This window comes from Lucilia sericata, unplaced genomic scaffold, assembly GCF_015586225.1.
Source record: "Lucilia sericata isolate MDLA Ls3-8-SP2 unplaced genomic scaffold, ASM1558622v1 Contig000500F_arrow, whole genome shotgun sequence".
NCBI lineage: Eukaryota > Metazoa > Arthropoda > Insecta > Diptera > Calliphoridae > Lucilia > Lucilia sericata.
In genome coordinates this window covers 136105-262500 of record NW_023994514.1, presented here as the reverse complement: position 1 = coordinate 262500, position 126396 = coordinate 136105, and the positions used below count along the sequence as shown (strand labels likewise).

General features: G+C 30.4%; 6 protein-coding genes across 8 annotated transcripts; 2 read left to right on the top strand and 4 right to left on the bottom strand.

The window, feature by feature from the left end:
- Nucleotides 1-23540: 23540 nt before the first annotated feature.
- On the bottom strand, nt 23541-35923 carry LOC119605600 (myb-like protein O). Of its 2 annotated transcripts, none has more exons than XM_037958807.1 (7): nt 35252-35923; nt 28166-28304; nt 27977-28094; nt 26939-27868; nt 24888-26869; nt 24671-24816; nt 23541-24605 (listed from the first exon to the last, which is right to left on the bottom strand). In XM_037958807.1, the coding sequence occupies exons 2-7, from the start codon at nt 28264-28266 to the stop codon at nt 24388-24390; spliced, it is 3495 nt and encodes a 1164-aa protein (XP_037814735.1). In that variant the 5' UTR covers nt 28267-28304; nt 35252-35923; the 3' UTR covers nt 23541-24387. The 2 variants fall into 2 exon arrangements, with proteins under 2 accessions (XP_037814735.1, XP_037814736.1); XM_037958808.1 differs by having other exon boundaries at nt 28166-28301.
- A 1969-nt stretch (nt 35924-37892) lies between these two features.
- On the bottom strand, nt 37893-42411 carry LOC119605601 (eukaryotic translation initiation factor 3 subunit A). The gene is made up of 4 exons (XM_037958809.1): nt 42181-42411; nt 40783-41867; nt 38550-40716; nt 37893-38488 (listed from the first exon to the last, which is right to left on the bottom strand). Exons 1-4 carry the CDS (start codon nt 42227-42229, stop codon nt 38439-38441), a joined length of 3351 nt encoding a protein of 1116 aa, XP_037814737.1. The 5' UTR covers nt 42230-42411; the 3' UTR covers nt 37893-38438.
- A 194-nt stretch (nt 42412-42605) lies between these two features.
- On the top strand, nt 42606-44583 carry LOC119605602 (tRNA (guanine(10)-N2)-methyltransferase homolog). The gene is made up of 6 exons (XM_037958810.1): nt 42606-42854; nt 42916-42978; nt 43045-43437; nt 43495-43897; nt 43959-44157; nt 44214-44583. Exons 1-6 carry the CDS (start codon nt 42777-42779, stop codon nt 44566-44568), a joined length of 1491 nt encoding a protein of 496 aa, XP_037814738.1. The 5' UTR covers nt 42606-42776; the 3' UTR covers nt 44569-44583.
- On the bottom strand, nt 44570-45435 carry LOC119605603 (putative lipoyltransferase 2, mitochondrial). The gene has a single exon (XM_037958812.1). It carries the CDS (start codon nt 45351-45353, stop codon nt 44643-44645), a length of 711 nt encoding a protein of 236 aa, XP_037814740.1. The 5' UTR covers nt 45354-45435; the 3' UTR covers nt 44570-44642.
- A 100-nt stretch (nt 45436-45535) lies between these two features.
- On the top strand, nt 45536-49739 carry LOC119605596 (ras guanine nucleotide exchange factor P). Its single transcript, XM_037958803.1, has 7 exons — nt 45536-47674; nt 47738-48437; nt 48505-48658; nt 48714-48838; nt 48966-49068; nt 49149-49465; nt 49530-49739. Exons 1-7 carry the CDS (start codon nt 45853-45855, stop codon nt 49645-49647), a joined length of 3339 nt encoding a protein of 1112 aa, XP_037814731.1. The 5' UTR covers nt 45536-45852; the 3' UTR covers nt 49648-49739.
- Nucleotides 49740-53477: 3738 nt separating this feature from the next.
- LOC119605611 (transcription factor cwo) lies at nt 53478-82113 on the bottom strand. 2 transcript variants are annotated; one of them, XM_037958820.1, is made up of 4 exons: nt 79918-82110; nt 58437-58560; nt 57209-57530; nt 53480-57146 (listed from the first exon to the last, which is right to left on the bottom strand). In XM_037958820.1, exons 1-4 carry the CDS (start codon nt 79974-79976, stop codon nt 55687-55689), a joined length of 1965 nt encoding a protein of 654 aa, XP_037814748.1. In that variant the 5' UTR covers nt 79977-82110; the 3' UTR covers nt 53480-55686. The 2 variants fall into 2 exon arrangements, with proteins under 2 accessions (XP_037814749.1, XP_037814748.1); XM_037958821.1 differs by lacking the exon at nt 58437-58560 and having other exon boundaries at nt 53478-57146; nt 79918-82113.
- Between the last annotated feature and the right edge of the window lie 44283 nt (nt 82114-126396).

Sequence of the window (126396 nt, the reverse complement as noted above, 5' to 3'; positions counted from 1 at the left end):
GTAATAACACCATTAGAAATATCTCACATACGCAATGTTGCACAAAATGAAAATGATGCTTCTGGTATGACAGTGTTAAAAATATTTTTTTTTGTCAAACATATTTAAAAAAGAGTTACAAAGTTAATTCTTTGCAACAATGCATTATAATATGACGCTTTAAATGACCACGAGTATCATGCTATAATTATATAAAGGCAAGCAAGTCTTTAGGTAGACATGGTAATAAAACGAGTACCTAGCATTAGTATTTTTGAATGAAATTCTTTTTTATTAACTTTAAATGTTAATAAATTTATTCAATTTTAAATTATCAGCATTTTTATTTCTAACAAGGTCCTAACAATATTTATTCATACTGCTTGTGTTTTACTTTTTTGTTACATTACCTTTCATTTCGTTTTCAAGTATTTATTTAGTTGTCGTTTTCCAGTCTATTTACTCTCTTTGCTATTGTTAAAGATTATGTTGGTGAATAAATAAATTTTTTTTATTCATGACTGAAATAAATGAAAAAAAAATGAGACATTAAGAGGAAAAAATCTTGAAATATACATTCAAATTTCGTTATCATGGTTACAATTTGCAATTAACTACATACACATTGATATATTCTTGAAAAAAAAGGTTGATGTTTTTTAAATTTCTTTTGTATTTAAATAGACACGTTTACTATTTAAAATATCGATATATTCACGTATAGACACGCAGTTTTTGGACATGTATACATAAATACATATGTATTGTATTATATATTTAAGATACATATGTATGTATATTTATGGAGAAATAAGAACTAAAAGATAATCATCCATTCATTCTTGTTTTTTTATAAAAAGAAGTTGACAAATAAAACGTGACATTTTATATATTTTAACTTTAACTATATTTAACATACATACATATGTATATACATTGTTCATACATATGTGTTTGTATATGTTACAATTTGTAATATGTTTCCACAATTATTTTTCGTTACAAAAAAAAATAAAAATTAAAAAAAATGTTTTCTTCGAAATTGTCTTGGTTTTTCCAAAACATTCAGACTGCTTTCAAAACCAAACACTCTCCAAATTAGAAGAGTTCTTGAGTTTACTTTCTTAAAGAATAAATATTTATTTTCATTTGTTCAAGTGATATCAAATTTTGTTTCAGTTGTAGAGAAGCAAGCGTGGAACTTATAAAAGTGACTGAATAAATTCATCAAGCAAACTTGCTCATTGAAACAAATGATAAAGTTAAGGTTATAAATAAATAACCTTAATATATAGAAAATAAATATATACAAATTATTTTTTATTCGACCCTAATACAAATACCAAATATCTATAAATATTAAATACGTAATTTTATTTCAAAATCATGTTTCTTTGTTTTCTTGTAATATTGGCTCTGATGAAATTTAATGAAAAAAATATTTCATATATTAATTTTTCTTCCATGTGTTCTAATATCTAATTATATGGATTTGATTGATATTTTTATTGTTTCATTATTTGATATTTCCTTATATAAAAATATTAATATTCTATTCAAAATCACAAAATTCTATATGAAATCGTGTGAATAGAATATTAAAAAAGTACCTTTAGAGAATGCAAAAGTACCAAAAGTCCGGCTCTACATGATTAATTTCATATTTTTAGGATCAGTATTATAGAAACTAAAAAAGTACCAGTTTAAGAACGAAAAAGTACTTAATATAGTTCATGGTAACAGAGCTACAAATAACACCCCATTTGCATATTTAATTTTTCAAATTTTCTAATATGTATTTTTTTTTTACTTTTTATTACTTTTTCCCATCCCTGCTTAATTTTTCACACACAATTTTCCATCTCTAATTTTGGCTATAACAAAACAATAACAACACACAGCTTCATCGTAATGTTTTATTTTTGCTCTATATTGTTTTTATAAACAAGCAAACTAAGTACCAGAACAACAATTACCATATGAAGCTATATGTTGTTGTAATTTTTTTCTTTTTGTCAAAGCATGCACAAAAATTCTCATATTGTATGAAAATTTCGGAGTTTGTCTCGCATGTATGTGGATTAATAAAATGTTAGATTTGAGCTGATAATGCAAAGATTGGGTTATACGATGGTATTGATTGTTGTTGTATTCGAGATTCGATTTAGTCGGATGAATAGTTGATGGATTTAACGGATGATACTGATGTATTCTGATTCAATTTAGTTGGATGGAGTGATTGATGGATTTGACGGAGAGATGTGCTGAACTGAGGTTTGGAAAAACGGATGTTGCGAGATCGTTTCCTCGATCCTTTTCTTTAATTTATTGGCGATTTTTCTTCAGGGTTGAGTGTGTGAGAGTTTACTCTAAAACATGCTCAACTTATCACAGTGGGTCCCTGTGGCCACTGAAATAACTGATATCTATTAAAATGATCGGTGTTTCGGACTACCAATTACGTCCCCTAAGTGCTGTTGCCAAATCAACAGAGACATCTCAGTAGTGTGGTTGAACGACATATAAGGTTTTTTTCCTTTGTCGGGGTTAGATTGAGCTTGCTCATGACACCTGTTCTTCCTCAACGGCACTACTATGGCAAGAGATTTGATAGCTCGAGTACTTGAGCAAAGTGCGCGTATAATGGACCGGCATCCATATACGCAAATTGCAACCTGCGTGTAAGAAACTCAAAGGGCATGGAATGTTGATGATTTTCCCCACCTTGGAAAATTATCAACACGACCTCGGAGTGATTTTTACCTGGGGTCGAACCAGGAAGCCTTATACTCTGGTATCACGAGAATCGATAGCCCCCGATATGTGAAAAATTTAGTAAGTCACAGCTCTGGGTTTCGGACTCTGACTTGTCCCGGTTATTGGAGAGGTTTATTTGAAGTGCACGTGGTCGCTGTGGTTTTAACCCAAACTCGCGGGAAGGTAATGTTGGTTAAAAGACTTATACACGGTAAAGTCTATAACTCGGGATAAGTTATGTACTCTTGCCGAAATAACAAAAACTCCTCAGAGGAGTAAGAGCAAGTTGCGGTTAAAAGACTGATGCACGGTGAAATTTATATTTCTGGATAAGTTCGGTGCTGTTGCCGATTGACAACAGATACCCCACAGAGGATTGACTGCGGGACTAAGCGTTGGAAATAAGTTGGTGTTAATTGTATGTGATTCAGGATGATTAAACTATATACTAAGATATAGTCTGGCCTATAATCTAAACTACAGTCTATCCTGCAGACTACCCTGTACACTAAACTATAGTATAGCCTAATAATATGTAATAGTACAACCTATAATCTAGACTATAGTCCAGCCGACAGACCAGCCTATATATGTATATATAATAGTCCAGACATTCATCCTGGCTATAGACAGGACTATCCAGGCCAGACTGTAGTCCAGACTATAGAATAGACAGTAACTATAGACTAGACTGTAGACCAGACTAAACTAAAGACCAAACTATAGACTACCCTATAGTCCAGACTATAGATTGAAGTAGGGGTATACGCAACTTACCCGCCCGTATATCTAGAGTGAGTTTGTCGAATGTTGTTCTCTTATGAGTGTGCTGTTGCCGACTCAACAGAGTCCATCCCATCTGCGTGGTTGTTAGCGGATGTGATGTTTTTGCATCTCGGAAGTTAAGAAACGGGGCAGCACACGACATTAACTTCTCAGAAGAGTAACTGTGGGACTTAGCGTTCGAAATGAGTTGGTGTCAAGTATATATGATACGAGATGGATGTAAGGGAATGTAGTCCTCACTCATCCATATACCAGGAGTGAGTGTGTAGGATGTTGTTGTCAATGAATGTGTTAGATGAATAAGAAGTGTGCTCAGTTGAATGATGGTGTATATCTTATACAAATGATACCATTAAATTTTCCATCCTTGTCCGGGTATGTTCAAGGTTTACTCTTCTCAAATGTTATTAACATATTTGTGGTTTTTAACTACATTTAAATAAACAACTTTATTATTTGATGATTATTAAGTCAAAAACAAAACTTCTTGACATAATAAAAACTACTTATTGTCAAGTACTTTTTAGTTTAGCATAACTTTTCGGAGGGTTAGTAAGAAACTTAGTAAATGTATGTAAGGAACATTTTTTGAGAGAAAACTGAACAACGAAACAAAAAGGAATAATAAAAGTAGATCAATTGTATTACGGACAAGATTTTAAACACTTTCAGTTTCTACCTCGTTGTTTTTTTAATTTCATCACCTGCTAAGTTCTTTTTACATGTTAACATGATTCAGCTTTAATCTACGATTGCAAACGTAACTTCACACCAACATTATTTCTTCTTTGGAGTATAAACTACCCAACAAAAATTTACATTGAAAAGTAATGAGTTCTCTACTTACTCATTGGTATTTTAGCTCTTTTGTTTTAACGCGGCGATGCCATTAGAGACAAGTATTTTACACGCCCGCTTACAAATAAGTACTTAAATTAGTGCTTACAAGTTGGCAGTTAAAAAGTTATTTTATTTTCCCAACAAACACAAATTGTTGATATAAAATACGATCCAGGTTCTTGTGTTCGTTTGTTTAATATCGTACTCACAGCATCACTGCTTACCCAGGAAAAACTTTCGTTGAAAAGTAATGAGTTAAAAAGCTAAAACCCTTGTACGTCTTCGTTAGCTTTTTAACTAACGGGAGTTACATAAGTGCTTACTACTAACCCCTGCAAATAAGGAGTTAAGTAAGTTGTTTTGTTTTGTAAAACAGAACATTCGAAAATTTTATGGCTAAAAAGTTAGTACTTACGTATGTATATAGTTATTTATAGGTCATTACTAGAACCCTTCTAAGTAATGCAGGCGGTATGTATTACCCATTGAAAAGTAAGTGCTTGAGTAAGTACTAGACATTACCATATTTTTGTTGGGTAAGTGTTGAAAAGCTTTTTAACTCATTACTTTTCACTGTAAGCTTTTCCTGGGAAGTTTTTGCTGGAATATAATAAAAATTCGTTATGAAAGTATTACGCAGAATTTCAACATAATATAAAAAACACAAATTCAAAGTGACAGATTTGAATTAAACAACCTTCAAGTTATTAGTTAAATTTGTACTACAATGATTGCTTTCATATTCTCTTCCATATTTCTTTATATCTACACTCTCTGTACGTTCTGTATCAAGGATTTTTGAACTTTATTCTAGTTTCATTATGTCTCTGATAATGTTATATACAAATAGGGGATTAAAATCTTAATAAAAGTATTTTCTTTAGCTACATATGTATATACAATGTGTTTCTTTTGATTATGACACATTTGTAATCATTTCCATTTATTCTCATTATTGTCACACTAATACAGACTCAAAGCAATTATTTGGTATTAGCTGGGGTATGTATGTTTGTCTCTTTCGAATGTGAATTTTCCTTTCATGTAAAAATTATCAACACAAATTTGATTATAATGAAAATAAGTTCTTTTCCTTTTGTACTTCGTTAGCTTTTTTTCCATCTTTTTGAGTAAAAAGGAAATTAATGTTTTATCCTTTTCTTCTACTTCACTCATACATAGGATATGCATACAGACATCAGGGATGGAAATACACAATTTTCCATCTCTGATTTTTGCAATAAAAAAGTACAGTTTCATGTGTATTGTGTTGTTGTTCTTGCTCTGTTTTGTTTTTATGAACAAGCAAATTAAGTACAAGAATAGCATTTTCCATATGAAGCTGTATGTACGTCTTTGTTGTTTTTTCTTTTTGTCAAAACATGCACAAAAATGTTCACATTTTCGATCTTCTCGAAAGCATGACTGATAGAATTATTAAAGATTTGAATCTCACAGATATCTGGGGTCTTCTGAATTCAACAAACAGACGGACAGACAGACGGACATAGCTTAATCGACTATGATATCTATAAGTATCCCGTTATGCTAATATTTACTTAATGAGATAATATTGTAGAAATTACAAACACTTCTTACAAAAGATCGTATACAATTTTCCATTCCTGATAAACATAAAAATACATACAACTGCTATTATTGCACAGTGGTAGTAATTAAAAAGACAAATTCGTACAGAAATTTCACCCTAGACCCATATCATCACACAGAAACTACTTCTAGGTGACTTCAGCGATAGAAAATATGTTAAGCATGGATAAAAATTTAATTTTTTTTAAATCATTAGAAAAATACATTTACATTAACTAAATCAATGTTGATATGAATTAGTCTGATACAACTGATATCACTGTATTATTTAGTTAGTGCGTCATCATAGTTATAAAAATGAATACTTTATACATAAAGATGTTCTCTTTCTAAATAGACTTTAACACATACATACAAACATACAGCTTCATAGATTTTAAGACTCACAAAAACATTAGGGAGTATGGAAAAAGCGAATAAAAGAAATATTAATACCAAATTAAACAATGGTTTTATTAAATGAAAATCGTTGTTTAACTTTTTTAAAGGACTACCTTAATACATTTAGCCATACATAAATGGATGTACATATGTATTATATATGTATGTATCTATGTCAAAAATTTACTACACATGTTGTAACTAATTGTCTTTTGTTAGGTTTCTGTATGTTTTTGGTATGATAATGATGGTATATTAAACAAACATAGATATTACATTGACACAAACACAAATAATTTTCTGCATTATGATCTATGTAATAATTATATACAATTAAACACCCACAAAATACACATAAAAAGACACTCACTCACACATACACAACCACAGTGATGTGACATGAAAGGATTTTCTTAAATAAATATACAGTTTAATGTTCATACACACAATGTTACATACATATCTTCAAAGGAATCTTCAATTTTGTTGAAAAATAAAACGCAAGAATTTATGTAAATTCAAGCAGACAACTTTTAATACATATGTTCCACAATGTTAATTTTTATCAAACATTTTTGCTTTTTATATTAAACAAGCGAATAATTTAAAATGTTTAAATTGTTGGCAAAAAATAGTTTTGATCATGATTTTGGGCCGATTTAAGTTCCGATTTTTAGTTAGTTAGTCAGTTAGTTAGTTAGTCAGTCAGTTAGTTAGTTAGTAGTTAGTTAGTTAGTTAGTTAGTTAGTTAGTTTAGTTAGTTAGTTAGTTAGTTAGTTAGTTAGTTAGTTAGTTAGGTTAGTTAGTTAGTTAGTTAGTTAGTTAGTTAGTTAGTTAGTTTAGTTAGTTAGTTAGTTAGTTAGTTAGTTAGTAGTTAGTAGTTAGTTAGTTAGTTAGTTAGTTAGTTAGTTAGTTAGTTAGTTAGTTAGTTAGTTAGTTAGTTAGTTAGTTAGTAGTTAGTTAGTTAGTTAGTTAGTTAGTAGTTAGTTAGTTAGTTAGTTAGTTAGTTAGTAGTTAGTTAGTTAGTTAGTTAGTTAGTTAGTTAGTTAGTTAGTTAGTTAGTAGTTAGTTAGTTAGTTAGTTAGTTAGTTAGTTAGTTAGTAGTTAGTTAGTTAGTTAGTTAGTTAGTTAGTTAGTTAGTTAGTTAGTTAGTTAGTTAGTTAGTTAGTTAGTTAGTTAGTTAGTTAGTTAGTTAGTTAGTTAGTTAGTTAGTTAGTTAGTTAGTTAGTTAGTTAGTTAGTTAGTTAGTTAGTTAGTAGTGTTAGTTAGTTAGTTAGTTAGTAGTTAGTAGTTAGTTAGTTAGTTAGTTAGTTAGTTAGTTAGTTAGTTTAGTTAGTTAGTTAGTTAGTTAGTTAGTTAGTTAGTTAGTTAGTTAGTTAGTTAGTTAGTTAGTAGTTAGTTAGTTAGTAGTAGTTAGTTAGTTAGTTAGTTAGTAGTAGTTAGTTAGTTAGTTAGTTAGTTAGTTAGTTAGTTAGTTAGTTAGTTAGTTAGTTAGTTAGTTAGTTAGTTAGTTAGTAGTTAGTTAGTTAGTTAGTTAGTTAGTTAGTTAGTAGTTAGTTAGTTAGTTAGTTAGTTAGTTAGTTAGTTAGTTAGTTAGTAGTTAGTTAGTTAGTTAGTTAGTTAGTTAGTTAGTAGTTAGTTAGTTAGTTAGTTAGTTAGTTAGTTAGTTAGTTAGTTAGTTAGTTAGTTAGTTAGTTAGTTAGTTAGTTAGTTAGTTAGTTAGTTAGTTAGTTAGTTAGTTAGTTAGTTAGTTAGTTAGTTAGTTAGTTAGTAGTTAGTAGTTAGTTAGTTAGTAGTTAGTTAGTTAGTTAGTAGTTAGTAGTTAGTTAGTTAGTTAGTTAGTTAGTTAGTTAGTTAGTTAGTTAGTTAGTAGTTAGTAGTTAGTTAGTTAGTTAGTTAGTAGTTAGTTAGTTAGTTAGTTAGTTAGTTAGTTAGTTAGTTAGTTAGTTAGTTAGTTAGTTAGTTAGTTAGTAGTTAGTTAGTTAGTTAGTTAGTTAGTTAGTAGTTAGTTAGTTAGTTAGTTAGTAGTTAGTTAGTTAGTTAGTTAGTTAGTTAGTTAGTTAGTAGTTAGTTAGTTAGTAGTTAGTTAGTTAGTTAGTTAGTTAGTAGTTAGTTAGTTAGTTAGTTAGTTAGTTAGTAGTTAGTTAGTTAGTTAGTTAGTTAGTTAGTTAGTTAGTTAGTTAGTTAGTTAGTAGTTAGTTAGTTAGTAGTTAGTTAGTTAGTTAGTTAGTTAGTTAGTTAGTTAGTTAGTTAGTTAGTTAGTTAGTTAGTTAGTTAGTTAGTTAGTAGTTAGTAGTTAGTTAGTTAGTTAGTTAGTTAGTTAGTTAGTTAGTTAGTTAGTTAGTTAGTTAGTTAGTTAGTTAGTTAGTTAGTTAGTTAGTTAGTTAGTTAGTTAGTTAGTTAGTTAGTTAGTTAGTTAGTTAGTAGTTAGTTAGTTAGTTAGTTAGTTAGTTAGTTAGTTAGTTAGTAGTTAGTTAGTTAGTTAGTTAGTTAGTTAGTTAGTAGTTAGTTAGTTAGTTAGTTAGTTAGTTAGTTAGTTAGTTAGTTAGTTAGTTAGTAGTTAGTTAGTTAGTTAGTAGTTAGTTAGTTAGTTAGTTAGTTAGTTAGTTAGTTAGTAGTAGTTAGTTAGTTAGTTAGTTAGTTAGTTAGTTAGTTAGTTAGTTAGTTAGTAGTTAGTTAGTTAGTTAGTTAGTTAGTTAGTTAGTAGTTAGTTAGTTAGTTAGTAGTTAGTTAGTTAGTTAGTTAGTTAGTTAGTAGTTAGTTAGTTAGTTAGTTAGTTAGTTAGTTAGTTAGTTAGTTAGTAGTTAGTTAGTTAGTTAGTTAGTTAGTTAGTTAGTTAGTTAGTTAGTTAGTTAGTTAGTTAGTTAGTTAGTTAGTTAGTTAGTTAGTTATAGGGATGCCAATCGGGACTGATATTTAGAAATCCCGGGATTCGGGATTTTTAAATAAATCCCGGAATCCCGATATCGGGATCCCGGGATTTTCGGGATTTCAAAATCCCGAAAAATATAAAAAAATTCAAAAAAATCTTAATAATTCACCGACAAAAATAACATTTTCTATTTCATATTGCAATATGAATACACCTAGAAGGTGTTTACTTTCCAATAAGCATTTTGTGAAAAGAAAAACAAATTAATTCAAAGTACTTATAATAAAAATCTTTCCATCCCAGGTACTGAATAGTAGAATAAAAACCTACTTTTGAGCAAAAGCTTCTTATATCTTATAAATATAAAATAATACCCATGATATCCAAATTTACAATGGTTTCTAAATTTACAATTTGATGAAACCTAATATTTAGATAGTATGCGTAACGGGGATCCATACGAGGCTACATAGAGCTCCTGTACTGCACCTATGTACTCATGAGACCATTCGTCTTGAGATGAATATCGGATATATGGTTTTTAATGGTCAGTAGAGAAATAGTAATTCCATAGTAATTCCAGCTTTTGCCGTGTTCTCTAACCCAAATAAGGGAATTATCATCTCGCCATCTTATTGACATCCATTATAGATTCTAATACACCCATTAGATATCCGATTATTGCCCTTTTTATACCCTATACCACCTTAGTGGGGAAGGTATATTGGGTATCTTCGGAGTATTGCTTTTGTTTTATACTGTCCTTAAATACCCTGATGAATTTTGAAGTTATCGGGCTTCTTCTCATCCTAGCCTAGTGTCCACATTTCGCTTAAAAAGAGAAGTGCCGTAATGAAATTCAGCATAAATAAATTTTATGTAACCGTAAATTCTTCCTCCAAATTTTATGAGGATCGACTCATGTGAAGGCTTCCCCCAAGCATATTTCAGAAAATAGTTTTTTAACAATAAATTGCTAAAATATATCGGAGGCGAGGTATAAATCAACTTAAATGATTTATTATGAAAACTAAATCACATTTTACTCTCATAACTGGTGCAGGGGGTTATATGGTCGTCCTCGCCCGCCAATAATTTCTTACTTGTTATTTTTATATATCCGATAGTATCTATGCCTATTTGTTGCCCTTTTTATTTTTGATATTTCAGCTTGTAAGTTAGTATAGTCATCTTAAGTCCAAAAACTTTTAAAATTCTCTTATTTAATAGTTTATAATGTATAAAATAGCGGAAAAACACTTAAAAATTCGGGATTTTAAAATCCCCAAATTTCCCGGTATTTCATTTTTTTAAAATCCCGGTTTTCGGTACTTTCAAATCCCGAAAATCCCGGGATTTTCGGGAATCGGGAATTCCCGTTTGGCATCCCTAGTTAGTTAGTTAGTTAGTTAGTTAGTTAGTTAGTTAGTTAGTTAGTTAGTAGTTAGTTAGTTAGTTAGTTAGTTAGTTAGTTTAGTTAGTTAGTTAGTTAGTTAGTTAGTTAGTTAGTTAGTTAGTTAGTTAGTTAGTTAGTTAGTTAGTTAGTTAGTTAGTTAGTTAGTTAGTTAGTTAGTTAGTTAGTTAGTTAGTTAGTTAGTTAGTTAGTTAGTTAGTTAGTTAGTTAGTTAGTTAGTTAGTTAGTTAGTTAGTTAGTTAGTTAGTTAGTTAGTTAGTTAGTTAGTTAGTTAGTTAGTTAGTTAGTTAGTTAGTTAGTTAGTTAGTTAGTTAGTTAGTTAGTTAGTTAGTTAGTTAGTTAGTTAGTTAGTTAGTTAGTTAGTTAGTTAGTTAGTTAGTTAGTTAGTTAGTTAGTTAGTTAGTTAGTAGTTAGTTAGTTAGTTAGTTAGTTAGTTAGTTAGTTAGTTAGTTAGTTAGTTAGTTAGTTAGTTAGTTAGTTAGTTAGTTAGTTAGTTAGTTAGTTAGTTAGTTAGTTAGTTAGTTAGTTAGTTAGTTAGTTAGTTAGTTAGTTAGTTAGTTAGTTAGTTAGTTAGTTAGTTAGTTAGTTAGTTAGTTAGTTAGTTAGTTAGTTAGTTAGTTAGTTAGTTAGTTAGTTAGTTAGTTAGTTAGTTAGTTAGTTAGTTAGTTAGTTAGTTAGTTAGTTAGTAGTTAGGTAGTTAGTTAGTAGTTAGTTAGTTAGTTAGTTAGTTAGTTAGTAGTTAGTAGTAGTTAGTTAGTTAGTTAGTTAGTTAGTTAGTTAGTTAGTTAGTTAGTTAGTTAGTTAGTAGTTAGTTAGTTAGTTAGTTAGTTAGTTAGTTAGTTAGTTAGTAGTTAGTTAGTTAGTTAGTAGTTAGTTAGTTAGTTAGTTAGTTAGTTAGTAGTTAGTTAGTTAGTTAGTTAGTTAGTTAGTTAGTTAGTTAGTTAGTTAGTTAGTTAGTTAGTAGTTAGTTAGTTAGTTAGTTAGTTAGTTAGTTAGTTAGTTAGTTAGTTAGTTAGTTAGTTAGTTAGTTAGTTAGTTAGTTAGTTAGTTAGTTAGTTAGTTAGTTAGTTAGTAGTTAGTTAGTTAGTTAGTTAGTTAGTTAGTTAGTTAGTTAGTTAGTTAGTTAGTTAGTTAGTTAGTAGTTAGTTAGTTAGTTAGTTAGTTAGTAGTTAGTTAGTTAGTTAGTTAGTTAGTTAGTTAGTTAGTTAGTTAGTTAGTAGTTAGTTAGTTAGTTAGTTAGTTAGTTAGTTAGTTAGTTAGTTAGTTAGTAGTTAGTTAGTTAGTTAGTTAGTAGTTAGTTAGTTAGTTAGTTAGTTAGTTAGTTAGTTAGTTAGTTAGTTAGTTAGTTAGTTAGTTAGTTAGTAGTTAGTTAGTTAGTTAGTTAGTTAGTTAGTTAGTTAGTTAGTTAGTTAGTTAGTAGTTAGTTAGTTAGTTAGTTAGTTAGTTAGTTAGTAGTTAGTTAGTTAGTTAGTTAGTTAGTTAGTTAGTTAGTTAGTTAGTTAGTTAGTTAGTTAGTTAGTTAGTTAGTTAGTTAGTTAGTTAGTTAGTTAGTTAGTTAGTTAGTTAGTTAGTTAGTTAGTTAGTTAGTTAGTTAGTTAGTTAGTTAGTTAGTTAGTTAGTTAGTTAGTTAGTTAGTTAGTAGTTAGTTAGTTAGTTAGTTAGTTAGTTAGTTAGTTAGTTAGTGGTAGTTAGTTAGTTAGTTAGTTAGTAGTTAGTTAGTAGTTAGTTAGTTAGTTAGTTAGTTAGTTAGTTAGTTAGTTAGTAGTTAGTTAGTAGTTAGTAGTTAGTTAGTTAGTTAGTTAGTTAGTTAGTTAGTTAGTAGTTAGTTAGTTAGTAGTTAGTTAGTTAGTTAGTTAGTTAGTTAGTTAGTTAGTTAGTTAGTTAGTTAGTTAGTTTGTTAGTTAGTTAGTTGTTAGTTAGTTAGTTAGTTGTAGTTAGTTAGTTAGTTAGTGTTAGTTAGTTAGTTAGTTAGTTAGTTAGTTAGTTAGTTTTTGTTAGTTAGTTAGTTAGAAATGCACCTAGTGCGCCCCTTAACCACTGCCTCATGTGGGAATCGAACCCACTAGCTTCGGTCTATCAGCCTTGAAAGCTAATCACTAAGCACTTACTTTGCTTGCTTCTAAAAACAAAACAGATCAAGAGCAACACGTTACGTATAAAGGTGTGTGTTGTAATTGGTTCCTTACTGCCAAAAACTGTGTGCACACAGTCAGAAATTATGCAGGGATGGGAACAAATTAAAAAAATTATTTTAAAATGCAAGAAAAAAACACATATTCTAATGGGGTGTTATTTGTAACTCTGGTGCCAAGGACTACTTTTTTGGTACTTTTTCGTTCCTTAACTGGTACTTTTTGAGTTTTCTATAATACTATTCAACCTAAAACATGAAATTTAGCATGTTGAGCCCGGCGTACAACTTGTCTATAATATTGAAACTAGAAACCTAAAATTAAACATTCAGAATCTTGAGTAAATGAAAACTGTGGGAAAGAATTTTTGGTATTTTTTTGGTCTTTCTTTGAAAATCTATAAGAGTGAATTTTTTGGTACTTTTTGTGCATCAACTGTTACTTTTTGAAATCATTTAATATTATACATAATATACTAGAAAGTGAACTTTCTGGTAATTTTCGATTGTTTTTTTAATAAAGATGAAGGGTATATAAGATTTGGCACAGCCGAACATAGAACTCTTAATTGTTTCTAGGAATTTTCTTTAAAAATTTACCAAAAAACACAATGTAGTTTAAGGCCGGCCTTACATCAATTAGCATATAAAATAAAATACCTAAAATGTTGAATTCTGTATTCTTTGCTTTCTCAGAACTAAATAAATCTTCCATGACAATTTCCAACTGATTTTCTTATATAAACGTCATGGTTCAACCACAAAAATCAAAAAAAAAAATCCCAACAGTATTGTTCAAATTTTTTTTCAGTCCACTGAATATTAAGTGAATCCAAAGGAGCACATGTTCTGCATGCAGAAAGAAAACCATTTCGTTTGTTGTTAATTTTAGGAAAATTAATTTTATTATAAATAATCAAATCACTTTTGTTTCTCATACAAGTTTCGCTGAGTATGTGTCTATTTATTTTATATTGTTTTATTTAATTCATTAAGTAACTCAGTGCCTTTTCTCTTTTGTTTTTGTTTATCATATGTAGACAAAACATTCTATAATTACCTGATATATAGGCAGTCACTTACTCATCCATCCAAAAGATGACTTCTTTCAATAATTAATTGAATTAACTTCATCAATAAGTTTTCTCAAAATGTATTCTTGTTAAAGTTCGTGACATGGCTGTAAGAGACCGAAAATACCTACCACTCTTACACGTACATAGACGGTTAATTATAATCGATACACTTAAAAAATGATTAGTTAAAAAGAATTTATTATAGCTATAGATAGTATGTTTGAAAAGTTGTTTGAACATAATTTAAAATTTTATTAATTTAAATTTCTTTAACACGAATTTAAAAATTATTTTTTAAAAATATCGTTTTTTTACAGTGTATTTTCATGGATACAGTATTTGCTTATGTTCTAATTAAAACACTAGGCCCGTAGTGAAGCAACTGGATACATTTATTTAATTTTATTCAAATTAAATAAACGGTGTGTAAAACAAACAACAAATAATGATAAAAAAATAAAATATACAATTATTAAATTGTTTTTATTTATTTTTTTCTGGATCGATCCAGGATTATGATCTTCAGAAAATTGATTTCAACAGATATACAAACAGACAAGTGAACATCACTAAATCGACGGCACCCTACAAGGATTCAGAAGTTATAGTACATTACTTTTTAACTCAACATCTCTAGGTAGCGTAAACGCTATGGTGGCGCTTAACAAGAGTAAAGTGTTTACTTTTTTCTATACTTGAAGTATTTTTAAATGCCTGCATGTCTAACGTTACTTTATCTTATGAGACATTTCAAGGTGAACATGAAATTATAACAGTGTTTGTGTTGTATTTATAATTAAATTAAGATTCTAATTAAATACTCACGTACTTCCCTAACCCTATAGCGAAAATGTAAAAAAAAATAAAAGAGTAAAAATAAATATACATACACTAGACTATAGACTAGACTATGGACTAGACTAGACTATTGGCTAGACTATAGACTAGACTATAGACTAGACTATAGACTAGACTATAGACTAGACTATAGACTAGACTATAGACTAGACTATAGACTAGACTATAGACTAGACTATAGACTAGACTATAGACTAGACTAGACTAGACTATAGACTAGACTATAGACTATAGATACTAGACTATAGACTAGACCATAGACTAGACTATAGACTAGACTATAGACTAGACTATAGACTAGACTATAGACTAGACTATGGACTAGACTATAGACTAGACTATAGACTAGACTATAGACTAGACTATAGACTAGACTATAGACTAGACTATAGACTAGACTATAGACTAGACTATAGACTAGACTATAGACTAGACTATAGACTAGACTATAGACTAGACTATAGACTAGACTATAGACTAGACTATAGACTAGACTATAGACTAGACTATAGACTAGACTATAGACTAGACTATAGACTAGACTATAGACTAGACTATAGACTAGACTATAAACTTGACTAGACTAGAGACTAGACTATAGACTAGACTATAGACTAGACTATAGACTAGACTATACGAATCTATAGACTACTAGACTAGACTATAGACTAGACCTAGAGACTCGACCTATAGACTAGACTATAGAACTAGCTATAGCTAGACTCTAGACCTAGACTATAGACTAGACTATGAGACTAGCCTATAGACTAGGACTATAGACTAGACTAAGACTAGACTATAGACTAAGACTATAGACTAGACTAATATAGACCTAGGACTATAGACTAGACTATAGACTAGACTATAGACTAGACTATAGACTAGACTATAGACTAGACTCTAGACTAGACTATAGACTAGACTATAGACTAGACTATAGACTAGACTATAGACCTAGACTATAGGACGAGACTATAGACTAGACTAGTAGACTAGACTATACGACCTAGACTATACTATAGACTAGACTATCAGACTAGACTATAGACTGCGACTATAGACTAGACTATAGACTAGGACTATAGACTAGACTATAGACTAGACTATAGACTAGACTCTAGACTAGACTATAGACTCGACTATAGACCTAGACTATAGACTAGACTATAGACTAGACTATAGACTAGACTATAGACTAGACTAGACTATAGACTAGACTATAGACTAGACTATAGACTACTATAGACTAGACTATAGACTAGACTATAGACTAGACTATAGACTAGACTATAGACTAGACTATAGACTAGACTATAGACTAGACTATAGACTAGACTATAGACTAGACTATAGACTAGACTATAGACTAGACTATAGACTAGACATAGACTAGACTAGACTAGACTATAGACTAGACTATAGACTAGACTATAGACTAGACTATAGACTAGACTATAGACTAGACTATAGACTAGACTATAGACTAGACTATAGACTAGACTATAGACTAGACTATAGACTAGACTATAGACTAGACTATAGACTAGACTATAGACTAGACTATAGACTAGACTATAGACTAGACTATAGACTAGACTATAGACTAGACTATAGACTAGACTATAGACTAGACTATAGACTAGACTTAACTAGACTATAGACTAGACTATAGACTAGACTATAGACTAGACTATAGACTAGACTATAGACTAGACTATAGACTAGACTATAGACTAGACTATAGACTAGACTATAGACTAGACTATAGACTAGACTATAGACTAGACTATAGACTAGACTATAGACTAGACTATAGACTAGACTATAGACTAGACTATAGACTAGACTATAGACTAGACTATAGACTAGACTATAGACTAGACTATAGACTAGACTATAGACTAGACTATAGACTAGACTATAGACTAGATTATAGACTAGACTAGACTGACTATAGACTAGACTATAGACTAGACTATAGACTAGACTATAGACTAGACTATAGACTAGACTATAGACTAGACTATAGACTAGACTATAGACTAGACTATAGACTAGACTATAGACTAGACTATAGACTAGACTATAGACTAGACTATAGACTAGACTATAGACTAGACTATAGACTAGACTATAGACTAGACTATAGACTAGACTATAGACTAGACTATAGACTAGACTATAGACTAGACTATAGACTAGACTATAGACTAGACTATAGACTAGACTATAGACTAGACTATAGACTAGACTATAGACTAGACTATAGACTAGACTATAGACTAGACTATAGACTAGACTATAGACTAGACTATAGACTAGACTATAGACTAGACTATAGACTAGACTAGACTAGACTATAGACTAGACTATAGACTAGACTATAGACTAGGACTATAGACTAGACTATAGACTAGACTATAGACTAGACTATAGACTAGACTATAGACTAGACTATAGACTAGACTATAGACTAGACTATAGACTAGACTATAGACTAGACTATAGACTAGACTATAGACTAGACTATAGACTAGACTATAGACTAGACTATAGACTAGACTATAGACTAGACTATAGACTAGACTATAGACTAGACTATAGACTAGACTATAGACTAGACTATAGACTAGACTATAGACTAGACTATAGACTAGACTATAGACTAGACTATAGACTAGACTATAGACTAGACTATAGACTAGACTATAGACTAGACTATAGACTAGACTATAGACTAGACTATAGACTAGACTATAGACTAGACTATAGACTAGACTATAGACTATACTATATACTGAATACAGTACTAAAGTGCTAAATATTCCCTATGTACATAAAGTATTAAGAATAAAACCAATGAGTAATTGTTTATATGATGCGTATGATTTATATCAAATTTATAAATATTAAGTATACGTATCAATATAAAAGCTAAACACAAACTACAAATCAAAAATAAACAATAACGACATTATTTTTCGCTAGAATCTAGACTATTCAGTTTATTTGTTGTTTATTATTATTTGTTGTATGTTTGAATTAAAAAACTAATTGTGAATACTTAACTATTCAAAAAAAATTTTAATTTCTCCTTAAATAACCAAAAACCATTCAGACTTTTGACATATTATCTGTAGACTCATTTGTAATACCAACACTTGTGAGTACATTAACACTACTCAAGCATAAATTTAATATTTATTTGCTTAAAAAAGTCATTAGAGATAACATGTTTTTTGTTATTTTTGCTTAAAAATGCTCTGCTTTGTTTGTTGCTCTGTTTACTTTTTGTATAAATGAATTTTAACTAATCGCACCATAGACACTCGGAAACACTCTCACATAAGATGGACGGTAAACATTAGTTTTATCGATAACAAAAAAAGACATTTACACAGCCATTCAAACAATGGTTTACATTAATATTCAAACATTCATTCGTCAAGTATATACATTAACATCGAGGTAAATACAATTTTTTTTACACTGAAGGAAATTGTATTAATCTAAATTTTCGAAGTGATTTTCTGTAAAAGGTGTTATACGGGAGTTAGGGTCAATCACAGACAGATCCTTATAAAATTTTATAGAGATATTTTGACTTATAGAAACTGTTTTATTTGAAATTTTATCGCTTTACTTTTTGAACGGGACCTTATACATATGGCACTAGGATCAAACTTGAAATAATTTTGTTAATATTTTTATCGTATTTTGCTCTAAAAATTTTATTTTTATTTTTATTAAAAATACCCTAAAAACTTTACATTTATTTTTCTTGTAATAAGTCCTGCCTACATTTCGTACATTTATTTGTGTATTTTGTTTACGGAACACTTAGCAAATTCAGACAAATGTTTTGACATTTACAAAATTATCATCAGTCAAAATATATACAAACATACAAATATCTATTTTGACAATACAATACGCAATGAACTACTTACGCAAAATAGACTTGAGTATTCAAATTACACATTCAAATGTAACGGCCATAAGACAAAAAAATATAACCACGTGTTTTGCTTTACTTTTTCTACAATAATAAATAATATAAATTTTTCTTACATCAACACCATTTCCAGTTATAATTCAAAAGTTTCTTGTTGTATTTTAGAAATTAGTTTGTTGTTTATCAGAAATTTCTATTTGTTTTACAAAAATGTTATATTAAAATTGTATTAAAAGTGTTTGAAATAGGAATGGTGTAGATTTTAGACAGTATAAACGTTAAGTAAATATTAAAGTGCTTTGAAGAGGATGATGTTCGATTTAAACAGGAGAAGAAAAGAAAATATCAATTTATAAATGACACTGGCTTTTGTAGTTGTTTTAGTTGTGAGCTTGTTTTATTGTTAATTTTCTTTGTTTGTTTGTGGTGGCCAAAATAATAAATTATTTTGGTTTAAATCAACATTAATGAAATTAATACAAGAGAAAAATCAAGATAAATTTGGTGTAATTTTTTTTTCAAAGTCGCTTAGATTTTTATTTTGTTTTTTTTTACAAATTATAAACGTTATAAATGACAGCGAATTGTTGTTGTCAATTAAATATGCATAATTTACATCAGCTTTTTACATTAAAAGTAAATATTTTGTAAGATTAATAATAAAACAAGTAAGAGTGCCATATTCAGCTGTGCCGAATCTTATATACCCTTCACCGTAGTGTATTTAAAATATATCAATTTTATAAAATTTTAATTTATTTCATTTTCCCGACTATATTATTATAGCAATAGCAAAACATAATGAACAACAACAACGCTAAACGAAATAAACCCACAAAAAACAAAATACACAAGGCAGGCAAACCAGCAGACATCCAAACATACGAAACGAAATACACAAAAAAACAAAATACACAACGCAATGAAACCAACAGACATCCAAACATACGAAACCGAATACACCAAGAAACAAATACAATATACACAAGGCAATGAAACACACGGCCATCCAAACATACGAAACGAAATAATCAAAAAAACAAAAACAAAATACACAACGCAATGAATACGCAGTGTTGTTGTTGCTTATTTTTTATGAAATTTTCAGAGGTTGTCTCGGATTTTTGCTTTTATCTCCGTTTTTGCTGATTTCAAATAGGAAACTTCTCAAAAGCATGTCTGATACTGCCGGTCCACACTAGGAAACTTTTTTTGGGAAACTTTTGATTTTGCGTGAGAGAGAAAGAATATCATTCATCTCTCTCGCGGTACGGAGTTTCCCGTACTCGGGAACTTGTTTTGTTTTGTTTTGTTATTCTTCTCATTCGTACAACAACAAATCAATGCAATTAATACGTAGTTTCTGAAACAAAAGTTTCTATGTGTGGACATTAAGGAAACTTCAAAAGAGAATTAAGAAAAAGTTTCTCAACAAAAGTTTCCTAGTGTGGATCAGGTCATAGAATTATTGAAGATTTGGATCCCGAAGATATCTGGGGTCTTCAGAAAACTGCTTTCAACAGACAGACAGACGGACATGGCTTCCGCTATCTATAAGGATTCAGAATATATGTATATACTTTATAGAGTAGGAAAATTATATTTTGGAAATTACAAACGGAATAACAAACTTATACATACCCTTCTCACGAAGGTGAAGGGTTTAAAAACTAATGAAAATACTCCAGTGGATTTATTTAGTAATACTGGAACTTGTTGTTCTTTTTGCTGAAAGTTAGAAGAACTTTTTAGCAGAATATTTATAACATCGGAACCAAGGCCAAGGATACTTTTTCGTTCTTCAACTGGTACTTTTTAAGTTTTCTATAATACATGAAATTAAACATATAACATATATGAATAACATATATGTTTTGGTACTTTTCGTTCTTCAAAAGGTACTATTTGAATTTTCTATAACATGAAGAGCACGGAGTAAGTGAGAACTAATAAAAGAGGACTTGTTGGTACATTTTGGTTTTATGACTGCTTGTATGCACACATGTAGCACCCTGATGGAATGAAAATCTGTAAAAGGTGGCTTTCTGGTACTTTTACGTTTTACAACTGGTACTGACTGACTCACAGTGGTATAGGAAAAAAAAAAAAGAGGGAAATAATTCGGTAACTTCTAAACGGTTAATCCGATTTTAATGAAATTTGGTATGCACAAAGAGGAGGTGTTGTCGAGTTTAGGCTTTGAATTTGGACCTTATAGGCCAACCAGGGGCTCGGCGGGGGGTCCTCAAATTAGGACACCTCGACTATGTTAAATTTTTAAAACGATCCTATTTCTTCATTTGAGATCCGATTTAAAAAAATTTCGTATATAGAATCTCCTCATCGAGCACTATAAAAAATGTCGTCGTAGCAGTAAATTATCTATTATAGTTTAGGAGATATTCACATTTGAATATTAAAATTTTAAAATTTTTACCGTCCTTACTTTAGTTATTTGATAATAGCGGGTCCAAATATTCCCGATTCCCTGAATAAAAAACATTTTTTAATTTTTTTTAAAAAAAGTATTCCGCGAATTTTGGATGGATGAAAAGAATAGTGCTAGGTAAATTTTCTAAAAGATGTTGAGTTTTCCCTAATTAATTTGTCACTTAAAAAACATTAGGTAGGCATGTTATATATCAATGGAAAGGTAATTTTGTCTATTTTTCAAAACTGTATATAATTTTTGAAAATGAAAAAATTCGCGGAATACTTTTTTAAAAAAAAATTAAAAAATGTTTTTTATTCAGTTTTTGCGAAGATACAAATTTTTCAAATTGCAATAAAAATTTTATTAATGAATATTTTTTGATGAAATTTTACAGTTAGGTAGATTGTTTTACTCAAAATCCAAAATTAAATAAAAATTTCGAATTTTCTTATTAGAAATCCCGGAATTCCCAAAAAAAGTTTTAAAAAATCCCAAAAATGGGATTTTTTTGTTTTTTGCCTATTATATCCATACCAGGGGCGGGGTTATCGAAATCCGTTACAAAATGATTAAGAACATATTGGGTCATATAAAACAGGTCACTATAATTTGATATCTACTATGCGATTTGATAATTTTTCTTCAAAATTTAATTTTCCATAAAAAATAGGGTTTTTTTGGATGGACCTGGTCCCCTCGGTATCAAAAATTTTTAGGTTTTGTTTCATTTATCGTATTTTATGTAATGACAAAAAGTATAAATTCTATATACATCTTCTTAGAAACTTTTTAGATAACTTAAAAAGAAAAAGATACTTTTTTCCCAAAAAAATGGCAAAAAATCGCCTTTTTTTAATTTTTTAAATTAAAATGCCTATAACTTTGGACTCAGTCATGATTTTTACATAATTCTTTCACTGCTTGATATATAAACTTGTTGTTAAGCGAATAAAAAAAAATCGGGAATATTTGGACCCGCTATTATCAAAAAACTAAAGTAAGGACGGTAAAAATTTTAAAATTTTAATTTTCAAATGCGAATATCTCCTAAACTATAAGAGATAATTTACTGCTACGACGACATTTTTATAGTGATGAGGAGATTCTATATACCAAATTTTTTTTTAAATCGGAACTCAAATGAAGAAATAGGATCGTTTTAAAAATTTAACATAGCCGAGGTGTCCTAATTTGAGGACCCCCAGCCGGACCCCTGGTTGACCTATAAGGTCCAAATTCAAAACCTAAACTCGACAACACCTCCTCTTTGTGCGCACCAAATTTCATCAAAATCGGATTAACCGTTTAGAAGTTACCGAATTATTTCCCTCTTTTTTTTTCCTATACCACTGTGTGACTGTTTATTTTAACACATCATGATAAAGGGTACATAAGATTCGGTACAGCCGAATATATGTAGAACTCTCACTTGTTTCTTTTTTTAAATCTGCTATTAAATACGTAAATAAAACATACAATCGATATTTTTTTTGAAATCATATGCAGTTTTTTATATTGTTTTTTTTTTTTTTTAAGAAATCATACAAATTTGACAATATATGTATATAAAAAAGAGAATAAAACATAATAAGTAATAAAAGATAACATTTTTAATATTTTGTTTTTTGTTTTCTTTCAAAGACAGTTTTTCTATTTTTTTTGCTTACATTGTTAAACATTTTCTTTCACATTAGGTATTTTAAAGTAGATTGAAAAGAGAAAATAGGAAATAGCATTTAGCATTTAGCAGTGATTACAATTGTTTAATTTATATGTAAAAAAAAAAAAGAAAAGTGTATTATGGTACAAAAACTAAAGAGTTTCTTTTAAGGAATAAAATTATAAAATTAAAAGGTTTTTTTTTTTAGCTAAGCATCAAATGTTGGGTGGTAATACGATTTATAAAATTATAATTAAATAAAATTAAAAAAGAAAAACATAAACATCTTTATTTTTGTTGTGTTTTCTTTTTAATAAATTACAAACTAATATCAAAGTTTTATTATCAACAGTTTAATTCATGTTGTTCTCATACTGCGGGAAAATATATTCAAAACTGATTCCCCCTCAAGTAAGAGAACAACAAAATTCAAGTAATTAGTATAAAGTTGTAATGTGTGTTTAGTTTTAAATAAGTTTTGTTTGCTTTTAAATAGTTTGTTGTTTTTTTTTTTTTTAAATTGAGTTGGTTTCTTGTAATAAACTAAGTTTTAAGATTGATCTTAACTTAGTTTATTATTTAAAGCATTGTTTATTTTTAAGCATTTAACATATGCGTTGAACATTTAACACACATTTCTCTAAAGAATTCTATAGAAGTAGAATTCTTTAAAAATAAATGTCAACGTGTTTTTTGAAAACATTTAAGTTGTTGCTTGTTTTGGGTTGTTTTTTAAACTTAAATTAAATAAATTATAATAATTTAAAATAATTTTTCTACTTGTTGTTTTTTTTTAGTTTGTACATACTAAAAAAAATCTATTGTGGGATGCAGTATGTTGGCTGGGTGTGTGGCTTAATAAGTGTGTGGGAGTGTAGGGTGATTGATTGGTTACAGTTTAAATTATTTCTCTTTGTATTCTTTTAAGTCTTAAAACTTATTCTTAATAAATGACTTGTTTTGTTGTATTTTTTTCATAGTTTTTATGTAATATCACATTTTGTATCATAAACCAAATAATAAGAAAAAAAATCTTTAAAATTTTCACCAGGGACTGAATACTACATACTTTATAAAAAATCTTTGTTTAAAATTTAGTTTTTCTTTAAAATTTACTGTCTTAAAATTTAATAATTTACAATTTATTCACTATCGTTGCCCCAGATTGTTTAGAGTTTAAAGATTTTTTTGCTATTCGTTAAATTAAAAAAAAAACTTAAATTAAATAAAACTTAAAAGAAATAAAGAAAAATATTAAACATTTAACATTTACATATTTATGTAAACATAAAAAAGTAAGAAAATTTAACTTATTTGTTTATAGTTAACAGCAGACTTTAAGTTTGACATGAAGTTAATTGTTTAGATTTTTTGTTTCTTTTTTTTTGGTAAGTTAGTGTTAATTGCAGTTCTATAAATCATAGCAAGTAGAAAATTATGTTTAAATTAATATTAAAGTATTTCTATTTTGAAAAAGAACTAATAAGGCATTTAGTTAGATAAATTAGATTAAAATTTTGTTAAAAACTAAAATTTTCAAATTATATTCTAAAGAAAATCTCAAGAAATTTCTTTTAATGCAATAACTTAGAGTTTTGTTGTTGTTGTTGTTGTTGCTACTCAAGCGTATTCGTCAAATTTTATTATTTGCAACATTTTGACCATTTGTAGCAGTTGTTGTTTCGGTAGATGCTGCTGCAGCACCAGCTGTTGCTGTTGGTGCACTTGTTTTATTTGCATTTAATTTTGCTTTCATTTTCATAAGTAAAGCCTCAAAGGAATCATCTTCTTTGGGTTGGGGTGCAGGCTGTGGAAACACATACGAATGATAGGTATTTATGCCGGCATTATCTAAAATTATAATAAAAAATTTTAATAAATATTTGAAAGATTAAAGAACTTTTAAAAATAATTACCCAAATCGGCATAAGAGGCCCTACAGAAAGCACGCCTGCCACCAAAGCTGACATCATACATGTTTATTTGTGGATCTCGTGTACTATTATCGATGGCTGAGAACGCATCTTGGGAACGTTCAAAGGTAACAAAACCATATTTCATGCTATAAGTAAGAATTTTTAAAGAAAATTATTAAAATTTTTAACGTAATTTAAATTCCTTTTTGACACTTACCCCGTATCCTTATAATGTATGCTTATCTGCTTGATAGTACCATATTGCAAGAATTTTCTTCTTAACATATCTTTGGTTGTCTCCTGCTCAATACGACCCACATAGACAATACGACGCTCCTCTACCGCGGGCTGCGAAACATTACGATCCACAAAACTATTATTGTTATTTTGACCTTGACGATAACTTGAACGTCTTGAACGAGAACGTGTGCGGGAATTAGAACGACTACGAGAACGTCTATAGTGAGGACTACGAGAACGATCCGAATCGGAGGAGAACGACGATGAGGAGTATGGCGAACGAGAACGTTTGCGTGCCGCCGAACGTTTGGTATAGCTAGTACGACGTTGACGACGACCGCGTGCAATACGATCGGCAGATTCGGAATAAGATGATGAAAGAGAACTACGATGCTTACGACTACTTCTCGAGGAATAACCTCCCGTTCCAATGGCACTATCATACGTACGCATACGTTCTACTGAGGAGGAACAGCTATTGTCACGTGAACGTGAAATGGTGGATGAATTACTATGATCAGACTGATCATCTGAAGAATACTCTGACGAAGAGGAGGAGGACTGTTCGTTGGTGTGTTTCCTATATTGACGTTTATGATGTCTACGTGTGCGTTCACGTGATTTGTGTTGCAAACACGATTTAGGCAACGGTAAAGGTGGAAATTCTGGTTGCAAATCGGTTTGTATGGCAATCGTACACATGCGCTTACGTATTCTATCTTTGCGTAAATGCATAATGATTTTATCTTCACCATGATGTTCTGGTTTTTTAGTGTCCTTGACATCACCACTAGTAGGAGTAGTATCTTCTAAGGGCAAAGTCTTGTTGACGACTACATCTTGTATACTGGCTATAAGAGAACTTGTAGATATTTTTACATTGTCGTTAGCTTTGACCTTCTCAAAGCTATTAGTAATGGTGGATAATAATGCTGAAGACTTTAATAAAGATCTAGTAGCATTGTTGACCGGCTGTATGGATTGGTTGGGTAAAGGTGGTATAGATATATCAGTATTGCAACTTGCTGAAACTATAATTATTTCCTCATAATCCGATTTGAAAGCTTGAGTGCTTAAAGATTTCTTTTCTTCCTCATTAAGATAGGGTGTGTCTTTGACTATTTCTCTTAAGGGCAAGAGTTTTGTAACTCTAGGCACCTTGGCGGATATTGTAGAATCTATGATGCGCATTTGTTGAGCCTTTTTCAGTTCTTGCATGCGTAAAACCTTGTTTTTAGCCTCGGTTATGGGATCGGTTTTAGGAGCTACATTTTGTTGATCTTTAAGTGTTTTCACTATTGAGGTAACGGCTTCACTATGCTTTGTGGGTGTTGTATTTACAGTTGGCTTTTTATCGCTGGCAACAGCAGTCTTAGAACTGTTGGTTTTATTCTCTAATTTTGGTATTTTATAGGATATAAATTTAGCATTTGCTGGTGCAGTGACACCAGCTACAACTGGTTCAACACCACGCCTCTTTTTATACTCTTCCAAGTTTAGCTTTCTTTTTACAGCTTGAGCCTTTTGTGCAGGGGTTTCTTGTACTTCTCGTTTTACAATTAATGGCTTCTGCTGTTGCTGCTGTGGACTACTGCTGATTTGAACAACTTCACGTTTTATGGGTGTATTATTGTCCTCGGAACTTTGTTCTGATATACTGACACGTTCATGTTTGAGTAAAGCTAAATTCTTGCCTCCCATACCAATGCCTATCTTTCTTAAATTGTTTTCAGGTTTAACTATTGTAGTTGTTGTGTTTGTCGAGTTTTTAGTTATTGCAGGAGTTTCTTTTACTGGAGACAGTTCTATTTTAATATTTTTGGACGCTAAGGTTTTAGGTTTTTGAGTAGCTTTTCCTTTGACTTTGGCAAATTTGCCCTTTAACAAGTCACATTGTTTTTTATTGGGCACCAATGGAAAATTGCGCGTGAAATTTGGTTTTTGTGTAGCTGGTTTTTCCTGATAAGAGAATTAAGAGATTTTACCATAAATAAGTGTTTTTTATATTAAAATCAAGGGCAAGCTTACCTCTACTTTATGAGTTTCCACTTTTTTCACCGTCTGTGTAGGACTCCAGGAAGGATCACTCTTAACATTATCTACAAAAGGAGTCTCTTCCTCTGTTTGTAATGGTACTGGTGCCGCAGTAGGTTTTAGAATTTCTGATGCTTTTCTTAAGGAACTAGCATCATCCTCATCCATTTCTACGGTCTCAACATCAACTATAACATCAGAGTCAGAATCTGAATCATCAAGTTTGGATGATATAACCTGCACAACTGAAGGAGTTTGTGCGATATTTGTGGCAAAATCATTTTTAGGTAAAATATTTGATTTTGCTGTTGCTGCTGCTGTTACTGCTGTATGTGTTTGATTGGACACGATGGATGTATTTTGCAATTGAAAATCATCTTTCGTTATAAATTCTGCCAAATCGAAATTATTTGCATCGATTTGTAAACCCAAACCATCGACATCGGAATTAAGGGTATTCGTGCTGAGAGTACGACTTTTATGGAACGAATTGTCTAAAAGTAAATCGTCGGGAGCTACTAAATTTGAATGTAAATCTATTATAGAGTTATTGGCATTGTTAGACATATTGGCCATATTAGCGAGAGCATTTTGCAGTAAAGCAGTATTATTAATTAGATTATTATCATCATCATCCTTATCATCGTCATCGCTGTCATCGTCATAATCACTTGTATGTGATTCATAATCTCCAATGGAGGAACTATCTGTTCTAGTACGAAATGTGCCATTACTGCACTGACTTTGACGGTCAAAATTTAATAAAGCATTGTTGTCTTCATCGTCATCATCGTCGTCGTCATCATCATCACTATCTTCCTCATCTTCGCTGTCGGTATCATAGCCATCATTGGGATCTACTGTTACAATTTCTATGGCTCCACCACTTGCCAAATGTTGACCAGCAAAGTCTTCATAATTAAACTATAAAAAGTAATAATTTGTTTTTTTTTATGAAGAAAGAAAGATAGAATTAAATGCTGTTTCCTTGATTTTAAGTTTTTCTTCGTAGCTTTATTTTTGGAAACCTACCGCATTTTTATTTGTTTGGATATTTATAGCGTTTGTATGTTCATCCTTGTGAAAATCTTCTGTGGGCGCTATGGGCAATATGCCATTTAAAGTTTCTGTTAGTTGCATGCCCATGGTTCTTTAAAATAATAATAATAAAATTATTTTATTAATAACATTTAATTTTTTTTTTAGTTTTATGCCACTTACTCGCTGCCACTGGACCAAAATTCTGCATCATTATCATCATATTTTGCATAGTTGCCGTCAAACGGATCATCATAGACCACATTTAGTAGTCTGGAATCCATAACGTTTTTCTAACTTCAATTTTTAGTAAATGGAACTGCTGAAAATATGGAAATATTTTTAGGTTAATAAAATAGTTTAGCGGCAAAAAATGGTTTTAAAATTTTACTAAGTATGTATGTAATATTTTTGAAGTAAAGTGGAATTCGTACATGATTAGATAGAAACTTTGTTCTAATGAAAAAAAGTCTTGGGAAAGATTTCATTTAACGTGGTATATATTCTGGGCCTTTAGGAGTAAATATTTTCCATTTATTGACATTTGTAAACATATTTATTAATGGACTAATACTGTAATATTGAAAATTTAAATTAAATGTTTACTATTTCAATAGGGAGAAAAAATGTACCAAAAAGGGACAAAACGGAAGATATAAATTTATTTAACCCACACAGGATATTACATGTCTGCGTTTCAGATGGAATCAAACCAATTAACAACTCTATGTTATAAGTATCTATATTAGCCGCTAGCTCATGCAGTATTGGACTGCCCAAAAATTCAGTCCTAATGTTCGTCAAAGCAGGACAGAAAAGGTGTTCAACAGTTTCATCTTCATGCTCATTGTGACTGTTCCTGCAATAGTCATTATATGGATGATTTAGTCTTCTAACATGCGCAACGATAATACAGTGCCCACCTTCGCTCATCATAGAGTCCAGGTTATTCTTGATGTCGAGCAGGGGGTCAGTGATAATCATCTGGCCTGACCCATAATGTTTATGCTGAATGAGATATTTGCAACACGAAAGTTGGGCACCAACTAGTGTGTCAATATCCCCTGTGAAAAGGCGGAAACCAGTTATGGCTAGTTCATGCAATTTGATATTCCAAGTTACATTAGAATGACTCAGTACCCAAAGCAGCTTTATAGTATACGCACAATTGGGACGAACGACGAATTTTTCAGAACGAATATTCGCCGTCAAAAATAGAACACACTTGGGTATATGAAAATGTACACAATCATTGCGTATGACGAAATTTGTCGTACGTAACGAACTATGCGATAGGTTTATTTCTATTTCTTACGCAGACGAACAACGAATTAATTGGGGAAAATTGTTTTAAAATCAATTCCGGTAACCCGAATTTGCTGAAATTTGGCGGTTGTGAGTACAGCTAATGACAATACAATATTATGTTCGAATATTCGAAATTATATTCGAAAATTCGAAGTTATGTTCGAAAAATTTTTTATGCTCTTAAAATAATCTCTGGGTCATAAAAACTAAAAATAAAATTTTCGAAAATTCGAACTTAAGTTCGAAAAATTTTTAAAGCCATTAAAACCTGTTCTCGTGGCCCGAATTGTCTGAAATTTGGCAGTCTGGAGTATACTTGATGACACTACAATGCTATGTTGGAATATTTAAAATTAAGTTCGAAAATTCGAAGTAATGTTCGAAAAAATTTTGAAGCTGTTAAAATAAACTCAAAATTGGGGATATTCACAAAAATATAATTTTAATTCTTTTCGAGGCCAATTTCTTACATTTTCTAAACTCGAAATAATGTTCGAATAAATTTTAAAGCCGTTAAAATTATCTCAAAATCGTGGAAATTCACAAAAATATAATTTTTGTTCCCTTTTCTAATTTTTTTCCAATTTCGAACAAACAAATTTTAAAACGAATTCGCAGTACGAATAATTTAATTGTGTTCCATTCGACGAATCTACGCAACGAATTTTTGTCGACTAGTTCGTCGTGCTATACGAAATTCGTCGTTCGTCCCAATTGTGCGTATACCATTAGGCATGAATGGTTTGACATCTCGTCAAGAGACGCACGACATTCGCGAATCAGTCTGGATGTCGAGTAGACACCAGATAATTACGGCCGCTGCTTACATTATGATTTTAAATTGGTTTAGCTTTGATTAAAATTTTGCCACCTGCCGTACACTTTAAAAAATAAGATTTAAATTTAATAAATAAATTTTTTTTAAAAAGTGCGGCTAATAATATAAAGGCAGCTTTTTGGTACTTTTTCATTTTAAAAATGGTTCTTTTTTAATTTTCTATAATAATAAGTTAAAACCCATGAACATGAAAACATACAAGATCCTTTTGGGAATCAGTAAAATGAAGTCATACATTTTTGAAAAATATGTACCTATATCTAAATCAAAAGTTTTTAATTCATACACACGAATATAGGCATCTAATACTTAAAACATAATAATTAACTAAATATTGATTTTACTGTAATCAATAAATTTAACAGAAAAAAAAAACACGTGTTGAAAAAAACTAAAGCACCAACTGAGGTAAGTAGTGTAGTTCATACTTACCTCAGTTAGTGTTTTATGAAATATACAAAATGTGGATTTCAAATGACTCATAATTTCCGTTACTTAACAAAATCTCACAGATGGGTATTTAATTCAAAGAACAATGAACTTTAGGATAAATCAAATAAAAATTGTAATCATTCTCTATCTAATAAACATGTATAACTATTTGAATAATTAATATAAATTTAAACAAATAATAATAAACCTTAATAAAACTCAAGAACTAAGAAACAACAACGTTAACAAAACCAAATCAAGATATGAAATTCTACTAATACAAACACACGTCCTAACATAAATATGTATGTTCATACATACATACATACATATGTATATTTCATTAAAACAAGGTCATCTATTTGGAATTTTTTATTAATTCAAAATTAAAAAAAAAAACTTAATACAATTATTAAAATAACATTAAAAATGTTTCAATTATTTTTAGTTTGAAAAGAAATCTAGTGTTTGATTAATTTTTTTTATGGATGTATCAAACCAAAATGTCACAAAATTTGTGCATGAAATTGCAAGTATGTAGGTATGAGGTAACGGTTTGAAGAAATTTGTTAGATTGAAAAAACGCCTAAATTATAAGAAAAAGCAACATCAAACCTAGTAATGGTTGCCATAACTCAAGTTTTATACTATTTAATGTGGAATTTATAATCGCCAAAATTTTAACTATTCTGTTTATCTTGTATTACGTGACGTCATTTCTCAATATTGTACAGTATCCCAGCAAAAAATTTTTGAAGCTATTCAAGAAGAAGGGATACACTCACGATTTCTTTTGTACGTATTCAATATAATGCGTTTTAAATACATTACTATATTCTAATAAATTTGTCATAAGTGAACGCATGAAAAATTGCATCCAATTCACTCATGTAACTGTAATATAGGAATTGTAACATTTCACTGTAATTTGGTATTCTCTTAGGATTTAAAGGAAACGTGAATTTTAAACCAATAAATATTAAAAATAACATTAATTCTATTAGGTTTTTGTATATAATATTTGTTAAAATTCATTTTTAAATCTTAATACGAAAAGGAAAAAAACAAGTTGACTGACTATTTAACGGATTTGAAAATATAATGGGTATTATAATGCATTTTAAAATCAGTCATTAATGTTTTATTTTGTTATCATACATAATTTTTATCAATATCACAATAAAAAATTAATTTAAATCATAAAAATTAATTCATAGTACCTTCAATAATGCATTTTAAAATAAATATAGTGCACCAATGAAAATTCGCATTAAAAACATCGAATGTTCATTGGTTATAAGCACTCATTTTAATGACGAATTATTTTTCCAAATACGAACCCATGCTCGCCAATGACACGCTAATGTTAAAATCATGCATGTTTCACCTAAATATGAACCAGTTCATTATCAGTTAAACCCATGCATTTACTACTTTTTTGCATGTCTTTTTTTGCTGGGATATTTATATGGAAATTAGAAAAATTTAGACTAGTGTTGTTTATTAAGGAATGAATTAAGTTACTTATTCATAACGACTCAACTAACAGATGACATTTTTCAATAAAAAATGCAAATGTAAAACAAGAATTAAATAAGTATTAAAAAAAGGAGAAATGGTGATCAGAATCTTAATTTTAGAAGGATTAAGTACGTTCGTCGTCCAAGTCAAATTACACTAGTCTGCCAAAAAAGTAATTTTTTCACCTTATTGAATTTTAGTGCATGATTATGATAGCTAAAAGTTTTCTAATAAGTAGAACTTTTACGCTATATCTATTTTAAACAATACTAAATCGAACCTGCTAATTATTACATATAAGTATAATTAATATCAATTTTGAGTGCTTATAACTTTCAGATAGAACCACACTTGGTCTTGAAGGTATAGAACCATAAATTTTATACATATAATGACATTAAAGATACATATATATTTTGGTTAATCCAAAAAATTTGAATATTTTAGAAACGAGAAGTGATTGAATGAAAATTATAAAACTTTAGTGAGGATGCATAAAAGCAAATGAGAATAACAATAACAGGCGATATAAATTTGAAATGTCCAAGTCAATTTATACAGATTTCATGTCAAATGTTTTCACAAGCCTCTTTTTTTAATTTTTTTTCAAATTACAAATCGTTTGAAAATTTTAAACTACAAAACATTTAACCAAGAAAGCGTAGAACGGGTGGTGTTCTACGCTTTCTCTCATTTTACGCGTCTGTGAAAACATTTGAAGTTGCTGAACTTTTCGCGGCAGACGCCTTAGAAACTACAGTGTATAACTTCTTAAATGAAAAAACACTATTTTAACTTTTTTGAAACGCGTGTTATGTACTTCCAACTTAAATGCTTTAACGCGAAAATGCTGGAGCTCCAGCTTTTGCGTCTGTCAAAAAAGTAAAATCAATATATTTGTATGCGGAAAGTTACAAGCACAAAAGCGTAGAATGCTTAAAGTAGATCTACTTTCTACTTTTATAAGCGTCACAAGCGGCGCACTGATTTTGACACTTTATATTCCTTATTTAATGCGTTTTTCTTAATTTTGAAAAAAATAAAATGAGTTTAATGTAGAAAAACGCGAAGTTTTTTAATAATAAAACAAAAAAATTACGCTTAAAAAGCGTAGCATGTAACTTGAAGCGTAAAACGCGAAGTAGATATGAAATGAGCGTAATACTTTGACGCGAAGACGCGTTGAATAACCTCCGGCTTTAGATTACAATACATTTTCAAATAATACGAAATCACCTAATATAAAACACCTTTAAGAGGTAAGTTGTGGTTAATAAAATGTAACAATAACAAAATAAAAGTAAAATTTTTACTGAAAGTATTTGCACGTTATCTAGAAACAACATACATATTAAATCATTAAAAATACTGTATTAACCTCATAGAAAAAATTATTTATTTTAAACAGGTATTTCTAGAACTTTCCAAAATAAATCTACTCTTCTTTTTTCTTTGAATTTATGTATGTAGCTATTAGGGTGATCGACTCGATTTTTCAACCGGTTTTAAAACCGGTTTTTTCTGCTTTACCAGTGTCGGTTTTTTCTTAATGTTGATTTTTCGAGTATCGAATAACCCGGTTTTTTCACTTTTTAAAACCCGGTTTCGAATACTTTTATTTGCTTTGTATTCAAAGATTATTTAAATGAAATTTTTAAGTAAATAATAATACAGCCCGTCTAAATTTTAAAAATATTCGAGTCGAGGAACTAGACTATATTTTTCTACAGCTCTTTACACAGCTAGGATTACACAGTACCTTATGTTTAACAGAAGTGTCCCACTTTTTTCCTAATTTTTTATATTAAAGAAATAATGTAAATCAGACGACTAGATCTAAAGTTATAATCTTTTAAACTGTTAAAAATCATTTCGGGCCATGTTTTATTAATCAAATTTAAACATAAACATTAAGTTTTTCAAATTAAAATATATTTTTTTAATTGTAATGAAAAACCGGTTAACCGGTTTTTTCTGAATTTGAAAAATATCAACCGGTTTTTTTTAAATGTCAACTATTCGAACTATTCGAAAACCGGATTTTGGAAAATGTCGAATAATCGATCACCCTAGTAGCTATGTACTATGTAGTATTTCTAAATAATCAAGCTATAATTTAGAAATAAATACAATAGAAATAATTATAAAAATATCAAAATATTGAACACAAATTTATTTAAAAGAATACATACAGAAATTTTGCCACGGTCAGGATTTCTGGCATTTAGCAATTTATGTTTTTAGAATAGTTTTTTTTTTACTTTTCAATGTAATTTGTAATTTTAAGTAAATTTGGCATTTAACGTATTCCCCAAAAAAAATGAAACTGCACTAAAACTGATGGTAACACTTCAATGCACAACAAATATTAAGGCCAACATGTGTGTTTCAAATTATAGTTGTTGTTTTGAGCAAACGAAAAAGAATGTGAATACAAAAAAAAAACGAAATGAATAATACAAAAATCCAAATAAAACAACAAAAACAGACAAAATAAATAATAATACCATGTGCTTTTTTATGCCTTTACTAAGTAGCAAAAGAGAATGGAGATATTTTTTATTAAAATTACAAAAAAAGGTATAAGAAAATAAAACCTTTTGTTTAAAATATTAAAAGAAAAACATTAGACATCTTTTGGGAATAATTGATTAAATTTATATTAATAGTATTTGCACGTCTGCTCTGTATTTTTAGGGAATTGATAAACACCAGTTTAGACACTTCACTTGAATATAAAGGTATTGGAACTGCTACTGACACGTTGCATTTCACTTGTTGTTCTTTTTTTTATCAAGTAGCAGTCAGTTTTTTTTATGATTTTTTGTTTATTTTAGCAATTTTATTAATAATGATATAAAAAATATTAATAACTGTAGTTTGTTTTCAACAACATGTTTACCGTTAATTAGAGCAATGACCTTTTTACATTTTTGCACTATTTGAATTAATAAAGTAACTACAGCTTAACGGTAGTTGAGTTTTGAAATAGAATAAATTCAAAACTATTTTTTTTATTAATTATACATATTTTTAAAAATAAACAACACCCACTTCTTTTAAAGTAATTAATACCAACAAATTACTAAGAAGCGCCATTTGCCTTGTCTCTTGATGATGATGATATCAAGATGAGGAGGCAATATGAACACACATATTTTCAAAATTACCTTTCAATTCCAATAAATTTTATTGTAATTTTATACGTTTTGATTTTATAAAGAATATTTTTCACAAATCACTTGTTTTTATTAATATTTAATTTTTTTTAAAGAAATAATTTGAAAATTTTTGTTTTCTTCAACACACCACACAAAAAAACGTGTTCACTTTCTGTGTCTGTCGTATGTGTTGTGGTTGTTTTTTGCTTATTATCTTTTATTATATTTTTCTCCTTGTGTCTGCTTCTTTTTGTATTTCTTTCTATAAGTGTCTGCTTTGCTTTGATTGTTGGCTTCTTGTCTATTTTAACCTCACATGTTGCCCAAATTTAATAATTGTAAGGGACTACCACAACTTCCAACTTTTGTTACAACTTTATTTATTATTTTAATTATTTCGTCTTAAACTTTTCTATGTTTTAAGACTGTGTAATTTGTTAATTCTTAATTTGTTTTCTTAATTTTTGTTTTATTTAAGCACTACACTCTTTTCATATTGTTGGACTTTTTGAATTGGAATTTTTCACGTGGACCGCAAGAGACAAACGAGTGAATGCCGTGAATTGGAATGTTTTGACATTCCTTTTTTGTTATGCTATTCGCCTTGATGCGGCTTTTCCACATCATACAACGCAATTACAACAACAACTTTCGACAATTTGTCCAATTGCTCATACGGCGAATATGCGATTTTCGTTGTGAAATGAAATGTCAAAAAAATTTAGCACGTGGTAATTTTTAATATAGAGTTGCCGTCTCTAATAAGAACACTATTTTAGAGGGTTTCTCCAATTATCCATATTTATTGTAACGGTTTTTATGATTTTTCAAAACACATAAAATACACAAGACAATAAATATTTAACCCATAGTGTACTTTTCTAAAGGATTGAGCTACTCTGGATTCGAATCTTGCCTCAGAATATTTCGTTTTCAAGATATAACCCCCCTTTTTGCCCATTTTTAAGACTTTATAACAGCGCGAAGACTTTTTATTTTTAAAATTTGTTATGTCATCGAATAGTTCAATGTGTCTGCTTTCAAATAAAGATTTAACCTTTGTTATAGCTCCTTTCTTCTTTGAGATATTTTAACCTAAAAACATATATCTCGAAATAGGAAGAAGATACAACAGATATCTTTATGACACTATATCTGAAAAACATTACGTTATGAAGAAATTCTAATGGCGAATTCGGATTTAGCACTGCTCAGTCCTCTAAAAAAGTATACTTTGGTATTTGGGTTTAGACTTTAACGTTCGAAGTAGTCGATCTTCTTCTCTTGAGATTTGAGTTTGTTCTGCAACACCTTACCTTCGAATTTCTTAGCTGCAATTTGTTCAACTTTTTCGAATTTATTTATTTAAAGCTACGTATATTGTATATATTAGGGTTCTATAAATCGACTTTCGAATAATCGAACAATCGACTTTTTGTCGAAAAAAGTCGAAAAGTCGAAGTTGACTATTTTGTTCCAAAAAAGTCGATAACTCGACTATCGTCTATGAAAAAAGTCGAAAAGTCGACTTTGTAAATAAAAGTCGACTTTGTAAATAAAAGTCGAAAAGTCGGAAAGTCGATAAGTCGAAAAAAGTCGAAGAAAGTCGAAAAAATTCGGAAAAAGTCGAAAAGTCGAAAATAGTCGAAAATTTTAAAAAAGTGGAAAAGAGGTCAAAAACTCTAAAATAGTCGGAAAAACTCGAAAAAAAGTAAAAAAATAGTCGAAAAAAGTCGAAATAAGTCGAAAATAGTCAAAAAGTCGTAAAAAATCGAAAAGTCGGAAAAAGTCGAAAAGTTGAAAAAAGTCGGAAAAAGTCGGAAAAAGTCGAAAAATCGGAAAAAGTCGAAAAGTCGACCATATATAAAATACTAAAAGTCGAAAAGTCGACTTTTAAATAAATGAAAAAGGTCGAAAAGTCGAAAAATCGACTTTTCATAAAATGGAAAAAGTCGAAAGGTCGAAAAGTCGACTTTTAACTAAATGCAAAAAGTCGAAAAGTAGACTTTTCGTTTCAACTATAGAACCCTAGTATATATATTTAAAATTTTTAGTTTTTGGATTATTTTTAATGCAGTTAAGAATTTCATAATTAAAATAAACTTGGCAGTCCTTTTGTCTTTTAAGCAATTTTCGAATTGGATAAGCTACATTTGATTTACAATAGATGTCGCTACTAATACATTAATTATTCGAAAACTGTATATTAACCTCTTATTAACTTTTTTAAAACCCGTCGACCATTACAGATATTTACGAAATTATTTTAGACGGTATTTAACGTAATTTGAAAAAGTTCATAATCTAAAAACGAATACAAAAGCAAATATTTACAAAATCTAAAATTAACATTTAAAAAAGTAATAAAAAACAAACACAAACTAGATTAAAATTTTCATAAACACCTTTTTTTTGCATTTCAATTCGAATCGAAATTTTCTCCGTTTGACAACTTTGGTATTTTGCATTTCGAATCGACTCTCCCTCCATATGCAAAATATCATTTTTTACGTTAAACCATCTTTTGATGTTTTCATGGCTGAATGCCGGAACGTAATCGAAATGCAGAATAGATGATTTATTCAAAAATTAATCAGAATAGTATATTATCACCAAACAAATAAAACGCATATTTCTCCTCCGAGCATTATTTTCATATTATATTGTAATTAAATTTATTATTTAAATGTAGTTAGATAAATTTTAAATGACGCATGCAAAAAGTAACGTCTTTTTTGTTTTTGTTATAATAATAATTGTATATAATATGATTGATGTTGTATACTGTTTTAGTAGTTATACATACATAAGTATATTTCCTTGACGTTGTTTTTGTTATATGGAGTATATTCTATAGTGAAAAATAATTAAAAAATTTTTTTGAATATTGAATACATCTTTCTCTATATTACTATTGTTAAATTATTTTTATAAGGAGCAATTACAAAATGGTAGACAAAATCTTTTCAAAGTCTTTATATCATAATTAATTTTGTTCTTGCGTCGCATCCATCTCCACATAAACTTGTTTGTCACTCATGAGACAATATAACGCTTAAAATTAAAAGAATACAGTTAAAAAAGGGGGCATGTATATAAAAAATTTGTGTTTAGAAAAAAATGCAGGAGGGAGGCATTATAGTTTTGCTCGAATTATAATAATGTTGAATATATAAAATGGTAGTCAGGGCTTCGTTTAACGACGTCTTACACTAACCCATTCATCATCATCGCCACCTTTATTTTCTACAAAGAAAAAGTTTGGTTAGAGGTTAAATTAATTAAGTTTAGTGTTAAGAATAAATACCTTTATCTTGCTGGGGTTCTCTTTTGGGTTTCTCTTTTTCTTCACGTGCGGGAGGACGTTCAGTGCGCCAGTTTCCAGAATCCTTGCCACCAGCACCGGGAGCACCTGCACCACGATCGCGGCGTTCGCCACCACCAGGACGACGATTATCACGATCTGAGGCACGAGGAGCATCACGCCAGTTACCAGCAGAAGACTGCTCATCACGGCGGCCATCACGACGGTCATCGCGATCACGTTCACCCCCTCCACGGCGGAATTCACCACCACGAGGACGTTCTTCACGGTCACCACCACGACGGAAATCTCCACCACGACCACCACGCTCCTCATCGGCCCCACCACCACGACGCCATTTGTCATCACGTGCACCGGCTCCAGCACCTCCAGCTACCGAACGGACAGGACCCGATTCTTGTTGTTCACGGCGCACACGCCATGAACCGCCATCAGCACCACCCTCAGTAGTTTCCTTACGTTCAGTTGGACGCTCGCGTTCGCGTTCTGGCTGAGCAGCACCACGGCGCCAATCGTTATTGTCACCACCTCTTTCGACACGTTCTCCACGATCACCACGTTCCCGATCGCCACGTTCCCGATCACCACCACGAGCAGAACGCCAAACCTTGTCAGCTGGCTTCTCACGTTCACGTTCAGCAGCAACTTCACGAGCCAAACGTTCTCTTTCTTCTTGAATTCTGCGTTCGGCTTCCTCTTCCTTGGCACGTTGTTTTTCGTATTGAATGCGACGTTTTTCTTCTTCAGCTTCACGTTCCTTACGACGAGCCTCTGCAATAATACGTTCTTCTTCCTCCTTAGCACGACGGATTTCTTCTTCTTTACGCATACGTTCTTCTTCCTTTTCACGCAGCCATTGTTGGCGGCGTTGCTCACGACGCATTTCAACACGTTTAGCCAAACGCTTCTTGCGCTCTTCAGCCAAAGCAATTTCGAATTGTTGGAGTTTCTCGGCGTACACGGAAGCACGCTCGGTTTTCAAAGTTTCCAAGAAAGCATCGCGATCTGGATGCATACGCATAAGGCGTTCTTGTTGAATAACGGCATCCTTGCGTTCAGCAATAGCATTTTCAATGCGTGTGGCCTCTTGGGCTTCCCAGAACTCCTTATCCTTAACCATTTTTTCGCTCAAATACTTCTCGAAAAGAGGAATTTCCTTCATGCGCTTGCAACGTTCGAAGTAATCGATCTTCTTCTCTTGAGATTTCAGTTTGTTCTGCAACTCCTTACGTTCGCGTTGTAATTCTTCGGATTCCTTAGCTGCAATTTGTTCAGCATCTAGTTTCTTAATGCTTTCAGGATCGAGTTTTTCCAACATTTTCTTGCCATGAGCAGTTTGAGAAATTTGTTGGACCTTCTCCTTCAAGCTCTTCTCCTTGATGGCTTGAATTTCGTTTTGGTGACGTTTGCGTTCACGTTCCTCATTCTCTTGCTCGAGACGTTTTTGCTCGGCTAATTTAGCTTTACGTGCCTCTTCCTCTAAACGGCGGGCCTCCTCTTCCTCACGGGCGTTATTTTGTTTCTCAATGAACTCTTTACGATCTTCGATAATCTTTTGACGCTGAAGAATGCGTTGATGTTCACGGTTCTTGATTTCATGATAATGTTGCACCATTTGAGTGCGCAATTTGGCGCGTTGGTCACGTTCGCGGTTGGGATAAACAACCGAAACTGCACGATGCAAGACTGATGACATATTAACCAACTGGGAACGGATTTGCTCCGAAGGCATAGATTGTAAATTGGGTCCATCGGGATGATCCTCACGTTGGCTTTCGGTAAGATCCGTGCCAAAGTAAATGCAACGTTTTTGATGGTCAATGCGGATTTGCATGTCGTTATGACGAACAGATTCCACTAACAACTTCTCCAAATCAAAAATATTACAGAAAGAAGCCATGTTAAGAAGACGATCAAATTCAATGCTCTCGTATACTTGAGAGATTTGGCGTATCAAACGCATGATGGTGACATCCTTCAAGGGGCGAACGTAGGGTGCTAAAGGATTATTTTCACCAGGGATAGCTTCGATAGCATCGACAACAGTCTGCACACGTTTACACAAGTTCAATGGATTGAAATCAATTTCCATCCAATTGTACAAATTGCGATATTCCTCCGAAGCTAATTGAGGGACATTAAGACGCACCTACAATATAAAATATTTGCATTGGTAAAAATTTTTTGTGGATAATTTTATATATGTAGAACTTACCACTTCCTTCAATAACGAGACTCTAGTGGGTGGTTGTTGCAAACCCAACAAAACCGCCAACTTTTGGGCCTTCTCCAAGGGACTCTTATCAGCTTCAATGAAACGATCAAATTCTGGATGAGCCGAGGGCAAAGGAATGGATAAGGTGGCAATCAATACATGAGAAGCCATACGTTGCATATCATCCTTAGTCAAATTCTTCTTTAATTCACGTGTCAGTTGGAAAAGTTTTAGCAAAGCAGCAGCATGGAACAATTGGTTTCCAGCCTTGGAGAAAACCATAGCTAATTTTTGGTAATAATTGGCCATGGTTTTAGGAACAGGAGTTTTCTTGGACAATGCCATTAAACCATGAATATCCTCAATGGCTTTGTAAGCTTCCTGCCATAATTCCATTTGAATGGCGCAGTCCAATTGGAAGAGCCTGGTATCAAGGCACAGTTGTTGAGTTTCCAACTTGGTAATTGACACACCGGTAGTTTGATTGGTGCTCTTGCAAATATCTTCCAAATGCTTGCGCAACTTGTCGCACAAACGACGGAATTCACTTTTACGGTTGTATTTTAAACAGAAATTGAAAGCCATACGAGCAATATCGTGATATAAAGCTTCACAATGGGTATTGATACGCAACAACTCCAGACATTGACAGTAAGATTCCCACAAGAATTTTACCCATGGCAACAGAATGGTACGATCCGAACGATCTTGAGCATCTTCACCACATACAGCACTCATTAAAATGCTCTCAGGAGTAGCAATATTATCCAAATCATCTAATTCCAAAACGGCTACAGCTGCAGATGACTGAGCTTGCGCAGATTCTGTATGCTCCTCTGCCATACGCAAATATGCCCGAATAACATTTTCCAAAGAATTCACATTTACCAATTGGAACATATTACGGTACTGGAACAGACCCTCCTTGGCAATGTGTGACTTCTTAAGTTCCACACACAAGTACAAGTACTTGTACATGAGGGGCTCAATAATGGTCTCGGAGTAGGCATAATTCCAGCGCTTGTTACGAAACACTTCTTGCAAAGTATCCAAGGCACGCAAAGGTTTGCCTACTTCAATAAATTCTGAAATGAAGCAAAAAACAAAAATATCCCCCAATTAATAACCTCTTTTGGGATTGCCATCATCACATTTTATAAATAACACACACTCGTCTATACTATATTTATTTACATCATTGTTGTTCTTTTGTCTTCTTTTGTTCATTTGACATTTTACTTCGGTTTTTTTTTTCTTTTTAACTATTTACCACTACAGTTACTCCTTCATCCACCCGTCTTTTTCACATATACGAATCATTTTTTGTATAGATGTGTGTGTATGTCCGCATGGAATTTTTCTTGCGAAAAAGTCGTTCATCATTGCACTGGTACTTACCATTCGCTCTTTTCAAAGCATTTTCCGGTCGTTGGGTATAACGTGCCATTATTAATTCATATAATTTTCACACAATAACACTTTAACTTTAATTTAACACAAAATTTTCACAATTTTATTGCGTTTTTATGCGGAAAATTTATAAAAATCTTCGGCGAAATTGTGTCTGCCGTCGAAATTTATGCAAAATGGCCGAGTGACATTTCTTTTGACGACACGACAAAATTTGACAGTGTTGCATTTTTAGGGCACAAAATAAGGGAAGAAGATTTGCATGTTGGTTAGCATTTCCTTGATTTAACAATATTTTTCTTATAAATTAATAAAAAAAATACTTTCTAAACCTAAATTTAACGTCTGCTATTAGTAATACAAACTAATAATTAGAATTAAGACTAATATATATTTTTGTTTTCTAGAAATTTTTATAAATGGTACTACATAGTTTTGCAACTCTGCTGTTAACTTGATACTACGAATAGATTATGACAATTAGAAAAGTAACCATTAAATTATTAGCACTAATGAAAATGTAAACAAATGCACGCGTGAAAGAAATTTAAAGTAAAAAAAATTATACCGAATAAACATTTTAAATGCTTATTAAAATGACAAAAAATTGGAAGAAATATATATTATGGTTTGCCCAGGAACATGTAGATTTTCGCTCAGCCGTAAGCTATATTAGGATATATTAATTTATATTTTCTAATTTATTAAAATTTTTTATTATAGGAATTCAACTCTCTAGTAAAACTTTTTAACTTGGAATATCGCAAAGTTTGCCCGGATTCATTGGTAGGTTTAAAAAAATATGTATAGTGTAACTATTAATACATATATTTGATCTACTTTTATAAACAGAAACCATTTTGGATAGTGGAATTTCCAAATGATGAGACGGCTTTAAAATTTGCCTCCAGATCTATAGGTTTAAGAGCCATTTTTGAACTTTGGAGTCATGGCTTAAATTTCAAACAATACCATAACAATTTAAAAGATTATGTGCAGCAAAATATGGAATGTATAAAACCCTATTTTCAAACAGATTGTTCATTTAAAATAACAGTGGAAACGTACAACAAACATTTTACACAAAAGGAAAAAATTGAGAAAATTGAAACCATGGATTATTTGCCTTTAGAGGGTAATGTTAACTTAAAAACTCCTCAAGTAGAATGGTGGTATATAGAGTTTTGGGGTTTAGATCCAACACAAGTACCTGATGAGCCAGAAGATATATTGTTTGGAAAATGGGTAAGTTTTTAATGGAATAGATGCCATTTGATTTGACTTCTATTTTCCCATGTATAGTTGGCTAATGGCCAAAGGCATTTGATTAAAGACATGTCTTTAAAAACTCGTAAATTTATTGGCAACACCAGCATGGATACTCAATTGAGTTTGCTTATGGCCAATCAAGCGTTAATTCAATCGGGAGATTTAGTATTTGATCCATTTGTGGGCACTGGATCACTGTTGGTTAGTGCTGCCAAATTTGGTGGCTATGTTTTGGGGGCTGATATAGACTTCATGATGTTACATGCTCGTGCCCGGCCTAGTCGTATAACGCAAAAAGTACGTGAAAAAGATGAGAGTATAAGATCCAATTTAAAACAGTACAATTGTGCCGATCGTTATATGGATGTGGTGGTGGCCGATTTTTCAAATCCTTTGTGGAGTGAACGAATCAAATTTGACAGCATTATTACGGATCGTAAGTGTCACTAACAAGTCAAATTAAATATTTCTTAAATGTCACACATTTCCAATATTAGCGCCTTATGGTATAAGAGAATCCACCGAAAAGGTAGAAAATAAAGTAGTAACAAAAGATAACACGCGCAATCCTGATATGCCCCATTATCCGTCTACCTCACATTATGCTTTACAACATTTGTATAAAGATTTGCTAATATTTGCTGCACGTCACTTAAAAATTGGTGGTAGATTAGTGTGTTGGTTACCCTATCATAGGTAAGCATTGTAAAAATTGTTAATAATCATAAAACTAATTGTATGTATTTTTACAGAGAGGATTATTCGGATGAAATGATACCCTTGCATAAGAATCTAATATTGATCTCAAATTCCGAACAAACTTTAACAGGTCAAACTGCCAGGCGTTTGTTAACATATGAAAAAACCTCCGAACCATCAAAACATTCAACAGATGAAGTTGTAATTAATGAGGGGGCATTAACATTAGACTTTAGGGAACGTTATTTTGATAATGGATACGAAACGCGTACGGAAAGACGTTTGCGTAAAGCGGAGCAACGAGAGCAGGGCCGTTTAGAAGCCTTAAAAAGGGGTAAAATAGTGTCGGATGGACGAGAACAAAAGTGCAATTTAAATAAAGCGAGATTTTTAAATAAAGACAATTAACAACAATTTAAAAAAGTGTATTTTTCTATTGGCCATATCTTTGGTCTTAAAGTAAGCAATTCGTTATAATAACATTACGTTTTTAAAGAGTTTTCCAATAATTCATGACATTCCTGTTCATTACATTCCGCCACATCACAATCGAAAACTTTTGAAAAAGTTTTAAGTAAGACATTTGCAGCTTCTGTGGTCGTTACATGACGTTGAAGTTCTTTTGATAGGGAGGTTACGCCTTTGCCTTCTATTCCACATGGCACTATATGTTCGAACCAAGACAAATCGGTACAACAGTTAAAACCTATACCGTGAGTAGTAACATAACGCGAACCATGTACTCCTATGGCACATATTTTATGATCATTTACCCATATACCGGTATCCTGTGTTGTTGTGGCATTATTAATACCCATACTTTCGCAACATTCTATAACTGTTTGTTCCAAACTAGCAACATACCAACGCATACTGGGTTTGAATTGTTTTAAATGTAGCAGTGGGTAAGCCACTAATTGACCAGGTCCATGAAAAGTGATTAAACCACCACGATTGGTGCGATAAAATTCTGCCCCCAGTTTACGCAACTGAATTTCATCTTGTTCGCTATAGCCTTTGGTGCGTATGCCTATGGTGTAAACGGGATGAAATTCCTGCAGCACCAAAAAGTTACGAAATTCCTTAAAGGGCTCATTAGGTTGTTGTGTCAATTTCTGTTGTAACTGCAAACCGGTTTGATATGAAATTAAACCGGGCCTAATAACTGAGATTAAAGGTTTTAATCTGGTCATTTATATTAATTATTTATAAAATTTAAAAAAAATCAAAAATACAAAAAGCTACAGCTGTTCTTTGTTTTGAATAATGTACTGTATTACTGACATCTGTCAAGGTACTGTATAAATATAAATCAAATAATCTGCAGCCAACTTCAGTTTAAACTATTTGACATTTTCTCTTTATTATTATTTTTCGTACCAAGTGGCGTTTTTGAAGCAAAAACTAATTTTTTCAACAATAATTCATTAAATTTAATTATTAAATTGAAAATTTTCGGGAAAATTTATACATCAGTTACAAGTACATCTAAAGACTATTGTAATATTATGGACAAACGTGATATATGTAATTTGATTAAAGCAAAATAATAAAAAATTAGAATTAAGAAAATTTATCAAGCAAAAGAAACTTGTGTATTAAGAAGAATACATGCTAAGGGAAAAGGCTGAAAAAAGTATATTAATTGTATTTGGCCATCAAAATCAGATCACCACGTAAACTAAACTTGTAATGTCAACGCCATCATCTCACAATGATGGCCCAACTGGAAGAACAGAATTTTTTGGACATGGGTTAAATCCAAATTTACCTTCTCCCCCTCAATTGCAGCAGCAGCAACAACTTCATATGCCTTTGCAGCAACAATCGTTTATTAGCACTAACAGCAACATAGGATTACAACAACAGACTGCCGTACTACAACAGCAAGCGGCACAGAATCCGACAGTTGCTGCAACAACTATAACAGCACCGCCAACACAATTTGTACATTGGTCAAATCCATTGATGGGTGGTGCAACTTTTATGCAACCACCACCCCAACCAACACCAGCACCTGCTCCTCAACAACAGCAACAACAATTTAATGATTTTCTTTTCAATATACAAGCTCAGGCAGCTTACGCTGCCGCAGCTGCTGCAGTGCCCCCAACACAGGTGCCCTCATCTACTAGCCCACAGGAAACCTATTCTGTTTTAAGGGTTGGAAATGGAAACTTTTTGAAAATTTATCATTGTCCAGAAAATGGTATAATTCCATTGAAAGGTGAAACTTCTTTTAACCCCATGACGCAATATAATCAGGGGCAACCAACTACTTTTCATCATGTCAATCCTCAGGGAGGAGCAGCTGGTACCGCTCCTCTACAACAGCAGCAATCTCAAAGTCAAATAACTGGTTCTGCGAACTCAGCAAGTACTCCAGTGTTTAACAGTTATGAGTTATTTTCAAGCAATACCTTTACCCAACTGCCAACAGCTGAAATGCCGCCAATACTTTTGCTAGGGCCCACCACTAATCCGCCGACAATGACCGCAACAGAAGACATCAGCCATAGTGAAACGAATCAAGTAACCAATACTGAAACTACAAACGTGATTATTCATAATATGCCCAATAATAGTAAAAATTGGACTGGTGGCAATCACCCTGTTGCAGCACCATTATTTACACAATTTGAAAATTGTGCAAGTAATCAAGAACAATTAGAAAATCTTACTCACACTATAGCAAGTCCAGAATTGTCACTAAATAACAACAATATTAGTGGCAACAGCAAGGAAGCAACTTTAGAAAAGACTCTTAATAATGCCCATATTGCCATACAACAACAGCAGCCACAGTTAAACCTGAATCCCTCCATTTCCCAAGAGAATATAAATCAAACCATTACGTCCTCCTCCTCGGCTACTGCTGCAACACTACTTCCATCATCAACCATTAAAACTGAAATACCACGTCAAGAGGCACCTAAAAAACGAATTGTGGCCGAAGTAAAACCAATGCGTATGACATACTCGGATGTTTTAAGTAAATTCAATAATCAAACTCAAAATCCCCAACAAAATAATCTCAACAATTTTTCAATGACAGCAAGTGCTAACCCAACATCAACTACAGCTCCAAATTTAACAAATCAACGCAGTCAACAGAAATCGTCCAAAAACGATTCCAATAATGCAAATAATTCTTCAATTAATTTACGTCGCTTGGGAGACGATTCAACAGTAACACGTACATCTTCAAAAAAATCTCCAACACATGAAAATAAAGAAAATCAGCAGCAACAACAAATGATAAATAATAAATTAAATAATAATAATCAAAAACGTTCAAATGCCAACACTAGTACTTTAAATGGCAGCAACAACAATATTGGTATATCATCAAATAAATCAGCGACAACAATACAAAAGAATTTAATTAATAATTCCAAAAACAATACATTTAATATTAATAATGGCAATAGCAGCAACAACATCAACAATGATAATCAACAGTCGAAAAAACAACGTTCAAATAAAAATTCAGATATTCAAAATAATGGTGGAGGTAAGGATTACTTTTTCATGAATTTAAATTTATAAACGATTAATATATATTTCCCATTTTCAGCTAAAAACTACAATAGCGAACAACGTGGCACATCCAAAAGCAGCGGCAGCAGCGCTCCCAATAACTCAACACAATCTACAAATGTTTACAATTCCACAACCAATACTTACGCTCGTAAACCTACAAAATCCTCAAATTCTGGCAACTCATCATCAGCAGCAGGTCAACAAAGGTCTCGTTATCAAAACAACTCAAATGCATCGTATTCCTATTCGTCGACGAAACGTCGTAACAATAGCTCATATGGAGCCTCCTCATCGTTGAATAATTCATCGTATGCTAATGGCGCCGGTAACAATCGTAACTATGAATTGGCAAAACGTTTTCTTCAAGCCTGGTATACATACACTCTTAAGATATTGACTTGGCTATTCTATTTGGTCTATGACATTGTTGTACTCGGTTGTAGTATACTTTATGAGCGTCTACTATATGCTTATGAATGCGGTAAAATGTATGCAAAACAATTACATAAGGATCTAAAGCAAAATTCGAATAAGCCGGGTATTTGGTTTAAGAACTATTGTCGAAAGTTTGATGCAAAATTTTCGAAAACATCGAAATGGGCATTTTGGAGAAGATTCTATAAGAAAAAACCACCGGAAGCCAATAGCGAAGCGATAAAAACTGGACGTCTACCGGCAACTGGTGAGGAAGCTATGTATCAGTTATTAAATTGCAAAGGAAAGGATGCTTATAGGTTAGAGGTTTATTTTCTAAATAATTAATAAGTATTAATATTATTGTTTATTAATTTGTTTTTATAGTATTTTGGGGGTACCGCCGAATAGTTCACAAGAGCAAATACGTAAACATTATAAGAAAATTGCCGTATTAGTACATCCCGATAAGAATAAACAAGCTGGGGCCGAAGAAGCTTTTAAAGTTTTACAAAGAGCATTTGAATTAATTGGTGAACCGGTAATGATTTTAATTGAATTGTTGCAGTGTTTTTTCTAACAAATTATTTTTTAAGGAAAATCGCCTTGCCTATGATCAGAGTTTAGCGGAGGCTTTACATGCTGAAAAAGCTTGGACCGAACTGCATGATTTGTTATCACAGCTACAAACTAAAATTACAGAAGCAGCCAACACTATTAGGTAAAAAAAGGACAACAAAGTATTTATGTTTCGATTCGATTTAAAAATTGTTATTGTCGAAGTTCTCGTATAAAAAGTTAAACTTCTCAGAGTAAAACAATATTTTATATTTTTTAATCAATTGCAGATGTAGTACATGCGGTTTACGTCATCCACGTAAAATAACAGATCGCGCACACTACGCTGCTCGTGAATGTGCATCTTGTAAAATACGTCACTCGGCCAGAGAAGTAAGTAGCTTTCCTGACTTGTTTCTTTACGGCATTTCACATAATATTGATAAACTGTTTTCTTATCCTTATGCTTATAGGGTGACATTTGGGCTGAAACTAGTATGTTGGGTTTACGTTGGAAATATTTGGCTTTAATGGAGGGTAAAGTCTATGACATCACCGAATGGGCCAATTGTCAAAAAGGAGCATTGGCGCATTTAGAACCCAATTCACATATGGTACAGTATCGTATTGTTCGAGGTGCTCAGCAGCAGCAACAACAACAGCAGCAACAACAGAAACAACAGGCCCAGCAACAACAACAACAGCATCATCAGCAACAGCATGCAGGATCTCAATATCCCGGACCAGGTGGAATGGGTGGTAAATTTAAACGTGATAATATACCAACCAGGTAATAATACAAATTAATTCTTCTGTATATTCTACATTTCTAATGATTCTAATTAACCTTTTAGTGAGGCGTCCTTACATGAGTTCCTCGATAATCTATATAGTGGCCAGCATCCCCAGCAACAACAACAGAATACCTCTGCCTATGCCGGTTCTAGCCGCAGACGTAATCGTCGCAATTAATTTATACTATACAATAATAATAATATTTGTTTCTATATTTCTTTATTCCTTTAAACTTTAAATCTCTCATCTCACTATTCTTTTTTTTTTAACTACAACCTGTTTTCTTCCTAGACAGGTTTTTTTTATAAAAATATTAACAAAATTACTACTAATTTATAGTATTTTGTATTATCTTATAACAAACCATTTGAAACTCTAAAAACTTTCCCCTTTACTTCACTATTAAAGCAGTTTATAACTGAGATATTTATACAAAATATTAGGTCAGTCCTATAATGTAATGTTATATCTTATTTATAAACTGCCTTTATACTAACTACAACATTTTGTAAATTTTTATTAACCCCCTTTTACTTTAACTCTTTAGAACTCTTTATCGAATTTCTTTTTGTTTTTGTTGATATTTTCTACCACTTCCTATATACATACATATTTTTTTTATAATTAAACATTTAATTTAATTTTACTTCTTTTATTACTGATTAGTTTTTTGTTTTATCATAATTATATGATTTTGTTTAATCTAGATATTTTAATACTTTTTGTTCAAATACAATTTATTGTATTCACTAAATTAGTATTAAATATTGTAGTAATTTTTACCAAATACTTTGCAACTTCAATTAAAGAAGCAAAAAATCTAAAAAAAAAAAAATTAACAAAAAAAAAAATAAATAAATAAAACCTAATTAAACTCAAATACTATTTAAAACCATATTACATTTAAATGTAGTGATTTAAATCTTATTAATAAAAATTCAAAAAATATATTCTTAATGAAGTTCATTTTTTGATGTATAAAAATTAAAATTGTTTTATTTTTTTCGTTATGGCGGGGGGTTAAAAAAATGTTTAAGGATATTAACAAATTAAAAAAAATCACTTATTCACACATAAATTTAATAATTGTTGAACACTTTGCTGCAATAAATTGGATCGTATTAGCCACCTAATGTTATTTTGCTTCAAACTTTATAGGGAAAACGCCTGGGCTACAAACTAAAATTACCGAAGCTGCCATAACCACTTAGTTTAAATCAGCAGAGGCTTTGTTATAGGACACTCCTAGTGGCGTTGGACTTATCGAAGACCTTCGATACAGTCAGCCATACCACAATATTCAAGGATATCCTGCTGTCAACCATGCCCAACAACTGTAAGAGATAGATGGTGAATTATATGAGTGATCGTCAGTAGTTCATTGAGTTTAGAGACAAGTATTCAAAAACCCCTGGAGTTGAACAAGTGTCCTATCCACCTACTGTTTTACTTTTATCTCTATAAATTTCCCACACCTTCACAAGGTGTGGAAGTTATATTACATACAGTCATCTTTGAAAGCCTGTTTACCTCCTTTACGAAGGTCCTCCCAGTCAAGGAAAATAATGTCAAGATTAATAAACAGTTCCTTCTCAGATGACACCGGAGAAGTCATCCCAACTTTAACATTACACAGTTGAATGCTCTCCCGAGGCATGTTCGTGTACATGAGGAGAGCAGACGAAGATATATATCTACAGGATCCCTTGGATTGTAAATCGTATACAGCAGCTTTGAACGACATTCATAGAGACGCCATCAATACAGCGGTTTTAGTTTGCCGCATGAATGTTGTTCTTAAAGGTCCGTCCTCCAAGAAAAACCAACAGAATTTAACCTACAGCGTTCTGATTGAATGAATAGTCATAAAAGTGGACTTTCTGGTACATTTTTGTTTACCAACTGGTATTTTTATGTAATAAAATACATATTGACAGTTTCTTAAACACTCTATAGTGAAGGGTATATGAAAACCTTAAAAAGACCCTTTTCATCCTTTAATCCAGCTCATCAAATATTGCGGAATTGGAAAATTGAAAGAACTTTGATAAGACCTTTTTATATTTACGGCCAATCTTTAGGTGAAAGATTAGCGATTAAATTAAAATGAATCCTCGAAAGATGTTTTTAAGTACTCATTTAGTTAATTTTGTTTGCAAGTTTAAGCGCCCAATGGAGGTGGTTTAAACTAGGGTTCTATAGTTGAAACGAAAAGTCGACTTTTCGACTTTTTGCATTTAGTTAAAAGTCGACTTTTCGACCTTTCGACCTTTCGACTTTTTCCATGTTATGAAAAGTCGATTTTTCGACTTTTCGACCTTTTTCATTTATTTAAAAGTCGACTTTTCGACTTTTAATATTTTATAAATGGTCGACTTTTCGACTTTTTCCGACTTTTCGACTTTTTCCGACTTTTTTCGACTTTTTTCGACTTTTTCCGACTTTTTTCGACTTTTCGACTTTTTCCGACTTTTCGATTTTTTACGACTTTTTGACTATTTTCGACTTATTTCGACTTTTTTTTTACTTTTTTCGAGTTTTTCCGACTATTTTAGAGTTTTGGACCTCTTTTCCACTTTTTTAAAATTTTCGACTATTTTCGACTTTTTCCGACTTTTCGACTTTTTTCTTTTTTATAAAATATGCATTGTTTTGATAACAAACAGTGACGTTTTCTGTTCTTTTGTATGGCAACACTGCGAAGTTTAATCTTGTACTCAAAAACATCAAAGGGGATTAACATAAGATTAAATTTATTTTTAGATTAACTAATATGATTATTAATTGGCAGCATTTGATTACCATCTCAAAAATCCGCTCTTAATGAAACAGTGATTTAAGGAATATTTTATCGGGTTTTGAAATATCCAATTTTGGAAGGAAATAAAGCAAATATTTAAATAAGAATAATAAAAACGTATACATCACCTTTAAACTCATCTTTAAAGCAAAACCACCAATTTTTTTAACATTCAATATAAAGTTTTTTTTATTATTTTTTTTTGTTGATTTCTTTTAATTATTTAACTATTATTAAAATACAATACAGTTTTTGTTAAAAATAATATTCTTTTTTATTGGATAATCTAACTAAACTTAACGATTTTTATAGTATTGTAACTAAAATTTAAAAAAAGATTTACTTAAAAAATAGCTTATGAGAATAATAATAATATAATAGAAAAAAAAGTAATTTATAAATTTAATAATAGTAGTTAGAGTAGTATTTAAAGTATAGTTTTAATAGTTTTTATTAAATATAAAATTAAGAAATTTTTGTAATTAACTTAAAGCTTACAACAAATAAGACAAACTTAACGAAGAAACGAAACAATTTGTTATATTTACGTACAGATGTAGTAAAAATTTTGTTTTTTTTAAGATTTTTAAAATATTTTAAATAACTATAAATTTGAAAAAATATTATTAAACACAATTAAAAAAAAATAAGAAATAAACAGGGTTAATAACGCAGTTTATGACTAGTAATTTTCTTAAGTTTTTCTTTTTTTAGTTATTGTTTTTATTTTAATTTATAATCTTTTATAAAGATTTAATTTGTTTAAATTTTAGACACTAATAAAACTGCTGGATTATTTTTTTTACTTTTTAACAATTACAACATTTAATAACATCTATATAAAGTTTATGTTGTTTTTATTTCTTTCAGTGTAAATATAGAGGTTTTTGTAACAAAAATTATTTACAAATGTTTGATAAAAAATTTTTTTTTAATAAATTTTAATGAAATTTTAATAATATTCAATATTTAAAAGTAGTTACGTAAAATACCATAAATAAAAAAAAAACAAAACATATTTGTGCTGTTAGTTATTTTTATTTAATTAATTTTATAGTTTATTTTAATTAGATATTTGTTTATACAGTTTTTGGCCATATTTAAATATTTTATATGCTTTTAAGGAATGCATAATATAAATAAATTTTTAATAACACCAATTTTATTTTTTTCAAAATTTTTTTATTTTATATAAATTATAACAAAAAGTATTATTTTAAATAGTACTTTTTTTTTTAAACAGGTACAAAGCATAAACTAATTTATTGAACATTTTTTTATAACAAAAAAAACTTATAGCTTATGTTTAATTAATTAATATTGAATTTTATTAAAATTTCAATTATATAGTTGATATTTGAAATCTTCAACATTTTTTCAATCTTTTTGGATTACAAAATACCCTTTACCTACTATAATGTCTGCACCATTTGGCAAATTTCTATTTATTTTTAATCAGTCTTGTTGGATCCACAGATTTGAAAACAGTTTGAACCAACATTCTAGCTAAATAAATAAACCAAACAGCGAAAAAACGTTTTAATATAAAAGAAAACTGTTAAACTTGACAAATAATCTAGGTTTAGCTACTTAAATTTTAAAATTTTGCTTAAAACTTAAATATATTTCACATTGTAAATAGGTAGAGGGTATTATTAGATTCGGCCCAGCCGAATTTGTTTAATTCTTTTTTTAAATACATTTCTTTAGAGAATTAGTAATTATTTAATTAAATTATTTGCCATATTTAGAAAAACATTAACATTTTAACAGCGTTTACACTAAATGCCAAATCTTTAGTTTTATTGAATAAATAAACAAAATCGGTGGTTTTATTGAAACATTTTTTTCTTTTCTTTTATAAAAATATTTGTATTTGTGTAAACGCTATTAAAATTTTGAAAGTTTTTTTCCAGCTTAAAGTTAATTTCAGTCGTATTCTTAGAAAATCTAAACGAATATTTAAAAACATTTTCTAAAAACTTGCACATAGTAGATCCGGCCTACGCTCGTGTTTTAGCTTTAGCACCGTTTTCAAAATGGTGTAAATTAAAAGCGCCTTTAACTTTGCAACTGTCACTTTTAGGATCTTCTAACGTGTTAAAATAGCAATAGATTATTGATCAATCAATAATAATTTAAACAGAAACATTGTGATAGCTTTATGTTTATGCCGCCATGTTTAAAAACGTCATTAATGCCAAAGTAAATTTATAAAGTAAACTCATTTGAACAGCTGACTATTTTTTTTAAACTTGCTATTTGTGGACTTACTTGTCAAAAATGTTTATGTTGCCATATTTGTTTTCATTTTAACGCTTGCTTTTGTACAAATTTCTGAGTAATTTGTTGTATTTAATGTGAAAAAGTGTATTTTAAGTGTATAATATTTTTAAAAATGTTCTAATTTTTAAAAAATAAAGAAAACTCTGTGACTTTTAATATAAATAACAACATATTTTTGGAAAGTACAACAATAATGCCATATTTTCCATTAATTATTGGTTCATTTTTGTAAACAAATTTTGACAAGTGAGTATTTCGAACAAAAACAAATTGCCTGTGGTTTTTGTAGACGTTTGTTGTACAACAACTCGTGTCGCTACTTTATTAATTTACTTTGATAAATGCCAAACTTACAGGAGGATTTTTCTTAACGTTTTTAATTGATCAATCAAAAAAAATCTCTTTAAAACGTTATATTGCAACTTAGAGCTTTAAGAAGCAAAGTGTCCGCAACAATGTTTATAAACATGTCATCAAAAACAAAAATTTATCAATTTTTCTTTTTATTCAAAAGTGACAAATTCTAGTTTTAGCAATATCTCAAAATCAATCGAACGGACCATATGAATGAATCTTTTTAGTAGCCATATTTTAATTGTATTTTATAGAACCACATCAAAAACATGATGAAAAAGAGATAAAAATAGTTTTTAAATCATTTTATTATACTTCGCTACAATTGCAAAATATGGTCTACCAAGCGATTTTGCAATGGCATATTAACGCCCATTGTAGTAAGGAGTTAGAGTATAATTGAATATTTTAGAGTTTTTTTTGTTTGTGTGTTTCAAATACATACAATATGTACCTTCCTTTTTAGATTCTAGCTATAAAAAACCATTATATGATTATTTTCACAGCATTCTGAGGTAGTTCCATTTCATTTTCATGTTTTTCTATTTAGTGTTACTAATAATATTAGTTTGTTGTGGTAGTTTTTTGTAAAAAAAAAAAATTCAATTCAATTTTCGATATTATTTGGAGAAGCTGCCCAGCCCAGTAGTTGGTGATGGTGTGGCTTTTTCCAGTGAAAATATGAATAAAATTGAATTGAAATTCGTATTCAATTTGTTGAGTTATGATTTTTTTATTTTCTCTATAAGAAAAAATAATGCATTTAAATATTTTATTCACCAACCGTTTGCAACATTTGTTATGGCTTCAAATTTGGCTTTAGCTACCGCAGCCACTGCATTGGCGGCTGCTGTGGCCACAGAACCATTTAGTACTGTGGACGATTGCTGTTGTTGTTGTTGCTGCTGTTGCTTACCGGCCGCCACTGCTGCTGCAGCCACAGCCAAGAGAGAAGCTGAGGTGGTGGGCATGAAGTTGACATTAATATTAATGGGATGCACCACAGGCATTGAGGTAAAATTCTTTTCCAATAAATCGACACCATTGAGGAAGGGTATCAGTACATTGTAGTCCACATTGAGGGGCACATAATAGGTGCCTTGGCTGTGTAGAGCAAAGATGGGCACAGCAAAGCTACGAGCCGGCAGTGGGGCGGTGGTACTGGTGGGAGCACTTAAATGGGTTTTATTGTGTATGAGCGGACCGGTGGAGGCCTCAGTTTTAATGTCACTAAAAGGTCCAAAGGGCTTCTCATCTCTGGTCACTGAATTCAACAGGTTGATGTTGTTGGTTCTTGAGGAGGGAGCGACACGTACATCTGCATCATCGGTAGTGCTGTCATTGTGACTGCTGGCAGCTTCAGCCAATTTACGTTTTTTGGCAATAATGGGTGCAATCTCGGGCTCAGTGCCATCCTTAGAATGTTCGGAATGGGCATGTGAATTTTCGCTTTGCAATAAAGGCGGGGCAGGACCGTGTTCACTGGATGTCTCCTCGTCGTGCAGTTCATGATTGAAACGTTCCTTAATGTGATTTTTGTACTTGTAGTTATTGTTGTGCTCAATATCATGCGATGACTCGGAGTAATTGCGTAAACGTCCCTGCAGCATGCTGTCCTGGTGATGGCCCAAGTGAGCATGTGTATTATTGAGATGATGGTGATGATGATGATGGCTGGAGAGTAGTGTATCGCGCGGGGGTGGTGAATGCATATTTGAAGTATCAGTGTGTAGTATGGGCTCTCGGGAAGAATCGAAATCATGATTACTAGAGTCTGTGTGATGATGCAGGGAAGCTGGAGCAGTTGAGGTAATAACGGGAGCTTGATGAGGCTGTTGTTGTGGTTGCTGCTGTGCCGCTGAACTAACACTCAAATTACCAGACGTTGTTGACGAACTTGTGGGATTATTAGCAGTAACTGTCGAAGCCGTTGTAGTAGAATTACTAGAAATGTTATTGTTTGTATTATTAGTTACACTGGCAATGCCATGACCATCATTGGCATTCGTATCCATTTGGGTGACATTAACATTGCGCTGCAATTGATTAATGTGATTGCGAAAACTGAGATCTTTTACATCATTGTGATCGTTACTGTGCTCAATGTCGGAAGTACCCAACATATCACGTAATTGGCATAAGGGTGGCACCGGATGAAACGTTTGATGTGGACTACCACTAGAAGCACTTACATTATCGGACGCATGACAACCGCCACGATTACGGAAACAATCATCTGAAAAATTAAATACAATTGTTATAAATTCTTTTATTATACCATTTCTAAAAAAAACCTACTTTTCATGATCTCATCACAATGTTCCTGTAGGCGTGCCAATAGACGATAGCAGAATTCTTGCATTTGACTATCGTATAGAAATTTTGCCGCCTCTTTCATACAATCCGTATAGCCCATACGATATTCATTGTCCTTCTGCAGGCATTCACTTTGTAAATGTTTCAGATGACGTATGGCCATTTCAATGATTTCAGTTTTTTCAATACGACCACGCCCTTTACGTTGATATTGCGGTGGGATTAGGCGTGACAAATCGGCCAAACATGAATTCATCCGATCTCGTCGTCTCTTTTCAATAATACGATGTGACAACGGATCTTGCTAATGAATGAAATTTTATGAAAATGATTATGAAAACGAAAGTGGAAGAAGGAGCAAAGATGGAAAGAAAAGAAGAAAAATAAAATAAAATTAATTAAAAATTCAAATATGTATGTATATTTATACTAATTAATGGTTAGAACTAAATTAAAAGTTATAACTTATTTAAGTACCAATTACCTCTTAAACTAATGTATTAGTACATATAAATACATAATTTGCTAGGTCCAAAGTATGTCTACGTCTAGTGTTTAGGTTTTTTTGTAGAGTTTTTTTTTGGACTTGTCGGGTTTTTCAGCTTCTATGTTGACATTTTATCATATTAAGACTCAACAGTCAAGTTATGGGCAATAATTAAACTTTTTATCAAATACTAACAAAAGTCAAGTTCAAAATTTTGAAAATTATTAACCAAATTTTTAATAAAATTATAAATGATTATGCATAAGGCCCATAATCCTTAAAAATTTTCTTCAAAATTAATAGAAATTCTTAAATTGGTATTGTGATAATACAGTCTAATGTTAATCCGTCTTTTAAGTCTATACATACGTCAGTCATAGTCATCAAAATATTAGTTTAATGAAAAATAAATACATATTTTAATATTATTATTTAATAAAATATTTATTATAATATAAATGTATGTTGGTTTAAAATATTTAATTAAGGTGCGATGATGCAGAACATTTTTGTCTATGTATAAGTTGTTGTTCCTCTCCCAAAATAAAACGATTGATCTCCTGTAACCTGGATCCAGTGTGTAGAGGTGATGGTGCTTTTTGTTGTGTTTAAAATTTTAATTTCAAAACCGACATACTTAATGCGTTTAAAATATTTATGTAACAAACTTAAATATTAGAGAATTTGTGTGTTCGTTTTTGTTTTTATATAAAAAATATTTACCCTCGAGGTTTTATTACGTCTTCCGGTGGCATATTCTGCATCATCCTCGCTGTAGGCGGTGGCATTTGTTGAAAAATTTAAACTAGATTCTGTACAATAAGGAAAACTGGATACTGCTGCCTCACTGTTTATAATAAATGGATTGATTGGTTTTTTTTTGGTTTGGTTTGGAATTTTATTTTGTTTTTTTTTTATTTGGATTTGAAGTGAAAGAAGTGGTTTGATATTTGGTTTTTTATTTGGTTGTTTATGGAAAAAGAGAAATAAAGGAAGAACAAAAATACTTTAGTTTAAATTCTTTTTCAAACAAGTTTATTAATAAATTTTAATTAAATATTTAGATTAAATAATAAAACTACAACTAAATAAAAGTAAATATTGTTTATGTTTAAAAAAAAGGCATTGCGGGTGGGGAGAAGGCGCTCTCAGGAGACATGCACACTTATACACACTCTGTACAGACACAGACACTGATTCTTTCAATAATTTCTCTTTTATTTTGGCTCAGCTTTAACACCAGGGCCTTAGTGGAAGCCTCATGTCTCAATTGATATGTATAGGTTTGTGTACGAGTGCTAAGAACTGACATCAGGGAGCACCGTTAAGGGTTGTTCGTTAAGCCCTTCGGGTTATTTTGTTTTTCAGTTTTTCATTTATACCTTTTTGGAACCATACCCCCGCTCGAGGTGTGTTAGAAATAAAAAAAGAAGAATTCGAAAAAAATATATATTATAAAATAATTTTAATACACCACAAGTGTGTGCCAAATCGCTAAGAAATCAAATTAGTTGCCTCTAGCTCAGTCTATATATTTTATTATATTTATTGTCTAAAGGCCAGAAAATTGTTTTCTTAGTTTATGAATTAATTCAATAAAATATTGTAGTTTTTTGAAAAAAAAATTAAAACATACCCGTTGGTTTTTGAAAAACTGAAATAATTATTTTCACTTAAAATTTTTTCGACTATACATACATACTATATAGATATATAATTTCAGAATACATAGATAAATGCTCGTTTTAAGGACCAATTAAATTAATATTTAATTTTCATATTTATACAATTTCATAAATGTTGTAAAATTAAAAATAAATTAATGTTAAAGTTATATATGTTAAAAAAAAACATAATTTTTAATGATTAATCAAATTTCTACATGTCTAATTTCATATTTATAGGTTCAATATTATAGAAAACTGAAAAAGTACCAGTTAAAGAACGAAAAAGTACATTTTTATCAAAGCATTCACAAAAATTTCAATTTTTTCTGGAATTTTCAGAGGTTGTCTTGGATTTTTGCTTATATCTCCGTTATTTATGGACCGATTTTACTGATTTTAAGTAGCCATCTTCTTGAAAGTGTGCCTGATAGAATTATGGAAGATTAAGATCAAGCAAATATCTAGATTCTTCTGAAAACCGATTTCAACATACACACGGACAGACAGATTAAGATTTTCTTGTAAATTTAATTTTACAAATTTAAGAAACTTAAGAATTCTATAAATATTTTTAGATTTTTTTAGGTTTCTGTTTTGTTTTGTTCGAAAATTCGAAGTTATTTCGAAATTGCGAAAACCAGTACAAATCAATATTTTTGTGGAATTTAATTTTGCCATTAAAATGTTTTCATTTTAAGTAGATTTTTTCCTACACAGAGAAGAGAGAGTTACAATTACAATTAGAGCGGGTTTTTGAGATGGTAATCAAATGCCAATTAATAATCAGATTAGTTAATCTAAAAATAAATTTAATCTTATGTTAATCCCCTTTGATGTTTTTCAGTACAAGATTAAACTTCGCAGTGATGCCATACAAAACAACAGAAAACTTCACTGTTTGTTATCAAAACAATGCATATTTTATAAAAAAAGAAGAAGACAATTGTAAATTTAATATGAAAATGAATGAAAACTTAAATTAAAAACAAAAAAATGTATTTTGAAGTGTCCATAATTTATACTAATCAATAAATAGAACATTTTAATGTTTATATTTATAAAAATTTTATTAATTTTTTTGCATCAGCTGTTTACACTTTTGCATTTCGTGCTTAAGATTAAACCACCTCCATTGGGCGCTTAAACTTGCAAACAAAATTAACTAATTGAGTACTCAAAAACATCTTTCGAGGATTAATTTTAATTTAATCTCTAATTTTTCACCTAAAGATTGGCCCTTAGTAAATTTGTAGCCTATCGAATGATTTCATAGAACCCCCAAAACAATCAAAAGTTTTTATTAAATCAAATATTTTATGCATGCAAAAAAATGTTTTCTGACTCAACTCTGCATGTACAATGATTTTGAAAAAATAAACATCGTAAAAAAAACTTTAAGTGTATTTCATTTATTGTATAAACACGTTTTTTCGTTCACATGAGTTGTCCAAAAATTCAAAATAAACACGTTTTATTTAGCTTTTGTTGTTGTTTTTTTTTAATTTGATACAAATTCTGTACAATAATACTTAAAACTTGGCATGAATTTTATTTGTTATTATTGAAATACAAACAATAAACTATACATATATTCATACAAACATACATACATACATATAATGTATAAAATATATGCATGAGGACATGTATACATACAGTTTATTTTTAAACTTACTCATAAAAATAAAAATATATAATAAATCATGTGTCAAAAGTTTGAGAGAGAAGGAAAGAGAAAACGAATGAAATAAAAATATGTTTACGAATCAATGGAAATTTTTTCAGTTTTAATAAATGAATTTAATGATTAAATTTGTTTTTAGAAAGAATTCTTTTAAAAGCAAAACGGTTTTTTGTTATTGTTGTAGTTAAAATATTTCTATTTATTGTTTTGTTTTTAGTTTCAATTAAACACTGTGCAAAGGAAATTTAGAGCAACAACTTTTTGTTCAATATTTTTCTAATGTGTTTATTTTTCTTTGTACTATGAAACATTTTTTTGTCAGTGTATTTAAAATGCTAATTTATAATACAAAGGAAAAAACTGTGGCGGATTTTGGCACAAGCTAAGTGATGAGTTTTACTTAAGAGTTGCCAAAATAGTGTGTGAAATCGCTAAAGAGTATGGAAATTGTTCATTTAAAAAACGTTTGCAAGAGTTTTATCATATTTCAAAGAAAATTCTAATAATTTGAATGAACTATGAAATAGACCTTCAACTATTTCAATACGTGCTGCAACAAACATTGAATTCCTATAAAATTCGTAATATTTAATGATCATTTTAAAGTTTTATAATTTGATTTTAATATTTCGAACTTTATGTCAAACGAAATGCCAAAAATCTAAAATTCTTAAATTATTTATTTTTGATTATCTATATTAAAACCCATGGCAACTCTGTTATTTATTGTTTAGTGGTGACCAATTTTATTCGAAACAAAAACAATAAAAAAATGCCAAACAGAACACATTTTTAGGAGGGTTCGATATGGCGCTAACATTATAATTATGATGTTATTCTGCTGACTATAATCCCCAACAATTTTCTAAAATGGGGCGGCTGTGCCCCTGTCTCACTTTAAATTGTTGCCATTTAGTATGTAGCAACAATTAGGTTGAGCATTTTTGACAATGTGAAAGCCATAAAAAAATAATAAACAATTTAAGCTAAAAAACATTAATCATATGAAAATTAATTAATTATGAAAATATTTGTTTAAATTTAATTAGCTATGACCTTATTTAATTAAAGAAACATGTTAATACATTACATGTGAGCAAGTGTCACATGTGACGTATGATTAATATTGTTATGACAGCAACTCATACAGAGTTGTATTTTTGATTGTGGTATAATTAGGTGTAGCTGTTATTTTGCAAAACAGCAGATATTTGATATTTGAGGTGTGTATGGACACTATTTTCAATATACATACTTTGTTTTGTTTAAACAATTAAAGGGAAACATAAATGAGCAGAAATGCATTTTAATTTGCACTTTTATGTACAAATCTTAGGTATGTACATATTTATGATAGCATTTATGTATGTACTTCTAGTATGAAATGAATCGTTTGTCGTATGCACTTCAAAACGTGCTTATTTACTTGTCTCGCCATCATTTTTAATTTATGACTCAATTACAATTTGTTGCCACTTTTTTTTTTGTTCAAAACATTTCGTTTACGAGAGAGCTTAATTTATTTTTTTATTTTATTTATGTAATTTTCCTTGAAGTCTATAAATGATGTGTAAATAATGTCAATGACTTTAATTTGTAAATTCATATGTAGTATAAAATGATTTCTTTATACTCCTATAAATAAGTTTGTATTGAAATAATTGCAATAGGTATATTGAGTTTCAGTGTAGTAAATTTTAAATACTGTATATTTTGAATTTCTAACCTTGAAAAAGTTGAATACTTTTTGAGTTATTTTGCGTTTTGAGTTCACAATATTTGTTTACAATTAATTAATTTTTATTTAGATTTAACTATAAATTCAGTTGACGGGGAAACAATTTTAATAATTTTAAAAGGCTTGAACTTTTTTAATCTTTATTTATTGGGGTCATTGATTTGCCAACTATGTGATTTCGTACAAATAATGTACTTTCTTCAGGGTTGCCAAGAGATTTATTTTCACGAAACCTGTTATCAAAACTCCAGATTATATTGCACACTATAATTTAGACTGTAGTTGAGAACGTAGTATAGACTATAGCTCAGATTTAATCCAGAATTTAGTTCAACATATAAGTATTTCAAAGTCCAGACTAATGTCTATACTATAGTTCTGACAGAATATAGTTAAAAATATATCCCAAAATTTTGTTCATACTATAGTCCTGACTACACTTCAAGCTATAATACAGTCTATAGTCCAGATTAAAGTTAAAACTAAAGTCCAAACTATAGTTTAGACTTTAGTCCAAATAAGTCTTGACTAAACTTCAAACTTTAGTACAAACTATAGTCCAAATTTAAGCTATAGTCCAACCTATAGCTTAGACTTTAGTCAAATTTGTAGTTTAGACTATATTTCATTCCGGACTAAAGTTCAAAGTATACTCCTATTGTCTAGATTATAGTTCAGTTTATAGTCCTGTAAATAATTCAGATTATAGTTATAATTTATACTATATAGTAGTTCCAACTATAGTTCAGATTTAGTCTAATCAAGACTATAATTCAGAGCATAGACGAGACTACATTTCAGACTTTAGTACAGATAATAGCCCCAACTTTAGTCCACACTATAATTCCGAATATAGTTATAGTTTAGATTGTAGTCCAGACTTATTTCAGTCAATTCGATAATTCAGACCATAGTCAAAACTAAATTTCAGACTTAAGTTTAAAATGAATTTTAGATTATATACTAAGACTTTAGTCCAGTTTTAACCCAGACAATGATGTATTAATAACTTTAATCTGGACTAAATTTACATTGAGAACAAATTTTAAATCTGAATTGCATCTTTGTTTAATTTTTAATTTCCAGATTTTAGTCTGAAAATTATTTAATATTTTAAATCTATTTTATTACAGAATTTTGAAACCAAAACAAACTAAGCATAAAGAAACCGTATCAAAAAGGGAGAAGAGCAGTTGAAATTAAGTCTAAAATGGACGAATTGATAATAATTATTACAAAATATACACTAATTTCTTAAAATAAATCGAAATTTTAAAAATATTTGTAATTATCATCTTTGTATAAATATACTTTTAAATAATATAAATATTTTTTCTCATTTCCTCCCCAAATAAAAGAAGCCAACTAATAAATGTAGTACAAAAACTATTTTGAAAATTTGGCAAAGCAAACATTTGTCATCGCTTAAAAACCTACAATAAACTTATCTGTGTATGCATGTATATTTAAAACCATTTGACGGGTGTGGTATTCATGTAGTTATATTTGACTTCTTAATGCCACCCATACCAAAAATACCCAGCCCCTCAAAAAAAAAAAAAAAAAAAAAAAAAAAAAAACAGAAGCTACATCAACCCAAATGAAACACGATTAAAATGCATGCAATTAACAGACTATCTATGAATGATCATTAATTAACGTCACACTAGTAGTAGAAACAAACATTTGCCAATAAATTGTTATATTAGCTTTGCTACGTAACTAAATGGGTCGTACGCCCCCTTTTTGTATGGAGGTCTTCTGCAAATAAAATGAAAAAACTTAAAATATAGTATTTTCAATTGTAAATCATCTTTTAAAATAAGAAATAAAATAAAACAAAATTATTTAATCCTAAAACAAGTGTCGAAATGTTTTGCTTATTTTCAGCATATAGTCATGAAAACTAACAATAACACTTGTGATATTTTGTTTGCCCCTATTGAGAAAAGGAAAAAAAGAGGAGTAACGTAAATTTTCATGAATTAAACGAGTGATACCTTTTTAACGTAAATATTTTATGGTATGCACGATTCCTTATATTATAGTTTATTTCATTTCATTTGATTTTACTTAATATGTACGTATATAATGGGAATTCTATTCGTATGTTCTATTTTAGAAATTTAGCTTGTTTGACGTTGAACAAGTTGAGAATTGATTTTATTTTTTTTCTTTTAAATTGACGTATACATTTCGTTTCGTTTATATTTTTAAATTTCTTATGATCACAGCAAAGTGTTAATTTTTTTCTTTTATTCGTGTTTATTTTTTTCTTTCTGTTTTTGTTTACGTAGAAAATTTAATTTGATCAAAAGATTTGATCAGGGGATTAACATTCATAATTTTCATGTTGTTCACGTGATATTTTAGTATTTCTTTATTAAAACGTGTTAAATTTTTTGTGTATTATTAAAGGAGAGTTTTTGTTTTTATATGTAAATAAATTAAATATTTGAGATTTAATAGTAGTAAAGTGTTAATTTAATAAAATATTTGTTTAAATTATGAAAAACAATTTTTTGAATTCTCGTTATTTTGTGTACCTGTGGTTGGTGATTGATTAGTGTTCTAGTCTGGATCGTTTCCTACCAGAGACACTGGTAAAGGAGCACATAACAGGTCCAGTGGAGGCCTAGGTGTATTTCTTCGGATTTCATATAATTTACATCCTCTTTTTAAACTCAATACTAACTTACTATCTATCTATCTATCTATCTATCTATCTATCTATCTATCTATCTATCTATCTATCATCTATCTATCTATCTATCTATCTATCTATCTATCTATCTATCTATCTATCTATCTATCTATCTATCTATCTATCTATCTATCTATCTATCTATCTATCTATCTATCTATCTATCTATCTATCTATCTATCTATCTATCTATCTATCTATCTATCTATCTATCTATCTATCTATCTATCTATCTATCTATCTATCTATCTATCTATCTATCTATCTATCTATCTATCTATCTATCTATCTATCTATCTATCTATCTATCTATCTATCTATCTATCTATCTATCTATCTATCTATCTATCTATCTATCTATCTATCTATCTATCTATCTATCTATCTATCTATCTATCTATCTATCTATCTATCTATCTATCTATCTATCTATCTATCTATCTATCTATCTATCTATCTATCTATCTATCTATCTATCTATCTATCTATCTATCTATCTATCTATCTATCTATCTATCTATCTATCTATCTATCTATCTATCTATCTATCTATCTATCTATCTATCTATCTATCTATCTATCTATCTATCTATCTATCTATCTATCTATCTATCTATCTATCTATCTATCTATCTATCTATCTATCTATCTATCTATCTATCTATCTATCTATCTATCTATCTATCTATCTATCTATCTATCTATCTATCTATCTATCTATCTATCTATCTATCTATCTATCTATCTATCTATCTATCTATCTATCTATCTATCTATCTATCTATCTATCTATCTATCTATCTATCTATCTATCTATCTATCTATCTATCTATCTATCTATCTATCTATCTATCTATCTATCTATCTATCTATCTATCTATCTATCTATCTATCTATCTATCTATCTATCTATCTATCTATCTATCTATCTATCTATCTATCTATCTATCTATCTATCTATCTATCTATCTATCTATCTATCTATCTATCTATCTATCTATCTATCTATCTATCTATCTATCTATCTATCTATCTATCTATCTATCTATCTATCTATCTATCTATCTATCTATCTATCTATCTATCTATCTATCTATCTATCTATCTATCTATCTATCTATCTATCTATCTATCTATCTATCTATCTATCTATCTATCTATCTATCTATCTATCTATCTATCTATCTATCTATCTATCTATCTATCTATCTATCTATCTATCTATCTATCTATTCTGTGGCAAAAATCCCATATAAATTAAAAAATATTAAAAAATGTTGTTGTTTTTTTAATTGTTATTTTTTTATTTGGATTTTGTTAAAGGTGACTTGACTAAAGATCTATAAACTTTGCATGGGACTTTGAAATTAATTAAATTATTATCTTTTAAAGAAAACATGTTTGTTGGCAATTAACATTTATATTAAAAAATCAATTCTGTTTTTAAAAATATTATTAAATTTTCTTGTTTGTTAATAAAGTTTACACCATATAACATTGAAATATTTATACTTGAAGTAAAAACAATACTTTGAATCCAACCTAACAGCTGATTCACAAAATTGTTTTTATTAAAACAAGTGGAAAATTTTGTTTCTAACAAAAACATACTTTAAAAAACGTGATTTTTCTTTAATAAACACGGCCTTTTATCAGTGTTAATTAAATTATTTGTTAAAATTGAATAAAACGTCAAATAGAAATTGATATGACAATAGAGCGTTAGAGAAGTGTTGAAATTTTAACATTAAACTTTTTTTTACTTGATTACACTTTATTTGTTTATAACAAATAAACAAATTATTAGTAAAATTCACAGAAAATAAAAAAAAAAAACTGCTAAATAATCATTTAGACACGTGATCACTGATTAAATTTACTTAATGTTGTTTTTTATTATTATTATTATTTTTTTTTGTTGTTCAATCTCACAATGAGTCGTTGATATTGTGAAATTTTTCAAGTATTTAATATGAGCTGTCAAATACACTCACTCATACAAATTTCATGAATGTGTGTATTTTCACAAACACACAAATAAAATATTATCGCAGCGTAATATTTAAATGATAAATAACAATTTAATTTAAAGATAACACGTCAATAGCTACACAGAAAGAAAAAGTAGCTAGGAAATAATACTAATTTTGCTGTGAAACTGGTTTTAGCAAATTCAACAATAGTCCTCTATAAGCATATATTTTGTTATCACAAGCATATTATGTTATTCCAAACATTTAAAATGTTCAACGCAATCTTCTATATGATTACAGCGAAAAAGTATATGCTTGTCACAATAATTTTTATGGCCTTTTAAATATTCAACTTTTAAGGAATTCCCCAAACACAATGATTTGTTATTTTTGAAATTATATTCAACAATAAATATTAAAAAAATATTTAACAACAATAAAACAAAACAAGATTTTGAAATACATAAATGTAAAACACCAACAGCTAATCTAACTTGTATAATCAGTATATTATTGTTCATAAAACACCTTGACAAATCACGTGTCTAAAAAGCCTTACTACTTTTTTTTCATTTTTCAATTTGTTAAGTTTCATTAGAAGCTGATTACATACATTTGGATTTTATTAATAATTCAACAGGAAACCAAACACTATTTTTCGCTTTAAATAATAAAAACTACAGCAAAACACGTGTTTTTTGATAAATACATTTTATTATACAAAAGGAAAAAACATCATTGACGTCAAGGTATTTGTGTAAAAAAAATATATATATTTTTCCAATATCTTTTGTTATCACCTGTTAAAATTGTTCATAGTTGTTTAGTCTATAAAACATTTATATTTGTTTAAGTTGATACAGTGTGCTTTTAAATAATTAACACTTTATACTCGTTTGTTATATATAACATTTATTTATAGAGTTTATTTTTCGAAACTGTTTCAAACCAGTTTAGTTTTTATTTCTTTAAAATGTAGATAATTTTTTTTAAATTTAAAAAAAAAAAAATTCCATGGTCTGTTTTTTTAATTTATAAAAGGTTTAGTTTAAAATAATATCTAACATTTGTTTGAACAACTGTAGGTTAATGCTTTTGTAAATATAGCCCTTTAAACTAAAAATGAAGGTTAAAATGTACATTAAGAAAGCATACACTAAAAGAAATTACGGTAAATTTCCTAAAATACAAATTTTTACAATTTTAAGAAGTAAGATAGAGATCAAATCAGTCATCGGCTACTGAAAAATAAGCTCTCTAGGTGGTGAGCTAACATGACAAAGCAATTTATAGTTAATTGCCGATCTTTCTATAGACTAAACTATAGACTAAACTATAGACTAGACTATAGATTAGACTATAGACTAGACTATAGACTAGACTATAGACTAGACTATAGACTAGACTATAGACTAGACTATAGACTAGACTATAGACTAGACTATAGACTAGACTATAGACTAGACTATAGACTAGACTATAGACTAGACTATAGACTAGACTATATACTAGACTATAGACTACACTATAGACTACACTATAGACTAGACTATAGACTAGACTATAGACTAGACTATAGACTAGACTATAGACTAGACTATAGACTAGACTATAGACTAGACTATAGACTACACTATAGACTAGACTATAGACTAGACTATAGACTAGACTATAGACTAGACTATAGACTAGACTATAGACTAGACTATAGACTAGACTATAGACTAGACTATAGACTAGACTATAGACTAGACTATAGACTAGACTATAGACTAGACTATAGACTAGACTATAGACTAGACTATAGACTAGACTATAGACTAGACTATAGACTAGACTATAGACTAGACTATAGACTAGACTATAGACTAGACTATAGACTAGACTATAGACTAGACTATAGACTAGACTATAGACTAGACTATAGACTAGACTATAGACTAGACTATAGACTAGACTATAGACTATATCAGCATTTTGAATGTGTAGAAGGCGTTTTGAAATTTTTGAACAATTTTAATTACTTGGTTAAGTATAATTTAATTTAAATTGGCCGCCATTAGCATTACTAATGCAAGCAAGTAAGCAATCTATTTTATAAACATCATGGTTGGAAAATTGTTATTTTAATGTAATGTAAAGAAAGAGCAACATAAAAGTAACACATACTGTTCCCAAGAATTTCCGGAAATATTTTTACCATAATTTTTCTATTGGAAAATTTTGTAAATTTAATATAAATTATTTTTAAATTTATATTTCCAGTTAGCCATGGAAAATGGATTTGTTTAAATAGTACTTTTTTGGGACTAATAGTGCAAAACATTTTTTTTTGTCTTTTTATATATAGAATAGTCTGTACATTAATCTATTTTCTAGTTCATGGGCTATTCTATTGGCTAATCTGTGGACTAGTTTATTGACTATCATCTAGTCTGATCTCATGTTTGTGAACTAGTTTATTAACTATTCCACTAACATATATATGGGCTTATCTATTGTAAAAAAGTACTTAATATTTAATACTTAATATATACTTCTCTTACTATAATCTTTTTCATTGTTGCATTTGTAAAATTGTTTAGAAAAATATGTGAATACTGAATTTTCCATCCCTGATTAAGAGATACAGTGAAAAAACCACAATGTAAATAAAATGTGAAATATAATACAAAAACAAATTAAGAAATTAAACTCATTGTTATGGTATTTGTTATTGCTTTTCTGTTGTAATGCTACTCAGTGAAATGAAAAAAATGTGTATAAAACGTGATCAGTTTTAAAATATTTCATTAATTAAAACTGAACAGAAAAAATGCCGTTTCGTAAACATGACCTTATTTGTTTTTTTCTTTAATTATAAAATATTAAACAATTAATAAAAATAAATGAATACATTGTAAATGTTACTATAAAGGCATGATTAAGGCAACCGAAAGCAAATGCTAAAACCTAATTTACATAAATTTAAAACTTCCCTAAAATATTGAATAATTATTTTAACAATTGTTTAGAAAAGTTTTTTAAATTCCCTATTAAATTTCTAGTTACTAACTGTTAAACAACTAACTATTAAAATTCCATTAATGTAATTTCTGTTTTTTTCCTTTTGAAATTGTTTCTTAAAATATAAACACAGATAAGCGATAGAGAGAAAGAGCTGGAAATAACAAGATTTTTTTGTTTTAAAAAAACAAATTATCAGTTTAAAGTTTATTTCATTTCATGACGTTTTTGAATGACTCTTTATAAGTTTAATGCAAAAAACAACGTAGTTTTATTTAATGAAATTAAAAATAAATACTACTTAATAATAATTATAAAAAAAGAAAATAACATAATTAAATAATATAAAAAACAATTTAATAAACATTATTTAATGAAAGAAAGAAATAATAAACCAAAAACGTGCAATGGAATTTTTTTGTTCAACTTTTCAAACTGAAATAATTAAACGAATAAAAACGCTAAAGAAAAAGCTAACATATTAGGGTACTTTGAAAATACAACAATCTAATGTAAACGAATGTGTGTAGTACACTGTGTAGGTATGTATATTTATTTAAAAGTATCTGTTATATGTATGTATGTACACGCACCTGTTGGGCCTCACGAGTTTTAAAAATAAACACGCCAGAAAAAAGTAAAAAAAAAAAAATAAAAATATTTACCAACACGTATACGTGTTGTAGTCATCATCTCAGCAGGCACACTCATACGCTCATATGTGCTGAACTCATAAGCAATAAATATCACTCATACTCCTAGAGAACTGAATACCTAAGTATTTAACCTACAAGTGTTGTTAATTTGAAAACATCAAATAGGATAAAACGTTTAGAAAATAAACAAAAAACCAACAAAATTTACAACATTGTTTTGTAAGACATGAGAGAGATATTAGAGAGCGAGAGATGTTTTAAATGTAAGAGTATTATTACACCTATACATAGAATTCTGTGTATAACATTTTTGTTATACACAAAGAAACAATCGCATATATTTTAACTTATATACAGCTATACAAAAACAAATTTATGTACTAAATACAATACCGCTAAATACTTGCCGTTTTTTTTTTTACATACAAACGTTCGTATTTTTGTATATGTTTTTTGTAAAACCACCATATTTGTAATAGTGTTGTTGTCAAGTGCTAAAATTTCACGATTACGACACGTGCACACGTTTTTTATTCGCTTTGCTTATTCTTTTTTATAATTTTTTTCGTTTGCTTTAATAACAAGTCAAACATAAATATTAAGTTCATTTTTTTAAATTTTGTTTAGGATATTATAAAGTTTTTTTTTTATTTTATATTATATTAAAAAAAATCGAAAACTAAAAATTTTCTTAATTTTAAAATATAAAATCAATTTTGAAACCAACAGACTAAGTTCATAGACTGGTCCAAGGACTAGTTAATAGAATAGTTCATATACTATTTAAAAGACTAGTTAATAGACTAGTTCATAGACTATTTAATGAACTAGTTAATAGACCAGTTAATAGACTAATCCATATACTAGTTAATAGCCTAGTTAATAAACTAGTCAACATACTAGTTAATAGACTATTCCATAGTCTGGTGCATATTCAGTAGGCTAGTTAATAGACTAGTTAATAGCCACATCAATAGACTAGTACATTGACTAGATAATAGCCCAGTCAATGGACTAGTCCATTGACTAGTTAATAGACTAGACAATAGACTAGTCAATGGACTACTAATTAATAGGCTATTCAATAGACTATTTAATAAAATATTCAATGTATTAGTCCACAGACTAGTTAATAGCTCAATCAATGGACTAGTCCTGACTAGTCAATAGACTGGACAATATACTAGTCCATAGACTAGTTAATGGACTAATCCATATACTAGTTAATAGACTAGTCCATATACTAGTTAATAGCCTAGTCAACAGACTAGTCGATAGAGTAGTTAATAGACTATTCAATAGATTAGTTATAAGACTAGTCGATAGAGTAGTTAATAGACTATTCAATAGACTAGTTCATATACTAGTTCATAGACTAGTAAATAGCACAGTGGATGGACTAGTCCATAGACTAGTTAAAAGTCTAGTCAATAGACTAGTACATTGACTAGTTAATAGACTATACAATAGACTAGTTAATGGACTAGTACATAGACTAGGTAATAGAGAAGTTAATAGACTATGTAATAGGCTAGTTAATGGTCTAGTCCTTAGACTAGTTAATAGATTAATCCATAGACTAGTCAATAGACTACTAAATAGAATAGTTCATAAACTTGACAAAAGACTAGTCCATGGACTAGACAATAGACTCGTTAATAGACTAGTGAATAGACTAGTCCTGACTAGTCAATAGACTGGACAATATACTAGTCCATAGACTAGTTAATTTACTAATCCATATACTAGTTAATAGCCTAGTCAACAGACTAGTCGATAGAGTAGTTAATAGACTATTCAATAGATTAGTTATTAGACTAGTCGATAGAGTAGTTAATAGACTATTCAATAGACTAGTAAATAGCACAGTGGAGGGACTAGTCCATAGACTAGTTAAAAGTCTAGTCAATAGACTAGTTAAAAGTCTAGTCAATAGACTAGTACATTTACTAGTTAATAGACTATACAATAGACTAGTTAATGGACTAGTACATACACTAGGTAATGGAGAAGTTAATAGACTATATAATAGGCTAGTTAATGGTCTAGTCCTTAGACTAGTTAATAGATTAATCCATAGACTAGTCAATAGACTACTAAATAGACTAGTTCATAAACTTGACAAAAGACTAGTCCATGGACTAGACAATAGACTCGTTAATAGACTAGTGAATAGACTAGTCTATACATTAGGCAATAAACTGGAATAGTCTAAAAAATAGTCAAAATACTAGTCAACAGACTAGTCAAAAGACTACTCAATAGACTAGTTAAAAAACTAGTCAATATACTAGTTAATAGACTAGTCAATAGACTGACTGTTGCTACCGTATTTCTCTACCAAACATTTTAGTGTAAAAAATTAATTTTAAATGACAAATTGTTTATTATTTATAGAAAATCAAAATTACATACTCAGTCTTCAGACATTATTACCATTAGATTTAGTTTCCTATAAAAATTTTACGTTTTTATTATGTTATTTCACCTTGTCCTTTTTTTTTGCCATTTTTTTGGTCATTAGTATCACTTTAATTGTATTTATCACCATTTTTCAAAATTTGCACTTTAATTTTTTTTTTAATTTATTTCTGTGTTGCTTTTTAAACGTGTTGTCTAATTGAACATTTGTCATATAAAATTGTAATATTTTCTAAAAACATAATTAAAATATATTTCTTTTTGTTGTTGAGAAAGAAATATTTCTAAAGTTTAGAAAATATTAAACAAATGTAGCAAAAAACAAACACACATTTCATTTAAAATAAATGACATCATTAAAAAATTGTTGTATTCTTTTTAAATAACAATAAATTTGTTATGTCTCTGGGTTGTCTATTTTTGTTGAAGTTTTTTTTTTTTTATTAATAATGATTATCACCAAGTGTTTTATTTTTGTTTCAAGCTTATCATTTAAACAAATATTTATTAAAAGCTTTAGCTTATGCTTATCTTTTATTTGTTTTAATGAAAATAAAATATTATTAATATTTTTGGTGCTTTTTATTAAACATAAAGAAGTATTTTTATGTTGTTTTTTGTTGTGTTATTTATAAAATACTTAAATTTCCTGTTGCAGTTAAGTTACTCTTGCCAAGTTGTTGATAATAAGATCCCTAAATCGTAAATAACGAGAGCCAGCTGATTATTAATATTTAAGAAAAAATGATAACAGATTTTAAAACAAAACTTTGAGAGTCAAGTTAAATTATCATTTTTATAAAAAACAGCTGGCTCATCGCCCAACAAACCAGAGATCTTAGCTGATAGAGGAAACAACCATAAAACTATTGTTATTGTTGTTTTTGTTGTGTGATTACATTAAAATAGTGTTGAGTAACAAAAACAAACACTTGTAACCATAAATGGTTTCTTAGTTTCTTATATGTATGTATGTACGTGTATGTAGCAGCACTGTTTGTTATTATAATTTAATTAGTTTGTTTACGTTTATGATTTACCGTTATTTGTTGTTTTTATTACTTTCTCATTTATTTTGTTTGTAGCATTAATACAGTGTTGTATTTCTTTGGGTATTTATTAATTAATACAGTGTTGTATTTATAGGATTTGCAGCACTTTTTCTTTTGAAATATGCCCGTCACGCTTTTTAAAAAGTTATTTTTTTCTTGTTTTTTTTTTGCTTTTTATTAATAAAATATTTTTTTATACATTTGGTTAATGTTTATTTGGTTGGCATTTCTTTTCTATTTTATTTAATCGCCTGACTTGTTACCATAAATTTGTTTAAATTATATGTATATTAGTTAGGAGATTTTGTTATTATTGTTTTTTTTTTTTGTATAAATTTATAAGTATTTATGTATATGTGTTTATAGCAGCATTGACGTACTATGTTTATTGTATCTGATAGATTTATATTTATTTATATAATTGTTGTTTTAGTATGAGTATATGAAAAACGTTTATTGCTTTTGTTTTTTTTGATAACAAATGATATCAGTATTTTTTCCCCTTTCTTTTTGATAATAATTCTTGTTTGTTTGTTCTATATGTCAACAACAGATATACAGAATAAAGATATAAACCACAAACAAATTCAATGCGTCATTTTTATAATTTTTATTAAATAAAAATTTCTTAATTTTTTTACTCATTAAAATCAAAATTTTGTTATTTAGTCATCAATTTGAAAAAAAAATATAAAACTAAATAAAGAAAAAATATCACTGAGTCATTTAATTTGAATATGTATGTATGTATGTACAACAGAAATATTATAAAATTTAATTAAATGCATTTGTAATGAAACATTTTTTTAATTAATTAAAATGTTTATAAAGATGTAGGGTGTTATATTTTCGGCAAACTCTGTTGGCTTATAATTTCTTATTTGTTTTCAAATACATTTAAAATTCTATAATAATTAAAAATATTTTTCATTTTATTTCAAAAAAATAAATAAACAACTCAATAAAAATATTATTATTATTCAAACGATTATAACAAATCACGTTTCCTTCGACATTTTTTTAAAACACAAACAACTTTTTTTTTTGCTTAATAAATGTGTTTACACGTTCCGAGACTGCTACTAGAAATTTCTAACATAAATTTTAATAAAAAATTGTATAGACAAACAAACAACTATTTAACATAAACAAGATAACTAATAAAAAATTATTATTGTTGCCAGGTCAATATAAAACAACAGCAATATAATAAACAGTGTGCGAAAAAAGTACATCGACAAAGACAGATGACAGTATGTGTATAAGTCAGACATTCGGTTCATACCATTTGAAATTTTTATTAAGTGATGGGTTCAAAACATTTGCGGAACTTGCAAATCAGTTATTTTCCATGCCTTTTTGTTATAAAAATCTATTATTTACTTCACTTTTAAAACTTTTAAATAACTTAACTTAATCCACTTTTAAAAATGTCAATAACTTAATTAAAAAAAAACTTGTTAGAACTTAAGTCTCTAACTGAAAACAACGCCTGTCAAATAAACGTGAGCAATTTATGCAAACTTATTATATTAATTTACATTAATGATTTGCTAAATTATCTATTTTTTTCGTTTTTAAATGAACTATAAAATTGTTGTATGTATTCAGTATTATTCTAAAAATAATACTTGAGCTATGAATTTGAAAAAATTTTATAAAAACAAAACGAATATTTTAATAATGAAATAAAAATAAACAAATACTAGTAGACACATATACACACACACATATGTATATAAACACTCTATTATTCAAACCATAAAAATGTCTATTTATTTGCATTATTTATAAATAAATTTTATATAAAATTGATAGAAAACAAAAAAAAACAAAGCGAAATAAACCAACAGTATAACAGAAACGTGGGCATCATTAAAACACCCAAAACAAAAAAAGAAAAAAACAACACAAATTCTATTTTTGAATTTATAATACATTATTCATGATTTTTTTTTCCGCTGATGTTGTATAATAAAACGCACGATAGAATAAACGTGATATTTAAATTAAAGAAAGAGAAAAACAAATCAAAAACACACATTCAAATACGAAAACAGCCATTTTGTGTGTAACGTAACCTTGTTTTTAAATTAATTGTCATACATTTTAAAGTTTATTCCGTTTTTTTTACAACTAAGGGGGAATTTTTTTGTCCAAGTTAACATGTCAAAAATGTCAACCTCACGTACTTTTATTAAACTTTGTTTATGTTATATTTGCTGCATCTGTTTGTTTTTTGGTTTTTATTTGTTTTGATTGTTTTGATAGTAGTGGTCATTAATCTGTGTATAGTATAAATTTATCTGTAAATATTGCTCATTTACTACAAAACTGGTTTAATTCAAAATTAGGGGTTTTTGAACTGATTACTACAAAATATACTTTTTCAGTATGTTTTGATATTCAAAAACTGCGGTAGCCGCAGGTCATTTTCGGCACTTTTTCCAACTTATAAACTTTTGATAAGTTCGTTCTATAGATTGTCTGTAGTGTATTCTATAGTCTGTATTCTAGTATGTTATATATTATATAGTCTATAGTATAGTCTATAGTTTAATATATAGTCTAGTCCATAGTCTAATCTATAGTGCAGTCTATAGTGTAGCCTATAGTCTGGTCTATAGTCTAGTCTATAGTGAAGTCCATAGTTTAGTCTACAGTTTATAGTAGTCTATAGTCTAGTTTATAGTCTAATCTATAGTTTAGACTATAGTCTAGTCTATAGTTTAGACTATAGTCTAGTCTATAGTATACACTATAGTCTAGTCTATAGTATACTCTATAGTCTAGTCTATAGTCTAGTCTATAGTCTAGTCTATAGTCTAGTCTATAGTCTAGTCTATAATCTAGTCTATAGTCTAGTCTATAGTCTAGTCTATAGTCTAGTCTATAGTCTAGTCTATAGTCTAGTCTATAGTCTAGTCTATAGTCTAGTCTATAGTCTAGTCTATAGTCTAGTCTATAGTCTAGTCTATAGTCTAGTCTATCGTCTAGTCTATAGTCTATAGTCTAGTCTATAGTCTAGTCTATAGTCTAGTCTATAGTCTAGTCTATAGTCTAGTCTATAGTCTAGTCTATAGTCTAGTCTATAGTCTAGTCTATAGTCTAGTCTATAGTCTAGTCTATAGTCTAGTCTATAGTCTAGTCTATAGTCTAGTCTATAGTCTAGTCTATAGTCTAGTCTATAGTCTAGTCTATAGTCTAGTCTATAGTCTAGTCTATAGTCTAGTCTATAGTCTAGTCTATAGTCTAGTCTATAGTCTAGTCTATAGTCTAGTCTATAGTCTAGTCTATAGTCTAGTCTATAGTCTAGTCTATAGTCTTAGTCTATAGTCTAGTCTATAGTCTAGTCTATAGTCTAGTCTATAGTCTAGTCTATAGTCTAGTCTATAGTCTAGTCTATAGTCTAGTCTATAGTTATAGTTTAGTCTTTAGTCTATTCTATAGTCTAGTTTATAGTTTGGTTTATTGTAGTCTATAGCCTAGTCTATATTCTAGTCTATGTTAATAGTTTAGCCTATACTTAGTCTATAGTCTAGTTAATAGCCTATTCTATAGTCTGGTATATAGTCTAGTTTATAGTTTGGTCTATAGTGTAGTCCATAGTCTCTTCTATAGTTTAGTCCATAGTCTATTTTTAAGATAGATGTCATAAGACATTTAGAACCGATTTTTCTCATAACAATGTTTTTTAAGTTATACCAGTCTGGTAGTAAATAATCTTCATGTTCTTTGTATTTTACTATGTAGGTTTACATATTCTTAAAATAACATTTAAGAGGACTCGCTTTGGCTGATTGCTTGTCGTTCCCAACAGTTTTTTTAAGTCTATGTGTCCATTTGAATATTTTCCCCTAAAATATCTAATTAATCGAGTTATGTACTCTTTATAATGCAGAGATATAAATAATACACTTTAAACATCATTGCAAAATAAATAACCCACCAGACTTATACTTCCTCCCGGTACATACTATTTTACAAATCGGTTTACTTAGATCTGTTGAATAAAATCACTAAATGCATTACGGTCAATCCGAACTGCAGGGTTAGGTTTTATTGTTGTTAGTTATTGTCTGTTCTGTTCACGTGTATATGGTTGTAACAAAGAAAGTGTGTCCTTTAAAAGGTCATCTGTGACCCATGTTCAAATTTCACTGAATATTTTATCATTTAATTTATCGAATGTATCTATTTTTATTTGAAAATAAAATTTATTGTTAAAGTATTTTTTATAATTTATTTAGATTGTTAAGGTTTTATATAGCAAGTGGCATTTTTCTTTAATCTTTTTCGATTTATTTACAATAAAATTGCATAGATTATAAAGAGAATGACGAATTCATCGGACAAGTCGTGTGGTATTTCCATAAGACGTCTTAATGAAATTTCCAACAGTGTAGTTTATTATTTGGTTATATTTGAGATGTTACTATAACGTGAAGTCATGTTTATTTTTAAAATCTGTTTTGTATTCTGAATATTTAAGCTCTCGACTTTTCTGAGATCACATTAGGATTCAGAAAAATATATCTTTGTATCTAGGTTTCGACTTTTTTGAACTGTGTAATCATTGCATGTTTCAGGGTTTCTAATTATTTTATTGTTTAACACAATCCCATCAATCATGTTTAGGGTCTTTAGATAAAGTTCATATTTTAAAATATAAGATAAAAAGTCTGATGTGAAGTTCAATATATATGTTATATCTGCGTAGTTTGAGTTGAAGGCTAAACGTGACCGTAGTCATGCTTATTGCAACGATTTCATTATACTCGGGAATATTCGTGAATTGTATTACATTTTTGCAATTTTAATATATTGAAGGAAATAGTATGGAATTTTAATTGTTCTTTTTTTAGTAATTAATAAATAATATCTTACCAAACAAAGTTTTTAAAATATGTTTGTATAATTGTAATCAAAATTTAATGGTCCTTAAAAACGAGACAATTATGTTGTATGTATATACAGTTATATATATTAAGGAATATTTTATAAATATTTATGTATGTATGTATATAAAGTATATACATAGCTACTATTATTTAAACGACCTTGAGTTTTAACAAAACAATACATAAGACACTAACAAAAAAAAAATTATAAATAAACTATATAAAGAAATACGTAAATAATATATATATAGATACATAAGTATGCATTTATGTATATATAGAGGTATAATATTTATATAAGGAATATATTTGAAAAAATAAATAAATACAAAAAAGAAATATATAGAAAATAAAACTAAACAGAATAGAATAAAATAGAGAAGAAAGAAAAGAAAAACTTACTTCTCATACTTCACCGAGTGTGGAGCATGTCCATTTGCTTCGCTCCAATACGGTTCCATAATTTCGTTTTTAATTTTCTGACGCCTGCTAATAATCGTTTGCTTCTCAATGATGTTGCTGTTGTTGTTATAGCGTGGGCCCGAAATATCACTAAGGTTCAACGTCAATGACGACAATAAAGTGGGTGCTGATGATGTTGATGTTAAGAAGAAAGTAGTATGTTTTGAACCTAAAACAGGAGTTGCTAATGAACAGGATGTAATTGTTGGCGGCAGCGTAGAAGCTTTTAAAACAATTTGCTGTTGTGGTGGAATGTTGATGGTTTTTTTTTTTGTTGTTAAATAAGTTTTTAAAAAATTTTGTTATTTTTTAGAGGTTTTTTTTTATTATTAAACACAGTACAAAACAATTTTAGAAATATACACTCAAACAGGTTGTTGTTTTGTGGAGAGTAAAATTGAAACTGAGACAAACAATATTTATGTTTGTATGTCTGGCTGCCTTGTGTTTTTTTTTTAATTTGTTTTTGTTTTAAGGAATAACACTAGAGCTCAGAGTTTAACCGTTAAAATTGAGAGTTAAGGAGAGCAACAGTTAGTAATTACGGTAATTTAGTTAAGACATTGAACACGTTTGATTTTATGGGGTTGTGATTAATTTCTTTGCTTTTTTCAAAAAGGTGGGAATTTTTGATGAATTTTTTTATGATAAATTTTCTTTAATTTAAATGCTTTACACTGATTTTTTGTAGTTGCTAAAACTTTCTTTTAATTTATTATAAAGACAGGTGTAATTTGTCGTTTGTTTTTCTAATGATTTTTTTCAGTGAAATTCTTACGTTGTAACTTGCACGCGTAACACTATTCGTTCGCTTATAACACTCTCTCACGTATGTATGTTTATTTGTATATTGTGTGCACACGACCAACTTACATTACACACCTGCACACACAGTTACTCTTACACTGAGAGAATAAAACAAGACACTTACGCGTTGAGAGCAAACAATTATAAAACGAAAAAAAAACGTTTTCGTTGTTGGTTTTTTTTTTTTTGTTAAGCAAACTCTCACTGTATTTTTTTCGTATTTATTCACTAGATATTTCTACTACACACATCGATACCATTTAGAAAAAAAAAAAAAAAAAATACCAAAGTCCACACGAAATTAATTGTGTATGTGTGCTGATTTTGTTGTTGCTATTGTTGTATGCTCTTTTTCAACTTTTTTTTTATTATTATTTGATTTCGAAATTAAATTTTTGTGAATTTTTTCTTTGTTACACCAACCAAAATTAATGCTTTAAAAACGTGAGCATTTAATTTTTTTTCTTTCTTTAAATTTTTATTAACACTGTATATTTTTGTGTTTATTTTATTTATTTTTATGTTTGTGTTGTTGCTGCTGTTGTTGTTGTTTTATTAATAAAAAAACTTGTTTACTTGTGAAATATGTATTTAAACTTTTGGAATTTTCCATGCGTTTTATATGCTTGTTGTTGTTGCGTTTGTAGAGCTGCTGCTATTGTTGTTGTTGTTGCTGTTGATTTTTCTTTTATTTATTAATTGTATATTTTTTATAATTTTTTTTTTACTTTACACTAGGCACCGCCCGGTTTTTTTTGTAATTCCTTAACTTTGTTTTCATTTATTAATTTAAAAATAAATTTAAAACACCTGTTTTTTGTAATATTTTGTCTTTTAAAACCTTGATTTCTTTTTAATTAAAATTATTTAATATTTATTTTATATTTTCATGAGACTGAAACGTGTTTTCTGGTCTGTTAAACTTTAAACACGTACAAACAATTCTACTTTTTTTCTTTCTTTCTTCTCTCTTAGGAATTTTCACGTTTTTTACTTGTATTTTTTGTAATTCACAACCTTTTTCACGTTTTTTCTTTTAATTTCAATTCAATTTTTTTTTTAAATTTATAAAAAATATTTAACTAGGTATGTACATTTTTTTTCTGTATTACAAAAATTATTTAAATTCATTCACTTTTTTCTTCTTTTTTTTTGTTAATTTGAATTTTATTTCATACAAAACAACGTTGCGCTATTTAAAAATAACTTCACCCGTTTGCCACCAGTGACTGAATTGAAATGAATTTTATTTGAGGAAATTTTCTAAAATTAACACGAGACATACACACGTATCCGTACACACACTCTCACAACATTATTGTAGATACTCTATTGAAAAATAAAAAAGAAATAAATACAAAAAAAGAAAAAAACCGAACTGTTGTTGTCGTGCTAGCTTGTTGTTTGTTTGTGCTGGGTATTGCTGTTGCTGCTATCGTTGTTATTGTTGTTGTTGCTGATAGCGAGAAGTTGTCAGACGTATAATGTACAAAACGAACCTAAACCTCATACTGTCTGTTTCATACCATCCCAATAGGAATTGTAAGTAAATAACTGATAAGATTTGTTTGTTTACATCGAAAATTGATTTCTAGTGAATTTTTGGGTTTTAAAACGAGCCCATTTTATTGTTGTTGTAAATATGAGACATTAACATACATTCATATATCTGTATATAAAAAATAATTTAGTTCATTTAGATTATGTACCACTGTAACGATAATGTTTGTTTCAATCATTATTTATGTGAAGGTTAAAATACGACTTTATATGAATCCGTTTAGCTCTCCTTATCGCTCCATTTTTCATAAATTCCTCTACTTCGCAAAAGTAGTCTTCTGTTCTACGATATTTCAAAGAGATCGTCTATAAATGTCATTCAATATACTTGGGGAACATTGTATGATTTTGAGGTTAGGAAGACACCTGCTGAGAAAAAGTTGAGTTGAGATGTACTCACATCAATTTGGATTAGGTTAGGTTGGTCAAATCCGAAAAAATACATATAGGCCACTATCGGACTTGTTGTGCGCTCCTTTTCATGAAAAAAAATTTCACTGAATGTACTATTTTTCAATATTCAGAAACTCAGTTTCCTGGACGTAATTCCTAAGAATTTTCCAATCAGTGTTAATCAGGAATGTTATTTCCGGAATAATATAACTTCCAAGATACTTGGATCTAACATCGACGAATGCCTGACAGTGGCAATGAAAGTGCTCCAGAGTTCTACTGTCCTCTCCGCATGCTCTACATTCGTCTAAATCCGCACGTCCAATTTTGTATAAATGTGCTCGTAATCCTGTGTGTCCACTCAGAATACGTACGTTGTTCATTTGGAAAAGATTTCTCATCATGATCTTTGTGATTCTACCCCACCAAGAGGCCTTATTTTTAGTTCAGCTTTTGTTGCGTCAAATGGTTTTTTCGTTTGTCAAGTTAACTACCTCGAGCTCCCTTCCCTTTAAAGCAGTTACATTCGCCCTTTCGTAGCCGACTACTCATATATCTGTATATAAATGCAAACCTTACCTCTGGGAGAATATTCAGATAAAGCTTTCTTACAATCCAATACGGCCTTAGATTTAATTCTATCATCTGGTATCGCCCTAATTACCTTCTGGCTGTCGGTAAATATATTAAGATTTGAATTAAGTACATCTTTACTGCCCCCATATTTCCATAAATTACCAGAGTCTTAGCAATGGAACCGTTAATTCAAAGTTAAGTGTATTGCCTATGGGTTCTCTTACCTACACTCTATTTAATTTATACCTTGGATTTGCGTTTATGCAGTTGATAAACAATTTATTTATGGTTTATTAAGCACTTTTTTCACACAAAATTTCTACGATATCTTGCTGATGATATCGCCTTTATCAGCTCGCACGAGAATCTATAAATAGCATCTAATCAATTAAACGATTATAAAAGAAGGAGTTGAAAAACTAGAGATTACGGGTGAACCAGTTAAAAAGTATACATGTTATGTTTTCACTAAACAGTGGGGTGTCTACCGCAGTCTGATCATGTTAGTTACGTTCAATTAGAAAGATGACTTGACGTCGTCGTATTGAATCCAAGACGTTCCACAATGATCTGTAAGTTTCACTGGTAAAAGAGGAATCTTTTTCCATCCTCTAGAATGATGATAAATTTACCAATTACGCACACTTCAGAGTGTAAGAACTTTTAGTTTTAAGATTTAATTACTTATTGTTAAGCCTTTAGGCAGATTCTGTAATACAAATTAGACATTATTCAGGGTCGAGACCCTGGATATGACTTATATGCTTCACACAAAAACATAAAGGTAACAGAAGAACCTTATTTATCATTCCAGTTATACCTCTTATTCTTAAATGAAATTATCAGTTATACATTAGTCTTCTTTGGTCTCGTATTGTCGTACTAACGGGCTGTCAGTTAGTCAGGAGTATATATTATTCCATTATATTATTCATTCAAATAAGCCATTTTTGGTGATTTCTGATATATAATTTGGCGATAAGGATATAAAATAATCTTACAACTTCCTCTAGTTCCAACATTTTTATTAAATTTCCTAGTTGTTATATGTATATTTCCTAAAGGGTTTAAACTTTGAGTTCGTTGAAAATTAGTCCATGTTCGTTAAAAACGTTTAGACGTGTTCGTTTGAACCAAACACTTGTTCGTATTGTCAGATTTATACATTTTATTTTTCTCTTTATTAATTCTGCTGTTTTTTTTTGTATCTTTTGCTTTTGTAGATTTTTACAATTTTGTGTATTTTTGCTGTTAATGCCTTCGTACTCTGTGATACAAGTTCGTGTGTGAATAAAATTGTTTGTTATAGAAGATACAACAACAACGTTATAGATACTATGTGAACGTAATAAATACAATTTTGTAAAATTTTTATGGGGCAGTATGAAAAGTTTTCTTTTTGTATAAAATCATAATAAATAACATACTTTTAATGAAAAGGTTCTTGGAAATAGTTTTATTTTCTAAGAAAATAATTTGTTAAACATTTTCTAACTGGAAAATTTTCAGTTTACTCTCGTATATTAGGTTCATATAATCATGTTGTTATGTCTCACTGAAATAGCAACAACAATTGAAATAATATGAAAAAAAACTGCTTCTGTCTGGAATTTTGCTAGGCGAAGTTCGTAAAAAATAAAGTATATATATATGTACATATGTATATATGCACATATGTTTGTATGTATGTATGTAGATGTACGATTAAGTTTGAATAAAATAAATACAATGTATTGGACGAATGTGAATACAAAAAAAATCAAAAGAATAAACCAAAATCATGTTTCAGTTGAAACAAAACCAAAATAATAATAAAAGATAAACAAAACGTTTTTATTTCTTGTTTAAACAAATAAATGAAATAATATTCATATGTATATGTAGATATGTATGTATTTATATATACATACATATCGACAAAATTTAAAGTGAAAACGTGTATGTTTTTTAAATAAATACGTTATTTATTAATGGTTACTATTTGCACTTTTATTAGCATTTTTACGTTATTTTTCTATAGCAATTCGATAAGCCCAAATAATATTCGTTATACAAATTAAATTTAATTTCAAAAATACTCCATATTTTTAATACGTTTGAGATCATTTTTTAATTGACATTTGTTATTAACACCTTTAGCTAGCAAATTCACATAATATAATGACACTCCCATCCTTGTTATTTACTGCATTTATAAACAAATGCTTAATGGTATTTGCCATATCTGTGAAATGTATACTCAAATAGAAATAAACGGATTTGCTTTCTATGTCGTTATATTTTTCTTAAACTTACTTTTTTTCTTAAATTTTCTCAGTGCATGAAGTCATCCGCGAGTCAATTAATTAAATTTTTTATATATTTTGGTGTTTAGTCAAGTAAATATTTTTGTGTGTTTATTTTGTTGATTTTGAAATTTGTTTTGAGAGGAAAGTTTGTTGAATTTATAAGTTTAAACTAATATTGTTAACTCGAAATTTCCAGACGTTCTTAAAAATACTAGTAAACAATTTTTGAAATATATTTTTTTCTGTGTATTTGAATTAGAGGCGTCAGATATACATTAATATTTTATTTATAATTGATGATTATTTCGCTACTGGAATACCATTACCAGGTATAAAATTTCACTCCGATTATTAGAACTATTAACATATATTCTACATTTTCAGAAAAAGAAAAATCTCTTGTATTTTTTAAAGTGGAATTGAAATTTGTTTCTAATCATTATATAGAATTGAAATCATATCGCTCGGATCAGATGATCGTTCTATCTATGACACTTGCAATTACTGATCAAAGTTTTTCTATAAATATGTATGTATGTACGTATTTTTGTGTTTCATATTCGTGTTGTTGATATAGTTAAAGATCCCCAAGAGGACCAATGAAGTATTAAGTTTGTGACAGTAAAGAATATAACGCTTGTATTTATAAAAAAATCTTATTTTGCTTTTAATGCACTCAATAGTTAAAGCACACTTTAGCCTTAAAAACCATTAATAAAATTGTGATATTCATAAACAAATAATAAACGTATATTAACTATTGTGCTGATTTATGTTTAAGTTGGCAGCACTGTACAATATGGCTGTCATTTTATGTGTTAGTATTGCGTACAATTAGGATAAAATATTCGTTGATTCGGTTTTCTTAATTTCATATTTTTGTATATAATAGATTTTTGACAATAAAAACAAACTTTTAAGAAAAATAAATATATATATGGCTTTAATAAATGTCTATTTAGTTCAGATGTATAAATATAACATATAATTTCTAATTATTATTAAAAGTATCCGAATAACGGATATTTTGCGACAAAATATACATCACTATGACACATTTTCTTATTTTTACTTATTTTCCTTGTAATTTTTGATAAATTTTTGCAAATATTGATAAATTTCTTTGATATTTGACTAATTTTAATGCCGGCGAATATATTTTGCATTAGTATAACACTAATCAATATAATTTACATAGCTAATTACTTTATGGCATTATATTTAACCAACAAACTTTGAAAAAGCCAAATCAAATGATTTTGTCCATCATTTGGTTGACAGACGGGCATTTCCAAATTGCCTAAAAATAGTGCTGCACAATTGGAATATTGTCAAATATTCATGCATTAATCCAATAATGCCTAGATTTGAGTTTTTTCCTCAAAATATAATCGTTTAAAAATTTTCTGGGATTTTATTTACAAATTTGTAAACGTTAAAATTAGAATTTTTAGATTTTATTTTAAAAGAAACCATAATTAATTTTCGCAAATTACCGGAAAAATCTTTATCTGAGAAAAAAATTGTTAAAAATCAACTTATTGTTAGATTAAAGAAGGGTCGAGCCTACAATAAAATTCTTCTAATTGTCAATGGTTTATTGAAGGTGTTTTAAGCTATTTCACGTTTATAAATACGATTTTCCTGAATTTTGCCTAAAATTGTTTAATAAACCTAAAATAAGTTTTTATAAATACAGCCGTAACTCAACACGTGACAAAAGGCGGTTGGTAGATCTATTTGAGCAGATTGGCCCGCCATATTTAGAATTTATAATATTTACGAAAATCGGCAGTTATCGCTAAAAAACGGATTTTTAATTGTTGTCGGGCTTAACATCTCTAAAATTTAAAAATTTCTCTTTTCGATCTAAAAAAGTAATTTTAATTTAATTTTGTTATATACATCTTTGAATCATTAGAGAACCAAATTTAATAAAAAAACAAGTAAGAGTGTTATATTCGGCTGTGCCGAATCTTGTATACCCACCATCAAATCATTGCCAAAAAGGAATGCTTCATTATAAATAAACTTTGATATTTAAGAATCCATGCTTTTATTATCCAAACAATTTTCTCATTTATTACATCTATGTATAGAGACATTTTTGTCGAATTTTGTCGCTAAACTTGCATTTTTAAGGTAGTAAAAAGCGTTTAAGTTATTTTCTGAGAGGGACCTTATTTAGGGGGGGACGTTTGGTCAATTATGGACCGATCCTCGTCAAATTTTCTAGAACGATTTTAGTTTAGTCTAGTAATGAGAGTTAAGCCATTTTCAGAAGGAGACGGGTTAATGTCAATTATGGACCGATCCTTATAGAATTTTACAATAATATTAAAGTTCCTATAAAATATGTTCGTGTCGAATTTCATCGCTATAGATGCTTCTTTTAGACAGTAATGAGCCTTAAAGCCATTTTCTGAAGGGGACCTTATATGGGGGGTAGGGTCAATTATGGACCGATCCTTATAAAATTTTATAAATATATTAAGGTTCCTATAGAATATATTTGTGTCGAATTTCAACGCTATAACTGCTTCTTTTAGTCAGTTATGAGCGTTAATGTCATTTTCTGAGGGGGGCCTTATATGGTGGATAAGGTCAATTATGGACCGTTCCTTATAAAATTTTACAATGATATTAAGGTTCCTATAAAATATGTTTATGCCGAATTTCATCGCTATAGATGCTTATTTTAAACAGTTATGAGCGTTAATGTCATTTTCTGAAGGGGACCTTATATGGGGGGTGGGTCAATTATGGACCGTTCCTTATAAAATTTTACAATGATATTAAGGTTCCTATAAAATATGTTTAAAATAAGCTATAGATGCTTATTTTAAACAGTTATGAGCGTTAATGTCATTTTCTGAAGGGGACCTTATATGGGGGGTAGGGTCAATCATGGACCGATCCTTATAAAATTTTACAAAGATATTGAGGTTCCTAAAAAATATGTCTGTGTCGAATTTCATCGCTATAGCTGCTTCTTTTAGTCAGTTATGAGCGTTAATGTCATTTTCTGAGGGGGACCTTATATGGGGGATAGGGTCAATTATGGACCGATCCTTATAAAATTTTACAATGATTTTAAGATTCCTATAAAAATTGTTTATGTCGAATTTCTTCGCTATTGCTGCTTCTTTTAGATAGTTATGAGCGTTAATGTCATTTTCTGAGGGGGACCTTATATGGGGGATAGGGTCAATTATGGACCGATCCTTATAAAATTTTACAGTGATATTAAGATTCCTATAAGATATGTTCTTGTGTCGAATTTCATTGCTATAGCTGCTTCGTTTAGTCAGTTATGAGCGTTAATATCATTTTCTGAGGGGGACCTTATATGGGGGATAGGGTCAATTATGGACCGATCCTTAAAAAATTTTACAATGATATTAAGGTTCCTGTAAAATATGTTCATGTCGAATTTCATCGCTATAGATGTTTCTTTTAGTCAGTTATGAGCGTTAAAGTCGTTTTCTGAAGGGGACCTTATATGGGGGCTAGGCGAAATCGTGGACCGATATTGCTCATTTTCAATACCAAACAAACTGCATCAATATAAAATATTTGTGCAAAATTTCAGCTCGCTAGCTGCTTCCGTTTGGACTCTATCGTGTTTTCAACAGACGGACAGACAGACGGACAGACGGACGGACATGGCTAGATCGTCTTAGAATTTAATAAGGATCCAGAATATATATACTTTTATGGGTCTTAGATGAATATTTCGATGTGTTACAAACGGAATGACAAAAACAATATACCCCCCATCTTTTTTGATGGTGGGTATAAAAACACCTAATTAATATTATTGGCTCGTATTTTAATGTAAATAATATAATTTACATAAATAACACTAGATAGTGAGTGAGAAAGAGTAACGAAACTAAAAGAAATCCGTTATAAAATTGTACATAAAACGGAAATGCTAAACAAAAATATTCTGTTTCTTTCATTTTCTGTTCCGTTCACATTTCTTACTACATTTTCTTTTTGTAAGTTTTTTTTCTGTTGTTAACAAATAGCAGCAACCTATTAATTGTACATTATATATAAGCACGTTCTATTGGCATATGTCTGATAGTTATATGTATGTTTGTAGGTGCACAACCTTAACAACAACAGCAATACAAATTACGAAAACAATACATATAAAAAACAACACCATATTAACATCATCATTGTTCATAACTGAATGACAAGATATATTAGAAACAACAGTGTTTAAAAATAGACTGATATCAACAAAACGGATATATGTACATACATACATATATAAAAGGTGTTCCGAGGGTGGTCAGACGATATCAGCGTTCAGGTTGTAAGTCGTTTCTGGATCGGTCTAGTCTAATCGGTTTAGTCAAATCGGTCCATTATTTCGCCTAGCCTACATACAAAAAGTAAATCATCATATAGTCCCCACTCCCGACAATACTCTTACATGTTCTATACTGGGTATGAGCTCAATGCCAGAAACTATGGTACTTCCTTAGGCTTGATCCACAAAACAAGTGAAAAAAAGGTTTGTTTGGTGTGATCGTTCCATAAACCCTAGACCATTAGCTTTACATAAATTGGTAACAGCAGTAGGTATCAGTGAACAAAATTTACATACATACATATGTACATACATTTGTATGACAAAATTTTTCTTGTTTTTTAATTCTACTAAAGACCTCTTAAGTGATCTGTGTTGATCCATTACAACGAAATATTTACAAATTTCAAATGTTTGAAACATAATCTGGGAATTTTAATGACTCGGAAACTTTGCGATCCATCCATGTCAGCTTCTTTCCATTCATTCCATACGATGTGGTATAACTGTGCAGGTAGACCTTATAGTGTGTTGTTTGAAAAGAAAAAAACAACAAACACACAAGAATTAAAAAAAAAGTATCAAACACGTGTGGGTACGTGACAAATGCTTCAACTTGTTGTTGCTGTTGGCACTTTGTGCATAAACTGTTCATATACAACCCCACTTGAAAATCACGTTTCATTTCTTGTTGCCTTGCCCCACTTCAAACAATTTTTTTATGGTTTGCTTTTTGTATTTATTTTCCGTTTTTGTATTTTTTAATAGAAATACCAACACAAGCATAAAACATTACCGAAAACAAAATGACCAACTTCATATTGGCTGGGACCACGGTCACATGTACTTTAATAGATTTTAGTAAAACGTAAAATTTCAGCAATTTTAATGTAAATGTAACTAGTTCAGTAACTAGTTGTTTAGAAGTATGTAATGGGTTTAGTTCTAATATATAAATACAAATACATATTTGATATGGCAATCTAAACTTACAGGAAAGGGGTGTTAGAGATATGATTGTATGAAAACTGTAAGAAATTTAGTCTATAGTCTAGTCTAGTCTATAGTCTAGTCTAGTCTATAGTCTAGTCTATAGTCTAGTCTATAGTCTAGTCTATAGTCTAGTCTATAGTCTAGTCTAGTCTATAGTCTAGTCTATAGTCTAGTCTATAGTCTAGTCTATAGTCTAGTCTATAGTCTAGTCTAGTCTATAGTCTAGTCTATAGTCTAGTCTAGTCTAGTCTAGTCTATAGTCTAGTCTATAGTCTAGTCTAGTCTAGTCTATAGTCTAGTCTATAGTCTAGTCTATAGTCTAGTCTATAGTCTAGTCTATAGTCTAGTCTATAGTCTAGTCTATAGTCTAGTCTATAGTCTAGTCTATAGTCTAGTCTATAGTCTAGTCTATAGTCTAGTCTATAGTCTAGTCTATAGTCTAGTCTATAGTCTAGTCTATAGTCTAGTCTAGTCTATAGTCTAGTCTATAGTCTAGTCTATAGTCTAGTCTATAGTCTAGTCTATAGTCTAGTCTATAGTCTAGTCTATAGTCTAGTCTATAGTCTAGTCTATAGTCTAGTCTATAGTCTAGTCTATAGTCTAGTCTATAGTCTAGTCTATAGTCTAGTCTATAGTCTAGTCTATAGTCTAGTCTATAGTCTAGTCTATAGTCTAGTCTATAGTCTAGTCTATAGTCTAGTCTATAGTCTAGTCTATAGTCTAGTCTATAGTCTAGTCTATAGTCTAGTCTATAGTCTAGTCTATAGTCTAGTCTATAGTCTAGTCTATAGTCTAGTCTATAGTCTAGTCTATAGTCTAGTCTATAGTCTAGTCTATAGTCTAGTCTATAGTCTAGTCTAGTCTAGTCTATAGTCTAGTCTATAGTCTAGTCTATAGTCTAGTCTATAGTCTAGTCTAGTAGTCTATGTCTAGTCTATAGTCTAGTCTATAGTCTAGTCTATAGTCTAGTCTATAGTCTAGTCTATAGTCTAGTCTGTAGTCTAGTCTATAGTCTAGTCTATAGTCTAGTCTATAGTCTAGTCTATAGTCTAGTCTATAGTCTAGTCTATAGTCTAGTCTATAGTCTAGTCTATAGTCTAGTCTATAGTCTAGTCTATAGTCTAGTCTATAGTCTAGTCTATAGTCTAGTCTATAGTCTAGTCTATAGTCTAGTCTATAGTCTAGTCTATAGTCTAGTCTATAGTCTAGTCTAGTCTATAGTCTAGTCTATAGTCTAGTCTATAGTCTAGTCTAGTCTATATAGTCTAGTCTAGTCTAGTCTATAGTCTAGTCTAGTCTAGTCTAGTCTAGTCTAGTCTAGTCTAGTCTATAGTCTAGTCTAGTTTATAGTCTAGTCTAGTCTATAGTCTAGTCTAGTCTAGTCTAGTCTAGTCTAGTCTAGTCTAGTCTAGTCTAGTCTAGTCTAGTCTAGTCTAGTCTAGTCTAGTCTAGTCTAGTCTAGTCTAGTCTAGTCTAGTCTAGTCTAGTCTAGTCTAGTCTAGTCTCTAGTCTAGTCTAGTCTAGTCTAGTCTAGTCTATAGTCTAGTCTAGTCTATAGTCTAGTCTAGTCTAGTCTAGTCTAGTCTAGTCTAGTCTAGCCTAGTCTAGTTAGTCTAGTCTAGTCTAGTCTAGTCTAGTCTAGTCTATAGTCTAGTCTATAGTCTAGTATAGTCTAAGTCTAGTCTAGTCTATAGTCTAGTCTATAGTCTAGTCTATAGTCTAGTCTATAGTCTAGTCTATAGTCTAGTCTATAGTCTAGTCTATAGTCTAGTCTATAGTCTAGTCTATAGTCTAGTCTATAGTCTAGTCTATAGTCTAGTCTATAGTCTAGTCTATAGTCTAGTCTATAGTCTAGTCTATAGTCTAGTCTATAGTCTAGTCTATAGTCTAGTCTATAGTCTAGTCTATAGTCTAGTCTATAGTCTAGTCTATAGTCTAGTCTATAGTCTAGTCTATAGTCTAGTCTATAGTCTAGTCTATAGTCTAGTCTATAGTCTAGTCTATAGTCTAGTCTATAGTCTAGTCTATAGTCTATCTATAGTCTAGTCTATAGTCTAGTCTATAGTCTAGTCTATAGTCTAGTCTATAGTCTAGTCTATAGTCTAGTCTATAGTCTAGTCTATAGTCTAGTCTATAGTCTAGTCTATAGTCTAGTCTAGTCTAGTCTATAGTCTAGTCTATAGTCTAGTCTATAGTCTAGTCTATAGTCTAGTCTATAGTCTAGTCTATAGTCTAGTCTATAGTCTAGTCTATAGTCTAGTCAATTCTATAATTCTAGTCTAGTTATAATCTAGTCTATAGTTTAGTCCGTAGTTTGGTCTATATTCGAGTCTACACTCTAGTTTATAGTCTAGTCTACAGTCTAGTCTATAGTCTAGTCTATAGTTTAGTCTATAGTCTAGTATATAGTCTAGTCTATAGTTTAGTCTATAGTCTAGATCATAGAATATATAGTCTAGACTATAGACTATATACTCTAGTCTATATAGATTAGACTACATAGACCAGACTATATGGACTAGACTATATAGAATATACTATATAGACTTGACTTATAGTCTTGACTATATAGACTATAAAGACTTGACTATGTAGTTTTGACTATATAGACTAGACTATAGACTGGAACATATCCCGATAGATTTGAGTATGAATTACTTATTTTTTGTGTGTAGTTACTCGACCTAAATGTAATCATCATCGTACTCTTACGTACTATAGAATTGACGTTCCCATTTTTATCGTACAAATACTTCTTTGTTTATTTATTTAGTTTGTTTTTGTATAAATTTAATTTTGTGTATGTATCTGAATTAAGAGCGTATGAATATTGGATACTTCATCCGTTTAGTGTGGTTGTGGTTGGTTGCTTGAGGTCTGTCTTTTCGAAATTATTCGAAACAATTGTTTGTTTATTGTTCTCATCACAAACATAACAAACACATTTCACCAGCACACGTTTTTCACATTTCTATATGTATTCAATTATTAAGACAGACAAACAGCACACACATTTACAGTGTCCCCAACCAATAATACCTCTCTAAAAACGGATTAAAGTTTAACTTGAGAAATTGTTAATTTGCAAATAACAAAATTACTTTTTTTGTTTTTGTCTTGTTTTATTTGCGTTTTTCGTTCTGCTAATACTAAAATGAATTAAAATATATATATATGAATTAGCAATTCCACTCCTTAAGTAAGTGACTGGTTGTGTTCGTTTTAGAGCGTACAGTAGTGGGAAAAGGTAAACGTACAGTTTTTTGAGAAAAGATTTTATATAAAACTTTTGTTATTTAACAATTAAAATATTAAAATTGGATAGAATTAACTAATTTTGAACAAAAAATTTGTTATCCTAAAAGACTTTTTAACTTAAATTTTTATTTAGATTTGCGATTAAAGTTTTGTCTGTACGCAAATTATTTAAAGACACTGTTCGTTTTCATTGCACGTTTCTGACAGTGTGTACGTTTGTTTATGTATGTATGTTTGTTTGTCTGTACGAAATGTTGTGGGTATTATATATTTTTTTATTTGTATATTAAGCAAAAATTCATTTCAACTGACGTAATACCTCACGCGATTCCAGCGTGTCAGCGATATTCAAACATCATCAACTTAAATTTCATTTCTCATTGAATAGTCACGTGTTGTTGTTATAATTCCACAAATGTTAATTAATATTTGACAATGTATCTACATATTATAGAAAAAAGGTACGAGACAAATTGAATCGTAACGAACTGAAACGAAACGAAAATATCAATACTTAATTAACCTTTTACGAAAAGAAAACGGGTTGTTAGAAAAATATTAATTAATTTAATGAATTGTGAATGAATTGAAAAAATTCCATTCGTAAATTAGACGAAACGAGATGAATGATATTTTGTTGTTTTAATTTAAATATTTTGTGTTATCACATTAGTACCTTTTACTATAACGTATGAAATGATATTGAAGTGATTAAATATGTAACTGAAAAAATTTGTACGATTTGTAAATAGCACTTTAATTATACGACAGTATTAACAACAGTATACAATTGCAACTGTTTTCTATAGAAAATTTAAAAACAAAGGTTTCCTCTAGAAAACTTTACGAAAACAAGTTTTCTTTAGAAACCATTAAGGTGGCTAAAGTTTTCTATAAACAAGTAAGAGTGTTATATTCTGCTATGCCGAATCTTATATACCCACCATCAAATCACTGCCATATAAATAAACTTTGATATTTTGAATATTTTATTTTTATATATCGATACTAATGTGAACATCAGGGTAATATTTGAAATAGTTCTCTTAATGGGGATTCAACTATTGACAGTGAAGATTTCGGATTTGACGGTAGGAAGATTTCAGTTCCTTACTTATTTCAAATTTTATAGTTCTACTTATATTTTTAGGCCAGTAATGAACATTAAAGTAATTTTCTTAAAGGGACCTTGTACAGGGTTAGGGTTAATTATGGACCGATCCTCATAAAATATGGTAAAAAGATTTTAGCTTAAAATTAGTTTATGTCGAATTGCATTGCGGTATTCGTATTTTCAGCCAATTAAAGTAATTTTCTTAAGGGGACCTTATATGGGGCGTAAGACTAATTATGAACCGATCATCCTTAAATCTCGTAGAACGATTTTTATTTATACAAATCATATTTGTGTATAATTTCCAGCCAGTAATGAGCGTTGTAAAAATTTTCGGTGGGGTAATTATGAACTGATCCTCATAAAAATTGGTAGAGAGATTTCGGTTCCTAAGAACTTATCACTGTCGAATTTCATCGCTGTACTCGCATTTTTAAGCCAGTAATGAGCGTTAGATTATTTTTGTCTAAATGGGGGGTAGGGTCAATTATGGGCCGACCCCCACAACATTTTGTAGAGAGATGTTAGCTCATACAAAACTAGTTTATGTCGAATTTCATTGATCTACTAGTATTTTTAAGCCAGTATTTAGTTTTAAAGTCATTTTCTGAAGGGGCCTTATATGGGCGATGGTCTATTACAGACCGATCCTCGTAAAATTTTGTAGAACCATCTTGGTTCATACAGGTCATGTTTATAACGAATTTCATCGCTTTACTCATTTTTTAGGCCAGTAATGAGCGTTATATTATTTTTCTGATGGGGACCTTATATGTGCGGGGGGGGTCAATTAAGGACCGATCCACAAAAAATTTGGTTAAGAGAATTTGGATCTGAAAGAACTTACTTGAGTCGAATTTCATTGCTATACTCGTATTTTTACACCAGTAATGAGCGTTAAAGTAATTTTATGGAGGGGACCTTATATGGGGGATAGGGTCAATTATGGACCGATCCATATAAAATTTGGTGGAAAGATTTTGGCTCCTAAGGTACTTACGTTGTTGTAGGGTCAATTATGAACCGATCCACATAAAATTTGGTAGAGAGATTTTGGCTCGTATAAAACTTACTTCTGTGAAATTTCATCGCTATACTTGTATTTTTAAGCCAGTAATGAGCGTTAAAGTAATTTTTTGGAGGGGACCTTATATGGGGGATAGGATCAATTATGGACCGATCCGCATAAAAATTGGTGGAAAGGTTTTGGCTCATATAACACATACTTATATCGAATTTCATCTCAATACTCGTATTTTTACGCCAATAATGAGCGTTAAAGTAATTTTCTGAAGGGGATTTTATATGGGGCGTAGTGTCAATTATGGACCGATCCACATAAAATTTGGTGGAGAGATATTGGCTTGCTTGAAACCTATGTATGTCGAATTTCATCGCTATATTTGTATGTTTAAGCCAGTAATCAGCATTATAGTCATTTTAAAAAGGGGACCTTATATGGGGGGTAGGGCCAATTGTGGTGCTATTTCCGCCGTAATTCAGAATTTTATTTCGGTAGTCAAAAAATCGACTTATGCGAAATTTTGTGGCATTTGCTTCATAAACAACGAATTTGTGAATGTTTGAAGCTCTTTATACAATATTCCGGGGGGTACATTTGTATGTGGGCTATGTGAAATCGTTGACCGATTTTGCCCATTTTCAATACCAAACATTTCTGATCAATAAGAAATATTTTGGGAAAATTTCATCTCAATATCTCTTTGTTTTGTGGACGCTATCGTGCCAACAACAGACAGACGGACAGACGGACGGACATAGCTAGATCGTCTTAGAATCTTACGAGCTTCCAGAATATATATACTTTATGGGGTCTGTGAACAATATTTCGATGTGTTACACACGGAATGACAAAATCAATATACCCCCCATCTTTTTTGATGGTGGGTATAAAAACATAACTACTGTATTATAAACGTTTAAGTTTTTTTTTATCAAATTATTGATAGGAGTGAACATACCTTCGCTTTATAAAACAAATTGCATTAACAAGATGTTTCGCACAAAGTCAAATCTTTAAATTATATTTAAACTTGTTAAACAACAATATCTAACTGTTCTATAAATAGTTAATAAAAAACATTTGACATTGCCAACAATTAATTGAATTAATAAAGACTTTTTTTATATCTAGTAGTTTTCCAATATGGAAATTTTCTTGTTGATTTTAGTAATTGTCACATAAAAAATTTTGCGGACAATATGTTGTTGTATTCAGTAACATCAACAGTAAAGTACGACACAACCATGGAAAAACACTGCAGCCCAATAACAACAAACAAAATAATGGGAGTACAATAGCATTATAGATAATTGAATGTCATAGAGTCGCAACCATAAATATCTTGCAAGTCACTGTAGTTGGATACATTTATATTCATGAAATCAGAAGTGTCAATGTAAAATGTAAGAATTTTTGTTTCGTGTTCCATATTGTCACTAGAGTTTCTATTTTTTTCCACAAAAAAACGAATTTTGAGTGAAACTATAGGCCCTAGGGCCAAAAGGATTAAAATCTGTGATCACTTTTATTTCCTTCCAAAAATTGAATTTTGAGTCAAAACGTAAAAGTCCATTTTCTGGCGAAACTATAGGCCCTAGGGCCGAACGGATTAAAATCTGTGATCACTTTTATTTCCTTCCGAAAATCGATTTTTGAGAGAAAACATAAAAGTCCATTTTCTGGCGAAACTATAGGCCCTAACGCCAAAAGGATTAAAATCTTTGATCACTTTCATTTCATTCCAAAAATCGATTTTTGAGAGAAAACATAAAAGTCCAATTTCTGACGAAACTATCGGCCCTAAGGCCAAACGGATTAAAATCTGTGATCACGTCCATTTTCTGGCGAAACTATAGGCCCTAGGGCCAAACGGATTAAAATCTGTGATCTTTTTTATTTCATTCCAAATATCGATTTTTGAGTGAAAACATAAAAGTCCATTTTCTGGCGAAACTATAGGCCCTAAGGCCAAACGGATTAATATCTGTGATCAATTTTATTTCTTTCCAAAAATCGATTTTTGAGTGAAAATATAAAAGTTCATTTTCTGGCGAAACTATAGCCCCTAGGGCCAAACGGATTAAAATCTGTGCCCACTTTTATTTTATTCCAAAAATCGATTTTTGAGTGAAAACATAAAAGTCCAATTTCTGACGAAACTATCGGCCATAAGGCCAAACGGATTAAAATCTGTGATCACTTTTATTTCATTTCAAAAATCGATTTTTGAGTGAAAACATAAAAGTCCAATTTCTGGCGAAACTATCGGCCCTAAGGCCAAACGAATTAAAATCTGTGATCACTTTTATTTCATTTCAAAAATCGATTTTTGAGTGAAAACATAAAAGTCCATTTTCTGGCGAAACTATAGGCCCTAGGGTCAAACGGATTAAAATCTGTGATCACTTTTATTTTCTTCTAAAAATCGATTTTTGAGTGGAAACATAAAAGTCCATTTTCTGGCGAAACTATGGGCCCTAGGGCCAAACGGATTAAAATCTGTGATCACTTTTATTTCATTCCAAATATCGATTTTTGAGTGAAAACATAAAAGTCCATTTTCCGGCAAAACTATAGGATCTAAGGTCAAACGGATTAAAATCTGTGATCACTTTTATTTCATTCCAAATATCGATTTTTGAGTGAAAACATAAAAGTCCATTTTCTGGCGAAACTATAGCCCCTAGGGCCAAACGGATTAAAATCTGTGATCACTTTTATTTCATTCCAAAAATCAATTTTTGAGTGAAAACATAAAAGTCCAATTTCTGGCGAAACTATCGGCCCTAAGGCCAAACGAATTAAAATCTGTGATCACTTTTATTTCATTTCAAAAATCGATTTTTGAGTGAAAACATAAAAGTTCATTTTCTGGCGAAACTATAGCCCCTAGAGCCAAACGGATTAAAATCTGTGCCCACTTTTATTTTATTCCAAAAATCGATTTTTGACCGAAAACATAAAAGTTCATTTTCTGGCGAAACTATAGGCCATAAGGCCAAACGGATTAAAATCTGTGACCACTTTTATTTCCTTCCAAAAATCGATTTTTGAGTAAAAACATACAACTCCAATTTCTGACGAAACTATCGGGCCTAAGGCCAAACGGATTAAAATCTGTGATCACTTTTATTTCATTTCAAAAATCGATTTTTGAGTGAAAACATAAAAGTCCAATTTCTGGCGAAACTATCGGCCCTAAGGCCAAACGAATTAAAATCTGTGATCACTTTTATTTCATTTCAAAAATCGATTTTTGAGTGAAAACATAAAAGTCCAATTTCTGGCGAAACTATCGGCCCTAAGGCCAAACGAATTAAAATCTGTGATCACTTTTATTTCATTTCAAAAATCGATTTTTGAGTGAAAACATAAAAGTCCATTTTCTGGCGAAACTATAGGCCCTAGGGTCAAACGGATTAAAATCTGTGATCACTTTTATTTCATTCCAAATATCGATTTTTGAGTGAAAACATAAAAGTCCATTTTCCGGCAAAACTATAGGATCTAAGGTCAAACGGATTAAAATCTGTGATCACTTTTATTTCATTCCAAATATCGATTTTTGAGTGAAAACATAAAAGTCCATTTTCTGGCGAAACTATAGCCCCTAGGGCCAAACGGATTAAAATCTGTGATCACTTTTATTTCATTCCAAAAATCAATTTTTGAGTGAAAACATAAAAGTCCAATTTCTGGCGAAACTATCGGCCCTAAGGCCAAACGAATTAAAATCTGTGATCACTTTTATTTCATTTCAAAAATCGATTTTTGAGTGAAAACATAAAAGTTCATTTTCTGGCGAAACTATAGCCCCTAGAGCCAAACGGATTAAAATCTGTGCCCACTTTTATTTTATTCCAAAAATCGATTTTTGACCGAAAACATAAAAGTTCATTTTCTGGCGAAACTATAGGCCATAAGGCCAAACGGATTAAAATCTGTGACCACTTTTATTTCCTTCCAAAAATCGATTTTTGAGTAAAAACATACAACTCCAATTTCTGACGAAACTATCGGGCCTAAGGCCAAACGGATTTAAATCTGTGATCACTTTTATTTCATTTCAAAAATCGATTTTTGAGTGAAAACATAAAAGTCCAATTTCTGGCGAAACTATCGGCCCTAAGGCCAAACGAATTAAAATCTGTGATCACTTTTATTTCATTTCAAAAATCGATTTTTGAGTGAAAACATAAAAGTCCATTTTCTGGCGAAACTATAGGCCCTAGGGCCAAACGGATTAAAATCTGTGATCACTTTTATTTCATTCCAAATATCGATTTTTGAGTGAAAACATAAAAGTTCATTTTCTGGCGAAACTATAGGCTCTAGGACCAAACGGATTAAAATCTGTCATAAATTTTATTTCCATCCAAAAATCGATTTTTGAGTGAAAACATAAAAGTCCATTTTCTGGCGAAACTATAGGCCCTAGGGCCAAACGGATTAAAATCTGTGATCACTTTTATTTCCTTCCAAAAATCGATTTTTGAGTGAAAACATAAAAGTTTATTTTCTGGCGAAACTATAGGCCCTGGGGCCAAACGGATTAAAATCCGTGATCACTTTTATTTTCTTCCCAAAAATGATTGTTGAGTGAAAACATAAAAGCCCTAGGACCAAATGGATTAAAATCTGTGATCACTTTTATTTCATTCCAAATATCGATTTTTGAGTGAAAACATAAAAGTCCATTTTCTGGCAAAACTATAGGATCTAAGGTCAAACGGATTAAAATCTGTGATCACTTTTATTTCATTCCAAATATCGATTTTTGAGTGAAAACATAAAAGTTCATTTTCTGGCGAAACTATAGGCCCTAGGACCAAACGGATTAATATCTGTGATCACTTTTATTTCATTCCAAATATCAATTTTTGAGTGAAAACATAAAAGTCCATTTTCTGGCGCAACTATAGGCCCTAGGGCCAAACGGATTAAAATCTGTGATCACTTTTATTTCATTCCAAATATCGATTTTTGAGTGGAAACATAAAAATCCATTTTCTGGCGAAACTATAGACCCTAGGGCCGAACGGATTAAAATCTGTGATCACTTTTATTTCATTTCAAAAATCGATTTTTGAGTGAAAACATAAAAGTCCATTTTATGGCGAAACTATAGGCCATAGGGCCAAACGGATTAAAATCTGTGATCTTTTTTATTTCATTCCAAATATCGATTTTTGAGTGAAAACATAAAAGTCTATTTTTTGGCGAAACTATTGGCCCTACGGCCAAACGGATTAAAATCTGTGATCACTTTTATTTCATTCTAAATATCGATTTTTGAGTAAAAACATAAAAGTCCATTTTCTGGCGAAACTACAGGCCCTAGGGCCAAACGGATTAAAATCTGTGATCACTTTTATATCTTTCCAAATATCAATTTTTGAGTGAAAACATAAAAGTCCATTTTCTGGTGAAACAATAGGCCCTAGGGCCAAACGGATTAAATTCTGTGATCACTTTTATTTCATTCCGAAAATCGATTTTTGAGTGAAAACACAAAAATCCATTTTCTGGCGAAACTATAGGCCCTAGGGCCAAACGGATTAAAATCTGTGATCACTTTTATTTCCTTCCAAAAATTGATTTTTGAGCGAAAACATAAAAGTCCATTTTCTGGCGAAGCTATAGGCCCTAGGGCCAAACGGATTCAAATCTGTGATCACTTCTATTTCATTCCAAAAATCGATTTCTGAATGAAAACATAAAAGTCCATTTTCTGGCAAAACTACAGGCCCTAGGGCCAAACGGATTAAAATCTGTGATCACTTTTATTTTATTCCAAAAATCGATTTTTGACCGAAAACATAAAAGTTCATTTTCTGGCGAAACTATAGGCCATAAGGCCAAACGGATTAAAATCTGTGACCACTTTTATTTCCTTCCAAAAATCGATTTTTGAGTAAAAACATACAACTCCAATTTCTGACGAAACTATCGGGCCTAAGGCCAAACGGATTAAAATCTGTGATCACTTTTATTTCATTTCAAAAATCGATTTTTGAGTGAAAACATAAAAGTCCAATTTCTGGCGAAACTATCGGCCCTAAGGCCAAACGAATTAAAATCTGTGATCACTTTTATTTCATTTCAAAAATCGATTTTTGAGTGAAAACATAAAAGTCCATTTTCTAGCGAAACTATAGGCCCTAGGGCCAAACGGATTAAAATCTGTGATCACTTTTATTTCATTCCAAATATCGATTTTTGAGTGAAAACATAAAAGTTCATTTTCTGGCGAAACTATAGGCTCTAGGACCAAACGGATTAAAATCTGTCATAAATTTTATTTCCATCCAAAAATCGATTTTTGAGTGAAAACATAAAAGTCCATTTTCTGGCGAAACTATAGGCCCTAGGGCCAAACGGATTAAAATCTGTGATCACTTTTATTTCCTTCCAAAAATCGATTTTTGAGTGAAAACATAAAAGTTTATTTTCTGGCGAAACTATAGGCCCTGGGGCCAAACGGATTAAAATCCGTGATCACTTTTATTTTCTTCCCAAAAATGATTGTTGAGTGAAAACATAAAAGCCCTAGGACCAAATGGATTAAAATCTGTGATCACTTTTATTTCATTCCAAATATCGATTTTTGAGTGAAAACATAAAAGTCCATTTTCTGGCAAAACTATAGGATCTAAGGTCAAACGGATTAAAATCTGTGATCACTTTTATTTCATTCCAAATATCGATTTTTGAGTGAAAACATAAAAGTTCATTTTCTGGCGAAACTATAGGCCCTAGGACCAAACGGATTAATATCTGTGATCACTTTTATTTCATTCCAAATATCAATTTTTGAGTGAAAACATAAAAGTCCATTTTCTGGCGCAACTATAGGCCCTAGGGCCAAACGGATTAAAATCTGTGATCACTTTTATTTCATTCCAAATATCGATTTTTGAGTGGAAACATAAAAATCCATTTTCTGGCGAAACTATAGACCCTAGGGCCGAACGGATTAAAATCTGTGATCACTTTTATTTCATTTCAAAAATCGATTTTTGAGTGAAAACATAAAAGTCCATTTTATGGCGAAACTATAGGCCATAGGGCCAAACGGATTAAAATCTGTGATCTTTTTTATTTCATTCCAAATATCGATTTTTGAGTGAAAACATAAAAGTCTATTTTTTGGCGAAACTATTGGCCCTACGGCCAAACGGATTAAAATCTGTGATCACTTTTATTTCATTCTAAATATCGATTTTTGAGTAAAAACATAAAAGTCCATTTTCTGGCGAAACTACAGGCCCTAGGGCCAAACGGATTAAAATCTGTGATCACTTTTATATCTTTCCAAATATCAATTTTTGAGTGAAAACATAAAAGTCCATTTTCTGGTGAAACAATAGGCCCTAGGGCCAAACGGATTAAATTCTGTGATCACTTTTATTTCATTCCGAAAATCGATTTTTGAGTGAAAACACAAAAATCCATTTTCTGGCGAAACTATAGGCCCTAGGGCCAAACGGATTAAAATCTGTGATCACTTTTATTTCCTTCCAAAAATTGATTTTTGAGCGAAAACATAAAAGTCCATTTTCTGGCGAAGCTATAGGCCCTAGGGCCAAACGGATTCAAATCTGTGATCACTTCTATTTCATTCCAAAAATCGATTTCTGAATGAAAACATAAAAGTCCATTTTCTGGCAAAACTACAGGCCCTAGGGCCAAACGGATTAAAATCTGTGATCACTTTTATTTCATCCCAAAAATCGATTTTTGAGTGAAAACATAAAAGTCCATTTTCTGGCGAAACTATTGGCCCTAGGGCCAAACGGATTAAAATCTGTGATCACTTTTATTTCATTCTAATATCGATTTTTGAGTAAAAACATAAAAGTCCATTTTCTGGCGAAACTACAGGCCCTAGGGCCAAACGGATTAAAATCTGTGATCACTTTTATTTCATCCTAAAAATCGATTTTTGAGTGAAAACATAAAAGTCCATTTTCTGGCGAAACTATTGGCCCTAGGGCCAAACGGATTAAAATCTGTGATCACTTTTATTTCATTCCAAAAATAAATTTTTGAGTCAAAACATAGAAGTCCATTTTCAGGCGAAACTACAGACCCTGGGGCCAAACGGGTCTGTGATCACTTTTATTTCCTTCCGAAAAACGATTTTTGAGTGAAAACATAAAAGTCCATTTTCTGGCGAAACTATAGGCCCTAGGGCCAAACGGATTAAAATCTGTGATCACTTTTATTTCCTTCCAAATATCGATTTTTGAGTGGAAACATAAAAATCCATTTTCTGGCGAAACTATAGGCCCTAGGGCCAAACGGATTAAAATCTGTGATCACTTTTATTTCATTCCAAAAATTGATTTTTGAGTGAAAACATAAAAGTCCATTTTCTGGCGAAACTATAGGCCCTAGGGCCAAACGGATTAAAATCTGTGATCACTTTTATTTCCTTCCAAAAATCGATTTTTGAGTGAAAACACAAAAGTCCATTTTCTGGCGAAACTATAGGCCCTAGGGCCAAACGGATTAAAATCTGTGATCACTTTTATTTCTTTCCAAATATCAATTTTTGAGTGAAAACATAAAAGTCCATTTGCTGGCGAAACTATAGGCCCTAGGGCCAAACGGACTAAAATCTGTGATCACTTTTATTTCATCCCAAAAATCGATTTTTGAGTGAAAACATAAAAGTCCATTTTCTGGCGAAACTACAGGCCCTAGGGCCAAACGGATTAAAATCTGTGATCACTTTTATTTCATTCCAAATATCGATTTTTGCGTGAAAACATAAAAATCCATTTTCTGGCGAAACTATAGGCCCTAGGGCCAAACGGATTAAAATCTGTGATCACTTTTATTTCATTCCCAAAATCGATTTTTGAGTGAAAACATAAAAGTCCATTTTCAGGCCAAACTATAGGCCCTAGCGCCAAACGGATTAAAATCTGTGATCACTTTTATTTCATTCCGAAAATCGATTTTTGAGTGAAAACACAAAAGTCCATTTTCTGGCGAAACTATAGGCCCTAGGGCCAAATGGATTAAAATCTGTGATCACTTTTATTTCCTTCCAAAAATTGATTTTTGAGTGAAAACATAAAAGTCCATTTTCTGGCGAAACTATAGGCCCTAGGGCCAAACGGATTAAAATCTGTGATCACTTTTATTTCTTTCCAAATATCAATTTTTGAGTGAAAACATAAAAGTCCATTTTCTGGCGAAACTATAGGCCCTAGGGCCAAACGGATTAAAATCTGTGATCACTTTTATTTCATTCCAAAAATCGATTTTTGAGTGAAAACACAAAAGTCCATTTTCTGGCGAAACTATAGGATTAAACGGATTAAAATCTGTGATCACTTTTATTTCCTTCCAAAAATTGATTTTTGAGTGAAAACATAAAAGTCCATTTTCTGGCGAAACTACAGGCCCTAGGCCCTAGGGCCAAACGGATTAAAATCTGTGATCACTTTTATTTCCTTCCAAATATCGATTTTTGAGTGAAAACACAAAAGTCCATTTTCTGGCGAAACTATTGGCCCTAGGGCCAAACGGATTAAAATCTGTGATCACTTTTATTTCATTCTAAATATCGATTTTTGAGTAAAAACATAAAAGTCCATTTTCTGGCGAAACTATAGGCCCTAGGGCCAAACGGATTAAAATCTGTGATCACTTTTATTTCATTCCAAAAATCGATTTTTGAGTGAAAACATAAAAGTCCATTTTCTGGCGAAACTATAGGCCCTAGGGCCAAACGGATTAAAATCTGTGATCACTTTTATTTCCTTCCAAAAATCGATTTTTGAGTGAAAACATAAAAGTCCATTTTCTGGCGAAACTATAGGCCCTAGGGCCAAACGGATTAAAATCTGTGATCACTTTTATTTCCTTCCAAAAATTGATTTTTGAGTGAAAACATAAAAGTCCATTTTCTGGCGAAACTATAGGCCCTAGGGCCAAACGGATTAAAATCTGTGATCACTTTTATTTCATTCTAAATATCGATTTTTGAGTAAAAACATAAAAGTCAATTTTCTGGCGAAACTATAGGCCCTAGGGCCAAACGGATTAAAATCTGTGATCACTTTTATTTCATTCTAAATATCGATTTTTGAGTAAAAACATAAAAGTCCATTTTCTGGCGAAACTATAGGCCCTAGGGCCAAACGGATTAACATCTGTGATCACTTTTATTTCCTTCCAAAAATTGATTTGGCCCTAGGGCCAAACGGATTAAAATCTGTGATCACTTTTATTTCCTTCCAAAAATCGATTTTTGAGTGAAAACATAAAAGTCCATTTTCTGGCGAAACTGTAGGCCCTAGGGCCAAACGGATTAAAATCTGTGATCACTTTTATTTCCTTCCAAAAATCGATTTTTGAGTGAAAACACAAAAGTCCATTTTCTGGCGAAACTATAGGCCCTAGGGCCAAACGGATTAAAATCTGTGATCACTTTTATTTCATTCTAAATATCGATTTTTGAGTGAAAACATAAAAGTCCATTTTCTGGCGAAACTATAGGCCCTAGGGCCAAACGGATTAAAATCTGTGATCACTTTTATTTCCTTCCAAAAATCGATTTTTGAGTGAAAATATAAAAGTCCATTTTCTGGCGAAACTATAGGATTAAACGGATTAAAATCTGTGATCACTTTTATTTCCTTCCAAAAATCGATTTTTGATTGAAAACATAAAAGTCCATTTTCTGGCGAAACTATAGGCCCTAGGGCCAAACGGATTAAAATCTGTGATCACTTTTATTTCCTTCCAAAAATCGAATTTTGAGTGAAAACATAAAAGTCCATTTTCTGGCAAAACTATAGGCCCTAGGGCCAAACGGATTAAAATCTGTGATCACTTTTATTTCCTTCCAAAAATCGATTTTTGAGTGAAAACATAAAAGTCCATTTTCTGGCGAAACTATAGGCCCTAGGGCCAAACGGATTAAAATCTGTGATCACTTTTATTTCCTTCCAAAAATCGATTTTTGAGTGAAAACACAAAAGTCCATTTTCTGGCGAAACTATAGGCCCTAGGGCCAAACGGATTAAAATCTGCGATCACTTTTATTTCCTTCCAAAAATCGATTTTTGAGTAAAAACATAAAAGTCCATTTTCTGGCGAAACTATAGGCCCTAGGGCCAAACGGATTAAAATCTGTGATCACTTTTATTTCCTTCCAAAAATTGAGTGAAAACATAAAAGTCTATTTTTTGGCGAAACTATTGGCCCTACGGCCAAACGGATTAAAATCTGTGATCACTTTTATTTCATTCTAAATATCGATTTTTGAGGAAAAACATAAAAGTCCATTTTCTGGCGAAACTGTAGGCCCTAGGGCCAAACGGATTAAAATCTGTGATCACTTTTATATCTTTCCAAATATCAATTTTTGAGTGAAAACATAAAAGTCCATTTTCTGGTGAAACAATAGGCCCTAGGGCCAAACGGATTAAAATCTGTGATCACTTTTATTTCATTCCGAAAATCGATTTTTGAGTGAAAACACAAAAATCCATTTTCTGGCGAAACTATAGGCCCTAGGGCCAAACGGATTAAAATCTGTGATCACTTTTATTTCCTTCCAAAAATTGATTTTTGAGTGAAAACATAAAAGTCCATTTTCTGGCGAAGCTATAGGCCCTAGGGCCAAACGGATTCAAATCTGTGATCACTTCTATTTCATTCCAAAAATCGATTTCTGAATGAAAACATAAAAGTCCATTTTCTGGCAAAACTACAGGCCCTAGGGCCAAACGGATTAAAATCTGTGATCACTTTTATTTCATCCCAAAAATCGATTTTCGAGTGAAAACATAAAAGTCCATTTTCTGGCGAAACTATTGGCCCTAGGGCCAAACGGATTAAAATTTCTGGCAAAACTATAGGCCCTTTCTGGCAAAACTATAGGCCCTAAGGCCAAACGGATTAAAATCTGTGATCACTTTTATTTCCTTCCAAAAATCGATTTTTGAGTGAAAACATAAAAGTCCATTTTCTGGCGAAACTATAGGCCCTAGGGCCAAACGGATTAAAATCTGTGATCACTTTTATTTCCTTCCAAAAATCGATTTTTGAGTGAAAACACAAAAGTCCATTTTCTGGCGAAACTATAGGCCCTAGGGCCAAACGGATTAAAATCTGCGATCACTTTTATTTCCTTCCAAAAATCGATTTTTGAGTAAAAACATAAAAGTCCATTTTCTGGCGAAACTATAGGCCCTAGGGCCAAACGGATTAAAATCTGTGATCACTTTTATTTCCTTCCAAAAATTAAGTGAAAACATAAAAGTCTATTTTTTGGCGAAACTATTGGCCCTACGGCCAAACGGATTAAAATCTGTGATCACTTTTATTTCATTCTAAATATCGATTTTTGAGTAAAAACATAAAAGTCCATTTTCTGGCGAAACTACAGGCCCTAGGGCCAAACGGATTAAAATCTGTGATCACTTTTATATCTTTCCAAAAATTGATTTTTGAGTGAAAACATAAAAGTCCATTTTCTGGTGAAACAATAGGCCCTAGGGCCAAACGGATTAAAATCTGTGATCACTTTTATTTCATTCCGAAAATCGATTTTTGAGTGAAAACACAAAAATCCATTTTCTGGCGAAACTATAGGCCCTAGGGCCAAACGGATTAAAATCTGTGATCACTTTTATTTCCTTCCAAAAATTGATTTTTGAGTGAAAACATAAAAGTCCATTTTCTGGCGAAGCTATAGGCCCTAGGGCCAAACGGATTCAAATCTGTGATCACTTCTATTTCATTCCAAAAATCGATTTCTGAATGAAAACATAAAAGTCCATTTTCTGGCAAAACTACAGGCCCTAGGGCCAAACGGATTAAAATCTGTGATCACTTTTATTTCATCCCAAAAATCGATTTTTGAGTGAAAACATAAAAGTCCATTTTCTGGCGAAACTATTGGCCCTAGGGCCAAACGGATTAAAATCTGTGATCACTTTTATTTCATTCTAATATCGATTTTTGAGTAAAAACATAAAAGTCCATTTTCTGGCGAAACTACAGGCCCTAGGGCCAAACGGATTAAAATCTGTGATCACTTTTACTTCCTTCCAAAAATTGATTTTTGAGTGAAAACATAAAAGTCCATTTTCTGACGAAACTATAGGCCCTAGGGCCAAACGGATTCAAATCTGTGATCACTTTTATTTCATCCTAAAAATCGATTTTTGAGTGAAAACATAAAAGTCCATTTTCTGGCGAAACTATTGGCCCTAGGGCCAAACGGATTAAAATCTGTGATCACTTTTATTTCATTCTAATATCGATTTTTGAGTAAAAACATAAAAGTCCATTTTCTGGCGAAACTACAGGCCTTAGGGCCAAACGGATTAAAATCTGTGATCACTTTTATTTCATTCCAAATATCGATTTTTGAGTGAAAACATAAAAGTCCATTTTCTGGCGAAACTAAAGTCCCTAGGGCCAAACGGATTAAAATCTGTGATCACTTTTTTTTCCTTCCAAAAATTGATTTTTGAGTGAAATAAAATTCCATTTTCTGGCGAAACTATAGGCCCTGGGGCCAAACTAATTAAAATCTGTGATCACTTTTATTTCCTTCCAAAAATCGATTTTTGAGTGAAAACATAAAAGTCCATTTTCTGGCGAAACTATAGGCCCTAGGGCCAAACGGATTTAAATCTGTGATCACTTCTATTTCATTCCAAAAATCAATTTTTTAGTGAAAACATAAAAGTCCATTTTCTGGAGAAACTATAGGCCCTAGGTCCAAACGGATTAAAATCTGTGATCACTTTTATTTCCTTCCAAAAGTCAATTTTTGAGTGAAAACATAGAAGTCCATTTTCTGGAGAAACTATAGGCCCTAGGGCCAAACGTATTAAAATCTGTGATCACTTTTATTTCCTTCCAAAGACGATTGAGTGAAAACATAAAAGTCCATTTTCTGGCGGAACTATAGGCCCTAGGGCCAAACGGATTAAAATCTGTGATCACTTTTATTTCCTTCCAAAAATCGATTTTTGAGTGAAAACATAAAAGTCCATTTTCTGGCGAAACTATAGGCCCTAGGGCCAAACGGATTAAAATCTGTGATCACTTTTATTTCCTTCCAAAAATCGATTTTTGAGTGAAAACATAAAAGTCCATTTTCTGGCGAAACTATAGGCCCTAGGGCCAAACGGATTAAAATCTGTGATCACTTTTATTTCCTTCCAAAAATCGATTTTTGAGTGAAAACACAAAAGTCCATTTTCTGGCGAAACTATAGGCCCTAGGGCCAAACGGATTAAAATCTGTGATCACTTTTATTTCCTTCCAAAAATCGATTTTTGAGTAAAAACATAAAAGTCCATTTTCTGGCGAAACTATAGGCCCTAGGGCCAAACGGATTAAAATCTGTGATCACTTTTATTTCCTTCCAAAAATTGAGTGAAAACATAAAAGTCCATTTTTTGGCGAAACTATTGGCCCTACGACCAAACGGATTAAAATCTGTGATCACTTTTATTTCATTCTAAATATCGATTTTTGAGTAAAAACATAAAAGTCCATTTTCTGGCGAAACTACAGGCCCTAGGGCCAAACGGATTAAAATCTGTGATCACTTTTATATCTTTCCAAATATCAATTTTGAGTGAAAACATAAAAGTCCATTTTCTGGTGAAACTATAGGCCCTAGGGCCAAACGGATTAAAATCTGTGATCACTTTTATTTCATTCCGAAAATCGATTTTTAAGTGAAAACACAAAAATCCATTTTCTGGCGAAACTATAGGCCCTAGGGCCAAGCGGATTCAAATCTGTGATCACTTCTATTTCATTCCAAAAATCGATTTCTGAATGAAAACATAAAAGTCCATTTTCTGGCAAAACTACAGGCCCTAGGGCCAAACGGATTAAAATCTGTGATCACTTTTATTTCATTCCAAAAATCGATTTTTGAGTGAAAACATAAAAGTCCATTTTCTGGCGAAACTATTGGCCCTAGGGCCAAACGGATTAAAATCTGTGATCACTTTTATTTCATTCTAATATCGATTTTTGAGTAAAAACATAAAAGTCCATTTTCTGGCGAAACTACAGGCCCTAGGGCCAAACGGATTAAAATCTGTGATCACTTTTATTTCCTTCCAAAAATTGATTTTTGAGTGAAAACATAAAAGTCCATTTTCTGACGAAACTATAGGCCCTAGGGCCAAACGGATTCAAATCTGTGATCACTTCTATGTCATTCCAAAAATCGATTTCTGAATGAAAACATAAAAGTCCATTTTCTGGCAAAACTACAGGCCCTAGGGCCAAACGGATTAAAATCTGTGATCACTTTTATTTCATCCTAAAAATCGATTTTTGAGTGAAAACATAAAAGTCCATTTTCTGGCGAAACTATTGGCCCTAGGGCCAAACGGATTAAAATCTGTGATCACTTTTATTTCATTCTAATATCGATTTTTGAGTAAAAACATAAAAGTCCATTTTCTGGCGAAACTATGGGCCTTAGGGCCAAACGGATTAAAATCTGTGATCACTTTTATTTCATTCCAAATATCGATTTTTGAGTGAAAACATAAAAGTCCATTTTCTGGCGAAACTAAAGTGCCTAGGGCCAAACGGATTAAAATCTGTGATCACTTTTATTTCATTCCGAAAATCGATTTTTGAGTGAAAACATAAAATTCCATTTTCTGGCGAAACTATAGGCCCTGGGGCCAAACTAATTAAAATCCGTGATCACTTTTATTTCCTTCCAAAAATCGATTTTTGAGTGAAAACATAAAAGTCCATTTTCTGGCGAAACTATAGGCCCTAGGGCCAAACGGATTTAAATCTGTGATCACTTCTATTTCATTCCAAAAATCGATTTTTGAGTCAAAACATAAAAGTCCATTTTATGGCGAAACTGTAGGCCCTAGGGCCAAACGGATTAAAATCTGTGATCACTTTTATTTCCTTCTAAAAATTGACTTTTGAGTGAAAACATAAAAGTCCATTTTCTGGCAAAACTATAGGCCCTAGGGCCAAACGGATTAAAATCTGTGATCACTTTTATTTCATTCCAAAAATCAATTTTTAGTGAAAACATAAAAGTCCATTTTCGACGAAATTAGTTTCGATAGGGTCATTAAAATCTGTAGTTTTTGTAATATTTACTTAGTTGATGGCTCTAATGTTCTGACGAATTTGGTAATTTTTATTTTGCGTAGTAGCATTTTTTTCGTATAATTATCATAATTATTATAAATTTTTAATTATATTATTTTGAACTTTAATCATTTAAAAACATTCAATAACCGCTATATGTATGTTTGACTCTAAGTACTGAGACTGTTTATTTGCTTTCGTATTAATCTACTAAATACACGTGCGTTTTTTATTGCATTGATTAAAATATTACTAATGAAATTCCATACATAATGGTTATAAACGACACGTGTTGCACGAATTGGCATCAGCTAACATGAATACCTAGTAGAGATAAATCATTAAATATTACCGCGGTATGAGTGGTAATTTGAATTATCGTGGTATTAGTCGAAATTTGAATTTCCTACTTTTCCTATAATTTATGTTGAGGAATTTGGGATAATAGATAAAAAATCAAATTTTTCGAAATAATTACTGAAATTGAAAAAAACATATTCTCGACTTCCTTATAGAATTTCACATAGTGCATTTGCGGTATTTATTTGTACCTAGCATGAATTTATTTCAATATCCGGTTAATTTGTTTCTTACGGTTTTGTAAACAGTTGTATATCCAACAGTTGTTATTTTTCTTCTTGTGCTATTTTTAGCTAAAAACCAACATAAATTCAGCACTTTATATTTAATTATAATTTATTTTAAACGAAGTTTGCCACACCCGTATATAGTACTTAAAATATAAAAACAAATAATATATCACGTGCACAAAGCAGTGAGCAACTGGTTTCATTAAAAAAAACAAACTTAATTTTCGTGCAATACAACAGTAGTAGTGGAGGAGGGGCTGGGCAAATGCACAGTGGAGAAAATTATAAAATAAATAAAGAATTTTGAAATCTTGACAAAATCTAACTATGACAATATTTTTTTTAAAATAAAACTTTACGCTGGCAAAAGTTTTCTATAGAAAACTTGACTCTGGTTGAAGTTACATTTTAAGCTGTCCAAAATTTGCTTCAAAAACTTAATACTAACAAAAGTTTCCTATAGAAAACTGATAAAAGTTGCTTATGGGAAGCTTTAATTGTTTGCTATAGAAAGAGCTTTCTATAGAAAACTTTAGTCTGACAACGTTGTCAATAGAAAACTTAACGCAGACAAAAGCTTCCTATAAAAAACTTTACGCTGACAAAAGTTACTTATAGAAAAATTAAGCTGGTAATATTTTCTTATAGAAAAACTTAAAGCTTACCAAAATTTTATTCATAAAACTTTATACTGGCAAAAGTTTTCTATAGAAAACTTAACACTGACAACACTTTTCTATAGAAAACTTAATACTAACCAAAGTTTCCTATTGAACACTGATAAAAGTTGCTTAATGAAAACTTTAAGCTGTTAATAGTTTCCTATAGAAAAAGCTTCATATAGAAAACTTTACTCTGACAACGTTATCTATATAGAAAACTTAACGCTGATAAAAGCTACCTTTAGAAAACTTTACGCTGACAAAAGTTACTTATAGAAAAATTAAGCTCGTAATAGTTTCTATAGAAAAATTAAAGCTTACCAAAATTTCATTTATAAAACTTTATGCTGGCAAAAGTTTTCTATATAAAACTTAACACTAACAAAAGTTTCATACAGAAAACTGATAAGTTAGTTATGGAAAACTTTAAGTTTGTAATAGTTTCCTACAGAAAAAGCTTCCTATAGAAAACTTTACTCTGACAACGTTGTCTTAGAAAACTTTACGCTGACAAAAGCTTCCTATAGAAAACTATACGCTGACAAAAGTTACTTATAGAAAAATTAAGCTAGTAATAGTTTTCTATAGAAAACTTAAAGCTTTCCAACATTTGCTTCATAAAACTTTATGCTGGCAAAAGTTTTCTATATAAAACTTAACTCACACAAAAGTTGTCTATAGAAAACTTAACTCACACAAAAGTTTTCTATAGAAAACTTAACGCTGACAAAAGTTGTCTTTAGTAAACTTAACTCTAACAAAATTTTTCTACAGAAAAATTTTCAAAACTTTTTCCACAATCACGACCTAATTTTTTATTATTAGATTTGTTTTCCGATAGTTACCACTGTAAGGTTCTTAATTTATATTTTTCAAACTTATTGTGTCTTATTTTAAAAAGTTCAAATTATTTTTTGTGTAAATTGTTTAATAACAATTTCGAAACCTTAGAAAAGCGTAGAAATTAAAAGTGAATACTAAAAGTTTATGAATTTATTAATAGGTGAATTTCAATTTGCAGCAACCACTAATAATGAATTTATTTTTTTTAAAATTAGTCTTTTTCAGATCGATATTTTTACAAAATATATTTTTTTATTATATTTAACTCTCAGATAAATTGAATAAGTACATGCAATACACCTTAAGATATTTAGAAAAACACACGTTTTATTGCAAAAGTTTCAACTCATTCATAAAATGGAAAGTTTTTAATATATTTTTATTATTTTTCTGCTTTTTAAGTGTGTATGTATATATGTATTTTTTATCTGCTAATTTTTATTTATCAGTCGAGTTCGTATGAATATTTGTATAGTAAATATTTGCATGAATTATACACATACATACAGACAATTCAACTGAAAATAGTACGTAATACATTGACATATTTTACGTAGATTTATATGAAAATATACATATATACATACATATAGACAAAAACAATTATGTATGTCGGTTGAATTGTTATTAATATGTATTTAATACGACTGAATGAGTGAGTAGTGAGGAAATGAGTGATATAAACAAAATATAATCACGAGTTTAAAAGTGATTTATTTCGGAGAAAAAAAAAATTACTGATAAAATTATTTAACAGACGAGTGAGTGCTAACTGAATTTACTAGAGTTTACTGGATTTATTAGACTATTTTCACACTTTCGCAGAATTGAATAGAATAAAAGAACATAAGCAGGCAGGCGTTGGTAAATGTTTGCTAAACTATATTTCAGTTATTTCTCACACTCCGATTATTTCTTTTGTTGGAAGTTTTGTCACAAATCGATGCTATTATTTGTCTTAAGTTTTACAAATTACGTGAATTTAAACGTGATCAGTTCTTTGTTCGTATGAACCAATTAAAGTGTTTAGTATCACACTAAAATATTTTCAATGTCCTAGTAAACTTCCAGTAAGATAAGCTTCAAAATGTTATAGCGTTGGTCAAATAGAAAGAAAAATACGAATGATTGGTTTATTTACGTTTCTGCCACTCGCTTCGCAAAGTAGACGTCGCATCTATCTATCTATCTATCTATCTATCTATCGATCGAGCGATCGAGCGAGCGAGCGAGGAGCGAGCGAGCGAGCGAGAGCGAGCGAGAGAGCGAGGAGCGAGCGAGCGAGCGAGCAGGAGCGCGAGCGAGCGAGCGAGCGAGCGAGCGAGCGAGCGAGCGAGCGAGCGAGCGAGCGAGCGAGCGAGCGAGCGAGGCGAGCGAGCGAGCGAGCGAGCTAGCGAGCGAGCGAGCGAGCGAGCAGAGCGAGCGAGCGAGCGAGCGAGCGAGCGACGAGCGAGCGAGCGAGCGAGCGAGCGAGCGAGCGAGCGATCGAGCGAGAGAGAGCGAGCGAGCGAGCGATCGAGCTAGCTAGCGATCGAGCTAGCGAGCGATCTAGATCTATCTATCGAGTATCTATCTATCTATCTATCTATATATCTATCTATCTATCTATCTATCTATCTATCTATCTATCTATCTACTCTATCTATCTATCTATCTATCTGTCTATCTGTCTATCTGTCTATCTGTCTATCTGTCTATCTGTCTATTTGTCTATCTGTCTATCTGTCTATCTGTCTATCTATCTATCTATCTATCTATCTATCTATCTATCTATCTATCTATCTATCTATCTATCTATCTATCTATCTATCTATCTATCTATCTATCTATCTATCTATCTATCTATCTATCTATCTATAATCTCGGAAACTACAACAACTAACTACTGGGACACATACATATATGTTCTATGGGTCGTGCCTGTGAGGTTTTAAATTAGTCCGATAGCGTCTAAAATTAGGTCCGAAAATGTGGACCTGTCTAAAAAAGGAATGTTTGTTCCTAATCGTAAGCGCTGAAGTACAAACTTTAACAATTAGGGGTATAAAGATCTTTATTAATATAGAAATATAGGACAAATTTAGGGCCGGTAACGCTAGTCGCATTCCACTAATAAGTACTATAAACCGTTAAAGATTTAATCAAGTTGTTATGTCTACATTTGTTCATTTAAACAACAATATTTATATTTTTGACAATAACAAAATATTGGTCAGTTAGTGAACATGTGTCAATCACATGATATTATATTTAACAGTTTTTATTGGCCAAGTTAATATACGACTCAAAACGAAAAGAAAACAAATATTTGTTTTTGTATTTGCAAAATTTCATTCTTTTCTTTTCATTGAGTTTCATCAAATGGACAAATAATCATAAACTAAAACGTGGTAACGTGTGAATTTTATATTGTTTGAAATGTTTGTGTTAATTTTCATTTGTTGTTGCAATCGTGGCCATAAATTCCTATTAATTAATAACTAAACAATACATTTCATTTCGCTATTTGTATATTTTGTTTATTTTTAGCTCCTTTAAAAGAAAAATATAAAATATCAAAACAACTAATCTCATCTAATTTACAATCTAAAATTAAGTCACGTTTTATTGTTATTGTTAGTATGAATTGGTTTTCTTTTTATTTATTTCTGTCTTTATTGTTTTTTTAGTTTTCATATCAGCAATGTCTTTTAGAAAAATATTTATAAATTTTATTTTTTTCACAGGAAATTTAGCTAATCAGTGGAAAATATATATAGGTTTAAATGAATATTTATAATTTTTGTTTTTTGCTGAAATCGGTAACCCTCTAATGTTGAAGGGATAAAACCTTTTAGAATGGTTCATTACAGATCAGCAGTGTAATCAGAATACTGATTGAGAGGAAAAATTATATAGATTTAGTAGTTGGGTAATTGCTTTTTAAGGGTTAGGGATCGGTTTTTGTTGGGAAACCTAATAAAAAAATAAGCTTCAATATGTGTTGATAATGTTGGGTCTGTTGTTGTAATGTCCATTCAAATACCTATGCAGCTCCCGAAATTAAAGGGTTTATAAATAACAGTTTATAAAAAAAGTTTATAGTTTAAATACATATGTTTATAATAAAATTCGTACCCTTATCGTTTTACTTTGACAAAAACAGCAAAAAAATAAATAATAGAAATATGTATGTGCAATTATACAACAAATTTCAAAGTCGAGGTAAAAGTGCTGATAAACAGGAAAAAAAACAGTGGAATAAAATAAAAAAAACTTTCTTCTTTAAAATAAAACAAAATGTTATTTCATTTCTAGTACGAAAATTTAATTATTTGCTATTGTTATTGTTTTATTATTATTATTATTATTTTGTATTATTTGCTATCTACCAGAAACGAGTACTATAATTATATGACACGTTTTCTGATCATGTTATTAATTTCATTTAAAAATAAAAAAGCAAATATTAATATATTTTTAACATTATACAAGTAAATAAACAGTGGGTTCGACGATTTATAATTTAAGTGTTTTTTTTTAGATAATAAAATGTTTTAAATGCACTTTATATGTATATTTTGTTGTTCATAGGTTAGAGTAGACATGAAAATTTCAGTACTTTAGTACTTTTTCAGTACATTAAAAGTATTATTTTAACCGGCATTATATCTACCAGTTGAACGATAACCGGAGGTTGCGACATTGGCCCTAACAGGATTATTATAGGCAATAGACTAGTCGAAAGACTATAGACTTGTACATACTCTATACAATGGACTAGTCAGAAGACTAATCCATAGACTTGTCCATCAACCAGTTAATGACTAATTAATAGACCAGTCAACTAATCCATAGACTTGTCCATCAACTAGTTAGATAGTCCATAGACCAGTTCATAGACTAGTCAATAGACTAGTTCATAGACCAGTTAAAAAATTTAGTCATTGACTAGACACATAGACTGGTACATATACTAGTATATAAAATAGTCAATAGACTATCCAATAGACTAGTCAATAGTATAACCAAATGGGTAAGTCCATAACTACTCTATAGCTTAGTCCACAGACTAGCCAATAGAATATTACATAGACTTGTCGAAATACTAGTCCGCTGATTAATCAATCAGTAGACCAATATATCGACTTATTTGTAAACTACTCAATAGTCTAGACCATAGAATAATCCAGACTAGACTAGTCGAAAGACTATAGACATAGGCTAGTCGAAAGACCGTAAAGTAGTCCATAGACTAGTTAATAGATTGGTCCATAGACAATAGAATAGTCTATTGACTAGTAAGTAGACTAATTCATAGACCTGTCCATCAACTAGTTAATGGCTAATCAATAGTCTAGTCCACACACCATTCAATAGACCAGTTCATAGACTAGTCCATTGTCAAGACTTTCACATAGACAAGTTCATATACTAGCCCATAAAATAGTCAATAGACTAGTTCATAAGTTAGTCCACAGACTACTCTATATCCTGGTACACAAACTAGCCAATAGATTATTCCAGAGAATAGTCAATAAACTAATAGACTTGTCTAAGCAACTGTTCTATTTGTGAACTAGTCATTTTGAACGCAACTTTTTACAGCTGACTTAACTAACTTAGTCTTAATATAATTAAATCATCATGCCTTAGGTCTAGTAATCTTTCATCTTGCATTATATATAATACTGATTTTACAAGACATTTAACAAACAATTTGCGTTTATTGGGTGTTAATTTGACGCTATGTATTTTCTATTTACTCTTAAATATTTTTTTCTTTCAGCTTTTTTCTTTTAGAAGGCCAATTAGTTTGTCAATTAAAAGCAAAAATAGAACAGTTGTATATGCAACATTAGTTAACACGTGTTGTAAATGTAATTATGCAATATTCATACTTGCATATGTAAGTAGATACGTTAATTTGCAACACATGTCAAAAGTTTATTGTATGAAAAAGAATATATTAGGAGAAAATCAGATTACATTCTTATTAAATGAAAGCCTGCTTAAAAACAAAATGTGTGACAATTATATATGAATGTTTGCGACATTCTTAATGCAATACACAAGCTTACTCTAGTGTAATAATTTGCATGAAACTAGAAAAATTTCCAACTTAGACAAAAGTAGTCATCATAAATGAGTTTAATAACAAATCTAAGCAGGTGCTATTTATGCAACACTGTACGTATACGTGATATTATTTAATTAAAATTTACAAGTACACAAATATTATTCAAATTATACCCATTCAGACGTTTAATTATTTAGTAAGTTTATCTTTTAGCAAAATGATATTAATAAATATTTGCTTGTTAATGAACTTAATTCGAATTGTATATAATAAATATATTTTGCATCCGTTTTAGAATTTACTTGGAATTTCTTATTATAGTTTTATACCGTGAACTGCAACTGTAGGTAATTATTTAATTAATTAAACTACAGGGGTAGTACACTTATACCGACAACGCTATTTACAAACACAATTAATAATTCTTTTTTTGTTTTGTATAAGTGTAAATCTCAAAAGGATGTTTCATGATGGGTTTCACTACTTTGAAATTATGAAAAAACTAGAAACTGAAATCTAATACAAAACAAATATCTATTTGTTTCTTAGGTAACTGGTATTGTGGATAATATGTATATTCTATAGTCTAGTCTTGTGACTATAGTCTAGTCTATAGTCAAGTCTATAGTCTAGTCTATAGTCTAGTCTATAGTCTAGTCTATAGTCTAGTCTATAGTCTAGTCTATAGTCTAGTCTATAGTCTAGTCTACAGTCTAGTCTATAGTCTAGTCTATAGTCTAGTCTATAGTCTAGTCTATAGTCTAGTCTATAGTCTTCTATAGTCTGGTCTATAGTCTAGTCTATAGTCTAGTCTATAGTCTAGTCTATAGTCTAGTCTATAGTCTAGTCTATAGTCTAGTCTATAGTCTAGTCTATAGTCTACTCAATAGTCTAGTCTATAGTCTAGTCTATAGTCCAGTCTATAGTCTAGTCTATAGTCTAGTCTATAGTCTAGTCTATAGTCTAGTCTATAGTCTAGTCTATAGTCTAGTCTATAGTCTAGTCTATAGTCTAGTCTACAGTCTAGCCTATAGTCTAGCCTATAGTCTAGTCTATAGTCTAGTCTATAGTCTAGTCTATAGTCTAGTCTATAGTCTAGTCTATAGTCTAGTCTAGTCTATAGTCTAGTCTATAGTCTAGTCTATAGTCTAGTCTATAGTCTAGTCTATAGTCTAGTCTATAGTCTAGTCTATAGTCTAGTCTATAGTCTAGTCTATAGTCTAGTCTATAGTCTAGTCTATAGTCTAGTCTATAGTCTAGTCTATAGTCTAGTCTATAGTCTAGTCTATAGTCTAGTCTATAGTCTAGTCTATAGTCTAGTATAGTCTAGTCTATAGTCTAGTCTATAGTCTAGTCTATAGTCTAGTCTATAGTCTATTCTATAGTCTAGTCCATAGTCTAGTCTATAGTCTAGTCTATAGTCATGTCTATAGTCTAGTCCATAGTCTAGTCTATAGTCTAGTCTATAGTCTAGTCTATAGTCTAGTCTATAGTCTAGTCTATAGTCTAGTCTATAGTCTAGTCTATAGTCTAGTCTATAGTCTAGTCTATAGTCTAGTCTATAGTCTAGTCTATAGTCTAGTCTATAGTCTAGTCTATAGTCTAGTCTATAGTCTAGTCTATAGTCTAGTCTATAGTCTAGTCTATAGTCTAGTCTATAGTCTAGTCTATAGTCTAGTCTATAGTCTAGTCTATAGTCTAGTCTAGGTAGTCTAGTCTATAGTCTAGTCTATAGTCTAGTCTCTAGTCTAGTCTATAGGCTAGTCCATAGTCTAGTCTATAGTCTAGTCTATAGTCTAGTCTATAGTCTAGTCTATAGTAGTCTATAGTCTAGTCTATAGTCTAGTCTATAGTCTAGTCTATAGTCTAGTCTATAGTCTAATTCTATAGTCTAGTCTATAGTCTAATCTATAGTCTAGTCTATAGTCTAGTCTATAGTCTAGTCTATAGCCTAGTCTATAGTCTAGTCTATAGTCTAGTCTATAGTCTAGTCTATAGTAGTCTATAGTCTAGTATAGTCTAGTCTATAGTCTAGTCTATAGTCTAGTCTATAGTCTCAGTCTATAGTCTAGTCTATAGTCTAGTCTATAGTCTAGTCTATAGTCTAGTCTATAGTCTAGTCTATAGTCTAGTCTAGTAGTCTAGTCTATAGTCTAGTCTAGTCTTAGTCTATAGTCTAGTCTAAGTCTAGTCTATCAGTCTAGTCTATAGTCTAGTCTCTAAGTCTAGTCTATAGTCTAGTCTATAGTCTAGTCTATAGTCTAGTCTATAGTCTAGTCTATAGTCTAGTCTATAGTCTAGTCTATAGTCTAGTCTATAGTCTAGTCTATAGTCTAGTCTATAGTCTAGTCTATAGTCTGTCTAGTAGTCTATAGTTAGTCTATAGTCTAGTCTATAGTCTAGTCTATAGTCTAGTCTATAGTCTAGTCTATAGTCTAGTCTATAGTCTAGTCTAGTCTAGTCTATAGTCTATAGTCTATAGTCTAGTCTAGTCTATAGTCTAGTCTATAGTCTAGTTAGTCTATAGTCTAGTCTATAGTCTAGTCTAGTCTATAGTCTTCTAGTCTATAGTCTAGTCTAGTCTATAGTCTAGTCTAGTCTAGTCTAGTTATAGTCTAGTCTAGGTCTAGTCTATAGTCTAGTCTAGTCTATAGTCTAGTCTAGTCTATAGTCTAGTCTAGTCTATAGTCTAGTCTATAGTCTAGTCTACAGTCTAGTCTATAGTCTAGTATATAGTCTAGTCTATAGTCTAGTCTATAGTCTAGTCTATAGTCTAGTCTATAGTCTAGTCTATAGTCTAGTCTATAGTCTAGTCTATAGTCTAGTCTATAGTCTAGTCTATAGTCTAGTCTATAGTCTAGTCTATAGTCTAGTCTATAGTCTAGTCTATAGTCTAGTCTATAGTCAAGTCTATAGTCTAGTCTATAGTCTAGTCTATAGTCTAGTCTATAGTCTAGTCTATAGTCTAGTCTATATAGTCTAGTCTATAGTCTAGTCTATAGTCTAGTCTATAGTCTAGTCTATAGTCTAGTATATAGTCTAGTCTATAGTCTAGTCTATAGTCTAGTCTATAGTCTAGTCTATAGTCTAGTCTATAGTCTAGTCTATAGTCTAGTCTATAGTCTAGTCTATAGTCTAGTCTATAGTCTAGTCTATAGTCTAGTCTATAGTCTAGTCTATAGTCTAGTCTATAGTCTAGTCTATAGTCTAGTCTATAGTCTCGTCTATAGTCTAGTCTATAGTCTAGTATATAGTCTAGTCTATAGTCTAGTCTATAGTCTAGTCTATAGTCTAGTCTATAGTCTAGTCTATAGTCTAGTCTATAGTCTAGTCTATAGTCATGTCTATAGTCTAGTCCATAGTCTAGTCTATAGTCTAGTCTATAGTCTAGTCTATAGTCTAGTCTATAGTCTAGTCTATAGGCTAGTCTATAGTCTAGTCTATAGTCTAGTCTATAGTCTAGTCTATAGTCTAGTCTATAGTCTAGTCTATAGTCTAGTCTATAGTCTAGTCTATAGTCTAGTCTATAGTCTAGTCTATAGTCTAGTCTATAGTCTCGTCTATAGTCTAGTCTATAGTCTAGTATATAGTCTAGTCTATAGTCTAGTCTATAGTCTAGTCTATAGTCTAGTCTATAGTCATGTCTATAGTCTAGTCCATAGTCTAGTCTATAGTCTAGTCTATAGTCTAGTCTATAGTCTAGTCTATAGTCTAGTCTATAGGCTAGTCTATAGTCTAGTCTATAGTCTAGTCTATAGTCTAGTCTATAGTCTAGTCTATAGTCTAGTCTATAGTCTAGTCTATAGTCTAGTCTATAGTCTAGTCTATAGTCTAGTCTATAGTCTAGTCTATAGTCTAGTCTATAGTCTAGTCTATAGTCTAGTCTATAGTCTAGTCTATAGTCTCGTCTATAGTCTAGTCTATAGTCTAGTATATAGTCTAGTCTATAGTCTAGTCTATAGTCTAGTCTATAGTCTAGTCTATAGTCTAGTCTATAGTCTAGTCTATAGTCTAGTCTATAGTCATGTCTATAGTCTAGTCCATAGTCTAGTCTATAGTCTAGTCTATAGTCTAGTCTATAGTCTAGTCTATAGTCTAGTCTATAGGCTAGTCTATAGTCTAGTCTATAGTCTAGTCTATAGTCTAGTCTATAGTCTAGTCTATAGTCTAGTCTATAGTCTAGTCTATAGTCTAGTCTATAGTCTAGTCTATAGTCTAGTCTATAGTCTAGTCTATAGTCTAGTCTATAGTCTAGTCTATAGTCATGTCTATAGTCTAGTCCATAGTCTAGTCTATAGTCTAGTCTATAGTCTAGTCTATAGTCTAGTCTATAGTCTAGTCTATAGGCTAGTCTATAGTCTAGTCTATAGTCTAGTCTATAGTCTAGTCTATAGTCTAGTCTATAGTCTAGTCTATAGTCTAGTCTATAGTCTAGTCTATAGTCTAGTCTATAGTCTAGTCTATAGTCTAGTCTATAGTCTAGTCTATAGTCTAGTCTATAGTCTAGTCTATAGTCTAGTCTATAGTCTAGTCTATAGTCTATTCTATATTCTAGTCTATAGTCTAGTCTATAGTCTATTCTATATTCTAGTCTATAGTCTAGTCTATATTCTAGTCTTTAAACACCCTTTTGGACTATAAACACACTTTTGGACTATAAACACACTTTTGGACTATAAACACACTTTTGGACTCTAAACTCCCTTTTGGACTATTTACTTCAATTTGTATCGCTGTATACGTATGTACATATAGTCCGAATCTATTTACATTTAAATAAATGGGAAGACAATCATGACATAAATCACGTGAAAACGTCAAATACTTAAAGTTCTATACCACTAGTAGGAAATACCCTTTACATGTAATATACAAACATACATATGTAAGTAAATAAACTATTTTCTGTTGCTCATATCAACACATGTAATTACGTAATTGTTTATAAACACTTGTATCACGTTATTACAGAGAATGTATTGAGAAAATATTACATGGAAAGCGAAAAACGACAACAACAAAATGTATTTTTACTTTGTGACAATCTGCACGTTTTTCAAATACCTTAATAAATGAGTACAATATGTGCAGTAGTAGGTGTGTATGTATGTGAAAAAGAAAGGTGTTATTGGACAGGTATAATTTTGAATTACCAAGAATTGGAATGATAATTTTATTAATGAATAATTGATTTGACATTTACATTTAATCGTGTAGAAATTACAGTACCTTAGTTACTTCATTTAAATTTGTTTCTAAGTCTTTAAAAGACAAATTATAGATTTAAATTAAACAGCTTGATTAGATCCGTCATTGTAACAGAATTAATGTCAATACAATTAGAAGATCATTTCGAAGCCCTACATAAAATATTTATTTCAAATAAATCTTATACATATACATATGTATGTATCTAAAGAAAACGGAACCACAAAGTATGTATACCCTGTGACGGAACCACAAACGGAATTCACAAGTAAATGTACTATATTTCTAAAAAATATTTAAAATTACTATTATATTTTTTTTATTAACTGTACTGTGCATTATTTTTTGACTTAGCATACTTGCCCACTGTACAGTGAATTGTTGTACTCGACATTCCTGGGTAAAAGCTACTTATTTATACGAAATGCATTATATTGTTACCCAATCATATTCTACGAAATATTTACATTACCAATCCTTTTAAAGCAATACTTGCACTTGTATGCTAAACTTGTTTTCAATTGAATTTAAATTTTAAATTAACTTGAAACAAATGTAAACGAGCTATACTTAGGTTTAATCAGTTGTTTGTCATGACTTTCAAAAACACGTGTCAGTTATTTCATTGTAGTTGTTGTAGTTATTGCAGCAGCTATTATTAAACATTTATTCTTATTATTTATTGTTTTGTTATTTATTGGACTCTCAAATAGTCTATAAATATGACAATAAATTTTCCATAGGAAATCCTATGAGTACAAACTAAAATTATTGTTGTTTATGGTATTTTTCCACACTTGTTGTAGCAGTAAATGTATTACTAAAGTAACACAGTGGGTTCGACTGTGTTGCATTTTTTATAAGTTTAATTGGATTTAAGATTTTTAAACTTTTTGCCATGTGTTGCTTAACAACAAACTAAAAAAAGTGTTTAATAAGTTTCTAAAAAGCAATATTTAATGGCGAGTAAGTTGTAATGCATGAATTACACGGTGCTACACAATTACAGCAATAAACATAAATCTACATACATATGTAGCAGTATATACTAATTACAACAAGCAAATTAATGCAAATTACAAAAATCAGAATTGAAATGTTTTAATTTTATAGCACAGTGCTATCTATGACAATATTAATACAATATTTAATCGATTTATTGAGTTACATAACATCACGTGAACAATAAATTATAAACATTTTCAGTTTTAAACTGCATTACAAATACATATGTATGTATATATACATTAGGATAGCGCCAAATTGGAAGTTGCTGATTTAACCATCGAAAATGAAGGCTTGGTTCATTCTAAGATTAACTGCTATACAAATATGTATACATAAGGGTAGCACCAAAATGGAAATTGCTGATTTAGTCAACGAAAATAAAAATTGGTTCAGATACCGTTTTGTTCTGGGATCAATATTTGGTGAGCTGGGTTAAACAAGAGAAAGAACTCTTTTTAAGGTTTGTTAAATATTGTTCATGTTTCACTCAGAGTGATAGAGAATTTTGATATCGTTTAATCCAAATTATATCTTAATAAGGTAAACAACAACATACCCAATGGTTATTTACAAAGAAA

Excerpts from the sequence above, each read along its gene's own strand:
- LOC119605600 (XM_037958807.1), bottom strand. The coding sequence starts at position 28,266 with ATGGATTCCAGACTACTAAATGTGGTCTATGATGATCCGTTTGACGGC. Across the intron at positions 28,095-28,165 it reads TTTTGGTCCAGTGGCAGCGA|AACCATGGGCATGCAACTAA; the intron begins GTAAGTGGCATA and ends ATTATTTTAAAG. Across the intron at positions 24,606-24,670 it reads GGCCTCTTATGCCGATTTGG|ATAATGCCGGCATAAATACC; the intron begins GTAATTATTTTT and ends TTATAATTTTAG.
- LOC119605601 (XM_037958809.1), bottom strand. The coding sequence starts at position 42,229 with ATGGCACGTTATACCCAACGACCGGAAAATGCTTTGAAAAGAGCGAAT. Across the intron at positions 41,868-42,180 it reads TGCTTTGAAAAGAGCGAATG|AATTTATTGAAGTAGGCAAA; the intron begins GTAAGTACCAGT and ends GCTTCATTTCAG. Across the intron at positions 38,489-38,549 it reads AGAACCCCAGCAAGATAAAG|AAAATAAAGGTGGCGATGAT; the intron begins GTATTTATTCTT and ends TTTTCTTTGTAG.
- LOC119605602 (XM_037958810.1), top strand. The coding sequence starts at position 42,777 with ATGCTTATTAAAATGACAAAAAATTGGAAGAAATATATATTATGGTTT. Across the intron at positions 42,855-42,915 it reads ATGTAGATTTTCGCTCAGCC|GAATTCAACTCTCTAGTAAA; the intron begins GTAAGCTATATT and ends TTTTTATTATAG. Across the intron at positions 43,898-43,958 it reads TGACAGCATTATTACGGATC|CGCCTTATGGTATAAGAGAA; the intron begins GTAAGTGTCACT and ends TTCCAATATTAG.
- LOC119605603 (XM_037958812.1), bottom strand. The coding sequence starts at position 45,353 with ATGACCAGATTAAAACCTTTAATCTCAGTTATTAGGCCCGGTTTAATT.
- LOC119605596 (XM_037958803.1), top strand. The coding sequence starts at position 45,853 with ATGTCAACGCCATCATCTCACAATGATGGCCCAACTGGAAGAACAGAA. Across the intron at positions 47,675-47,737 it reads TATTCAAAATAATGGTGGAG|CTAAAAACTACAATAGCGAA; the intron begins GTAAGGATTACT and ends TCCCATTTTCAG. Across the intron at positions 49,069-49,148 it reads TACGTCACTCGGCCAGAGAA|GGTGACATTTGGGCTGAAAC; the intron begins GTAAGTAGCTTT and ends TTATGCTTATAG.
- LOC119605611 (XM_037958820.1), bottom strand. The coding sequence starts at position 79,976 with ATGGAACCGTATTGGAGCGAAGCAAATGGACATGCTCCACACTCGGTG. Across the intron at positions 58,561-79,917 it reads CACTCGGTGAAGTATGAGAA|TGAGGCAGCAGTATCCAGTT; the intron begins GTAAGTTTTTCT and ends TATTATAAACAG. Across the intron at positions 57,147-57,208 it reads TTGTGATGAGATCATGAAAA|ATGATTGTTTCCGTAATCGT; the intron begins GTAGGTTTTTTT and ends TTAATTTTTCAG.